Source organism: Hyperolius riggenbachi, chromosome 12, assembly GCF_040937935.1.
Source record: "Hyperolius riggenbachi isolate aHypRig1 chromosome 12, aHypRig1.pri, whole genome shotgun sequence".
In the NCBI taxonomy this organism is placed as follows: Eukaryota; Metazoa; Chordata; class Amphibia; order Anura; family Hyperoliidae; genus Hyperolius; species Hyperolius riggenbachi.
Genome location: NC_090657.1, coordinates 37,869,086 through 37,990,211, shown reverse-complemented (window position 1 = coordinate 37,990,211; position 121,126 = coordinate 37,869,086). Strand labels below are relative to the sequence as shown.

General features: G+C 45.5%; 1 protein-coding gene across 4 annotated transcripts; it reads left to right on the top strand.

Annotated features, from left to right (window-relative positions):
* Positions 1-10,011: 10,011 nt before the first annotated feature.
* On the top strand, positions 10,012-115,134 carry CDC27 (cell division cycle 27). Of its 4 annotated transcripts, none has more exons than XM_068263744.1 (20): positions 10,012-10,269; positions 36,381-36,456; positions 38,133-38,280; positions 39,242-39,367; positions 44,755-44,852; positions 48,829-48,986; positions 52,629-52,840; positions 53,276-53,387; positions 53,472-53,584; positions 60,342-60,398; positions 67,516-67,615; positions 69,951-70,158; positions 72,968-73,140; positions 83,992-84,144; positions 96,321-96,529; positions 97,907-98,024; positions 104,767-104,895; positions 104,986-105,060; positions 110,053-110,233; positions 113,272-115,134. In XM_068263744.1, exons 1-20 carry the CDS (start codon positions 10,243-10,245, stop codon positions 113,352-113,354), a joined length of 2,556 nt encoding a protein of 851 aa, XP_068119845.1. In that variant the 5' UTR covers positions 10,012-10,242; the 3' UTR covers positions 113,355-115,134. The 4 variants fall into 4 exon arrangements, with proteins under 4 accessions (XP_068119845.1, XP_068119846.1, XP_068119847.1 ...); XM_068263745.1 differs by having other exon boundaries at positions 10,014-10,269; positions 110,053-110,209; XM_068263746.1 differs by lacking the exon at positions 60,342-60,398 and having other exon boundaries at positions 10,014-10,269.
* The last annotated feature ends 5,992 nt before the right edge of the window (positions 115,135-121,126 follow it).

The following is a 121,126-nucleotide window of genomic DNA, read 5'->3' as shown; positions in this document are numbered from 1 at the left end:
TTAGTGTTCATGACTCCACCATAAGAAAGAGACTGGGCAAAAACGGCCTGCATGGAAGATATCCAAGGCGCAAACCACTTTTAAGCAAAAAGAACATTAAGGCTCATCTCAATTTTGCTAAAAAATATCTCAATGATTGCCAAGACTTTTGGGAAAATACCTTGTGGACCGACAAGACAAAAGTTGAACTTTTTGGAAGGTGCGTGTCCCGTTACATCTGGCGTAGAAGTAACACAGCATTTCAGCAAAAGAACATCATACCAACAGTAAAATATGGTGGTGGTAGTGTGATGGTCTGAGGTTGTTTTGCTGCTTCAGGACCTGGAAGGTTTGCTGTGATAGATGGAACCATGAATTCTACTGTCTACCAAAAAATCCTGAAGGAGAATGTCCGGCCATCTGTTTGTCAACTCAAGCTGAAGCGATCTTGGGTGCTGCAGCAGGACAATGACCCAAAACACATCAGCAAATCCACCTCTGAATGGCTGAAGAAAAACAAAATGAAGACTTTTTGGAGTGGCATAGTAAAAGTCCTGACCTGAATCCTATTGAGATGTTGTGGCATGACCTTAAAAAGGCGGTTCATGCTAGAAAAGCCTCAAATAAAGCTGAATTACAACAATTCTGCAAAGATGAGTGGACCAAAATTCCTCCAGAGTGCTGTAAAAGACTTGTTGCAAGTTATCGCAAACGCTTGATTGCAGTTATTGCTGCTAAGGGTGGCCCAACCAGTTATTAGGTGCAGGGGACAATTTCTTTTTCACACAGGGCCATGTAGGTTTTGAGTTATTTTTCTCACTAAATAATAAAAACCATCATTTAAAACTGCATTTTGTGTTTAATTATATTATCTTTGACTAATAGTTAACGGTTTTTGATGAGCAGAAACATTTAAGTGTGGCAAACATGCAAAAGAATAAGAAATCAGGAAGGGGGCAAATAGTTTTTCACACCACTGTATATAGTAAAGGGGATCTTGCACATAGGCGTCTGTGTGCGTGCACACGCAAAGGGGATGAATGCGGGGGGGGGGGACCCGACCCAAAATCTGGTTACGCTCAGGACGCTGTGAAACCTAAGGCTGGCCCTGTATGTATATATCTGGCCAGACGTCCCGGCTTCGGGGTCCTCTTTCCAAGGCTGCGCTGGGTCCCGGGAAACATCCCGCTTTTAGCTGCGGGACGTCCCGGCCTCGGGACTCTGGCCACCGTTCGATTGAACTGGCCGTGGCGTCTAATAGATGCCGTGCCAGTTCATTCCCCGCAGCCCAGCTCCAGCCTGCATAGTCCTCCGGCAGGCAGAGCAGGGCTACAGGAAGATGGTGTCCGAAGCCCAGTGCTGGAAACTATTTCTGCCATGTTCCCGTAGCCCTGCTATTCCATTCAGTGCGGGAGGTTTGAGCAGGAGGATCGTCAGGGGAGCTGCACACCAGAGGCCGGCCGGGTGAGGAGACTTCTGTCAGGTGAGTAAAAATTTTTTTGTAGGTGAAATGTTGCCCACATTGCGTTTATTTTTGTGCTGACATGTTGCTCACATTGCATTTATTTTGTGCTGACATGTTGCCCACATTGCATTTATTTTGTGCTGACATGTTGCCCATTGTGTTTATTTTGTGCTGAAATGTTGCCCACAATGTTTTTATTTTGTGCTGAAATGTTGCCCACATTGCATTTATTTCGTGCTGAAATGTTGCCCACATTGCGTTTATTTCATGCTGAAATGTTGCCCACATTGCGTTAATTGTCGTGCTGAAATGTTGCCCACATTGCGTTTATTTCGTGCTGAAATGTTGCCCACATTGCGTTTATTTTCTGCTGAAATGTTGCCCACATTGCGTTTATTTTCTGCTGAAATGCTGTCCACATTGCATTTATTTTCTGCTGAAATGTTGCCCACACTGCGTTTATTTCCTGCTGAAATGTTGCCCACACTGCGTTTAGTTTCTGCTGAAATGTTGCCCACATTGCGTTTATTTCCTGCTCAAATGTTGCCCACATTGCGTTTATTTTCTGCTGAAATGCTGTCCACATTGCATTTATTTTCTGCTGAAATGTTGCCCACACTGCGTTTATTTCCTGCTGAAATGTTGCCCACACTGCGTTTAGTTTCTGCTGAAATGTTGCACACATTGTGTTTATTTCCTGCTGAAATGTTGCCCACATTGCGTTTATTTCCTGCTGAAATGTTGCCCACTTTGTGTTTATTTCCTGCTGAAATGTTGCTCACATTGCGTTTATTTCCTGCTGAAATGTTGCCCACATTGCGTTTATTTTCTGGTGTCTGGGTTAACTGTTGCTGCATTTATTATTTAATGGTCATAGTCAGTGGCGGCTCCAGGATTTTTTTTAGAGGGTGCTATGCAGGTGCTGGACCAATTTCCGGGGTAGCTGATGACCTGCGCGCTGTAGCAAAAAAATGGGTGTGGCTAAATAAATGGGCGTGGTCATGACCGGATGAGGGCGGGGCTAACTGTAATTTAAAGTGAACCCAGGGTGAGAGTGATATGGAGGCTGCCATATTTATTCCCTTTTAAACAATTCTAGTTGCCTGGCAGCCCTGCTGATCTATTTGGCTGCAGTAGTGAACTGAATTACACCAGAAACAAGCATGCAGCTAATCTTGTCAGTTCTGACAATATTGTCAGAAACCCCTGACCTGCTGCAAGCTTGTTCAGGGTCTATGGTTGAAAGAATTAGAGGCAGAGGACCAGCACGGCAGCCAGGCAGCTGGTATTGCTTAAAAGGAGATAAATATGGCAGCCTCAATATTATTCTCACCTCGGGTTCCCTTTAAAAATGCAACGCAAAGACAGAGGGCCCAAGTTTTGGTGACCCTTTCCCGAGAAAATTCACATAATTGTGCAGGTTGTCTCAAGAAAATACACGCAATATGAGCTGATTTGAACAAAAAACACGTTCAATAATTTGGCAGATCTGACCCCAATATGGACAATCGTTGGCAGATCTGACCCCAATATGCACAATCGTTGGCAGATATGACCCCAATATGCACAATCATTGGCAGATATGACCCCAATATGCACAATCGTTGGCAGATATGACCCCAATATGCACAATTTTTGGCAGATATGACCCCAATAAGCACAATCCTCAGCAGATCTGACCCCAATATGCACAATCCTCAGCAGATCTGACCCCAATATGCCCAATCCTCAGCAGATCTGATCACAATATGCACAATCCTCAGCAGTTCTGACCACAATATGCACAATCCTCAGCAGTTCTGACCACAATACGCACAATCCTCAGCAGTTCTGACCACAATATGCACAATCCTCAGCAGTTCTGACCACAATTTGCACAATCCTCAGCAGTTCCGACCACAATTTGCACAATCCTCTGCAGTTCCGACCACAATATGCACAATCCTCAGCAGTTCTGACCACAATATGCACAATCCTCAGCAGTTCTGACCACAATATGCACAATCCTGAGCAGTACCAGGGGAGAACTGGCCAGGAGGGAAGGGGGGAAATTCCCCCCCAGGCTGCCTCTCATTTAATGATTTAGGGCTGGTACAGTGCCTGGTTCATGTTTTTGTATAAGGCAATGTGAACCACTTGGCTGGCCGAGGGAAATCAATGCCTAATTACAGAGTAATTAGAGGGTGGGCAAGTTGGTAAATATAAACAGCATGATGCAGAGCAGAGGCTTGCCTGCAAGGTCCGTGGGAAAATATCTCTCTGATTTTGGGTGGAAATTGGTTGAAAGTATCGATCTGAGACGCTGGGGAATCTCGGGCTGATGTGGTCGATCCAGTGCGATAATCACAAACAATGAACGCGACGGAAACCCTGGCCGTTGTAACTCAAAATGTTTTATGTGCCACCCCCCCCCCCCTCCACATTGCCAGAGCATTATACTTTACCTGTCACGCTGTCCCTCATGTGTCCTTGCTGTATTTCCCATGTGACTTTTGGCATATAGCACGTGGGGCACGTGTGTGATGTAATTTTGGCCTGGGCTGCCGTGAAAATGGGCCTCTAGTTTGTGTTTTCCCTCCAGGCCAAAAGGTTGCGTTTATTTCCTGCTGAAATGTTGCCCACTTTGTGTTTATTTCCTGCTGAAATGTTGCTCACATTGCGTTTATTTCCTGCTGAAATGTTGCCCACATTGCGTTTATTTTCTGGTGTCTGGGTTAACTGTTGCTGCATTTATTATTTAATGGTCATAGTCAGTGGCGGCTCCAGGATTTTTTTTAGAGGGTGCTATGCAGGTGCTGGACCAATTTCCGGGGTAGCTGATGACCTGCGCGCTGTAGCAAAAAAATGGGTGTGGCTAAATAAATGGGCGTGGTCATGACCGGATGAGGGCGGGGCTAACTGTAATTTAAAGTGAACCCAGGGTGAGAGTGATATGGAGGCTGCCATATTTATTCCCTTTTAAACAATTCTAGTTGCCTGGCAGCCCTGCTGATCTATTTGGCTGCAGTAGTGAACTGAATTACACCAGAAACAAGCATGCAGCTAATCTTGTCAGTTCTGACAATATTGTCAGAAACCCCTGACCTGCTGCAAGCTTGTTCAGGGTCTATGGTTGAAAGAATTAGAGGCAGAGGACCAGCACGGCAGCCAGGCAGCTGGTATTGCTTAAAAGGAGATAAATATGGCAGCCTCAATATTATTCTCACCTCGGGTTCCCTTTAAAAATGCAACGCAAAGACAGAGGGCCCAAGTTTTGGTGACCCTTTCCCGAGAAAATTCACATAATTGTGCAGGTTGTCTCAAGAAAATACACGCAATATGAGCTGATTTGAACAAAAAACACGTTCAATAATTTGGCAGATCTGACCCCAATATGGACAATCGTTGGCAGATCTGACCCCAATATGCACAATCGTTGGCAGATATGACCCCAATATGCACAATCATTGGCAGATATGACCCCAATATGCACAATCGTTGGCAGATATGACCCCAATATGCACAATTTTTGGCAGATATGACCCCAATAAGCACAATCCTCAGCAGATCTGACCCCAATATGCACAATCCTCAGCAGATCTGACCCCAATATGCCCAATCCTCAGCAGATCTGATCACAATATGCACAATCCTCAGCAGTTCTGACCACAATATGCACAATCCTCAGCAGTTCTGACCACAATACGCACAATCCTCAGCAGTTCTGACCACAATATGCACAATCCTCAGCAGTTCTGACCACAATTTGCACAATCCTCAGCAGTTCCGACCACAATTTGCACAATCCTCTGCAGTTCCGACCACAATATGCACAATCCTCAGCAGTTCTGACCACAATATGCACAATCCTCAGCAGTTCTGACCACAATATGCACAATCCTGAGCAGTACCAGGGGAGAACTGGCCAGGAGGGAAGGGGGGAAATTCCCCCCCAGGCTGCCTCTCATTTAATGATTTAGGGCTGGTACAGTGCCTGGTTCATGTTTTTGTATAAGGCAATGTGAACCACTTGGCTGGCCGAGGGAAATCAATGCCTAATTACAGAGTAATTAGAGGGTGGGCAAGTTGGTAAATATAAACAGCATGATGCAGAGCAGAGGCTTGCCTGCAAGGTCCGTGGGAAAATATCTCTCTGATTTTGGGTGGAAATTGGTTGAAAGTATCGATCTGAGACGCTGGGGAATCTCGGGCTGATGTGGTCGATCCAGTGCGATAATCACAAACAATGAACGCGACGGAAACCCTGGCCGTTGTAACTCAAAATGTTTTATGTGCCACCCCCCCCCCCCCTCCACATTGCCAGAGCATTATACTTTACCTGTCACGCTGTCCCTCATGTGTCCTTGCTGTATTTCCCATGTGACTTTTGGCATATAGCACGTGGGGCACGTGTGTGATGTAATTTTGGCCTGGGCTGCCGTGAAAATGGGCCTCTAGTTTGTGTTTTCCCTCCAGGCCAAAAGGTTGCGTTTATTTCCTGCTGAAATGTTGCCCACTTTGTGTTTATTTCCTGCTGAAATGTTGCTCACATTGCGTTTATTTCCTGCTGAAATGTTGCCCACATTGCGTTTATTTTCTGGTGTCTGGGTTAACTGTTGCTGCATTTATTATTTAATGGTCATAGTCAGTGGCGGCTCCAGGATTTTTTTTAGAGGGTGCTATGCAGGTGCTGGACCAATTTCCGGGGTAGCTGATGACCTGCGCGCTGTAGCAAAAAAATGGGTGTGGCTAAATAAATGGGCGTGGTCATGACCGGATGAGGGCGGGGCTAACTGTAATTTAAAGTGAACCCAGGGTGAGAGTGATATGGAGGCTGCCATATTTATTCCCTTTTAAACAATTCTAGTTGCCTGGCAGCCCTGCTGATCTATTTGGCTGCAGTAGTGAACTGAATTACACCAGAAACAAGCATGCAGCTAATCTTGTCAGTTCTGACAATATTGTCAGAAACCCCTGACCTGCTGCAAGCTTGTTCAGGGTCTATGGTTGAAAGAATTAGAGGCAGAGGACCAGCACGGCAGCCAGGCAGCTGGTATTGCTTAAAAGGAGATAAATATGGCAGCCTCAATATTATTCTCACCTCGGGTTCCCTTTAAAAATGCAACGCAAAGACAGAGGGCCCAAGTTTTGGTGACCCTTTCCCGAGAAAATTCACATAATTGTGCAGGTTGTCTCAAGAAAATACACGCAATATGAGCTGATTTGAACAAAAAACACGTTCAATAATTTGGCAGATCTGACCCCAATATGGACAATCGTTGGCAGATCTGACCCCAATATGCACAATCGTTGGCAGATATGACCCCAATATGCACAATCATTGGCAGATATGACCCCAATATGCACAATCGTTGGCAGATATGACCCCAATATGCACAATTTTTGGCAGATATGACCCCAATAAGCACAATCCTCAGCAGATCTGACCCCAATATGCACAATCCTCAGCAGATCTGACCCCAATATGCCCAATCCTCAGCAGATCTGATCACAATATGCACAATCCTCAGCAGTTCTGACCACAATATGCACAATCCTCAGCAGTTCTGACCACAATATGCACAATCCTCAGCAGTTCTGACCACAATTTGCACAATCCTCAGCAGTTCCGACCACAATTTGCACAATCCTCTGCAGTTCCGACCACAATATGCACAATCCTCAGCAGTTCTGACCACAATATGCACAATCCTCAGCAGTTCTGACCACAATATGCACAATCCTGAGCAGTACCAGGGGAGAACTGGCCAGGAGGGAAGGGGGGAAATTCCCCCCCAGGCTGCCTCTCATTTAATGATTTAGGGCTGGTACAGTGCCTGGTTCATGTTTTTGTATAAGGCAATGTGAACCACTTGGCTGGCCGAGGGAAATCAATGCCTAATTACAGAGTAATTAGAGGGTGGGCAAGTTGGTAAATATAAACAGCATGATGCAGAGCAGAGGCTTGCCTGCAGGGTCCGTGGGAAAATATCTCTCTCTGATTTCGGGTGGAAATTGGTTGAAAGTATCGAAGTCTGCAGAGCAGGGTTTTCGGAAGCCATCTTACTGTAGCCCTGCTCTGCTGCTTCGGGCTGCCGCTGTGAACTGACTCGGCGTCTCTTAGACGCCTGAAGTCAGTTCACGCAGGGGGTGCTTTGGGGGTGCTTGGACAATTCTAGGGGGTGCATGCTTGTTTCTGGTGTAATTCTAGGGGGTGCTTTGGGGTTACGGTATACTGTTAAATAGCATCACACAGTTTCTGCACACCCATGATGTGAATCCTCGTTTCACCACATCATGGCGTAAACACTGCTTTCTTATGCCTCGCTGTTACATCATTATGTTAGCTCCGCCCATACAACATCATGGTCTAGCCCATTTTTCGGCGCAATTCAACCCCCCCCCCCCATCCCAGGTTGAACCCAGATAAATCTGGTCACTGTAATATATATCACTTTCTAGTTAGTGGCCATGTTTTTTGTTTGTAAACACTGCCTAAAACTGGCGATTAAAAGCAAGGATCATGGCGGGGAGCGGCGGAAACGGCAAAGAGGGATCCAGGAGATCACAGTGACTCGATTGCTATGTTTATTATTGTACAAATCGGACAGTACAGATTCTCTTTAAGTTGCAAAGTTTCCATAGACTTTCTGTGACTTAGCGGCTTCTTCCCGTAAATTTGCTTACCGCAACGCCAAAGTGTGTAAGGGCCCTCAAGCTCCTTAGGTGGCCCCAAGTCCAGGGCCGGATTACCGACCAGGCAACAAAAGCAGTCGCTTGGGGCCCCATTCAGAGTCAAAGGGGCCCCATCAGCACATAAACCAGCCCTCGCCATCCTGTCAGCGGTGGCTGGATGGTATAATGGTCAAAGGGACTCTGAGCAGTGCAGTAACTATGAAAAGATGCATACCATTTTAAAGCTCTCTTTCTCCTCTTTCCAATGATATATAAACCGCCGCCCTATGCCTTTTAGTTTTCGCTATAGTTTATCTATCATTGGAAAGAGGAGAAAGAGAGCTTCAAAATGATATGCATCTTTCCATAGTGACATTGTATTACACAGGACGACTTTTCTCCAAAGTCGGCAGTTCGATTCAGCACAATGCAATGAAATATAAGGAACCCAGGGGGATATAATTACAAACATCATGCTGGTAGGTGTGAGGATGTAATAAATAAGTTGTGGGTATGCTTAAAGGCATACCCACAGGCACTGCTCGGAGTCCCTTTAAGGGCTCTGCCTCTGACATGGGAGACCAGGGTTCGAATCTCGGCTCTTCCTGCTCAGTAAGCCAGCACCTATTAAGTAGGAGACAACTTAGGCTAGTCTCTCTAACACTGCTACTGCCTATAGGGCGCGTCCTAGTGGCTGCAGCTCTGGCGCTTTGAGTCCGCCAGGAGAAAAGCGCGATATAAATGTTATTTGTCTTGTCTTGTCAAATTATGCCGTGCGCTGCTGATTGTCTTCCCGGCCAGCCTCTCCTCCTAGGTCCCCCTCCTGCTACTGTGTGCTCTGCCACTGCCCACTCCTCCCTCCCTTCCCACAGAGAACCACAGCTGCAGCAAGAATGATAGCAGCAGATGGCAAACGCTCACTCACCTATCCATGATCCAAGCGATAGAGATCCCAACATCTGAAACCCATCTGTCTCTTCTACAGTGCAGCCGCTGGCTCTGAACTTTCTGATTCTCAGATCAGACAGGAAGTAGGAAGTAGTAATAGTAGTAGTAACAGAGCGGCAGCACTCTAGAGGAGACATATGGGCTCCGGATGACGGGACCTCTATTGCTTGGATTGCAATAGGTGAATGCAAGTCTTCTGGTGCTGTCATTCTCCCCCGCTGCGGCTGCTTTCTCTGCTGGACTATCGTATTCACTGGGATGGAGGCTGCACGGTGGTTGTCTAGTTTGGGAGGAAATCGGTTGTTCAGTGGTGGGGGTGGTTATGTAATTCTGTCTGGGGAACGGCTTCCGGTTTGGCGGTGTCCAGAGCTTTCTGCTATTGTCAGGCTGGAGATGCAGGTGGAAAGTGCTGCAGCTGTGATATCTGGTGCCCTCTTCCTAGGGGTGCCCCAGCCCGAGTGTAAATGTCCCAGCCATTCATCTCCCACTCTGCATTTTGCCTCTGCTATTCCCTGCATTGTGCACCCACAAAGGGAAAGTGGGCTGTTGCCCATAGCAACCAGTAGCTCGGCTGCCCCGGTGTGTGCGGCATGTTGCTGTGCAGCTGCATCTTCTGATTCTATTACGACATGATGGGGGACCCAAGTCAGTTACTTTGCTTAGGGCCCCCTAGCCTTAATCCGGCTCTGCCCAAGTCAGCCATAGTCTTTTGAGCTCACATCTTTACTTTTACCTCGTTATTAAAATAAAGGGCCAGGCAGCCATGTTTACTGCTGCTTATGAAATGATTTGCTTAGATTTTTCACCAGAGACCACCAAAGGTTATGAAATACAGAAGCTTTGGCGATATAACAGAACGACACCAGAGGGCGCTGTGCTTTCCCTGCCGAGCTGAGCGGGAAGCCCTCGGCTATTTCCGGAAGCGCAGGGACCGACTTCGGCCCTTTCCGTAAGCGCTCGCCTGCTTCCGTACGCTGCACACCACTTTGACGGCTCCCCTTTAGTGCTCGGGTCTTTCCGTAGAGGTTCGGCTCCTCCCGGCCTATTCCGGCTACGTCCGACAGGACTCGGCTATCTCCGGCGGCCTCCCCGGTAACGGTCGCTGTGAGTTTAAATGAGCCGGAGCCGCCCGTGTGACGTCCTGAGAGCAGCCGACAGGCAGAGAGGCCCGGATAGCGGGAGAGGGATTCCGCAGAATGACGGTGCTGCAGGAACCCGTCCAGGTATCCGCATCATGCAGAGCCAGGCTTGCGGCCTAGTGATGGGGGAGACAGGCAGGTGTACAGGGGGGCAGCTGGGGATAGAGAGGCATGGAGGGGATGGGGAGAGAGAGCCCTGGGCATGGCTACAGAATGGGGTCCATACAGGAGACAGGCAGGTATATAGGGGGCAGCTGGGGGATAGAGAGGCATGGAGGGGATGGGGAGAGGGAGAGAGAGCCCTGGGTATGGCTACAGAATGGGGCTTATACAGGAGACAGGCAGGTGAAGGTGGGTGTATGGGGGCAGCTGGGGATAGGGAGGCATGGAGGGGATGTAGAGCGAGAGCCCTGGGCATGGCTACAGAATGGGGCCCATACAGGACACAGACAGTTGAAGGTGGGTGTATAGGGAGCAGCTGGGGATAGGGAGGCATGGAGGGGATGGAGAGAGAGAGAGCCCTGGGCATGGCTACAGAATGGAGCCCATACAGGAGACAGGCAGGTGGAGGTGGGTGTATAAGGAGCACCTGGAGATAGAGAGGCATGGAGATGATGGAGAGAGAGAGAGCCCTGGGCATGGCTACAGAATGGGGCCCATACAGGAGACAGGCAGGTGGAGGTGGGTGTATAGGGGGCAGCTGGGGGTAGAGAGGCATGGAGGGGATGGAGAGAGAGAGCCCTGGGCATGGCTACAGAATGGGGCCCATACAGGAGACAGGCAGGTGAAGGTGGGTGTATAGGGGGGCAGCTGGGGGATAGAGAGGCATGGAGGGGATGGGGGAGAGCCCTGGGCATGGCTACAGAATGGGGCTTATACAGGAGACAGGCAGGTGGAGGTGGGTGTATAGGGAGCAGCTGGGGATAGAGAGGCATGGAGGGGATGGAGAGAGAGAGCCCTGGGCATGGCGACAGAATGGGGCCCATACAGGAGACAGGCGGGTGGAGGTGGGTGTATAGGGGGCCAGCTGGGGATAGAGAGGCATGGAGATGATGGAGAGAGAGAGCCCTGGGCATGGCTACAGAATGGGGCCCATACAGGAGACAGGCAGGTGGAGGTGGGTGTATAGGGGCCAGCTGGGGGTAGAGAGGCATGGAGGGGATGGAGAGAGAGAGCCCTGGGCATGGCTACAGAATGGGGCCCATACAGGAGACAGGCAGGTGAAGGTGGGTGTATAGGGGGCAGCTGGGGGTAGAGAGGCATGGAGGGGATGGGGGAGAGCCCTGGGCATAGCTACAGAATGGGGCTTATACAGGAGACAGGCAGGTGGAGGTGGGTGTATAGGGGGGCAGCCGGGGGATAGAGAGGCATGGAGGGGATGGGGGGAGAGCCCTGGGCATGGCTACAGAATGGGGTCCATACAGGAGACAGGCAGGTATATAGGGGGCAGCTGGGGGATAGAGAGGCATGGAGGGGATGGGGAGAGGGAGAGAGAGAGCCCTGGGTATGGCTACAGAATGGGGCTTATACAGGAGACAGGCAGGTGAAGGTGGGTGTATAGGGAGCAGCTGGGGATAGAGAGGCATGGAGGGGATGGGAGAGACAGGCAGGTGTACAGGGGGGCAGCTGGGGATAGGGAGGCATTGAGGGGATGGAGAGAGAGAGAGCCCTGGGCATGGCTACAGAATGGAGCCCATACAGGAGACAGGCAGGTGGAGGTGGGTGTATAAGGAGCACCTGGAGATAGAGAGGCATGGAGGGGATGGAGAGAGAGAGCCCTGGGCATGGCTACAGAATGGGGCCCATACAGGAGACAGGCAGGTGAAGGTGAGGGTATAGGGGGCAGCTGGGGATAGAGAGGCATGGAGATGATGGAGAGAGAGAGAGCCCTGGGCATGGCTACAGAATGGGGCCCATACAGGAGACAGGCAGGTGGAGGTGGGTGTATATGGGGCAGCTGGGGGTAGAGAGGCATGGAGGGGATGGAGAGAGAGAGCCCTGGGCATGGCTACAGAATGGGGCCCATACAGGAGACAGGCAGGTGAATGTGGGTGTATAGGGGGGCAGCTGGGGGATAGAGAGGCATGGAGGGGATGGGGGAGAGCACTGGGCATGGCTACAGAATGGGGATTATACAGAAGACAGGCAGGTGGAGGTGGGTGTATAGGGGGGGGGGGGGGCAGCTGGGGGATAGAGAGGCACGGAGGGGATGGGGGAGAGCCCTGGGCATGGCTACAGAATGGGGCTTATACAGGAGACAGGCAGGTGGAGGTGGGTGTATAGGGAGCAGCTGGGGATAGAGAGGCATGGAGGGGATGGAGAGAGAGAGCCCTGGGCATGGCGACAGAATGGGGCCCATACAGGAGACAGGCAGGTGGAGGTGGGTGTATAGGGGGCCAGCTGGGGATAGAGAGGCATGGAGATGATGGAGAGAGAGAGCCCTGGGCATGGCTACAGAATGGGGCCCATACAGGAACCAGGCAGGTGGAGGTGGGTGTATAGGGGCCAGCTGGGGGTAGAGAGGCATGGAGGGGATGGAGAGAGAGAGAGCCCTGGGCATGGCTACAGAATGGGGCCCATACAGGAGACAGGCAGGTGAAGGTGGGTGTATAGGGGGCAGCTGGGGTAGAGAGGCATGGAGGGGATGGGGGAGAGCCCTGGGCATAGCTACAGAATGGGGCTTATACAGGAGACAGGCAGGTGGAGGTGGGTGTATAGGGGGGCAGCCGGGGGATAGAGAGGCATGGAGGGGATGGGGGGAGAGCCCTGGGCATGGCTACAGAATGGGGCTTATACAGGAGACAGGCAGGTGGAGGTGGGTGTATAGGGGGCAGCTGGGGGATAGAGAGGCATGGAGGGGGATCCCTGGGCATGGCTACAGAATGGGGCTTATACAGGAGACAGGCAGGTGGAGGTGGGTGTATAGGGAGCAGCTGGGGATAGAGAGGCATGGAGGGGATGGAGAGAGAGAGCCCTGGGCATGGCGACAGAATGGGGCCCATACAGGAGACAGGCAGGTGGAGGTGGGTGTATAGGGGGCCAGCTGGGGATAGAGAGGCATGGAGATGATGGAGAGAGAGAGAGAGCCCTGGGCATGGCTACAGAATGGGGCCCATACAGGAGACAGGCAGGTGGAGGTGGGTGTATAGGGGGCAGCTGGGGGTAGAGAGGCATGGAGGGGATGGAGAGAGAAAGCCCTGGGTATGGCTACAGAATGGGGCCCATACAGGAGACAGGCAGGTGAAGGTGGGTGTATAGGGGGCAGCTGGGGGTAGAGAGGCATGGAGGGGACGGGGGAGAGCCTTGGGCATGGCTACAGAATGGGGCTTATACAGGAAACAGGCAGGTGGAGGTGGGTGTATAGGGGGGCAGCCGGGGGAAAGAGAGGCATAGAGGGGATGGGGGGAGAGCCATGGGCATGGCTACAGAATGTGGCTTATACAGGAGACAGGCAGGTGGAGGTGGGTGTATAGGGGGCTGCTGGGGATAGAGAGGCGTGGATGGGATGGAGAGAGAGAGCCCTGGGCATGGCTACAGAATGGGGCTTATACAGGAGACAGGCAGGTGGAGGTGGGTGTATAGGGGGGCAGCTGGGGGATAGAGAGGCATGGAGGGGATGGAGGGAGAGCCCTGGGCATGGCTACAGAATGGGGCTTATACAGGAGACAGGCAGGTGGAGGTGGGTGTATAGGGGGCTGCTGGGGGTAGAGAGGCATGGATGGGATGGAGAGAGAGCCCTGGGCATGGCTACAGAATGGGGCCTATACAAGACACAGGCAGGTGAAGGTGGGTGTATAGGGGTGCAGCTGGGGATAGAGAGGCATGGAGGGGATGGGGGAGACAGGCAGGTGTACAGGGGGGCAGCTGGGGATAGGGAGGCATGGAGGGGATGGAGAGAGAGAGAGCCCTGGGCATGGCTACAGAATGGGGGCCATACAGGAGACAGGCAGGTGAAGGTGAATGTATAGGGGGCAGCTGGGGATAGAGAGGCATGGAGATGATGGAGAGAGAGAGCCATGGGCATGGCTACAGAATAGGGCCCATACAGGAGACAAGCAGGTGGAGGTGGGTGTATAGGGGGCAGCTGGGGGTAGAGAGGCATGGAGGGGATGGAGAGAGAGAGAGAGAGAGAGCCCTGGGCATGGCTACAGAATGGGGCTTATACAGGAGACAGGCAGGTGGAGGTGGGTGTATAGGTGGGGCAGCTGGGGGATAGAGATGCAAGGAGGGAGAGCCCTGGGCATGGCTACAGAATGGGGATTATACAGGAGACAGGCAGGTGGAGGTGGGTGTATAGGGGGGCAGCTGGGGGTAGAGAGGCATGGAGGGGATGGAGAGAGAGCCCTGGGCATGGCTACAGAATGGGTATTATACAGGAGACGTGGAGGTGGGTGTATAGGGGGGGCAGCTGGGGTATAGAGATGCATGGAGGGGATGGAGGGAGAGCCCTGGGCATGGCTACAGAATGGGAACAGGAGAAACAGTGTGTGTAAACTGAATGTATCAATATTTGGGCTCTATTCATAAAAGGTTACCGCAAGTTTTCCGCTCAAAACAGCGGATTTTCCCGTCCATTTAGCAAAGTGGGCATTCATAAAAGCTGTTCCCGCATGAAAATCTACAATCCCCCAGCAGAGCGAGAAATTTCCGCCTTCTCCAGTGTTTTTCTAGATTTATCTAGAAAAAAGTAACAAAATGGCCATTCATAAAGATTAGAGGAAGCGGTATGTGGACGGGAAATACCGCTTCCTCTGATTTTGCGGATTACATACAAGTGAATGGGACAGACCTCCCAGAGAGAGCAGTGCACGGAGGGACTCTGCCGGCTGAAGTGTTTCCGCATGCCTTCCGACAGCTTACCGCCAGCCTTCAGCGGGAGATCTCCGCTCTTGCATCGCAGCTGGCAAGATTTCTATGAATTACCACCCAGAAGTCTAAAATACCGCTGCGGTATTTTCCCTCCAGGAGTTTTTTCGCCACAAATGTTTTATGAATAGAGCCCTTTATGTCCAATATTGATACACTGCTGATGTCATGGAGGGCTTTATAGAGAGTAGAGAGCCATTCACTACTGTACCCAAGAGCTTACACTCTATCACTTCCATACACAGACAACAGATCTAGTTTGGTCATATTTGATTGTAGAAGCAGTATGTGTTAGCCATTAGTAAAAGCAAGGAGTTTTGAATCAGGATGATACCATTTATTTGCTAACATCCAAGCTGTTAAAAAATAAACAAGTCCACTTACCTGGGGCTTTCTCCAGCCCCTGCCAGCCGTTCCATGCCCTTGCCGCATCTCCGATCACCGCTGGTGGTCCTGGGTCCCCTCCGGCGCAGGATTCCTACTGTGCCTGCGCAAGCAGCTCTCAGTCGCGCTGACGTCATCTGGACTGCACTGTGCAGACGCAGAACAGCTCAGATGACATCCGTGCGACTCAGTGAGCCGCACCGTGGAACGCAGGAAGATGTCGATTTGATAAGGTCGGCCTCTTCACCGGAGGGGACCGGGAACCAACGGAGCTGCGGCGAGGGCACAGTTCGGGTTGCCGGGGGCTGGAGAAAGCCCAAGGTAAGTGTATATCTTTTTTTTCTTTTTTCCTCCTTGGACCACTCATTTTAGAGATGAATAAACAGTGAACTTTCAGCTTATAAAAACCTTCATCAGACTTTATTCCTGACAAAAACCGCTTATATACTGACATACAGAGGAGAAACATTCTTTAGCAAACATAAATGTAATTAGATGCCTTAACTGTTACTTCAGGAGGCTTTCCCTGGCGTCCTAGTTAAATTGATATCAACAGTTTCCTCAACATAACATAATATAAAGCAGACTCTGGTGATGGGGGGGGGGGGGGGGGACATGTTACTATTTTGCAGTTGTAGTGGGAGAGGTAGCCTGCCATTATAGAAATAAGATGTGGATGTTAATAAGATGTCCCCCCATCACCAGAGTCTGCTTTATGTTATGTTGAGGAAAATGTTGATCTTATTAATTAAGCCAGGATGCCTGGGAAAGCTTTCTGAAGTAACAGTTAAAGGGGAACTGAGGAGAGAGGTATAGGGAGGCTGCCATGTTTATTTCCTTTTAAAGAGAGTCTGAAGCGAGAATAGATCTCGCTTCAGACCTCATATATAGCAGGGGCACGTGTGCCCCTGCTAAAACGCCGCTATCCCGCGGCTTAACGGGGGTCCCTGTCCCCCCAAATCCCCTCAGTAATGCGGGGGAGCGCTTCCGCATTGGGGCAGCGCTAACCGCCGCAGCCCTGCCCCACGCGCGTCTGTCAGCGCGTATCTCCGCCTCTCCCCCGCCCCTCTGTCTTCCTTCACTGAGAGGGGCTGCGGAGAGGCGGCGATGCGCGTCTGATAGCCCTGCCTCCAGGAAGACAAATTCTACGACCAACTTTCCGACCAACTTTTGCGGGGGGAGGGTTGTGGGTGAAGGGACCCTCGTGCAGCCGCGGGATAGCGGCGTTTTAGCAGGGGCACACGTGCCCCTGCTATATATGAGAGCTGAAGCGAGATTTAGTCTCGCTTCAGTGTCTCTTTAAGCAATACCAGTTGCCTGGCAGCCCTGCTGATCCTCTGCCTCTAATACTATTAGCCATGAACAAGCATGCAGCAGATCAGGTGTTTCAGACTTTAAAGTCAGACCTGACAAGACTAGCTGCATGCTTATTTCTGGTGTTATTCAGATACTACTGCAGAGAAATAGACCAGCAGGGCTACCAGGCAACTGGTATTGATTAAAAGGAAATAAATATGGCAGCCTCCGTATACCTCTTACTTCAGTTCCACTTTAAAGGACACATCCAAGGTTTTTGGAAAAGAAAAAAAGATCCACCTACCTGGGGATTCCTCCAGCCCATGGCAGCCGTCCTGTGCCCTCTCCGCAGCTCCAGCGGCTCCCGATCTTACTCACCGGCGCAGCCGACCTTGTTATGTGGAGTTCCGGGTCGGCCTCTTCTGCCCTACACCACGCGGGTCATGTGGTCTGGCCGACGTCATCAGGATTGTACTGTGCAGGCACAGAACTACTGTGCCTGCGCAGTACCGTCCAGATGACATCGGAGAGACCACGTGACCCGCGCGGTGGAGTGCAGAAGAGGCCGACCCGGAACTCAACATAACAAGGTCGGCTGCGCCGGTGAGTAAGATCGGGAGCCACTGGAGCTGCGGCGAGGGCACAGGACGGCTGCCATGGGCTGGAGGAAGCCGCAGGTAGGTGGATTAACCTCCCTGGCGTTCTATTAAAATCGCCAGGGAGGCTGCGGGAGGGTTTTTTTTAAATTAAAAAAAAACTATTTCATGCAGCCAACTGAAAGTTGGCTGCATGAAAGCCCACTAGAGGGCGCTCCGGAAGCGTACTTTCGATCGCCTCCGGCAATCGAAAGTAACAAGATAGGCCGCAATGAGCGGCCTATCTTGTTTCGCTTTCCTCGTCGCCATGGCGACGAGCGGAGTGACGTCATGGACGTCAGTCGACGTCCTGACGTCAGAGCCGCCCGATCCAGCCCCTAGCGCTGGCCGGAACTGTTTGTTCCGGCTGCACTGGGCTCGGGCGGCTGGGGGGACCCTCTTTCGCCGCTGCACGCGGCGGATCGCCGCGGAGCGGCGGCGATCGGGCAGCACACGCGGCTGGCAAAGTGCCGGCTGCGTGTGCTGCTTTTTTCAGATTGAAAATCGGCCCAGCAGGGCCTGAGCGGCGACCTCCGGCGGCATACCCCGAGCTCAGCTCGGGATTACCGCCAAGGGGGTTAAAAAAAAAAAATAAGAAAACTTTGGATCACTCCATTAAGGCATCTAATTACATTTGTTTGCTAAAGAATGTTTCTCCTCTGTATGTCAGTGTATATATAAGCTGTGCTTTTCAGTATTTGTCAGTACGCAAGTCCGGCGAAGGCTGTTTATAAGCCAAAAGCTTACTGTTTGTTCATCTCGAAGTTAGTCAATAAATGGTATCATCCTGATTCAAAACTCCTTGTCATATTTGATTGAAACCACTCTGCAGGCAAAAGTATTGTACAAATGTTGTTCTGTTTCTTTTATCTTCCCCCTCCGTTCTAGCGCCATAGACCTATAGAATGTAGAAACCTGCTCAGATACGTGCAGGTGATCCCATCCATAGTCAGATATTGTATGGCCCATGATTGAGTCTGCTTTCCAAACCCCAATTCCTCCCCACTCACCTTTACCACTAGGTGACGGTAGGGGGTGATTGGCATGCTGGAGGGCATCCTGGTTACCCAAAAGGATGCACATTTTGTAACAGAGGATCACTCAGATCAGTGATAGTCTCGTGGCTGTCACAGTTTTTACCAAAATAAAGCTATTTTCAAATCTTTGGATTTTTTTTGTAACTATATTGCAGTTCTAGTGGGAGAGGTAGCATGCCACTATAGAAATAAGATATGGATGTTAATCTACATTAGCGGACCCAGCAGGAAACCTCATAGGAAAATTCTGCTAGTGTGATTGGGGGGATGGAACCCTCTCGAAATGCTAGGTTTCCAATAGGTTGTAATAAACTATGCTCACACTATTTGGCCAATAACAATGCTTTGTGCTGTAGAGGATGCTGTGATTGGAGAACTGTTCCCTATGAGGTTCCCTGCTGGGTCCCCTAAAGTAGAGTAGCGCCGAGATACCTGGGCAAGAGCCTTGAATAGTTGCTTTGATGAGGTTGTTGTATGTTTAGTGGAATTTTTGTCACAGTCATCTGAAGGTGTGTAGTATACCACAGCTTCATTTACTGCTCAGAATGAGTATTTGTGATAGTTTCTTGTGATCTGCTTCTGACAGTCATTGTACGGACATACTGACGGGCTCTCTGTTAGGCCTCCCATGTTGTCCCATGGAGTTGGAAACCGTTATGTTGAAATGGATGAGCCCCTCTGCAGCAAAAAAATAAGTAGAACATCTTGCTGATGATTGTGCGAGTCATTAGATCGCTATGCAAGAGGCTGGTGAAATCCATTGGCATATGTAGTCTCACTAATGTCACCCAGAATACAATAGACAACTGCAAGTGGCCAAAACAATAAAACAAAACAGCACTTCCTTTTAAAGGACATCTGAGGTGACAAGTGACATTATTATTATAGCTGAGAGTTACAAATCAGGTATGTAAGTGGCAGTTTTTGTCGGGCCGGGTCGGACTATAGCGTAACCCTCACCAATAAGGAATTAACCATAAAACACTTTCCTGGCAGAAAATGGCTTCTGAGAGCAAGGAAGAGATAGAAAAGGTCAATAATTCATAGATTTTAGCTCTGGCTTACTTCCATGCATGTGTAATTGAGCAGAGACAGTGAAACAGTAAACCTTTAAAAAGTAGATTTAAATATAAAATAAAACTGTGGGATAGCTAAAAAAAAAGTCATTTTTAGGAGGAGGAGGATAGATAGAATTGTTTAGCTCATTAGTTTATTTTTACCTCAGATGTCCTTTAACTTTAAGTAGCACAAATGACATAAGAATGCCTCTTGCCTCAATAATAAAGTGCCATGCAGCCAATGTTAATCTGCCACAAGCGCCTCTAATAGGTTTAAAGAGGAACTGTAGTGAAAATAACATAATTAATAAAATTGTTTACAATATTAATTTTTAGATTTAGTCAGTGTTTGCCCATTGTAAAATCTTACCTCTCTCCGATTTACCTACTGAAATTTACCATTGGTGGTGACAGCCGTCAGGTGATCTATACGGAACGTTCATTACTGAGCGTTCTATGCACAGAGCGATCTTTTGGGAACAGCCGTTATTTCCCACAATGCAATGAGGTTCATAGACAGTAAACTGTCAGGACCTTGGTCATGACATCATACTGTGGGAGGGGTTTCACCACAGTATCAGCCACACAGACCTCCCTGATCTATTTAAGAGAAGGGTAAACATTTCTCATTGGAAAGGAAGTATCAGCTACTGATTGAGATGAAGCTCAATCCTTGGTTAAAGTTCCTCTTTAACCACTTGCCGACCGCCCATATCCGATGGGCGGTGGCAAGGGCTGGGCCCAAACGACCGTAATACGCCCATCGGTGGCGTGGTTATGCAGCAATCGCATCCCGCGTGACACGATCAGCCGCCGGCAACTGGCTCCACCCACCTGGCGCACTAACCCGCCGGCCGTTCGGAAGCGCCGGCGGGTTATTAAGTCCTCGATCACCGCATGGAAACAGTATAATACGCTTTGTAATGTATACAAAGCGTATTATACAGGCTTCCTCCTGCCCTAGTGGTCCCAGTGATCGAGGGACCACCAGGGCAGGCTGCACCCCTCCTTGTCTGCACCCAAACACACTGATACTGCCCCTCCTTCCCTCAGACCCGCCCCTGCCCACCCCTCAGACCCGCCCCTGCCCACCCCTCAGACCCATGTTTGCACCCAATCACCCCCCTAATCACCCATAAATCACTCCCTGTCACTATCTGTCAATGTTATTTTTTAGATTAGGTCCTAAACTGCCCCCTGGGGGCTCCTGATCACACCCCACACTCCCAGATCCTCCCCAGACACCCCCCCCCCCCTGTGTACTGTATACATCTATCCTCCCCTGTCAATCACCCCCTGTCACTGCCACCCATCAGATCAGACCCTAACCTGCCTCTTACGGGTATCTGATCACCCACACCATCAGATCGCAAGTGCATTGTTTACATCTGTTCTGCCATCTGATCACCCATCAATCACCCCCTGTCACCACCTGTCACTGCTACCCATCAGATCAGACCCCTATCTGCCCCTAGGGCACCCAATCACCCGCCCACACCCTCAGAACGTCCTCAGACCTCCCCCCCCCCGTGTACTGTATACATCTATTCTCCCCTGTAATCACCTGTCAATCACCCATCCATCACCCCCTGTCACTGCTACCCATCAGATCAGATCCTAATCTGCCCCTTGGAAACACCCAATCACCCGCCCACACCCTCAGAATGCCCTCAGACCCCAGCCTTGATCACCTCGCCAGTGCATTGCTTGCATCTATTCCCCCCTCTAATCACACCTTGAGGTAGGCCTGAACGATTTTGGAAAAAATTGTATTGAGCGATTTCTGTCTGAAATCGATTCAAGATTTCCTTCAAATAAAGCTTTATTACCACTCTGTGCCTGTTTGTTCCCCCTCTGTCCCTCTGTCTCTCTTTATGCCCCCTTTTCCTCTTTATGCCCCCTTTTCCTCTTTATGCGTCCTCTGGGTCTTTCTCTTGCCCCCTTTGTGTCTCTGTGCACGCTCTGTCTCTGTGCCCACTAGGCCTGAAAGATACATCGAATTTAAACCGAAATTGCGATCACAATTTCAGAATCGTCAAAGCAGCAATTATCACGATCACATAATTTCCACATAGGGGAAGGTTTGAAGTGGCTTCAACCTTCCCCAAAGTCCCGGCACGTGCGGCCCACAGCGTTGGGCACACCCTCCGCACGAGTCCAAAATTTTGCCAACTTTGCTAGCTCTTGTGCGTGGCAAAACTCCAGGTTCCTGCCGCGGTTCAGCGCGCGATCGCGCCTCAGTGCTGTCCCCCGGTAGCCCTGTGATCAGTTAACGGGAACATGGTTCCCGATCACCGATCTGTGTCCCCAGCAGAAAAACCGAAGTGCTCTTACTAGAGGCTTCAGTCTTTCTGCAAATAAAATTTCCCGTGTCCTCCTTGTGCTTCTGTGATCGAGAAGCACAAGGAGAAAAAAATAAATTCAAGGTGGCCATCTTGTGGCCAAATAGTAAAACTACATCTACCTATTTTTTACATTACAATTTACACGTAGAATAACATTAAAAATCAACTGTTTATTTCCCACACCAAAATATTACCCAAATAAAATTAATGGAAAACAAAATTACAAAAAAAAAATATAGTTACCTAAGGGTCTGAACTTTTTAAATATGCATTTGAAGGGGGTATAATAGGAACATTTTCTTAATTATAAGCTTGTAAATAGTGATGGACGCAAAACGGAAAAAATGCACCTTTATTTCCAAATAAAATATTGGCGCCATTCTTTGTGATAGGGACAAAATTGAAATGGTATAATAACCGAGACAAACTGGCAAATAAAATACATAGGTTTTAATTATGGTAGCGTGGATTATTTTAAAGCTATAATGGACGAAAACTGAGAAATAAAGATTTTTTTCCATTTTTTTTCCTTATTAATACTGTTAAAATGCATTTATATAAAAAAAAAATTCTTAGCAAAATGTACCACCCAAAGAAAGCCTAATTAATGGGCGGAAAAAACAAGATATAGATCAATAAATTGTGATAATTAGTGATAAAGTTATTAGCGAATAGGAGGTGAAAATTGCTCTGATGCATAAGGTGAAAAAATCCCTGCGGGCTGAAATGGTTAAGGAAGGCCATTTGTGTTGGTGGACAAACACCTTCTAGAAGTGTTAAAAGAAGTATCCTAAAATTATCCGGTCACTTACATACCACCCATAACCACTTCAAACACCTAAGCCTAAAAAAACCCAACCTGTATGCCTTCATTTGCCTGGTTACCAATGTGATATGCTTTTGGTTTACCACGCTGCTTTCTACAAGACCATCTATCTGGGGTACAAAATCAAAGCTAGTAGGTTTGAAAATGGAAATCTTTGACTCGTAGAAAGGGTTATCGGCATTCAGCAGTAATAATCCGCTGTACTTCTAACTTTACTGGAGCTTACTGCGCTCACATTCTTTCAGTTGAAGGAAGCTGCTTAGACCAGCGAAACGCATTGTAGACCCTAATAAAGAGTGTTACCTTTTATACCATACCTTGGTTTCAGACGGTTTGTTCTGGAGATAATTCTCCATGAATTTTCATCTCTTTGGCCATTTTATACTACCAGGGCACCTCTTTTTAAAGTTTACCCAAGGCAGAGCAAAATTATTAAAAAAAGGATACTTGCCTAGGAAGAGGGAAGCTTCTGGATCCTGCAGAGGCTTTCCGCATCCTCTTGGTTCCCATCGTTGCCACACGTAAACCCCCAGAACATATCCAATAATCTCTTGTCGTAGCTCCACTCCTTTTCATGCACGAGTGTAGCTGTACTGCACCTGCGCAAGTGCGACCACTAACTGGTGGCTGGATAGTGTAATGGTTAAGGGCTCAGGCTCTGACACAGGAGACCTGGGTTTGAATCTCAGCTTTGCCTGTTCAGTAAGCCAGCACCGATTCAGTAGGAGACCTTTGGCAAGACTCCCTAACACTGCTACTGCCTATAGAGCGTGTCCTAGTGGCTGCTGCTCCGGTGCTTTGAGTCCACCAGGAGAAAAGTGCAATATAAATGTTCTGTGTTTGTTAAAGCCACTCAACCATGAGCGGCTCCATACTATTGCGCAGTTGGGATTGTGCTCGGGAGGGTGTGTCACTGCCGAACCGCCATGCTGATGCGCGAAAGAGGAGCTTTCAGAGGGACCCCAGGTAGTGGTGGTGGTCTAGACTAGAGGAGGATGTGAAAAGCCTCTGGGGAAGTGTTCCCCAAACCTGTCCTCAAGGCCCAACAACAGTGCATGTTTTGTGGTAATAGACACAGGTAGTTAACCAGCCCTGCTGAGACACTAATAACCCCACCTGTGCATGTTTGTGGTTTTCTGCAAAACATGTAGTGTTGGTGGGCCTTGAGGACAGGGTTGGGGGAACTGTGCTCTATAAGCAGAGGTCCCCAACCCTGTCTCCAAGGCCCACCATCAGTGCATGTTTTGCAGAAAACCACACACAACCACAGGTGAGGTAATTAGTGTCTCAGCAGGGCTGGTTAACTGCCTCTGTGGATTTATACAAAACATGCACTGTTGTTGGGCCTTGAGGACAGGGTTGGGGAACACTGCGGATAGGATCCAGAGGTTTCCCTGTTAAGGTGGCCACACACGATACAATAAAATGATCCGATTTTAAGTGAATTCAATAAATATGATCGGATCTCCTGAAAAAAATCGAGTTTTTTTTTTTTTCTTCTTTTTTTTCTTTCATTAGACTGAAAAATCTGATCGGATTTCCTGTTTTTTTTTCCCGATTGATCCAGAATGCTGGAAAAATGTAACATACAGTATGTGTGTGGAATATTGGTCATATTTTTGAAATGTTACTATCAGTCAGAAAAATTGATTGCAATTCTTGAATTGAATAGATATTTAACGTTTAGGTACGTTTGTTGTGTCCACCCTTAGAATTAGAAAGGCTAAAGCAGTGGTCCTCAAACTAAGGCCCGCGGGCCGAATGTGGCCCCTGAGGCTTTTTTACCAGCCCTCCACACACAAAATGTATTACCTTTAGATGTGGTCAGCTACCTCTTTAAATATTGGTGGTCCGCATATAGAATAGCAGTGCTGGCACCGCCCATCCACATGGAAGCCAGAAAGCAGTAATTCGCTGGTTTCCAATCAAATTCCTCATCAGGGGACACTGCTGTCCAATTGGACTGCAGGTTGTCACCTGGGTATGCTTCAGTGTCTGGCCCGCAAAGACTTCTACATCATTGTATGTATACTCCGGCCTCCCAGCAGTCTGTAGTATTTTGACCCGGCCCTCGACCCAAAACGTTTGGGGACCTCTGGGCTAAAGTCTCGAATTGCATACATGGTGCATTTCTCTATGCTTTCCTTCTGTCCAGTGTTGTTTGAATTTGGATGTGGGAGTTGCAATGGAAGAGGAATCTAGTCAGGGATGGGAGACAGTATGAGAGGATTGGAGAATTGGACCTATTAAACCTATGTGACTAACTGGAAATGGGGCAACTGATAATTGGGGTGGGGGTTTAACATGGAAGGAGCATCAAGCATTATGGAAGAGTTAGGAATAGAAGTATTATGGACATATGATAAAGTCTAGAGGTTTAGAGAAGGTTGCAGAAGTGTTGGGATATTGTTTGAACAAGTGAGAGATCAAGCTAATTAAAGTAGTGATGTTGACCTGACCAGGGCTGAGGACTCCAGAGCTGTGGAGTCGGTACAAAAATCTTCCGACTCCAACTCCGACTCCTCAGTTTCTGAAACCACGACTCCAGCTCCGACTCCAGGTACCCAAAATGGCTCCGACTCAGACTCTTCGACTCCGACTCCTAGTCTAATACTTAACAGGGCTGTGGATTTTGTACAAAAATCATCCGACTCCTCAGTTTATGAAATCTCCGACTCCGGGTGCCCAAAATTGCCCCTACTCCGACTCCTCGACTCCTACTCCACAGTCCTGGAGGAGTCAGTACAAAAATCATCCGCCTCTGACTGCAGTTTATGAAACCTCTGACTCCAGGTACCCAGAATTGCTCCAACTTCGACTCCGACTGTTAAGTCTACTTTTTTTTACAAAGGCTTTTTTGAACCAAAGATTTGCGCAAAGATTTCAACTGTCGTATCTGATTCATGAACGAGCGATTGTACAGATCACTGTAAATTTGTGTAGTCATTACCACAATCGCTTAATGTCTCAGCCACGCCCGTCGTTTGTTCTTGCAATAGGCGATTGCGAGAGATGGAACAAGAAATGCTAATTTGTCTCATTGCTATCGATCCCTGATCCATCTTCCTGTGAGTACATAAAGAGAAACTCTGACCAAGAATTGAACTTCATCCCAATCAGTAGCGGATACCCCCTTTCCCATGAGAAATCTATTCCTTTTCTCGACTAGAAAGAGGGTATCAGTGTGGCTGATTTTGTGGTGAAACCCCTCCCACAGTGTGTTGTCAGCGCCTCACACCTCTGAGGTCCTGACATCACACTGTGGGAGCCTTGCTGCATTGTGGTAAATGACATCTGTTTTTAACTGCCAAAAAAGGAAGCAGTATCACCTTCCAGTGACATCACCTGCCAGCAGTAAAAATGTCACCATGTGATAAATGTCAGAATGTAAATCGGGGAGCTGAAAGATTTTACAATGAGCAAACACTGACTAAACCATTTATACATAATTTATGTAAAAATGAAGCACTTTTTTTTTTTTTTATAACATTATTTTTACTGGAGTTCCTTCTTTAAAACGGATCCGAGATGAAAAACGAACTATATCAAGTAACTTGTCTATATATGTTATCTAAAGCTTAGATAGTTTACACAGCATATCTAGCTGCAAACAGCTTCAACATTTTATGATTTATTCCTGTGATACAATGAGGGCAGCCATGTTCTGTTTGTCACATTGTCACAGGCTGAGGGCTGGAGATGCTATCAGCTTGCCTGTGTGTAAATTCAGTCCCCTCCCCTCCTCCCTCCTCCCCTCTGCCTCTGAAATCAATGGCTAGTAAGCTCCTCCTGCCCAGACTGAGCTCCCATAAGCCCTTGCTACAGTGCCAAGGTACTCTAGAGAAGCTGTGGGTGAGGCTTGTTTAGTTTATAGGGAATTAGAGTATTAAAACAAAACAAAAGTATTTGGCTTGAGGAATGCCCTATAAACTATATGAAAGGAACACAATTATGCAATGAGTAAAAGTTTATCTCGGATCCACTTAGTGTGGTGAGCAGTTAGCTTCAAGGCATCTGATATCTGGAAGTAGCTTTGCGTCACGTAATAGGGACCCAGTACCCATTCATCTCTGCAGGGCTGTGAGAAGCAGGGGCATGTGCATGCACTTCTATTCATGTTTGGGAAATGAAAGCATGTGACCGAGCAGCCACAAAACCAGAAGTGCGGGACAAACTGCCAAAGAAAATGGAAGCGACACTGGTCCTGATCTGCTGATAGTTTTTGGTGATTTAGTAGCTCATTAGCAGTGGATTAAAATTATGCTGTTTCAGGGCACTTAAATTCCATAATCCTCTGCCATTTGTTTTAGTCGCACAATTCATATCGGTTTGGATAAAGCAAGATGTATCCCAACACTCTCTGCAGAGCGTTATGACATAGCTGACAATGGTTCGTTGAACTATCTGAACATATGGTATTGGTTCCTGGAAACCAGATGTGTTCACAAATGTAGGCCCCTTTTTTAAAATGTGGCCACTCTCTCTTTTAGAGAAAATGCTTTATTTCAAGACCACTAGATTTTAGAGCTAAGCACAGAATCAATGATATGTACATTTCTGCTTCACAGGAAACTAAAGTAACTAAACACACTCCAGATAATCAAAGTCAGGAGTTGCGAGTTACAGCAATTGGCCAGCAACCAGGGCTGTGGAGTCTGTAAAAATAAAAAAATAAAAAAAATCTGACTCCTCAGTTTTTGAAACAACCGACTCCAGGTACTCAAAAATTGCTCAGATTCCTCGACTCCAACTCCACTGGCCTGCCATCAACTCTTGGCTGTATTTCTGCTTGTTGAGCAGAAAATTCCATGAATGTGTAATGGCCCGTACACATGATGGAAGTTGTTCAAAAAGATCAACGTTGAACGACCGAGTCGAGATAGAACAGTTGTTAGTGATGGCACGCGTACACACGACACTGTAAGCTGCTGGTAAATTGTCGGATAACTTGCGTGTGTAGCCGGAAATGCGGGGTGCCGGAAGTGATGTTGACAATGGTGCTAAACAATCTTGCCAGTTTATTGTGGGTCTTCTGAAAACACTCAGAAAACAGAGAAAACTCAAATGTACAAATGTGGTTGCTATGCAGTCAGGGGGGTTTTGTATGAAAGGAAAATGACTCTCTTTCCAGACACCGCAGTAGGGTTTGTCAAACGTTTCACAAACTCCTTTGAGCCGCTTTGCATAGTTGAGAATTCATACAAGTCTGTCTACAGATCTATCCGCATTCTTAAAAGTGAACCTCCGGACTAAAAATCTACTCAGTAGAAGTGAAATGGCTTGGTGTTTAACAGTTTTACAGCATCAGAACTTTGTTTTTCTTACCAAAGCATCATTTTTAGCTGCATTTTTAGCTAAGCTCCACCCATCAAAGAAAAAAAACCCGGGCATTTTTTCCCCTGATGCTGTGCAGAGCATGATGGGATTCCTATGTTGTTGTTCATGTTGCCTAGCAACTGGGAGAGGCACTCAGGACACAGGACAGTTGGAACTGTGTCTCATGCTCCCTGTCACCTCCTTTCAACCAAAAAGATGGCTGCCATCATGAAATCAAACATTTGCCTGTTCTTTTAAAACAGTGTGGGTAAGAGATTTTATTACCCATCTATTTTAATTAACATAACTAATGTAACTTAATGACAGTATGTTTGATTAGGCTGGAGTTCCTCTTTAACCACTCCCCCCCCCCCTCTCAATCCTTCCTATGAACTAATCCTTACTTGTGTAGATTGGCAGGGCTTTTGGCTAAGTAGGAACTTTATAGGGGTTCTCCAGCTATAAGGCAATGGATCAGATGACACTGCTTTACTCCTGCCATGTCATTTGATACCCGCATTCTCAAAATAGTTTGTGTTGTAGGTAATTTATGTTTGCCCCCTTAGCAGGGATAGAATTCTGCATGGAATAGTTCTTCTGAGCATGCGCGGCCCCGACGGACAACTGAATATAGAGGCTGCAATATGTATTTCCTTTTAAACAATACCAGTTGCCTGGCTGTCCTGCTGATCCTCTGCCTCTAATATTTTTCGGCATAGACCCTGAACAAGCATGCAGCAGATGAAGTGCTTCTGACATTGTCAGATCTGACCGGAGCAGCTGCATGCTTGTTTCTGGTGTTGATTAAACTCTACTGCAGCCAAATAGATCAGCAGGGCTGTCAGGCAACTGGTATAGTTTAAAAGGAAATAAATATGGCAGCCTCCATATTCTTCTCACTTAAAGCTAATGGGAATCGATATCTAAATAAAAACAAGTCAGATACTCACCTAATTTGAGGGAAGGCTCTAGGTCCTAATGTGCCATCCCTCTCCTCTCCCGGTGCCCTCCGTGCTGTGCTGGCTCCCCCGTTCCAATCCCCCGCCGTGGGGACTTCGGAAGTCTTCGGAATGCTTTATGGGACCCAGAGCCTCCGTTTCCTTAGGTGAGTATCTGACTGTAACGATCGGTGTCAACACCCAGAGAGAATCTGATTATTGGTGATCTGCAGTATCACCAAGAATACAGATCTATACCTGATTATGGATGATCTGCAGAATCACCAATAATACAGATATAGCGCTAACCTCTGGACACCACTAGAAATATATATATATATATATATATATATATATATATATATATATATATATATATATATATATATATATATATATATATATATATATATATATATATATATATATATATATATATATATATATATATATATATATAGTGTGTTTGGTGTAACAGTATGACTTTCAGCAACCCACCTGATGAACAGGTGACCCTAAGCAGTACAGAAGATACTGCTATGGAGGGTACAGAAACCTTCCAGCAGCCTGAGACTCTCCAAGTGGTGGAGTCAGGCTGCAGGTAGGAAGGACCAGAGAGTGAGTGACACCTGAAGGTGGATGTCACTGACTGATCTTGGAGACTATCTCTTAAGTGGAGAGAGATAGCTCTCGAGGTCGGGCAAGCCAGGTCGGCAACACACAGACAGATAAAGTACAAAGACAGAAGGCTGATTCGGTATCCAAGTCAGGCAGGGTTTGGCAACGTGATATCAGATATGCGTGGTACCGAATCAGAAAGCAGAGCGATAGTCAGGAAAGCAATAGGTCATAACAAATAACAAACAATGCCTAGTCTTGGGTGTGAGGTTCCGTGGTCTCTACACCCTGGAACTAGTCTGAAGCATAACAGAATGATAATGCAAGTTCCCTAGTCTTGGGTGTGAGGTCCATGGTCTCTACACCCTGGAACTAGTCTGAAGTATAACAGAATGATAATGCAAGTTCCCTAGTCTTGGATGTGAGGTCCGTGGTCTCTACACCCTGGAACTAGTCTGAAGTATAACAGAATGATAATACAAGTTCCCTAGTCTTGGGTGTGAGGTCCGTGGTCTCTACACCCCGGAACTAGTCTGAAGTATAACAGAATGATAACACAAGTAATCTGGCTCAGTGTGAATTCCCAGGTCAAACACACTGTTGGATCTGACTAACGTCTGAGTGCTTCCACGTAGTGATCGCAACGGCAAACAACTTGAGAGTGGCCAGCAGTATCCATATATAGCGCATAGCTCTCTGGCACCACCCTGAAGTGATCAACCAATGGTTACCAGCTCTGAGGTCAGCTGACCGGCCTGGTCAGCTGATCCCTCCTTGGCCATCATAAATGTTCTGCCTTTCAGCGCGCGCGTATTCCTAAACCTGTGTGAACTAACAGGCTCAGCCACACTAGCTGCACGCTGCTGCGTGCAAACCGCCGCGCTGGACGCGGCAAGTCAGTACACGCGGCGGCTTTTCCGCATTTTCTCACACTGACTTTTTTAGTTAAATTTCGGTTCCCATTCACTTTAAAGTGGTCTGAAACTCCGACATAACATTCAATAAAAATGTTTTTCTACTTTTTATTACTCATACAGTTATCATATTTGCTTTTGTGCACAAGTAATATTGTCTGTCTACAAATTACACGTTTCCAAAGTGTGGTTTATTGTGCCCTGAAAGCTGCCATTGCATTTTATTTTTTTTCTATTATAACTTCCTTTTATGATATATTTTAAAATCTTCTAATGAGCTATTCTGAACTGTGTGTCTGCCTGAAGCAGATACATTTCTCAGAGAGTGTTTGTTTACATTACAGTGTTGATACACTTGTGTTTAACAAGTAAAAAAAGATACTGGTATCTCCAGTTTGGATGCGGATTTGAAGCTGAATAGCAGGACAAAGTGCTTTGTTTAACCATTTCAAGCTGTAAGGAATCTTTTAGAGCAAAGTAGAAATGCTGACTTTCAGACCACTTACGTCCTTTAACCCTCCTGGCGGTTTGCTAAAAAATCGCCAGGGGGCAGCAAATCTTTTTTTTTTTTAATTTTTTTTTTTCCTCGCTACATGATAGCCGCTGCTCAGCGGCATCCCCCCAGCCCCTCCGATCGCCGCCGGCGATCGGCGATCAGGAGATCCCGTTCAAAGACATGGCGACGGGGCGGGATGACGTCAACGACGTCGTGACGTCATAGGGGATTCCGATCCACCCCATAGAGCTGCCTGGCACTGATTGGCCAGGCAGCGCACGGGGTCTGGGGGGGCGGCTGCGGCGCGGCGGATCGGCGGGTAGCGGCGGCGATCGGGCACTGCACGCAGCTAGCAAAGTGCTAGCTGCGTGCAGCAAAAAAAAAATTATGCAAATCGGCCCAGCGGGGCCTGAGCGGTGCCTTCCGGCGGCATAGCCCGAACTCAGTTCGGGCTTACCGCCAGGAAGGTTAAAGCCAATGGGTACCGCTATTAAAAAAAAAAAAAAGTCAGATACTCGTAGTATCTGCGTAGTATGGAGCGGCCCCGTCCATGGGAGCCCGAGTGCTCCCGAAGGCTTCCGAAAGCTCCCTTCGGCATGCGGAAGTGGCAGTATTTGACCGAACTGGTCGAGAACTGCCACGGGGGATCCTGCGCGGGACCGGGCACTGGGAGAGGAGAGGGAAGGCTAATTAGGACCGAGCCTTCCCTCTCCTTAGGGGAGTATCTGACTTTTTCTTTTTTGAAACGGTAAACATTCACTTTAAGGATTGGCAACGTCTTCTCCCCATTTGACGTCCTGTGATTGGGTCACAGTGATCACAGGATCAGCAGCCAATGAAATTAACTCCTCACCTTTGTACAGAGCTCAGTAGTCATAATCACTAGGCTGCAGCACCGCCTTAGTGACGGAAACCGCATGACTGTGGAGGCAAGTAATTGAAATCTACACCCTGGCAGAGATAAGTGGCTGCAAATAGGATATAGATTCTGACTGAGGTCCGGAAGCAGTTTTGAGGGGCTGTAGTGGGGATATTACTGTTTCTTTAACCCTTGGTTTATATTTGATTCATGCAGTCTTCCTGGTTTCTCAGGTGATATAAACCTGTCCAAATATAAATTGAGGTAGTTGTGTTGGCGTATATATGTTACCAGTCAGGAGGTGGCACATTGATATTTCTCAGATGTGGGTTACCCTGGTGCACAGCAATGCTAAAATGAATTTTGCGGCTTGAGAATACCTAAATATTCCTAATTTCCGTAGCCTCGTCCAGCTCCTGATGATGGGGTGGGTTATATCAGGGGTTCTCAACATTTTATTGGGATCTGTATCTACTTCTTTTAAAACCCTGTACCCCCTAGCTTAGTAAACATTATCACAAGTACCCCTTGACAGTAATATTTAATCGTAGCACATAATTGGTTCTAAACAATGCCGAAGCATTCACTATTGCTCTTGATTAGCTAAAACACTAATTTGGTGTTTTAAAGAGGAACTGCCGTGAAAATCTTAAAATTCAAAACACATACAAATAAGACGTACATTGCTCCCAGAGTAAAATGAGCCATAAATTACTTTTCTCCTATGTTGCTGTCACTTACAGTAGGTAGTAGAAATCTGACATTACCGACAGGTTTTGGGCTAGTCCATCCATCTTCTCATAGGGGGGTTCTCAGGGTTTCTTTATTTTTAAAAGCACTTGGTGAATGGCAGTTGCTCCGTCCAACTGCCAAAATAGTGTGCAGGGAGGCTGGCCAGCATATTTATGTAAATCTTTTTCAAGGAGTCTCTCTATAAAGAATTAAGGCCATGCTGAGAATCCCCCATGAAGAGATGGACTAATCCAAAACCCTTGTCGGTAATGTCGGATTTCTACTACCTACTGTAAGTGACAGCAACATAGGAGAAAAGTCATTTATGGCTCATTTTACTCTGCGAGAAATGTACTTTATTTGTATGTGTTTTTACATTTTTTAAGATTTTCGCGACACTTAACCTCTTTAAGATTTATCATTTTCTAAAACTCTAAATGTTATTCTTTGTTAAGTATATCAAGCCTGGAACCATCAGAAGTACCCTCTGGGGTACAAGTACCACATGTTGAGAACCTAAGGGTTATATAACTGGGCTTCGGTGTGACATATGGTGATTTCAGTGGAGAGATTTTTACACTGCAGTCTTCATCAGCAGTGCAGGGAGCGTAGACTGGCAAATAACTGCAGCTGCAGACTGATTTTCCTGGAGGGCTAGTAATGACCGCAGCCAAGTGAATTCAGGAAATTGTACACCTTTACCTAAAATTTGCTTTGCTGAGGCAACGCCTGACCTTTAGAAATGAGTAACCACCTCTGTGCGCTCTTTGTCAGTGGTGTTTAGGAAGCCTAATTCTGCATGTAAATCTGTATCTTGCTGAACTGTAATCAGGAGGATTTATATGCAAATGTGCAGCGATCATGTGACTGCAGCAGACATTTTTTCAGGCCAGGTGATGTGATAGCATAAAGAATAATTATGGCATCAGGTTCTATGTTGGCAGCAGTAATGAGGTATAATATTGATCCCTGTGAGGTGCTGCACAAGCCGATGATCCATGCAAGTGAAGGGACATCCGGGGGGGGGGGGGGTGGGGGGACAGAGTCTGATCAACAGACTAAATGTAGGAAAGCTTGTGAATCTCTATACAGATCTCTGTGGAGGTTCTCGATTATCAAGGTCATGGTGTATCGAAAGGAAGAACATTAAAAACTGGACACCTTGTTTGATGTTCATCTGGACATCATCTTCTGTCCTAGATGTTCTGTCTCCTACTGTGTTGCTACTTAAAGTGGATCCGAGATAAACTGTTACTCATTGCATAATTGTGTTCCTTTCATATAGTTTATAGGGCATTCCTCAAGCCAAATAGTTTTTTGTTTTGATTTAATACTCTAATTCCCTATAAACTAAACAAGCCTCACCCACATCTTTTTAGAGTGCCTTGGCACTGTAGCAAGGGCTTCTGGGAGCTCAGTCTGGACAGGAGGAGCTTACTAGCCACTGATTTCAGAGGCAGAGGGGAGGAGGAGAGGGGACTGAATTTACACACAGGCAAGCTGATAGCATCTCCAGCCCTCAGCCTGTAACAATGTGACAAACAGAACATGGCTGCCCTCATTGTATCACAGGAATAAATAATCATACACTGTTGAAGCTGTTTCCAGCTAGATATGCTGTGTAAACTTTTATCTAAACTTTAGAGAAGATATATAGACAAGTGACTTGTTCTAGTTAGTTTTTCATCTCGGATCCGCTTTAATGTCTAATGAATGAAGAAGATTCTTAGGCATGTAATAAACATAGTCGGCCAGCTGTCTAGCCTACTGGCACTTATGCAGATGTTGAAGGAATCTGGGGGGGGGGGGGGGGGGAGGGGCATTCATTGTTTTTGGGAGTCTTCCCATCTTATCCTCGACTTCACCTCTGCTGCGTAGGGATCCTCTTAAAGGACCTCTGTCGCGAAAATCTTAAAATGTTAAATATCTGTGAACATACACAAATAAGAAGCAAGTTTCTTCCAGAGTAAAATGAGCCATAAATTGCTTCTCTCCTATGTTGCTGTCACTCACGCTAGGTAGTAGAAATCTGTCATTACCCAGATTTTGGACTAGCCCATCTTCTCATTTGGGGGTTCTCAGGGTTTTCTTTATTTTTAAAAGTACTTAGCGATTGGTGGTTGCTCTGTCCAACTGCCAAAGAAGTGTATGGCAAGCAGGGAGGCTGGCTAGCATCTTTGTATCGATCTTTTTCAGGGAATGTCTTTATAAAGAATAAAGGCCATGCTGAGAATCCCCCATGAAGAGATGGACTAACCCAAATCTACTGTAAGTGGCAGCAACATAGGAGAAAAGTACTTTATGGCTCATTTTACTCTGAAAGATATGTATTTCTTATTCGTATGTGTTTTAAATTTTAAGATTTTTGCAACAGTTCCTCTTTAACCTATCTGAAAAGAGTTTGGGTATGTTCCCATGGCGGTCTTCCTCTTTGTATAAAAGCATGCGCAAATACAGGAGCACAGTAAACCTAAGCGAGATTTGCACAGGTGCTGATTAGAGGGTCCCAGCCAGGTCGTCAAGGAGGATGTGGGTAGCCACTGTACCATCCAGACACATCTGTCTTTAGGTTCTTAAGGTGGCCATACACTTATAGATTTGCCGCAGATTTGACCATCAGATAGATTTCTGTCAGATGCCTGTCAAGTGGAATCTATCTGATGTGTGCCACACACTAGGAACAGATTTCCAATAGATTTCAGAATGGAATGATGCATTATTGGACCATTAGATCTAATGCAACTCTATGGGCCATTGATCACATTGACCTGTCAGAGCAAATCAATCGAAATCGGCCGCAAATCGATCGATAGATTTGATAGAATTGATTTCTGATCGATGGCTGAAATCGACCCGTGTATGGGCCCCTTTAGGTTAGGGATTTTGTTATATTTTTGTTAGCTCAGGTTTGCTTTAGATTGAACCTGAATCAAAAATAAACCGAGAAATAGTGAGGGACAGTTTGACATAAGGTCTTACTGCAGGAAAGTTCAAAGGGTGATTACTTCAGCTTTGTTTTGTGTAATAAAAAGTAGGAAAACACATTTTTATTCAATGTTTTATGTCAGAGTTTCAGACAACTTTAAAGAGACTCTGTAACATTAAAAACCTCCCCTGGGGGGTACTCACCTCGGGTGGGGGAAGCCTCCGGATCCTAATGAGGCTTCCCACGCCGTCCTCTGTCCCACGGGGGTCTCGCCGCAGCCCTCCGAACAGCCGGCGACTGTGCCGACTGTCAGTTCAATATTTACCTTTGCTGGCTCCAGCGGGGGCGCTGTGGCGACTTTCTGCACGGAAATAGACGGAAATACCCGTTCTCCGTCGGGTCCGCTCTACTGCGCAGGCGCCGGAAACTTGCGCCTGCGCAGTAGAGCAGACCCGACGGTGATCGGGTATTTCCGCCTACTTCGGCGCCGAGAGGCATCAGAGCGCCTGCGCAGGAGCCAGGAAGGTAAAGATTGCGTCACGGCTGTACGGAGGGCTGCAGCGAGACCCCCGAGGGACGCAGGACGGCGTGAAAAGCCTCATTAGGATCCTGAGGCTTCCCCCACCCGAGGTGAGTACCCCCCAGGGGCCGTTTTGTCGTTACAGTTCCTCTTTAATGGGCACCGTTGCATAAATGTTGGTAAGATTGTACAATCGGGTTGTACTGTCTGTAGTCCGCTATATGTGATTGGAATAAATGCAGTTGGCGTTCAAAGTGTTGCGTCCTGAGCTCATGCCAAGAGGCAGCTGGAAGGAAGCCGTATTCATTTATTAACCTCTGCTAACATCCAGTGGGTGGGTATTTTTGCAGTACAATATGTTGAAGGTTATGTACATTCATGTCTCCCTTGCAATAACGGAACCTTTATTACACTGTTTTGTCCCCCCAGGCTGCTATATGGCAAGCACTGAATCACTACGCGTACAGAGATGCCGTATTCTTGGCAGAAAGGCTTTATGCGGAAGGTACGTCAGTTAATGCTTGTAAGCTGTCAGGTACATGGAATCCAGTGGTAGACTTAATGAGTGTATCCATTCCTGATGCAACAAGCTCAGTGTTTGCCATGCTTTATCTGCCTGTCTCATTACTGCTATCCCGAGAAGCAATTATCCCATTTCATATTATTGCTAAACCTAGGCTACCTACGCCCACAGAACTGCAAAACTGCAGATGTGAAACCAGTTTACTGACACCCATTATGGTAAGTGTAGATAATAGGGCATTATTTACATTGTAGCTATGCTTTGTTGCTCAGTCAGACTGTTCTTGCAGCTGGACTGCAAGGAAACTGTGAAATGCAGCGACTGCATACAGTACAAGGGAAATATCTCTGCTGTCAGATTTGTCATCCTCCTGACCAGTGAATGTTGAAATTTAGGTAGCTCTAGACCAGGGGTGTCAAACTCAAATTCAAAGTGGGCCGAAATTGTACACTGGGGCCTAGTCACGGGCCGAAATTGTAAACTGGGACCTATTGGCGGGCCAAAATTGTACAGTGGGACCTAGTCGCAGGCCAACCTCAATGTCTACTGGCCACCTTCCTCGCTTATAAAGTTCTCTGGTGTCTAGTGGTCCTCCCTCCCCTATACAGTTCCCTAGTGTTTAGTGCTTTCCACCTACCTCCCCATATGGCTTCCCTGGTGCTATAGGGCTTCACCTCAAATATAGCTTCCCTGGTGATCTAGAGAGGGACAAACATAATGCAAAGTGGGCCTTTTGGGCCAAATTTAATAGCTCTGAGGGCCAAATTTGGCCCGCGGGCCGGAGTTCGACGTGTGCTCTAGTCTACAGTCCAGCCAGAGAGCACAGCCAGCAGCCTGACCTCCCTTTTACCTTGGCAGTCACAGACTGGCCAGGACATGATTTGATAGTGGATAGAATCGGCCTACTGATTTATTGCTTACTTATTGGAAATTCATGAGACGTGAAACTGTATCCTCACATGTCAGAGAAGGTGCCGCCATGGCAGAGATGTATGATTTACCTGGATGTCCCCCTCTAGCTGTGACGCTCCACACTGCTCTCCATGATACCGACACTTCCTGTTTCACAGTGGAAGATCTGCCTGTGAAGCAGGAAGTATCAGGAGGCTGAGCGTCACAGCAGGAGGCAGACATCCAGGTAGATTATCCCTCTCTGCCCCACAGGCCCAACAAATAGCAGATGTGGTCTGGACCTGAACCCGAGAGGGGAATTCTAATAATGGATCCATAGGTCCATAGCCCACCTAACTAAACCTCCCCCCCCCTCTGCCCCGCCCAAGAGACCAGACAGGCAGCCGGTAAACAAACATCCCCGCCACCCCCTCCCATCAAGCAGAGTAGCATCGCATCAGCACTCTTTGCGGTGAGGGACTGGAGCTGCTCAGGGGAATGGCAAGGGACTGAACGGTCTGAAGGGGGCTGGAGGAAGCCCCAGGTAAGTATGAATCCTGGGACAGTATCAGTCTCTGGTACACTTTTTAAATGAACAGGATGGAGACAAGTGAAGTAAGGTTATAAATCCACTTCTACTCTCCCTTCTCCTGGAAGCGAATTCCTGAGCACAAGATAGGTTTTCTGGCTAGTTCTGCTGTAGCAGTAAACATGGATTGGCGGTCTAGCATAACTGATATGGTGTCTTTTTTTGTTTGTTTTCCCAGTGCATTCAGAAGAGGCATTATTTCTACTAGCTACATGTTATTACCGCTCAGGAAAAGCATACAAAGCGTACCGTCTCCTGAAAACCCACAGCTGTGCCACCCCACAATGTAAATATCTTCTCGCTAAGTGCTGCGTGGATCTTAGCAAGTAAGTATGGTCCTCTGCCTCTCTGGTTGCCTAGGTTGTGACTTTCTGTTTGGGATGCAGGATTGAGTGTCTGAATTAACTGTTTTGCCTCAGCTTCTATTCCTTCTCTAAACTGCACTGAATGTTTTAAAAAAGAGAATCTGTTTAATGACCATGGACCTCGCACACCTTTATTTCAGATTTTTAAAGGGACTCCGAGCACCTCTCATGGGCATGCCTTTAAGCCAGACGACTTCCAACAAAGTCTTGCTATGACCACTCTGGAGGAGCCTCTTGCAATGGCCATGCGTGTCACTTCCTCTTCCTGCTTCATTCAGTGATGCACTTCTCTAACAGAGAAGACGGGTGACCAGGAAGTTATAACATAGCCAAGATGGCAGCCGCGGTTTTTAAATTTGAAATTGAATGAAAACTATTTAGTGTAGAACGGCGGTTCAGGCATCATATGAAAGGGAGCACAAGCTACAGAAAGGCATGCATCTTTAAGTACTTTGCAGTACTGGTCAGAGTCTTAAAGGCATACCCATGAGAGGTGCTCGGAGTCCCTTTAAGATTGGAGGCTTCACGGAAAGCATTCCCTTATCTTTGGGGGGATCCCTAGCCCCAAACCTCCATCTTGTATGTCACTGTGCTGTAGTACTGCAGCTCAAAGTAGCCCGGGGGGAGAGGGGGGTGTAGCAGTTCATGAACCTCCCTTGAAGAAAAGTTATGGTCCCATGTCTGTAAATTTTGGTCCTCTGATCCCTTTAAAAATAAACTTGCAGTTCAACATAAAGATGTCCTTCGTTTAATCATGGTGCATTCTTTTTTTGTCATCTGTACTCAAAGATATCTCAGCAGAGTGATTTGTCCATGCCCTCTGTTCTGCACATCTTTGTTTTTTCACTAGTTTAGTCCTGCATTAGAGAGGGCCTTCACATCTTGTCCTCTTCTCCTCATCTTGGTCTCCTCTCATTTGCAGGCTGGCAGAGGGTGAACAGATCTTGTCAGGCGGAGTGCTGAATAAACAAAAGAGCCAGGAGGAGATTGTGACAGAGTTCGGAGACTCTGCCTGCTTTACACTGTCGCTGCTCGGCCATGTATATTGGTAAGCTGGTGTTGTATCTTTCTGCCTCTTAACCACTTCCGGATTCTCGGTGCGTATAAGTACGCCCCTGAATCCTGAAGTGTATTCCATACGAGCGGCCGTTCCATGTCAGTTCACGGAGGGTGTCTCCGTGAACACCCTGCGAGCCGATCGGCGGCTCGCAGGGTAAATGTAAACACACGGGGAAGATCTTCCCCGGTGTTTACATGTATACGGTGCTGCTGCGCAGCAGCGCCGTAGAGGAGATCGGCGATCCCCGGCCTCTGATTGGCCGGGGATCACCGGCATCTGATAGGCTAAAGCCTATCCCATCAGGCGCAGGACGGAAATCCGTCCTATGCCGCTCACAGGAGGAGGGAGAGGGAGGGAAGGGGAAGGAGGCCAGGAAGCGCTGCGGAGGGGGGCTTTGAAGAGCCCCCCCCGCAAGCGCAAGCAGCCGGCGGCGATCAGACCCCCCCAGCAGGACATCCCCCTAGTGGGGAAAAAAGGGGTTGAAGTCTGATCGGCCTGGCTGCAACCTGATCGGTGCTGCGGGCTGGAGAGCCCACGCAGCACAGATCAGCAAAACCCATAGCGTGGTACAGAAGTGGTTAAAGGGAACCAGAGAGGACGAAGAAAAGCTTGTATACATACCTGGGGCTTCCTCCAGCCATATACGCCTGGATCGCTCCCACGCCGCCGTCCTCCACTTGCTGGAACCGCCCGTACCGGGTCCCGTCATTGCCGCGAGTCGGCAAGTCGGCCGGCGGACGCGGCCAATTCTCCGCATCACAGGGGGCTCCCTCCATACAGGTACGCGTGCGGCTGCCTACTGCGCAGCCGCATGCGTACAGGTATGGAGGGAGCCCCTGTGATGCGGACAATTGGCCGCGTCCGCCGGAAATGACGGGCCCGGTACCGGCGGATCCAGGAAGTGGAGGATGGCGGCGTGGGAGCGATTCAGGCTTATGGGGCTGGAGGAAGCCCCAGGTATGTATACAAGCTTTTTTCTATTTCAACGTAGCATTCCTCTCTGGTTCCCTTTAACCAGTTTAACCTACGGGTGTTTTCACCTTAAGGACTGAAGCAATTTTCACCAGTCAGCGCTCCTCCCATTTATTTGCCAATAACTTTATCACTACTCATCACACGTAAATGATCTATCAATTTTTTTTTCTTTGCGCTACAAATTAAATTTTTTGTGGGCGATACTTGTCTTCAGTAATTTATTTTCTATGCATTTTATAGGCAAATACAAAAAACAAAACACTTTCTCCAATTCCATCCCCCTACAGTTTTAACCACTTGCCGACCAGGGGTGATTTGCCTGATCTGTGCTGCGTGGGCTCTCCAGCCCGCAGAACAGATCAGTATTATGCCAGGGCGATCAGACTTCCCCCCCCCCCCCCCCTTTTTTCCCCACTAGGGGGATGTCCTGCCGGGGGAGTCTGATCGCCGCCGGCCATCTGCGTTTTGCGGGGGGGGGCTCCTCAAAGCCCCCCTCCGCAGCCATTTCCGCCCTCTGCCTCCTTACCTCCCTCCCTCTCTCCGTAATGCGCAGGACGGCGTTCCGTCCTGCGCATTGAAGGATAGGCTTCCGCCTATCAGATGCTGGCGATCCCCGGCCAATCAGAGGCCGGGGATCGCCGATCTGCCCTACGGCGCTTCCTTCCCCGCGTGTTTACATTTTGCCGGCGAGCCGCGATCGGCGGCTCTCCAGCTGTTCACGGAGACACCCTCCGTGAACTGACATGGAAAGGCCGCTCGATCGATCGGCCGTTTCCATGGTAACCCGCAGACGACCAGTTTACGCCAATCGGCGTTAGCTGGTCGTCAAGAGGTTAAAATAAGCAATGCTACTATAAATAAAACACATCCATTTTATTTGCCCATTAGTCCCGGCTATCACAACATTTGTTATGTTCCTAGTGCAATGTATGGCAACAGTATATTATTTGGAAATAAAAGGTGTATTTTTTTTTTTTTTTTGTCTTATCAGTTGCAAGCCCTTATGTACTAAAATAACAGTAATCTACCCTCATGATATACTGATACATATAAAAAAAAAGAGCAAAAAATTAGCGTGAACGCTAGCAATTGCTAGTGGAAAAGGGCCCTTAAAGAGACACTGAAGCGAAAAAAAAATATGATATGATTTGTATGTGTAGCACAGCTAAGAAATAAAACATTAAGATCAGATACATCAGTCTAATTGTTTCCAGTACAGGAAGAGTTAAGAAACTCCAGTTGTTATCTTTATGGAAAAAAGCCATTCATCTCTGTGACTTTCAAAGTCGTGGAGAGGGCTGTTATCTGACTTTTATTATCTCAACTGTTACTAAACAAATGTCTTTTTCTCTGCTAGAGGAGAGGTCATTAGTTCACAGACTGCTCTGAAAGAATCATTTTGAATGCTGAGTGTTGTGTAATCTGCACATATTAAAGAATGATGCAATGTTAGAAAAAACACTATATACCTGAAAATAAAAATATGAGAATATTTTTTTTGCTGCTATTCTTCTAGTAATTATTCATAGTACACAACCAATTCATTATATCATATATTTTTTTTCGCTTCCGTGTCTCTTTAAAGGGACACTTAAGTCAAACAAAAAAAAAATGAGTTTTACTCACCTAGGGCTTCCAATAGCCCCCTGCAGCTGTCTGGTGCCCTCCCCATCTCCCTCCGATCCTCCTGGCCCCGCCGGCAGCCACTTCCTGTTTCGGTGACAGGAGCTGACAGGCTGGGGACGCGAGTGATTCTTCGAGTTCCCAGACACATTAGCACCCTCTATGCTGCTATATGGTATATGATATATGCTATAGCAGCATAGATGGCGCTATTGTGGCCAGGAACGTGAAGAATTACTCGCGTCCCCAGCCTGTCAACTCCTGTCACCGAAACAGGAAGTGGCTGCCGGCAGGGCCAGAAGGATCGGAGGGAGACGGCGAGGGCACCGGATAGCTGCAGGGGGCTATTGGAAGCCCCAGGTGAGTAAAACTCATTTTTTTTTTTACTTAAGTGTCCCTTTAACCACTTCACCACTGAGGGGTTTTACCCCCTGACCACCAGAGCAATTTTCACCTTTCAGCACTCCTTCCATTCATTCGTCTATAACTTTATCATTACTTATCGCAATGAAATGAACTATATCTTGTTTTTTCCGCCACCAATTAGGCTTTATTTAGGTGGGACATTATGCCAAGAATTATTTTTTTCTAAATGTGTTTTAATGGGAAAATAGGAAAAATGTGGGGAAAAAAAAAATTATTTTTCAGTTTTCGGCCATTATAGTTTTTAAATAATGCATGCTACTGTAATTAAAACCCATGAAATTTATGTGCCCTTTTGTCCCGGTTATAAAACCGTTTAAATTATGTCCCTATCACAATGTTTGGCGCCAATATTTCATTTGGAAATAAAGGTGCATTTTTTTCAGTTTTGCGTCCATCCCTAATTACAAGCCCATAGTTTATAAAGTAACAGTGTTATACCCTCTTGACTTAAATATTTAAAAAGTTCAGTCCCTAAGGTAACTAATTATGTATTTTTTTTAATTGTAAATTTTTGAATTTTTTTTTAATTACAAAAAAAAAAAAAAATGGGGAGTGTGGGAGGTAATGAGTTAATTTTTTGTGTAAAAGTCATTTATTTGTATGTGAAAAATGTGTAGGGTGTAGTTTACTATTTGGCCACAAGATGGCCACAGTAACTTTTTGCTTTATTGCGACCTCCAAGCCTCCTTCCGGAAGCTTGGAGGAAGAATAAGGAGGCTGGACACGTGAGTTTCTTCTCACAATGATCGCGCTGCCCATAGGAGAGCAGCGGGTCATTGTGGGGCTTAGATCAACGAACGGGAATGGATTTTCCCGTTCATTGATCTCCGGGCGAGCGGGCGGCGGCGGTTTTACTAGCGGCGGGCGGCGTGTTTACGAGCGGGAGCGCGGACAGCGTCGGGAACGCGGAAAGTACGTGTTTCTCCGTCCCTGGTTTTTAAAGGATGGAAAAAGGGGCGGAGAAATACGTACGCGCGGGGGTAAAGTGGTTAAGCAACTAACTATTTGTTTTTTTTTTTTTTTGTTTTTTTCTTTTCATCTGTTTGCTTAGTAACTGGGGCAGGGCTGGATTTGTACTCTTTACCGCCCTAGGCCACTGTCACCAGCCGCCCCCGTTCAGTATAGGTAGAGAGATGACCCCTCCCCCTTCCCTCTAGTATAGGTAGCCAGATGACTCCTCCCCCCCTTTCCCTCCAGTATAGGTAGCCAGATGACTCCTCCCCCTTTCCCTCCAGTATAGGTAGCCAGATGACCCCTTCCCTCTAGTATATGTAACCAGGTGACTCCTCTGCCCTTTTCCTCCAGTATAGATAGCCTGATGACACCCCCCCCCCCAGTATAGGTAGCCAGATGACCCCTTCCCCTTCCTTCTAGTATATGTAGCCAGATGACTCCTCCCCCCTTTCCCTCCAGTGTAGGTAGCCAGATGACTCCCTTAATCCCTCCTTTTCAAACTCCCGCCCTTTCAGTATAGGTAGCCAGTTCACCTTCACATTGCAGCAGCCATCAGTGTCACTCATTTCTCCACTCCTCTCCAGTGCAGAAGTTCCTCTTCCTTTTCATTTCCAATGCTGCCCAAGTCCATAGTTGCCGGCCACAATGCAAACGTGTACAGAGAGCAAGGTGGCTGCTGCACAGGCGGCTGGCACCAGAGTACCCAGTCAGGTGCTCGGTTAAACTCCCTGCGTTGCAGCATTTGCAAGCTTGCCAATGCTGCACCAGTTTAGCCTGCTGCTTTGGTGCCCCTGCTCATTTGGCGCCCTAGGCCATGGCCTAGGTGGCCTTGGCCTAAATCCGGCCCTGAACTGGGGTGGGAGCTTTAAAAGGAAGGAAATATATATTTTTAAATTAAAAATCTGTGGTGTGGGAAATTAAACTATTCGCCACTAGATGGTGCTAGGAACACTCCCTGGTTTACCAGGATGTGTTTCGTTCTTGTTTTTTTACTTTCATTCACATTCTTTATTATGAATGGACATGGCCCCTGATCGGATCATGTCCATTCATTACAGACACTGCAATGGCTAAGGGAAAGCCATGATTCCCTTTCCCAATTGCCGAAATGGGGAAATGCTGCCGGGTCCGAGTGCTGCGTACCTGCCGCTAAAACACTGTAGACTTGAGTGGCGCCTATCTGGACGAGTATACTCGTCCAGATAGGCTGAAGTGGTTAAAAGAGCTTCCCATATGTGAAACATTCCACTGCACTTCTGTTACTTGTTTACCATATTTCTGTAGTGTTTGTCACATAAGTGGGGCTACCTTAAGTTGTCTTGAGAGACGCTTATTTTATAATAGACTGATGTGGGAACATATTTTAATAACCTCTTACTATTTTCTTCCCTTTGCAGTAAAACGGATCGTTTGGCCAAAGGATCAGAATGTTACCAAAAGAGCCTTAGTTTAAATCCCTTCCTGTGGTCTCCCTTTGAAGCGTTATGTGAAATAGGTAGGCCATACTTCTGCATATAGACCTGTTACTGGATATTTCATGTTTATGTAGTCATGCAATTTTTTTTTCTTGATTTTTGTGTTTTAGAATATATAGCTGGTATATTCCTTTTCTGAATACAGGATGCAGGCCGCCGTGTCCTTAGAGCTGGTTGTGTCGGTTTCCTGACTCCTGCCTTATGTTTCCATTATGTTTTCACCCATAGTTCCATACAAGTTACCGTACCTTTTTTTTGCGAGGCATCTGCTTTGTGTTTTCATTAAAGCTAATCTCTATAAAATGTTTATCAAAGACATTTTTACATAAAGTCCTCCAGGAAAAAAAAATGATGCTTTTGAATTGTGGCTGTCGAGAAGGCTACTGAGAGTACCCTGGACTGCCAGAAGATCAATCCAGTCAATACTTAAAGTGTACCTGTGGTGTAAAGTAAATAAAAAATACATACATACATACATACCTGGGTCTTCCTTCAGCCCCGTTCAGGCTCCTCATTCTGAATTCTCTGCAATTTGGCCCAGTAATCTGGCCAGTCGGCGCAGGCGCAGACTAACTGAGTGCGTTTGGGGCGTGCAGCCAAAGGGCGCATATGCAATTCCTCCCAACTGGACCAATTACTAAGTCAAATTGCAGAGAATCCAGGAGGCGGAGGATGACGGCGAGGGACCAATGAGCCTGAAGGGGGCTGGAGGAAGCCCCAGGTATGTATGTGTATGTGTATAGAGAGAGAGAGAGATATTTTATTTACTTTACATCTCAGGTTTACGCTAAAGAAATAAGACTAGAGTGTTTGCTAGAAGGATTGATAACTACTATTAAAACTTAAATACTTTGGACACAACCTATATGCAATTAACTTTTTCTCTGAGTTATCTCCTAGGAGATCATTTTCATATTCTCATAAATAACTTTTCAGCATTTTACCATTGAAAAAGTACCTGAAGGTTGGTGAAAAAGTACTATCAAAATTATTTTGAGTATTTTCTTGCTTGCTGGTGATTTAAACGGCATTTTATGACGAGGTGTGAAAATCTCACCTGGGAGAAAACTCAGAACAAGTGAATTACATATGGGCCATAATGAGAGAGACAGATTCTTTGGAGAAATTCTTTGTGCTTGGAAAAACAGAGGGTAAAAGAAGAAAATGGTAGAGGCTATGCTGAGTAGACCGCATATGTGAAGCTATGAACATGCCTATGCAACAGCTGAAAGAAGCCAAGATTGATGGGCCCATCTGGCGTGCAGAAGTACATATGGTCACGAAGAGTTGGAGTCGACTAAATGAATGAAGAGAAAGTCCTGCCTGTTCTGAGGATTGCTTGTGGCAGATGGGGGGGGGAGGGGAAGTAATTAAAATTCATAGTGGTTGTTGTCATAAGCTGGTGTAATTCATGCTGAATTTAGCCATCATAGTGGGAAGAAAAAGCGTGGGTGGGCTGCCAATCATAAGCAGTGTTTTGTGAGATGCTACACGAACTAGGAAAGACTTGTAGGCACTTACGCTTCACATACGCTAGAGAATATCAGCTGCAGTGATTGTTCTGAAATCTACTTATGTAAAGCTAGGATAGCTAAATAACAAGCAACGAATGATGCATTGTGTTGTGATCACATGACCTTTTGCTCCTTCCTTAAAGAGAACCAGAGATCCTTTAAAGAAAAGAAGTTATACATACCTGGGGCTTCCTCCAGCCCCATAAGCGCTGATCGATCCCACGCCGCCGTCCTCCGCTGCCCGCAGCTATGAGAACCGGGACCCCGCTCTGCCGCCAGTCGGAGCCAGTCTAGCGTAGCAGAGGTGCGCTCTTTGCGTATCTCTGCAGCACTGTATGGAGAGATACGTATAGAGGGCGCACTTCTCCTGCGTAGTCCGGCTCTGATGACATCAGCGACGAGAGCCCGTTCTCGTAGCTGCGGGCATCGGTGGATGGCGGTGTGGGATCGGTCAGCGCGTATGGGGCTGGAGGAAGCCCCAGGTGTGTATAACTTTTCTTTAAAGTATCTGTGGTTCCCTTTAAGGCGCGTACACATGCCGTACTGTAGCTAACGACGGGTCCGTCAGACCCTCCCGCTGGGCGGGCGTTCTTCCGACAGTTGGAGTTGTGTACACACGTCCTACTGTCGGCAGAACGGCTGCCCAACAGGAGGGTCTGACCTAGCTACAGTATGGTGTGTGTGCGCGCCTTTATACCGGTCTTAGGCTATTTACAGAGTTTCAGTTCCGTGAAATGCTTTAGGTTGATTTGTGTTGCCTGCCAGGAGTAGTGACTGCCTTTGGTTTTTTCAGGGGGAGTGGTTTCAGTCAAAATATGAGTTAATGATCTGTGTCATTTGTCATTGTTTCTATATAACTGCAAGTAAGGGATTCTTAGGAGCAGAGCTGTATTCCTCTGTTCCTACGTATAATGCTATCACTAATATCATTATATGCACCATGGGACTGTTATAAAAAAAGTAATTTTGTTACACAATGTTCTTAACCCCCTTGGCGGTATGAAAAATACCGCCAGGGGGCAGCGCAGCAGTTTTTAAAAAAATTTTTTTTTTTGTTTAAATCATGTAGCGAGCCCAGGGCTCGCTACATGATATCCGCTGCTCAGCGGCATCCCCCCAGCCCCGCCGATCGCCTCCGGCGATAGGCGATCAGGAAATCCCGTTCAAAGAACGGGATTTCCTGGAGGGCTTCCCCCGTCGCCATGGCGACGGGGCGGGATGACGTCAGCGACGTCGGGACGTCATTGGGAGACCCGATCCACCCCTTGGCGCTGCCTGGCACTGATTGGCCAGGCAGCGCAGGGGTCTGGGGGGGGGGGCCGCGCGCCGCACCGGATAGCGGTGATCGGGCGCGCGGCGGCGGCGATCGGGGTGCTGGCGCAGCTAGCAAAGTGCTAGCTGCGTCCAGCAAAAAAAAATTATTTAAATCGGCCCAGCAGGGCCTGAGCGGCACTCTCCGGCGGCTTACCCCGTGTCACACACGGGGTTACCGCTAAGGAGGTTAAAGGGACTCCGAGCACCTCTCCTGGGCATGCCTTTAAGACTCCAACCAGTACTGCAAATTACTTAAAGATGCGTACCTTTCTGTAGCTCGTGCCCTCTTCTTTCATTTGATGCCTGAATCGCTGTTCTGCACCAAATAGTTTTCGTTCGATTTTAATTTAAAAATCATGGCAGCCATCTTGGCTATGTTATAACTTCCGGGTCACCCCGTCTTCTCTGTTCGAGAAGTGCATCACCGAATGAAGCAGGAGGAGGAAGTGACATGCATGGCCAGAGAGGCTCCTTCAGAGGGGTCATAGCACGACTTTGTTGGAAGTCGTCTGGCTTAAAGGCATGCCCATGAGAGGTGCTCGGAGTCTATTTAAATCTTGAAGAATCTTGAATAGATCGGTCAAGACAGCGATAATGATGGAGGATGATGATGATTATTATTATCTAATGATCTAATACATTTACCCTTTGTACAATAGCACTTTAAAGAGACACTGAAGCGAAAAAAAAATTATGATATTATGATTTGTATGTGTAGCACAGCTAAGAAATAAAACATTAAGATCAGATACATCAGTCTAATTGTTTCCAGTACAGGAAGAGTTAAGAAACTCCAGTTGTTATCTCTATGCAAACAAGCCATTAATCTCTACGACTTTAAAAAGTCGTGGAGAGGGCTGTCTTCTGACTTTTATTATCTCAACTGTAAGTAAACCGTTTTCTTTTTCTCTGCCAGAGGAGAGTTCATTAGTTCACAGACTGCTCTGAAAGACTCATTTTGAATGCTGAGTGTTGTGTAATCTGCACATATTAGAGAATGATGCAATGTTAGAAAAAACACTAGATACCTGAAAATAAAAATATGAGAATATTTTCTTTGCTGCTAATCTTCTAGTAATTATTCATAGTACACAACCTATTCATTATATCATATATTTTTTTCGCTTCAGTGTCTCTTTAACTCCTTGGTGTATAATGTGTGTTGTAGGTGAAAAGCCAGACCCTGAGCAGACCTTCAAACTGACCTCCCTCCAGAACTTCAGTAGCTGCCTAAACAACACTTGCACAGTAATGGTGAACAGCCACAATGTTGTATCCCACAGGCAACCAGACACAGTATTAATGGAGACTCCTCAAGACACTATAGTAAGTATACATCTTAAAGAGGAACTTCAGCCTAAACAAACATACTATCATTAAGTTACATTAGTTATGTTAATTAAAATAGGGAATATAATCTCTTACCCACCCTGTTTTAAAAGAACAGGCAGATGTTTGTGATTTCATGGGGGCAGCCATCTTTTTGGTTGAAAGGAGGTGACAGGAGCATGAGACACAGTTCCAACTGTCCTGTGTCCTGAGCACCCCTCCCAGCTGCACACGCTAGGCTTCAAATCTCAAATTCAAAATTAAAAAATAAAAGTGCACCAAAACAGCAGAACATCAGAAATCCCATAATGCTTTGCACAGCATCAGGGGAAAAATGCCCAGGCAGTTTTCTTCTGTGCAGCTAAAAATGAGGCTTGGGTAGGAAAAACAAAGTGCTGATGCTGTGAAACTGTTAAAGAAACACCAGGCCTTTATAGTGCCGCGGAGTAGATTTTAAGTCTGGAGGGTCACTTTAATATAGTTCCCTGTAATTATAGTTTTGACTATTAGGCGGCAGGGAGCGATGCCAGAAGCCTCTTTATGTTAAAATGGTCCTGTTGACCTCCTTAGCAGTATGATTACTTGCGCCATTTAGGGTCTAAAAGCTGTGCATATTTTTCAAAAGTTTTTAGACCCTAAAAGCAGGACAAAAATCATGCCACTAGCTTGATCTGCAGCAGCCCTGCACATTACTCGCCTCCCCTGGATCCAGCGCTGCAATTCTCTCTCCTGTCCTCTGGTTGACGCTCTACCCCTAGGGTGAGATTGTGGTCTGTCGTCATGGCGGCAGACGCCGATCTCACCAGAAGGATCGAGAGTCTCCAAAGACAGGAAGAAGAATGGCTGCCAGCGTCTGGATCCCGAGGGAGGTGAGTTACAGACTCCCGCTTTGCACAACCTCTGCATATACCTCCCGGTGGCAACCGTGACTCAGGCTTGGGGTTACCGTTCTGAGCTGCGGGTTTCCGACCCAAGCCTGACTTAGGGTTACCGCTAAGGAGGTTAAAGTGTATGCACCGTTGTAAAAGTTTCATGCTTCTCTGCTTCCAGACAGCCAAATATTAAATATTGTGTGTGCTGTTATGCAAACACCAAAACACTGCGCTTATAGCCAGTGTGCAAAACTCCTCCTGATCCACACATTGGTAGTAACATTCACTGCCTCCTTTATACCTGTAGGTGGCTTTTTTTTTTTACCACATTTTTGGGCACTTTATGGTTGGTAAAGAGGTGATGCCAGTTCAGCCTCATCTATCCTCCTATATAGAGGGAAGGAATAAGAGTTTCCTTGATGTACTTTTTCACTTACTATGAAATCGAACCTGCTAGTGTCAGAGCATAGCGGTAAACTCTTAAAGAGAACCCGAAGTGGGGACGTAAAATGTAAACTATGCTACCTGATCTGGTGGGCTGGGCGGATCAGGTAGCCACCATCCACGCCGATCCTATGGCCTGCATCTCTTCACTTTCATGACCTCTGGGGTCACAAGACTGGAAGGAGAGCGAGCTGCTCTGTGTGCAGGGAGGCGGGGGGGAGCAGCAGGGGGCGTGGCCAGGAAAAGAGTGCTGCCCAATGGCGGCTGGGGAAAGCCCCCAGTGGGCGTTTTGAGCAGGGAATCCCTCTCCTCCTTTCCCCTCGATATTAGCGACCATCATTGTCGCCAATTTTGGGGGGTTATAGCGTTGGAGGGGGACACAGAGGCATGTCATGAGGCAGGGGACATGCCCCTGTGTCCCATCTGCCCCCCTGCCGCACCGCCTCGGGTACACTTTAAAGAAAACCTGCAATGAGAAAAAGTTCCCCTGGGGTGTACTCACCTCAGGTGGGGGAAGCCTCCGGATCCGATCGAGGCTTCCCCCGTCCTCCTGTGTCCCACGGCGGTGGTGGAAAAGCTCCCAGAACTGCGAGGATGTAAATATTTACCTTCCCTGGCTCCAGCGCAGGCGCAGTATCTGCTCTCCGTTCGGACATAGGAGGAAATAGCCGATCGCTGTCGGGCCGCTCTACTGCGCAGGCGCAAGTCTCCTGTGCCTGCGCAGTAGAGCGGACCCGACAGAGATCGTCTATTTCCGCCTATCTCCGTGCTGAGAGCCGCAACAGCGCCACCCTCTGGGCCAGGGAAGGTAAATATAGCAAGCCTTGTCAGGCTTGTCAAGCTTGATTTGTAGGAGACTTCGGGGGAGCCAGCGCTGGATTGCCTGCAGCTACAGGAGAGGGGGAAGCCTCATTGGGACCCTGAGGCTTCCCCCTACCGAGGTGAGTACCCCCCAGGGGACATTTGTTTTGTTACAGGTTCTCTTGAACACATTTTAGACTGAATCTACTTTAAACCATTACATAGGCCATTGGATGTAATCATACCTTTACAGTCTCATTTCTATGAGTAAAGCAAGCAAAATTATCATTAATTGCTAAGGAAGCTCGGCATTTAATAGCCCTAGTCACCCTTTGCTTATTTTTAATGTTAATCTGTCTATTGGTAACTTTGGGGCATTTTGCGGGCCAGATTTCAGCGAGCCACAATGTATCCCACCGCTGCTGCTGAGGCCAAATTAACTTCATGTCAAGCTGCTGCAATCCTTGATTTGTTCAGTGTGGCAGATTTCCTTTACGGGAGCTGTCCTGGTGGATAGATGCAAATTTATCTGAACTCTGGATGACTTGTTGGCCTGCAAAATTCTTCCTAGCCAGACTGGCCTCAATAAGTCGGAGATGGATCAGCTCAGAGATGAGACTGAACTGGTTTCTCTATGACGATCTGAATAACAGTAAAATTGCACTTGTTCAGTAAAGCAATACTTGTGATATCTGTCACAATTATTTTCAATGATTCTGGTTGTAATTTACAGTCAGAATGGTGTACAATCTGATGTTCATAACCTCTCATAGCTGCTATTTACTGTTTATAGCCACTATTTACCGTTTTATAGCCACTAATTAGGCTTTTACCGGTTCAAAAATATCAGGGGGTTAGGAAGTGCGGGTCTTTAGTGTTAGGGGGCTATTAGGGGTAAAAGGTTGGGAACCACCTGGGGGGGGGGGGGGGTCTTGGATTTAGGCATCAGTAGAAGGAGGGATCTTTGTGAGAGTAGCGTTAGGTTGTGGTAAAATATTGGTGAAGCTTACCGATAACTTATTATTGTGATTAAGTAGTAGAATTTTGGTAATTTTTACTGATATTCTACTAGTGGCTATAGTGGAGAATTTGTAAATCTGTTGCCTCTGCAGAACACTCCACATCATCTTGCTAGACAAACGCCACCATGGAGTTGGCCTATGTGACGTCTAGGTCTTCTTTCTTGCCGGTCTTGCTGCTCTGCTTGAATTTATTATACTAGTAATTCCCATAAGCGCAGCCAGGTCTCCGATACCTACTGAACTTAATGACTCTACGCGGGCCTCCCAGGCCTGCTCACACTGTCGATATTGTCTATATATTTTTGTACACTTGTAATGACTTGTCACATCTACCTGTGTTTATGTTTGCCTGTTTTTGAACTTGCCTATGCCATGTGAACCACAAATAATTCCGCGTACGACTCCCATCGCACTTGGCGAATAACTGATTCTGATTCCCATATAGTAACGTTCACCTACAGAAAAGATGCTATAAACCCATCTCAATTGTATTTTTGTAGGAATTAAATAGGTTGAACCTGGAATCTTCCAATTTAAAATACTCCTTGAGCACGGACTCTTCCATGTCCTACATTGACTCCGCAGTGATCTCTCCTGACGCTTTGCCCCTGGGGACAGGTTCCGCTATATTGGTCAAACAGGCTCAGAACAAGCCAAAGACTGGGCGCAGCTTATTGGGAGGACCGGCAGCACTGAGCCCGCTCACGCCTAGGTAAGACAAGCCTCCTATCTTAGCATTTAGATTTTTTTTGTTTTTTTGCTGTGGGAATGTTGTCAACTTTTAGGGCTGGATCACACAGACGTCTGCCCCGCGGTTACCGCCGGCGTCCGGCACTTGCTGTTAAACGCTCCCATTCAAGTAAATGGGAGCGTTTGTACCGGGCTCTTACCGGCGTTTCCATGAACGCAGCGTTCCGATCCCGATTTTCCCCAGTGTTTGAGGCGACCCTGGACCCTACATGTAGCTTCCAGGGTCGGTTAACTGCCACAGCTAGTGTCCCCCTGTGGGGACAAAAACGTCGACCTCAACAGAAAGCTGCCAAAAGCACGAACGAGATGGCAACGGAAGCCGGGCAGACGTCCATCTGAACCAGCCCTTAGTCTCTGTTGGCAAGTTCTGATCTGTATGCTTTTTGTGTTCTACCAGTTTTGGGATTTTGCCACTAGAAACGCCCAGCCCGGGTGATGGGACATACTTACAAACGTACAACTCCTCCTGTGTCCTTGACGTGCCATCTTCTGGTACACCTCCTAAGAAGGTTAGTCTGTCCATTATTAAGTTCACTGCATCTGTGGTGTGATGTCACAGAAGCCATGATCGCTAAAGTGTTTGTCTCTTCTAGACTGTGGCCAGAATCAGCCAAGCTGGAACAAAGTCTGTGTTCTCACAAAGTGGCAACAGTCGAGATGTGACCCCAGTGCTGCTACAGAACCAGGGTTCAGGACCGCAGACCAGGTTTGTAGTAATAAAAAGATGGCTGGTGCTATGCTGTGAGATAGACCTTTTCCCAGTAGATAATTATGCAACTTGTGACAGTTTCCATGACTTTATCTCGGAGAAAGCAAATTGTTATACATATCGACACATTCGGCAAACGTGTTGTATTTCACTGCAAGCTGTCTAGTTAGTAAGAGGAGAGGTATTTAAAGTGTAATTTTAGGGAATGTAGAAAAAAGTTTTGTACATTGACAAGTCCATAATCTTCCCTTAAAGGACAACAGAGGTGACATGAGATAGACCTGTGTATGTATAGTGCCAAGCACACAGATAACTATGCTGTGTTCTTTTTTTCTTTCTCTGCCTGAAAAAGGTAAAAATCAGGTATCAGTTTTTGCCCAGGTCAGACCATAACATAACCCTCACTGATAAGTAATTACAGCCAAAAACCATTTCCTGTCAGTAAATTGCTTCTGAGAGCAGGAAAGAGATAAAGAGGGTCAATAGTTCATAGATTTTTAGCTCTGGCATACGTCAATGAATGTGTCAATGAGCAGCGACAATGAAACAGTAAAAACTTAAATATTAAATAAAACTGTGGGATACCTTTTTAAAAAAAAAAAAAAAGTAATTTTTAGGAGAATGAGGATAGATACAATTTTTTTTCCTCATCGGTTTATTTTCACCTCGCATGTCCTTTAAACAGTTAGGCTGTAAATAAAGAATCTACAGGTTGATATTGATGATCATATATTTGTTTTCCATGCAATCAATGCCCTCTAGGAATCAGTGTTGTGTGTGCAGCCAACAGATGGCGCCTGTATCAATTTCGGGCTAAGGATACCCTGACAAAACTGGTCTCTTGAGTTTGAACTGCTAAGCTCAGGCTCACAGAGAGCCCCTAGCGCTCTCTAGATACTTAGTTTTGCATGTAACAGAATCTCATACCACATGTATAATGTGCATCTGTACATGTTTCTAAGAATCTTATACCAATGTAGAACATTTAGCAACCATAAATATCTGGCGTGAGTTTTTAGCTGGTACACGGGAAGGGTAGACCTATCCAGAGTCATGGTTTTATTATTAAAAAAAAGTTGCAATTCAGAACTGGTTTAAGCTGACTAGCTGCATCAAAGAGATCTCTTTGGTCCGTATCTGCTCTATTCTGCAACTTCCTGTATGATAACTTAGAACTAATAGTTTCTTTACTTAGTTCTGTTTACACATTTCCCCCGCCTCTCCACATCTCAATGCTCCTCTAGTTTGGGATTGATGTTTACACACATCTGCTATCTTGAAATGGTAGGGGTGTGTCGACACCTTAGAGAAAAACACAGGAAACGCAAACGTGAGCCCAGTAGTGCAATATGTAGAGATGCGGGATTATTAAAATGAAACGTAAAAAGATTTTCTACTCACAAAAGCAGATTGCGCAACCAACCACAAGAAGCAGGTGGAGACAATGAACCCGACTCCACTCGGGATGGCCCAACTGGACCTGGATGCAGTCGCTCTCCTTGAAAACAGTGAAAGACGACTAGTGGGGTCAAGACCACAAGAAGTCTGCCTCGACCCCTCCAACAAGATTTGTTGAGGGGTATACTAAGCACATTTGGGGGAAGAGGCAGCCTGGTATGTATAAAACTTTTAAAAACAGTTAAAATAGAAAGAATTGAGGTGGCTTACCTCAACAACGAGAACTTTGTAAATACAGAGGATATTTATGGAGCACAGGCAATGTCTTTCGCGGGTCCGAGCCCGCTTCCTCAGGCCAATAAAAGTGCCAATTAGATGAAAGCCTCTCACATAGGGAGCATGATGTCCCTATTAGGGTTGTCGCGATATACCGGTATCGCGATATACCGCGGTTTCACATTGCATGGTAATCATGGTATGCAGATTATTGAAATACCGGTTTTTTGATGCTGTCCCCGCCTTCCGCATTATGCCCGCCACCGCGCCGCTATTGCCCAGCTCTCTGTCTCCCTCCATTAGAAAAGCAAGCTCCCAAAGCTTGCTGACTGGTGCCGGATGGTGACGCACAGGACAGGACGTCATGCTGCGGCTGGAGCGCATATGCAGAGTGCTCCTGGCCGCGGCTGGAACGCACAAGCAGAAAGCTCCCGGCCAGATACACGGAACTCACATTACAGCCCTGCAGAGCTTCCTGCTCTAAGGATGAGCGCCGCCCCCTCTCATTCCCGCCCGGCATGTTTAAAAATGCGTGCCAGGCAGACACCAGCATGAAAGCCAGCAGCGGAGAGTTTATCAGCTGCAGAGACTAAGATGACAGAGCTGCACAGGAGGTGGGGAGAGATGAGCTGTTTCTTCTGCGTGTTCCAGCGACAGAATCAGAGACGCTGAAGCACAGTGGAAGGTCTGCACTATATTTACTGTAGATAAGCAAGCTAAGTTTCTGTGTCTGGCTGCCCTTTTGTTGTCCTGCTTTGCTTTTTTACAACCCATATGCTCCTCTCACCCTCCCTCCTTCTTGTATCCCCCTTCCCAGTGCTTTAACCCCTGCCCTGCTGAACTGGACCACCTGTGGAATCTGACTCTCACACATTTTTCAGCATCTGTCCCTCCTACATTCCTCTATCTGCCTTACTCCCCAGTTCTCTCCTTTTCCTCTACCTCCTCTATTTCCAGACACTCTTCCACTTTCTTGCATCTCTCTATGCTATCTCTTATGCTGGGTACACATGTTGCGATTTCCCGCTCGATCGGCGGGACCGATCCTGGTCGATCGATTGTTTCCGGCATGTTCGATCGGGTTTCGATTGATACAGCTATCAGTTTTGCATACTTAACATGAGCAAATCGACAGCTGTATCAATCGAGACCCGATCAAACATGTCGGAAATAATCGATCAACCAGGATCGAGCTCGGGATCGAGCAGGAAATCGCAACGTGTGTACACAGCATTACTGTCCCTGCCTGCCTTCTCTCACAGACTGCTGTGTATTTCCCTTCCTTCTCTCTCACTTTCCTCTCTCTGACCTATTAAGTTTATGATGTATTTATTTTATAGTGCTTCAGTAAAGATTTTATAACGTTTATAGTTATGTCACTGATTGCCCTCAGAGGAGCTCACAATCTAATCCTACCATAATCAAAGTCTAATGTGTCTGATCTCTCCCCATGTCACCTGTGACCTGACTACCACCACGGCAGATAAGTTCATTTTAAATAGAATCTGCATTGCCAGCCACAGATCATGCAGGCTCAGGTTAATTGAAATGAGAATTGTGTAATACCGTATACCGTGATACCGTCATACCGTGGTATTTTTTTTTTACGGTTATCATACCGTGGATTTTCATACCGTTGCAACCCTAGTCCCTATGGCTCCCTGTGTCAGAGGCTTTGATCTAATTGGCACTTTTATTGGCCTGAGGAAGCGGGCTCGGACCCGCAAAAGACCCGCCTGTGCTCCATAAATATCCTCTGTATTTACAAGGTTCTTGTTGTTGAGGTAAGCCACCTCAATTCTTTCTATTTTAACTTTTTTTTTTTTATATATACATACCAGGCTGCCTCTTCCTCCAAATGTACTATCTATCTATCTGTTCATCAGGCCTGGTTTTACACCTCTCTGTAGTCCTGGTCTGTGATTTTGTCATACTGTTTTAAAGCCTTGTACATGGGCCAGTTGGTTTTTGGGTGAGACAGCCGGTCAAGGCCACCTCTGCCATGGATCTATCATGTGTACAGCTGCCCCCTGATCACCTCAATGCTATACCCTGGCGTATTGTCTCAGCCAAGGGCATTATTGTACTACTTGCCCTGCCTACTCTGGACCCTCTATAACAGCACACGTTTCTAGCCTGTACAGAACTATGCCCCGAAGCGTTCCAATCCCTGCAGGAGACGGTCCTCATACGTGTGTACAAAGCTTAAAGAAAATGTGTAACAACAAAAAGTGCCCGGGTCCTATCGAGGCTTCCCCCGTCCTCCTGTGTCCCACGGCGGTCTCGCTCTGGCCCTCCGAACAGCGGGGATGTAAATATTTACCTTCCTGGCTGTAGCTCAGTATCTGCTCTCCACACAGATAAAGTTATTACCTTATGAATAGGACTGAGTTTTTACTAATTTACATATATAAAATAGAACGAGGACTATTTTTTTTCTTTCTCTGCCTGAAAGATTTAAATATCAGGTATGTAAGTGGCTGACTCTGTCCTGACTCAGACAGGAAGTGACTACAGTGTGACCCTGATAAGAAATTCCAACTATAAAACACTTTCCTAGCAGAAAATGGCTTCTGAGAGCAAGAAAGAGATATTTAACATTCAGGCAGAGAAAAAAGGAACACAGCATAGTTATTTGTGTGCTAGGCACTGTCCATACACATGTCTATCTCATCATGTCACATGTCACTTCGGGTATTCTTTAAGCACCCTGGAGCCGCTCATGTATGGTTTTCCCCTTCATGCATAAGTGGCTCTGTGCTACTACAGAGGTGGGTGCCATCGGTGCACCCTCTAAAGCTGTATGCATACAGCGGTAAGGTGCAATTCAGGGAAGTTGAAGAACCTTGGCTTTTAGAGCTCTGTGTCTATGGCTACATTCATAGTAACCACTACGTTGCGTTGCCTGTGACAACATAAATAACGTGTTTTAACCACTTTACCATATCTACGCTCCTTTGAACACCCTTTCCCCACCAAGAGCGTAGATATAAGCACCTCCCGCCGCTGTCCGCGCTCCCGCTCGCTCGTGCGAAACAAAAACATAAATAGTTACCTTAGGGACTGAACTCTTTATAAAGTAAGTGTTGTACCCTCTTGACATAAATATTTAAACTATGGGCTTGTAATTAGGGATGGACGCAAAACTGAAAAAAATGCACCTTTATTTCCAAATAAAATATTGGCACAAAACATTGTGATAGGGACATAATGTAAACGGTGTAATAACCGGGACAAATGGGCAAATACATTTCATGGATTTTAATTACAGTAGCATGCATTATTTAAAAACTATAATGGCCGAAAACTGAAAAATTTTTTTTTTTTCCACATTTTTTCCTATTTTTCCCATTAAAACACATTTAGAATAAAATAATTCTTGGCATAATGTCCCACCTAAAGAAAGCCTAATTGGTGGCGGAAAAAACCAAGATATAGTTCATTTAATTGCGATAAGTTATAATAAAGTTATAGACTAATGAATGGAAGGAGCGCTGAAAGGTGACAATTGCTCTGGTGCTCAAGGGGTAAAACCCCTCAGTTGTTACGTGGTTAATTCCCTTATTCCCTCCCAATCACTGTAGACAACTCCTCGGTGAGACTTGAGGTCAGGCTTGGGAGATTCTGTGCCACGTGCTCCTACTTGCCACTCTGGGTTGGGAGTGAGTCAGTTTCTTGGCACAGACTCTGCTTATTGAGTTTCAGAACTTGGAACATTTTCTGCTCATTATTCCACATACAATCCTGCTTATTGTTTTCCACATCATTGTGCAATTTTATTATCAATCATTAACTACGATTTCTCAGTTGCACATTTTTAATCAAATAAGTTTATTAGCCGAAGAAACCAATACACTGTAGAGCGCAATAGACATCAGGTTCCATACCATCGTTACTCTGAGGCATTGCAAGTAATAAGTCCTATGTAAGGGAAGGAGCAAAGTGCTGACAAGGTCAAGTTATCAGACAAAAAATGCACTGTACTGAATGGATATTGTAATAAATGGGGGGCTGATGTAGAATAGATGAAACCTTTTTTGCAAATGGGTTCTGTCACTTGAGAAAGCAGAGAAACTGAGATTGGCTGCTCAATAACTAATGCAAAGGAAAACATTTTAATTGATTGCTATAGGTTTCTAAAATGAGGGTGAGCTTTTGTCAAGCAAGGCAGTGACCGATTCAGCCAATTACAAAAAAATATGCTGTTAAGTCTTACATTTGCAGAGACTTTTAAAGATAATTGTATTTATCCTCCTACTCCTCAAATGACCCTTTTTTTAGACATCCCATGGTTTTATTTCAAATTTAAACATTTACATAGTAGTAGATTGAATGTTTTGTTGTCTCTGCTCAGTGGCAGCCTATTAGGTGTCCCTAAATGAAAATATGTGAACTATTGACCTTTTTTCTATCCCCCTTCCCCCATCTCAGAAGTAGTATTATGCCTGGAAAACTTTTATGTCTGTAATTTGCTTATCAGTGATGTACACTCACCTAAAGGATTATTAGGAACACCATACTAATACGGTGTTTAACTCCCTTTCGTCTTCAGAACTGCCTTAATTCTACGTGGCATTGATTCAACAAGGTGCTGAAAGCATTCTTTAGAAATGTTGGCCCATATTGATAGGAAAGCATCTTGCAGTTTATGGAGATTTGTGGGATGCACATCCAGGGCACGAAGCTCCCGTTCCATCACATCCCAAAGATGCTCTATTGGGTTGAGATCTGGTGACTGTGGGGACCATTTTAGTACAGTGAACTCATTGTCATGCTCAAGAAACCAATTTGAAATGATTCGAGCTTTGTGACATGGTGCATTATCCTGCTGGAAGTAGCCATCAGAGGATGGGTACAGGGTGGTCATGAAGGGATGGACATGGTCAGAAACAATGCTCAGGTAGCTCGTGGCATTTAAACGATGTCCAATTGGCACTAAGGGGTCTAAAGTGTGCCAAGAAAACATCCCCCACACCATTACACCACCACCAGCCTGCACAGTGGTAACAAGGCATGATGGATCCATGTTCTCATTCTGTTTACGCCAAATTCTGACTCTACCATTTGAATGTCTCAACAGAAATCGAGACTCATCAGACCAGGCAACATTTTTCCAGTCTTCAACTGTCCAATTTTGGTGAGCTTGTGCAAATTGTAGCCTCTTTTTCCTATTTGTAGTGGAGATGAGTGGTACCCGGTGGGATCTTCTGCTGTTGTAGCCTGTCCGCCTCAAGGTTGTTCGTGTTGTGGCTTCACAAATGCTTTGCTGCATACGTCGGTTGTAAAGAGTGGTTATTTCAGTCAACGTTGCTCTTCTATCCACTTGAATCAGTCGGCCCATTCTCCTGACCTCTAGCATCAACAAGGTATTTTCGGCCACAGGACTGCCGCATACTGAATATTTTTACCTTTTCACACCATTCTTTGTAAACCCTAGAAATGGTTGAGCGTGAAATCCCAGTAACTGAGCATATTGTGAAATACTCAGACCAGCCCATCTGGCACCAACAACCATGTCACGCTCAAAATTGCTTAAATCACCTTTCTTTCCCATTCTGATATTCAGTTTGGAGTTCAGGAGATTGTCTTGACCAGGACCACACCCCTAAATGCATTGAAGCAACTGCCATGTGATTGGTTGATTAGATAATTGCATTAATGAGAAATTGAACAGGTGTTCCTAATAATCCTTTAGGTGAGTATACTATATATTCCCCACAAGACAGAGGCTGTCACTTACAGCAAAGTAAAACAGCCTGGTTATTAATGGTTTGCGCTGTTCATACATGTTTATCTCAGTTACACTTCAACATGCAGAATATATAATGCAGTCCCAGCTCCATGCCCACCATCAAGGGGACTTGTTGTATTGATCTATAGCGTTAAATAAAAAAAAAGTTCCCAGTCGCTTAGAATTGCAAATAAATGTGAAAAACCACCAAGGATGCAGTTCCACTCACATTTGTAAACTCACCCACAGTGAGTTATTTACAATACAACAGACTTAAAGGACCACTGTCTGGTAAATCTTAAAATTTGGAGGAAATGTATGCCTTATTTGTATAAGTTTACATATCATTTAGAGTAAAATTAGCCTTACATTATTTTTCCCCTGTGTTGCTGTCACCTACAGTAGGTAGTAGAAATCTGATAGAACCGATAGGTGTTGGACTAGCCCATCTCCTCATGGGGGATTCTCAGGGTTTTCATTATTTTTAAAAGCACTTAATGAATGGCAGTTGCTTCGTCCAACTGCCAAACCAAAACCTGTCGGCAATTTAAGTAATTTATGTCTCTTTTACTCTGGAAGTGTGTGTGTGTGTGTGTGTGTGTGTGTGTGTGTGTGTGTGTGTGTGTGTGTGTGTGTGTGTGTGTGTGTGTGTGTGTGTGTGTGTGTGTGTGTGTGTGTGTGTGTGTGTGTGTGTGTGTGTGTGTGTACGTGTGTGTGTGTGTACGTGTGTGTGTGTGTGTGTACGTGTGTGTGTGTGTACGTGTGTGTGTGTGTGTACGTGTGTGTGTGTGTGTGTACGTGTGTGTGTGTGTATACGTGTGTGTGTGTGTGTGTACGTGTGTGTGTGTGTGCAAAATAAACACACACATGCCAAGGCAGTAGAAAAGTGGTGTGCAGCATGAAAAGCACTAGGTCAGTGATCTGCAAACTTGGCTTTCCAGTTGTTAAGGAACTACGAGTCCCACAATGCATTTGCCCTTATGAATCATGACTGTGGCTGTAACACTCTTGCAATGCATTGTGGGACTTGTAGTTCTTTAACAGCTGGAGAGCCAAGTATGCAGATCAGTGTACTAGGAAAGAACAGTGTGGAAAAGCGTGACAGTGGTAGGATAGAGTACCCGAGTACTTGATCTGGCTTTATTCACAGAGCTTCATTTTATTGTATTTGGACCTCTTTCACCAGCTGTCATTTTATGTGTTTTTAATGTTGTATATGGTATACTAATAAAGGCTATTTTTGTACTTTAATTACGGTTGTGGTGCCAGCTTTTCGTATGTTGGCAATTTAATTGGCTCTTCTGCACACAATAGGGATCATATGTAGTGCATGTATATGTTAATTTATACAGACCTTGAATAGCCTTTGTACATTATTTTTGATAGTGCTTGTTCTACTTGGTTTGGTAATATATGTTCACTTGTAGGGATCAATTTTCAGCCTCCTAAAATTAATAGCAAAACATTTACTATTCTAAAACTTGTGTCCTCTTTTAGAACAGTGTTTCTCAACATTTCATGGGTATGTACCCCTTTTCAAAGCCTGTGCTGACTGAGTACCCCCTGATATGACATGTGTCAAAGACCACTTCCAGGGGCTTCCCCTCCAACTTGCACAAAAAAGCCTCTCCAAAGCCAACCTCTGGCTTGCCTACAGGGGTCCCTTGATTTTGGAAACATGTCCCACACCCACCTTGCACCAGTATGGACTGCTGTCAGTGGTGTGGGCCTCTGACTGCTGCCCACAACCCTGAGGCAGCCAGAGTGGCTGGAGGGCTACACATCCTTCTCACAACAATTGTCACTCGGCTCTGTAGCCCATCTTAATACCATCACTGGAGCTTCTGAAGAATTTTTCAAGTGTGAGGATGAAAGCGGGTGGGAGGAGGACTCTAAGAAATCCAAATCCAAAAAAGCTTTATTGGCAGGACCAAATACAGGTAGTCCCCAACTTACGAACGACTGACTTACGAACACCCCTTCGAACGGCATGGATTCTATGTTGCCATGGGGACAAGTCAAAAAAAATTTCCAATGGGACTAGTTTTTGAGAAAATTGATTTTAAAAAATTCAAAAATAAAATGGCTTTTAAACTTGTATAAGCAGGTACAGAGGGCAGAGGTGACAGAGGGGGACACTGGTGCCACAGGGGCGCACAGAGGAGGTACAGGGGACAGAGATGGCACAATGTTCTGGCTTAAGAACAGATTCAGGTTAAGAACGAACCTACAGTCCCTATCTTGTTCGTTAACCGGGGACTACCTGTACATGTAGCATTGCCAAAGCAAAATTAGCATTAGTATGGGAGTGGGTAGATGTGAAATAATAGGGTTTGAGGTAATGGATGTGAAGTGGGGCTTGAGGTACACTGTACATAACGGTGTGGAAGATATAAGGGACAGTATAGGGGTCACTGACCTTACCAAGCCAATTTGAGCTCCAATAATTACTAAAGGTTTTGGAATCAATAAAAAGACAACAGTGCCCAAATTTATGCCCCTCCCTAATTTTATTTAAACAGTTCTTGCACACTTTCTGTAAATCCAATAAACTTCATTTCACTTCTCAAATATCACTGTGTGTCTCTCCTATATGATATATTTAACTGACATTTTTTATCGAAACAACCAACGATTTATACAGAAAAATCATAACTATTAAAGCAGTAGGATTAGCCATACTATGCCAGGGAAAAAAAACACGTATATAAGTAGATAAATACTTGATCTACTTACATAACACATGTACTGCACTGTCCACATTTTGATTTCAGTGAATTGTACATAGTAAATGAAGAGAATTCTGTTCTTGGTGGGAACCATGTCTTTTGCCCACAGTTTAGGCTAAATCCTGATGTCATTTCTGCCCTTTACTTTTTTCTTTTCTCCTCCAATCGCTGAATCACCTCAACCTTGCTTGTAAACAAGTGAGCAGGGAATAGTGTTTCAGATAAAAAACTAAGCAGGGAAATAAAGGGAAGAGGAGCAATATATTACAGATAAAAAGAACCCCCAGCATGCAACTGTTTGGCACTGACTACTAAAGGAACAGTGCTCCTTAAAGGGACACTTAAGTCAAACAAAAAAAAAAAAATGAGTTTTACTCACCTAGGGCTTCCAATAGCCCCCTGCAGCTGTCCGGTGCCCTCGCTGTCTCCCTCCGATCCTCCTGGCCCCGCCGGCAGCCACTTCCTGTTTCGGTGACAGGAGCTGACAGGCTGGGGACGCTAGTGATTCTTCGCGTTCCCAGACACATTAGCACCCTCTATGCTGCTATATGGTATATGATATATTCTATAGCAGCATAGATGGCGCTATTGTGGCCAGTAATGCGAAGAATCACTCGCGTCCCCAGCCTGTCAGCTCCTGTCACCGAAACAGGAAGTGGCTGCCGGCGGGGCCAGGAGGATCGGAGGGTGACGGCGAGGGCACCGGACAGCTGCAGGGGGCTATTGGAAGCCCCAGGTGAGTAAAATTCATTTTTTTTGTTTGACTTAAGTGTCCCTTTAAGTATGGGATAACTCCAAATCATAACAGCAGAAAACGTTTTGAATACAGGATTAGCATCTTTATCACTTAATACAGTCAGACCAGTTGCTGTTAAAATTTGATTTTTTTAAGGTGACAATGTTGCTTTAACGAGGTTGCCCAAACGTGTGTGTGTGTGTGTGTGTGTGTGTGTGTGTGTGTGTGTGTGTGTGTGTGTGTGTGTGTGTGTGTGTGTGTGTGTGTGTGTGTGTACGTGTGTACGTGTGTGTGTGTGTGTGTGTGTGTACGTGTGTGTGTGTGTGTGTGTACGTGTGTGTGTATGTGTGTATGTGTGTACGTGTGTGTGTGTGTGTACGTGTACGTGTGTGTGTGTACGTGTGTGTGTACGTGTGTGTGTGTGTGTGTGTGTGTGGGAGCTTTCAATATCCTTTCCTCTTATTACAGTGAGTGAAGCGGCATGACTGGTGAGGTGTATGGCCTACTAAGGAGAGCTCATACGTGGGGCATGGAAAACAAGTGTTGACACTTTTGTATTGTTTGAAAAGAACATGAGAAGACTGAATTCCCTTTTAAATCCTTTCCCATGGCCATTGATACTGTAGAGTGAAATATCACCCAGCCCGTGGCTAGTGTTGCCAGCCTACATAGAATCCATATTTAATCATTAGTCAGAGCTTTTAATTTTTCAAGAAACTAAAAGGGACATTAAGACTGCTGAATTCTCATTGGCAGTTTATTAAGTCAGAGTGATCTATTCACTGCATCCAGCTAAGGCTAATGAAATCCAGCTTCCTCATTGTGAGGACACAATGTCATTACAGTACTGCAGAATATGATAGCGCTGTATAAATAGAAATACTGTACTAATAATAAAATCCCTTTTTATCCTCCTCTATAGTTTTCCACTTTTTAGCATATACTTTTTTTTTTTTACTTTTTTAAATGGTTTCTTTTTTTTATCCAGTGCTCTTAATTATAACAGTTCACACATTCGTTGAGAAGCACAGGATTGATCAATCGGGTGATCAATTTTTAAGAAATGGTGATCCATGGTGAAGGGGCATCTTGTGGCTTATGCCCCTTTGTTCCTCTTGTGTCTCCCTGTGTCCTCCTCTGTCCCCCTTGTGTCCTCCTGTGTCCCACATGTGTCCACCTCTGTCCTTGTGTCCCCCTGTGTCCTCCCCTGCATGGGCACAGTACAGGGAGTCCCCAACGTTGCTGCAGGTTGGAGGTTCCTATTAGCAGGCATTTACAAGTCAGGAACTCCCTGCATTTGGACTATTAAATGCAGTGAGTCTTATAGTCCAAAAATACAGTATATAATACAAAAAAAATTTTATTGTTTTTTTTGTTAGGTTTTTTTTTTTTTTAGAAATAGGGAAAATGCTAAAATTATGGAACGTTACATTTTTCCTATATTTTTGGCTGGAAATGAAAGTCTAGAATTCTACACTATCACCAAGAAGAAACTTGTCTACATACATATTGAGGAGAAAAGTGGTTAAAATGTGGAAGGAAGGAACTTTGAAATGACTAAAGTGTAGCTGGCACGCTGCCTTCTTCTGCAGGGGTACACAGATGTAGTTTCAACTGTTAAGAGAGATTGCATTGTGATCACTACAATTAGATTTCGATGATCATGTTGTTGGGTACAGTGACATCACCAGGCACAGCCTATTAGGGCACCAGCTTTAACCTCCTTGGCGGTTTTCCCGACCTGAGCTCGGGGTAGGAAAAAGCAGCTGCTAGCGGTGATCCCGAGCTCAGATCGGGGTAAGGAGTGCAGCGCTTTACCTGCAAATGTGGAGTCCCGCGCGCGATCGCGCTGCGCAACAGGACTCCAGCCTCTCTCCCCGGCAGTGTGGGGTCTTTCCCTGGCCGCCGGGATCCCCATGTCCCCGCTATTCTTCCGGGGACCCGGCGGCCAATCGGAGAGGCATGACGTCATCGGGGGCGGGGCTAATGTGTAAAACAAACTCCTCTATATTAGAGAAATATAGAGACGTTAGTTTATATGTATATTAGCGCCATCCAGTGAACAAAGTGAAAACTGCAGCGCAGGAGCCCAAGAAGGTGAATTTTTTTTTTTCTTCTGCTGCAGATCTCTCTGCCAGAAGGATTTTTTTTTTCAGGTTATAGGGTCTGAAAGAGTGGAAAAAATTGCACCTTTTTTAGGGCTCGTTTCCACTATTGCGGTGCAGAATCGCCTGGATTCCACCGCTGATGAAATAGCATGCGGATGCAAATATTTTCGCGTTTTTTGCCGCGAATTCGCATGCGAATTTGCATAGGTGTGGGTATATGCGAATTTAACCATGTCACTGCCTGTTTGAAGTTACATTGGTACCTATGCGATTTCGCATGAAAATTCGCATACCATAGCCGCAGGCGAATTCCCTATTAAATACATTAGCGGCGATTCGCATGCATTCCACTCGCAGGCAAATTCTATGGCTCTTTTGTGCGATTTTTCACCGCTGAAAAAAACGCACCTCAACAACGCTACAGTGGAAACAGGCCCATCCACTTGCATTACATGTGCGAATCTGCATGCGTTGGACGCATGCAGATTCGCGATAGTGGAAACGAGCCCTCAGACCCTAAAATCTGGAAAGAATCAGAACGGCAAGGGGGTTAATGGAGATTTTCAGGAGGTCTGTACCTAGAACGTCAGCTCTGAGCAGACACTCGAGGTCTGTTCCTGTATGGACCTAATGCTGGGGATACACTGGTCGACCTGGCGGATCGACTCCCGCCGCCGTCCGGATCGATTCCCGCTCCTTCTCTTCCGCTCGATTCCCCGCTATTGTCCGCCCGCTGGGATCGAGCGGGGAATCTATCCGGCAGGTCATCGGACCTGTCGGATATTATCAATCGAGCCATCAGCGGCTCGATTTGATAAGAAAAAAACTGACCATGTATGCCCAGCATTAGGTATAAAATTATCAAAGAACTCAACCTGTAATCTTAAAATGTGTTAATGTGTATAGATCTCCATTGTTGTTAATTAGATGGTTCTTCCTTTTTGTCTCAGCACTACACCTCAGGTGCTGAGCCCAACAATAGCTGCCCCGCCTAACGCTTTACCGCGACGTAGTTCCCGCCTCTTCACCAGCGACAGCTCCACCACAAAGGTAAGACACCAGCTACGCAGAACTGCATTCTTACACTGGTTAGATAAAGTACTTGTGGAACAAAGTTGTTGTGAAAATCTAATCCCAAACTACATTGTAATAATCCTCAAATTTAATTTTTGGGCAGAGAGATAAAGCTCCGCAGTTGGTGACTGACCTAATTCTTATCATGGCAAGGCTTTTCAGCCTAAGTATGGGGAACAAGATGCCACATGTTGGTGAAAATAGGTAGTTCTGATAAATCTTCTGCTACCTCAAGTATATACTCCTGTAGCCATTGAGTGCCTTGCACCACCAAACTTGCAGGTAACTTTTTGGTTCTTGTAGTCCCCAGCTAAATTCTGACCAACAGGAAGCCTAAAGGCAGAAGAACAGTGGCAGCATGCCCAAAGGCATCAGAAAATTAGAATGGTGTCAGAGCGGAGATTCAGTTATAGTGGCCTCCTCTTCTATATGCATGAAGTCCACACAAAAAAAGCTTAGTAACATATGCTTTTAATATTGGGTGCATGCTACCAGGGTTATCCTAGTAACCTAAATTTTGCTATAGTGCCCCTTTAATGATTTGGTCATAGTCTTCCCAGTCTATAGTCGGAACATTGGCACCCATTCTAAAAAGACCTACCTAGTTTTTGTGAATTAGACTCTATCAGCTCTGAGTAAATAGTCGATAACTGCGTCAGGAGATTCTCAAGCAAAAGGTTTTTTTGTTTTGTTTTTTTCAAATTTTAAAGAAAACCTGTAACGAGAAAAAGTTTCCCTGGGGGGTACTCACCTCAGGTGGGGGAAGCCTCCAGATCCTATTGAGGCTTCCCCCGTCCTCCTGTGTCCCACGGAGGTCTCGCTGTGCCCCTCTGGACAGCGGGGATGTAAATATTTTCCATCCCAGCTTCAGCGCAGGCGCAGTATCGGCTCTCCACTCAGAGATGGGCGGAAATAGCCAATCGCTGTCGGTCCACTCTACTGAGCAGGCGCAAGTCTCCTGAGCCTGCATAGTAGAGCGGACCCGACGGAGATCGGCTATTTCTATCTATTTTTGTGCGGAGAGCCACAACAGCGCCCCCGCTGGAGCCAGGGAAGGTAAATATAGCAAGCCTTGTCAGGCTGGTCGAGCCAGGATAACGGGAGACTTCAGGGGAGCCAGCGCTGGATTGCCTGCAGCTACGGGGGGGGGGGGGGGGGGGCTAGCCTCATTGGCACCCTGAGGCTTCCCCCTCCGGAGGTAAATACCCCCCAGGGGAACTTTTTTTTTTTTTGTTACAGAGTCACTTTAAGCGTCAAAGGAGTATAGCCAAACTGTGAGTGGAATGCGTGCGCACTTGTAATGAGCTTGTAAAAAGCTCTTTCGGAAGCTTATACTGCCAGTTTCCCATTCCTTGTAATATCACAAATATTTTGAATGCTTTTGACCGCCCAGATGACCAGGTCTGGTATGGTTTCAAAATGAGGACGAGCTAGGTTGCCCCATAAGGGAGAAAAGGGTAGAAAAGGTCGACAATCGATTTTGAGGAAGATTGGGAGATTAAACCAGTTTCCATGCTTCCAAAGAAGTACCGTAGTTTTTTTGTATTTGTTTTCTGTTTTTTTTTCAAACAATTTTTATTAAGTTTAGTTTTTTTTCTTTTAACAGCAGAGGAAAATAGCTGTCTCGTCAAACAGCAAATAAACAATGAATAATTGAAAAAGTTGCAGAGTAAATCATAGTACAAATGTCCAAACAAATCTGCAGTCAAAACCCTTATCTTCCCACCCCCATAAGAGAACTATTGACTATGTATAATAAAAGAAAACTGGAAAAATTAAGTGCAAGAAGATCCCCTATGATACACTTTGGCCTACACCCGCCTTAACAGGTAGAGACCACTTTAAGCTTCCCAAGAGTACCTCCAATATCTTCTACACAATCCAATGAAGTAAGCGTAAAAATCGTCCATTAGTACTTGAATCTGTTGCCATGAAAATTGACACACAATGCTCTGCCTCCAATCCTTGAAAAAAAGATTGTTTGTTGTTACTTAGCCTGTAAAGTAAGGCCATTCTTTTTTGACCATTTCCACGTCTGGGCCTACCCCAAAGTAGTTTTCATGCTGTAAGTAATTGCTGCATTCGATTCTGGACCCCTAAATTCTTCCCACCTATGGCTCATACAGGTGCAGAGCTTTTGCCCGGTATTGTTTGAAACTGGATTGGTTTTGGTCCCTGCAAATGTCTACCTGGGTTCAGTGTGACATTGCTGTGGACACAAAACTTTATATAGAATATAAAAACAAACAAAAAACCAGTACTCCTTCACGTTTGGTCAGTGTAATTGTTTGGTTTTCTACTATGATTGCAGGAGAACAGTAAAAAGCTGAAGATGAAATTTCCACCCAAAATTCCAAATCGGAAAACGAAAAGCAAAACCAACAAAAGCGGGGTCACGCAAGCTAATTTAAACGAGAGTCTGGAAATTAGCAAGCTAGATTCCTCCATTATCTCTGAGGGAAAGATCTCAAGTGTGGGTCCTCAAATCCAGGCCTTGTCAATACAGAAAGCAGCAGCAGGTAAGAGTTCGGTCAGAGCAGAAAGCTAAAGCTCCACTCCTTTAGGCCTGGAGCTTTTCTGAGCGCTTGTGATTTTAAAAAATCACATCCCTTAAGAGGGATCACACACATAGCATTACATTAGCAAGAACTTTTCAAATCACAAGTGCTCAGGAAAGGCTTAGAAAAGCACTGCTAGTGGGTTCCAGGCCTTACAGTAGAAAAGGCATATCCAAGGTCAAAATAACATGGCTTAAAGAGAGTCTGAAGCTCGGAAAATCGCCCTTTTTTTCAGCCAGTCCTGTTAAGCACTTATGGCTTAGCTGAAACGCCGATATCCTGCGGCAAAACAAGACTTTATTTACCCCGCATGGCCCAGGGCAAATTGCGGGGCTTCTTCCTGTTGGAGGCAGAGCTTTGAGCTGTAGCTCTGCCTCCATTCGCGTCTCTCGCAGATCTCCGCCTCCTCCCACCCCTCTCTAACTTCTTTCACTGAGAGGGGCGGGGAGGAGGCGGAGATCCATGGGAGATAGACGCGATTGGAGGAAGAGCTACAGTTCAAAGCCCTGCCTCCCTGGGCAGCAAAATCCACGACCAGGAAAGTCATGGATTTTTGCCCCGGTATTTGGGGGTGAAGGAAGCCTCGTTTTGCTGTGGAATAGCAGTGTTTCACCTAAACCATTCGTTTCTTAACAAGACTGGCTAATTTTCGGCTTCAGAGTCTCTTTAAAGTGAGCTCGGGAAAAAAAAAAAAAAAAAAAAAAAAAAAAGGCTGCCTGGTCTGTGAGCGCTGAGCGGATCAGGTAGCCATAAAAAACACGGCTCCTGTGGGCTTCAATGGCCCATTTTCACTTTGGTGACCTCTGGGCCACGACACTGGACTGTCTCTCATTTACAGCGTTCAGAGAGGCGGGGGAGTGGCAGGGGGCGTGACCAGGGGGAGAGAGCTGCCCAATGGCAGCTCTGAAACCCTGCAGGGACACCCCTGACGGGCGTTTTGAACAAGGAATCCCTCTCCCCTGTGTTTTACCTACCAGATAGACAAATATTGTTGCTAATCACGGGGGGCTATCGTGCACGCAGGGGGTGGGGCAGAGAGCGGCGGTGTGGGGACACGGAGGAATGTTATGAGGGCAGAGAACATGCCTCTGTGTCCCATCCGCCCACCTTGGGTTCTCTTTAAGCTGGGATTTTTGTGTGCTAGGTTTTCCATCATGGCTAGAGTACCTTTTTCAGTTGTAATAGTACAGGCATCCTCTCCACCTCCTTGTAAGTACAGATCATTATCTTACTCCATCTGAGTTAGCCAGTGGATACTCATTGTGTAAGTGGTAATTGCCTGACTCATGGTTGTTCCTCAGATTCTTAGACTTGGTTCCCACTTGCAACAGTTCAAAACGGCCCAAACTACAAAAAAAATAAAAATTAATATCCATGTTGGACTCCAAAATAACTCAACAAAACTCGTAGGTCCAAAAAAGTATGTCACAGTTTGAGGGGATGTATCCCAAAAATAAAAACAATTAAAATGGCATTAAAAATCATGGGGATTGATTGGGGACAAGGCACAAAGGAGTCACAAGTAAAATGAATGATCACATATTAATTGCATTGGTCATTTACAGTTACGTTTATAAATATTTAGACAGACTTTTTTTTTTCAAATTTTGGTTCTGTACATTGCCACAATGACTTTTAAATAAAACCACTCAGATGCAGTGTAAGTGTGGACTTTCAGCTTTATCTCAGTTGGGTAAACAAAAGCATTGCATAAAAATGTGAGGCAACTAAAGCATTTTTTTAACACCATCCCCTATGGGAAACACATCCTCTCTCAGTTAAAAATGCAGCAGGAAACTGTATCGAACAGGTACGGGTTTTTTTTTTTTTTTATGTGCAAGTGTTAAAAGTCAAAATAAACAGGCACACGTCATAATTATTGTATTTTTTGGACTGTAAGACTAACTTTTTCTCCCCCAAAATTGGGGTAAAAAAGTCACTGCGTCTTATAGTCCAAATGCAGGGAGTTCCTGACTTGTGAACACCTGCCAATACCAACCTCCAACCCACTGCAATGTCGGGGACTCCCTGTACTGTGCAGAGAAGGACACGGGGACACAACGGGGCATAGAGAAGGACACGGAGACACAAGAGGTACAAGGTGCCATGAGGTACTAAAAGGGCATAAATCACAAGATGCCCCTTCACCATGCATGCACCAGGTTTAGTAAATATTATATCCTCTAAATCTAGGTGCGTCTTATAGTCCGAAAAATACAATACCTCCTGCAGTGTCTACTCCTCAATCTTTCTCCTCTCCCGCATCCTGTTTGCCCACTGTGATCAATGGAATTCTCTGTCCTCTATTTTAAAAATGGCTCTAACCCTGTAACCGCTTCCGGGTCAGCACACTGCGCCCACTTGAGTCATAGGGAAGAATGGACATAACCTCGCACATCAGTTGTCCTTTCAGTTGTAACTGACATCAACGGATATATTTCAGTCATAATGAAATCTTGTCAGAATTGGAATGAATCGTTGTAAGAAGAAAATGGTGAGCTTCTGAGAGGAGCAGAGGAACTGACGGCGAGGTATGTAATATTAATTTGCAGCTACATCATGTGTTTATTTTAAATAATTTTACTTGGTTCAAGTTCACTTTAAGGAATTAACACCTGCAAAATGAGTATCCTTTAGCTAGACCACTGGCTGAAGTAAGCACCTGTACATTGATGGAGTGATGAGATGTCTACTATCTGGGTTATGGTTAAAGACTCAAATGCTGACCGTTTTTCTTTCTTTCTTTTTTTTTTCCCTCCTCCATCTACAGAAGGATTAATGAGCTTGCTGAGGGACATGGGAAAAGGTTACTTGGCCTTATGCTCGTATAACTGTAAAGAAGCTATCAATATTTTGAGCCACCTCCCCTCTCATCACTACAATACTGGCTGGGTGCTATGTCAGATCGGCAGGGCCTATTTTGAGCTGGCAGAGTATCTGCAGGTAAGGAGGGAAGCTTCTCTCACATACATCCCACATCAGGTGATTTCTGACACATGATTTACAATGGTGATCATTGGAGAACACAAAGGGAACCTGCATACTAGGCCACATTTATTAGAGATGATCTGTAATTTAAAAAAAAACTCTCTGGGGGATACTTGCCTCAGGAGTGGGAAGCCTCCGGATCCTAACGAAGATTCTTTAGCCCCCGAACCGCGGCGAGGTTAAAAATAAGTAGTTGTTTTTTTTCCCCCTGATTGTTTTCTACCCCCCCCCCCCCCCTATTTTCCTCACTATATTTTATCTTCTTGTCCATGGTGGCCATTTGAATCTGGCCGTTTTGCTCTTAGGCCGCTAGATAGAGCCAAGAAATAATGCTTGACGCGAGCACCAATTTGGCTCGCGTACTTTCTAGGCGGCATGCAGAAGTACGTACGCGTATGTCACGGCATGGCACATATGCGTTCCAGGCGTGCGCAGGTGTAACACGGACTATAGGGAGGTGCTGTTGCGGGACGTGACGTCACCGCTATTTAGCCAGAAGCCATTGCCCACACACTTGCAGCCTCCGTAGAAGCGCTGTATTGTGCGAAACTGCCATCAGGCATCCTGTACCCTACACCCCACCACGACCTCGTGCCTCCTCTCACTCTGGTATGTGCACAATTTTGTACTTTTGTATTTTTTCACTTTTTTATCCTTGCAACAATAAATTCATACCTGCAGCAGTGCTAGCCTTCCTCTCCACTCTTTTTAAATATTTACCTACCGCAATTTCCTGATAATCTCAAGTCATGGGAGAAACATCAGGCATTTTGGCAGTGCAAAATATAAAAATGCCTGTGTGCCTCTGCCTCTACAACTCTATGTGCCAGTATTTCCTTAACATCAAGCGTATTCTAGATAAATTACAGTTATGGCAAGTGCCTGAAAAATTGTAGTATTGAATAAAGCATTGCTTTTTAGGAGGTCTTTTCAGTGTCTTTTAGCCCCTTATACTTTCCTAGTGGTTCTAAGTCAATATCGGCAATCAGAAAAAGGTTTATTCGCCAAGCATGACTGGGACATTCCCGGAATTCGTTTTGGCACTTGCATAGCTCTGAATAGAAACATAAATATAGATACACACAAGACACAAAATACATCAGTGACTTCAAGAAACATTCCATAGGCAGTGTTCCCACTAGACAGTTTACTTTGGTCAGTGGCCACACCCTCGGGGAGAAAGAAAGTGAGGGGAGCAAATGCTTCAGGTGGGGCGGGCATGGAGAGAGTTCAAGAGGTTTACCGCAGAGGGGAAGGAAGAGTTCCTATGCATTGAAGTTCTGGTGGAAATGGCCTGAAACCTGCGGCCTGATTGAAGACGGCTGAGGAAGCAGTGGCCAGGATGTGAGGGGTCGTTGGCAATCCTCAGTACTCTGGTGCGCAACTTGGAGTTGTGGAGGTCGTCTAGTGAGGGGAGGTCTCTCCCTCTGATCCTCAGTGCTGATCTGATGATATGAGCAATCTAGGTACTAAATCCAGGAGATTTTTAGAGAAGAAAACCTCTTTATGTAGTAAATAATAGACTGTAAAGATTAGGCCTGGACTGCTTGGTCATTAGAAAATACAGAGTTACATAGTTATTTTGGTTGAAAAAAGACATACGTCCATCGAGTTCAACCAGAAAAAGTACAACACCAGCCTGCTACCTCAGGTATCCCTGTTGATCCAGAGGAAGGCGAAAAACCCTTACAAGGCATGCTCCAATTAGCCCCAAAAAGGAAAAAATCCTTCCCGACTCCAGATGGCAATCTGATAAAATCCCTGGATCAACCTTACTGGGCATTACTTAGTAATTATAACCATGGATGTCTTTAAATGTAAGGAAAGCCCCCTTTAAATTCAGGTATATAATTTGCCATAACTACTCCCTGTGGCAATGCATTCCACATCTTAGTCACTCCTACTGTAAAGAACCCTTTCCTTAAAGGGAATCAGAGACGAGGATACTGAAAAATGAACAAAGCTTTTATACATACCTGGGGCGTCCTCCAGCCCCATAAGCCTGGATCACTTCCATGCCGCCATCCTCCGCTTCCTCTATCGCCGCTACCGGGTCCCGTCACTTCCGGCGGACGTGGCCAATTATCCGCATGAACAGGGGCTCCCTCCATACCCGTACGCATGCGGCTGCGCAGTATGGAGCCACACGCGTACGGGTATGGAGGGAGCCCCTGTTCATGCGGATAATTGGCCGCGTGCTGCCGCCGACTGGCGGACATGACGGGACTGGTACCGGCTGATTCAGGCAGCAGAAGACGGCGGTGTGGGAGCGATCCAGGCGTATGGGGCTGGAGGAAGCCCCAGGTATGTATAAAAGCTTTTAAGTATTTTATCTCTGGTTCTCTTTAATAAATGGCTGAAACGGTTTTCCTCCATGCGCAGTTCATGTCCTCTAGTCCTTTGTGAAAGCCTAGGAACAAAAAGCTCATCCATCAAGCTTTTATATTGCCCTCTGATGTATTTATACATGTTAATTAGATCCTCTCTAAGGCGTCTTTTCTCTAGACTAAATAAACCCAGATTATCTAACCTTTCTTGGTAAGTGAGCTCTTCCATCCCACGTATCAATTGTGTTGCTCGTCTCTGCACCTGCTCTAAAACTGCAATATCTTTCCTGTAACGTGGTGCCCAAAACTGAATTCCATATTCCAGATGTGGCCTTACTTAGAGAGTTAACCGGGGGCAATATTATGCTAGCATCTAGAGTTTTTATTTCCCTTGTAATGCATCCCAAAAGTTTATTAGCTTTAGCTGCAGCGGCTTGGCATTGAGTACGATTGTTGTCGATGAGTACAGGAAGACTTTTATTCAGAGCATTTCTTCAATGTGAACCATTTGCTAGGGAACATTTTATACGTACGTGCTCTTGTTCTATAAGGCTGCTTACACACAGGGACGTTACAGGCGCACGTTAGTGCAGCCTGTAACGCTACCCCAACGTACAGCAATGTAACACAAGTGGGCTGTTCACACTGCCCACGTTGGGTTACATGTAACGCTACATGTTCTTCCGAAAGTGCAGCATGCTACGGCGTTACAGCGGCTTAAGCCGCGTTAGACTGTTCGCTCCTCCCTAACATGACTGAGCATGTGCAGAGAGCGGCCAGGCACATGGCAAATTAATATTCACTGCACGTTGTGACGTGCAGTGTTTACTTCCTAGTGCGGCCGCACTGTGCGGCGATTGGCCGGCCGGACCACATGATGCCCCATGCGTCCAAGAGTACACATCACGCCAGAGTGAGCTGCACAACGCGGCTCACTCTAACGTCCACATCGAAGAGCACCAGGCCTTGCGTTAGGTGCACGTTATGCGACCGCAACGTCTTGGTGTGCAAGTAGCCTAAGAGCAGACATACTGGTCAGTAATGGTGATTTCTGTTAGGACTGCCTTCTGGAAAAGCCTGGAGGAAGTAACCATTCATTATTGGTTCTGGTCACAGGAAGTCTATTAGAAAAAGTAAAGTATTGGCTGTGTACATGACTTAAATCTTCATCACCTGGTCTTGTTTGTGATGGTCTCCAACACTGGCCTCCCTTTCAGTGATTGGGCTCGTTGGATCACTTTTACCGACCACAATGGTCTTCTGTAGACCTTGCAGCTGGGCGACTACTGCTCACTCTCCCCCTTCTTTCTTCATAGCATAGGACAGGCTGCTTGGCAGATGGCCATTTGGAGTGTATGCAACGATTTGTTCCTAAACTTTCACCTGAAACTATTACAGTCAATTGTTTCTGACTTCAGTTATTTAAAGCAGTAGGATTAGCCATACTATGCAAGGGAAAAAAACGCATAAGTAGATAAATACTTTCTCTACTTACATAACACATGATTGTACTGTCCGCGTTTTGATTTCAGTGAATGTTAACCACTTTACCCCCGCCTGTACGAATTTCTCCGTCCCTTTTTCCATCCTTTCACCCCCAGGGACGGAGAAACCTGTACTTTCCGCGCTCCCGCCGCTGCCCGAGCTCCCGCTCGCTCTAGCGCGCACTCCCGCTCGTAAACACACTGCCGGCCGCTCGCCCGGAGATCGGTGAACGGGAAAATCCATTCCCGTTCGTTGATCTAAGCCCCGCAATGATCAGCTGCTTCTCCGCTAAACAGCGCAATCATTGTGAAAAAAAAAAAGTTCCCAGCCTCCTAGTACTTCCTCCAAGCGTCCAGAAGGACGCTTGGAGGTCGCATTAAACAAAGTTACTGTTGCCATCTTGTGGCCAAATAGTAAAAAGACACCCTAAAGCATTTTTCACATACAAATACATTACTTATACACAAAAAATGAACTCATTACCTCCCACACTCCCTATTTTTTATTTTTTTTGTAATTACATTTTTTTTTTAAATTTACAATTAAAAAAAATACATAAATAGTTACCTTAGGGACTGAACTTTTTAAATATTTATGTCAGGAGGGTACAACAACACTGTTACTTTATAAACTATGGGCTTGTAATTAGGGATGGACGCAAAACTGAAAAAAATGCACCTTTATTTCCAAATAAAATATTGGCGCCAAACATTGTGATAGGGACATAATTTAAACGGTTTTATAACCAGAACAAATGGGCAAATACATTTCATGGGTTTTAATTAAAGTAGCATGCATTATTTAAAAACTATAATGGCCGAAAACTGAACAATGAATTTTTTCCCACATTTTTCCTATTTTCCCATTAAAACATATTTAGAATAAAATAATTCTTGGCATAATGTCCCACCTAAAGAAAGCCTAATTGGTGGCGGAAAAAACAAGATCTAGTTCATTTAATTGTGATAAGCAATGATAAAGTTATAGACGAATGAATGGAAGGAGCGCTGAAAGGTGAAAATTGCTCTGGTGCTCAAGGGGTAAAACCCCTCAGTGATGAAGTGGTTATATAGTAAATGAAGAGAATTCTGTTCCTGGTGGAAACCATGTCTTTTGCCCACAGTTTAGGCTAAATCCTGATGTCATTTCTGCCCTTTACTTTTTTCTTTTTCTTTTCTCCTCCAATCGCTGTCACCTCAGTCTTGCTTGTAAACACAAGTGAGCAGGGGATCGTGTTTCAGATAAGCAGCTAGGCAGGGAAATAAATGGAAGAGGAGGAATATATTCTAGATAAAAAGAACCCCCAGCATGCAACTGTTTGGCACTGACTACTAAAGGGCCAGTGCTCCTTAAAGGAGTCATCAGGCCAAATATAATAAAATAAGTGCTACTTACAGGGGCTTCCTCCAGCCCCAAGCTCCCAGCATGTCCCTCGCCGCACCTCTACCGTCAGTCATTCGCCGCAGCTCCGTCCCGGTCCCCGGCGATGACGTCAGAGCGACCTTCAGGTCGCTCTGTACTGCGCCTGCGCGAGCGGCGCTGTCATTGCCACGTGGGCCGGAGCGGAATGCACAGGCGCAGAACTACTGCGCCTGCGCAGTCCGCTCTGGCCCACGTGGCAGTGATTGACAGCGCCGCTCGCGCAGTACAGAGCAACCTGAAGGTCGCTCTGACGTCATTGCCGGGGACCAGGGTGGGGCTGCGGTGAACGGCTGATGGCAGAGGTGCAGCGAGGGACATGCTGGGAGCTTGGGGCTGGAGGAAGCCCCCTGTAAGTAGCACTTATTTTATTATATTTGGCCTGATGACTCTAAGTATGTGATAACTCCAAACCATAACAGTAGAAAAAGTTTTGAATGCAGGATTTGCATTTTTATCACTTAACCTCCCTGGCGGTAAGCCCGAGCTGAGCTCGGGCTATGCCGCGCAGGAGGATTTCTCAGGCTCTGTTGGGACGATTCGCCCCATTCAAAGTGCTGTGCGCGCAGCCAGCACTTTGCTAGCCGCGCGCACAGCTTGATCGCACGCAGCGGCGGAAGAGGGCCCCCCGCCAGAGCCCTGCGCTGCCCGGACGAATGAGTTCCGGGCAGCGCTATGGGCTGGATCGAGTGCGGCTGACGTCCATGACGTCATGCCGATCATTGCCATGGCGACAGGAGAAGCCAAACAGGGGAACGCGTTATATACGCGCTCCCCTGTTTGCTATTGATGTCGGCGACGATTGCACTAGAGGGCCACATGCGCCCTCTAGTGGTGTTTCATGTAGCTACCACTCTGGTAGCTTTACATGAAACAAAATAAAAAAAAAAAGGATTTTTGCCCATTTGGCAAAATAAATTAACCGCCAGGGAGGTTAATACACTCAGACCAGTTGCTGTTGAAATATGATTTTTTTTTTTATAGTGACAATCCCGCTTTAAAATGTGTACCTAGCTTTACAAGTGACTTTCAGGGAAGACTAACCCTGAGGTAAATAATAATAATAAATAGGAGTAATAGTTGTTTCTTGGAACGGGTCCTTCTAGGCAAATAGAAAAAGTCTCTGTGAAAACATAAGACCATATATGCTTCCTCTGTGGTAAGGGTACTGCAGGAGATCTTCTGATGCTACGCTATAAAGTGAGACGCCTGCGATTTGCTGCAAGATACTAATGGATGAAGCATTGTAATCATGGCTGCTTCTTCTAGTCTGTGGTCTTTGCTTTGTATAAGGCGAGATGAGTGGGAAGCAGCTTTGACTGACTGAACAGCTACCCTCCAACATTTCTTGAAGCTGCTCATTCAGCATTCTGGTAGCAAGAAGTAGACGTTGCCATCACCTGGTCAGAAATGAATACTTTACCAGCAACCTGTGACCATAAGGTTTTCAGGCAGGAACAGTGTTTAATTTAGTCACCAGAGGATCTGCATACATGGGGGGAAAAAAGGTTCCTGAAAAAGAGAGCGCAGGGGATTGCCGCTAGTAGGATATTGCTACAATTAGCGATATTCTAATGCTGGATTCCACCAGTAAAATATCGGTAATGTTTACAAATTATTTTACAGTGGCTAAACCTAACCTTTCTTTCACACAGAACCCTCTCTCGAACAATGCCTACACTTAAAAGGAACCAGAGACAAAGCAGCCTCATGTATTTTACCGTATAGATCAGTGGGAACATTAGAGAAAACACCTACCCTGCTTTCTGTTTCATCATTTACTGCTCAGTCTGCTTGTTATCAGCCCTGATAAAATCCCCCACTGAGCATTCAGTATGGCTTTGCTCAGGAATCATTATAGCCATGTCATTATAACAGAGCCAGAAGAGTGCGGGCTTGGGCTTGAGAAGACATCGGAGAAGACAGACTCTGCTATAATGGTTCCTGAGCAAAGCCAGACTGAATACTCAGTCGGGGATTTTATCAGGGCTGATAACAAGCAGACTGAGCAGTAAAGGATGAAACAGAGCAGGGTAGGTGTTTTCTCTAATGTTCCCACTGATATACAGGATCTTCTCAAAAAATTAGCATATTGTGATAGTTCATTATTTTCTGTAATGTACTGATAAACATTAGATTTTCATATATTTTAGATGAATTACACACAACTGAAGTAGTTCAAGCCTTTTATTGTTTTTCTTATTGATGATTTTGGCATACAGCTCATGAAAACCCCAAATTCCTATCTCAAAAAAATAGCATATTTCATCCGACCAATAAAAGAAAAGTGTTTGTAAAACCAAAAAAGTCAACCTTCAAATAATTATGTTCAGTTATGCACTCAATACTTGGTCGGGAATCCTTTTGCAGAAATGACTGCTTCAATGCGGCGTGGCATGGAGGCAATCAGCCTGTGGCACTGCTCAGGTGTTATGGAGGCCAGGATGCTTCGATAGCGGCCTTAAGCTCATCCAGAGTGTTGGGTCTTGCGTCTCTCAACTTACTCTTCACAATATCCCACAGATTCTCTATGGGGTTCAGGTCAGGAGAGTTGGCAGGCCAATTGAGCAAAGTAATACCATGGTCAGTAAACAATTTACCAGCGGTTTTGGCACTGTGAGCAGGTGCCACGTCGTGCTGAAAAATGAAATCTTCATCTCCTTAAAGCTTTTCAGCAGATGGAAGCATGAAGTGCTCCAAAATCTCCTGATGGCTAGCTGCATTGACCCTGCCCTTGATAAAACACAGTGGACCAACACCAGCAGCTGACTTGGCAACCCAGACCATCACTGACTGTGGGTACTTGACACTGGACTTCAGGCATTTTGGCATTTCCCTCTCCCCAGTCTTCCTCCAGACTCTAGCACCTTGATTTCCGAAAGTACTTTGGACCACTGAGCAACAGTACAGTGCTGCTTCTCTGTAGCCCAGGAAAGGTGCTTCTGCCGCTGTTTCTGGTTCAAAAGTGGGTTCATGCTTCCATCTGCTGAATAGCTTTATGGAGATGAAGATTCAATTTTTCAGCACGACCTGGCACCTGCTCACTGTGCCAAAACCACTTGTAAATGGTTTACTGACCATGGTATTACTATGCTCAATTGGCCTGCCAACTCTCCTGACCTGAACCCCATAGAGAATCTGAGGGATATTGTGAAGAGAAAGTTGAGAGACGCAAGACCCAACACTCTGAGAGTCTGAAGCGAGAATAAATCTCGCTTCAGACCTCATAGATAGCAGGGGAATGTGTGCCCCTGCTAAACCGCCGCTATCGCGCCGCTAAACGGGGGTCCCTTCACCCCCAAATCCCCCTCCTTGCGCATCCCCTCTTCCTGGTTGGGGCAGGGCTAACCGCCGCAGCCCTGCCCCACGCGCGTCTGTCAGCGCGTATCTCCGCCTCTCCCCCGCCCCTCTCAGTCTTCCTTCACTGAGAGGGGCGGGGGAGAGGCGGCGATGCGCCGCTGATAGACGCGACTGGAGGCAGGGCTGCAGCCGTTAGCCCTGCCTCCAGGAACAACCAATTCCACGACCAAGTGTTGCGGGGGTGGGTTTGGGGGTGAAGGGACCCCTGTTTAGCGGCGCGATAGCGGCGGGTTAGCAGGGGCACACATGCCCCTGCTAACTATGAGCTCTGAAGCGAGATTTACTCTCGCTTCAGAGTCTCTTTAAGGCCGCTATTGAAGCATCCTGGGCCTCCATAACACCTGAGCAGTGCCACAGGCTGATTGCCTCCATGCCACGCCGCATTGAAGCAGTCATTTCTGCAAAAGGATTCCCGACCAAGTATTGAGTGCATAACTGAACATAATTTGAAGGTTGACTTTTTTGTTTTAAAAATACTTTTCTTTTATTGGTCAGATTAAATATGCTAATTTTTTGAGATAGGAATTTGGGGTTTTCATGAGCTGTATGCCAAAATCATCAATAAGAAAAACAATAAAAGGCTTGTACTACTTCAGTTGTGTGTAATGAGTCTAAAATATATGAAAGTCTAATGTTTATCAGTACATTACAGAAAATAAAGAACTTTATCACAATATGCTAATTTTTTGAGAAGATCCTGTATATGGTAAAATACATAAGGGTGCTTCGTCTCTGGTTCACTTTAAAGAAGAGCTGTCAGCCATACTATCTCAGGAAAAAACAAAACAAATATATAAGTAGATAAATACTTGCTCTACTTACATAACACATGTATTACACTGTCCACATTATGATTCCTGTGAATTTTATAAAGGAAAAGTAGAGAATACTATTCTAGGCAGTTTCCATGTTTGATGTGGCTATTTTGAAGCCAGTCGTGATGAAATATCCGCCATTAGTCTCCTCTGCCTGATTTGCCCGCACTTCACTATAGAAAGTGCATTGTTTCAGCATGAGAAATTTTGGCCAATCAGAGAGGAACAGAGGTGTGGGAGGGGAAAACAGGAGGGAAAGAGGCTTCAGCCAATCAGGCTGCATTAGTTAAGTTTGAGTGGAAGTAGAGAAGCAAAAAAGACAACCCAGCATGCCCTGCAACTTCTCTTTTGTGTACCAAATTTACTGTGTACCAAATAAGTAGTGTAAACTGGGGAATGATCATTTATTATTGCCTGATTAGCATCCTTATTACCTGTTTACCAGGTAAAAATAAAGAATTGACTTTTTATTTTATGTCCAACAGTTACACATTAACCGTTTCACAACTGAGGGGTTTTACCCCTGAAACACCAGCGCAATTTTTCCCTTTCAGCGCTGCTTCCACTCCAGTATTTATGTACTATGATTGGTTAGTGGGGACTGGAGTCCCCATAACCAATCATTGTACTGCAGAGCCGGGGTGTGTGTGCGCGCGGGTTGCGGGGGCGCGCGATCGGGCGCTGCACTTTTGTTTATCTTTCATTGTTTTGAATGCAGACGGCTTCTGTTTGAAGCCGTCTTCATTCTACTCTCAATTGGTGAGGCTAATTGGATTTAGGAACGCTTGTTCCTAACGTCTAATTAGTCACCTGCTGTGCGGGCTGGCTGGAGTGTGCGCGAGAGTTCCCCGCCCACTCCCAGCCAGTAAACAAACAAGTGTGCCTTTCTCCGTCCATGGGGGTGAAGCGGTGCGCAGAGGGATGGAGAAATTTAGCACTGGGGGGGGGGGGGTGAAGTGGTTAAGACCCCTCTGGTGGTGCCTAACCCTAAAAACCTAGCCCCCCCCCCCGCCGCAATGCCATAATATGCGGCAAGCAAGGCATATTTTGATGCCTGATTAGTGGCAGTGAAAGTTAATTTGGGCCTCTGACTGATAGTGTCAAGGGCTTGCGGAAATGCTAATTGCGGCATTGCATAGCAATTGCTAGGATCTACCTTAACCCTGTCTATTTATATGCCATGTTTTTCTTTGTGGTTTCACTATAATCCAATGCAGAGTGGCGGCTATATTACAAATGTCCAATCATGACTACAGTAATTCTCTATATAAAATCTGTTCAGTTTTCCATTCACTACTTAGAAACGATTAATAGAGATGGTTGTGACAGTGAAGTTAGTTCAGTATACTTCCCCCTGTTGCCTAGTTTTCAGTTATGTCTTTATTTCCCTGTACCTTTAGGCAGAACGCGTGTTTTCAGAAGTGCGACGCATTGAAAACTATCGAGTTGAGGGTATGGAGATCTACTCCACCACACTCTGGCACTTGCAGAAGGATGTCGCTCTGTCTGTGCTCTCCAAGGATCTCACTGACATGGACAAAAATTCACCAGAGGTACCACTCTTCAGACTTGTAATTGTTTGTGGGATGCATAAAATACATAAAAATATTTTAGGCCACATAGAAGCTGGTTGGTGTAGGAACTGTGGGGCAGATTTATCAAAGCATTACCGACAGTTTTTTCTTCTTAAACTGTTCTAACCAGCTGGGAGAACAGTTCTGCATGATAAGAACCTTCTTAAATGCTAGGTAATAGTGGCAGTTTAACATGAATTTCTAGAGCTGCACCAATTAAGAAAAGTGCAAATCCATCCCTAAACTGCTTTAGATTAAGAAGTGCTTGATAGCAGTTCTACAGATAGTGCAGCAGTGCAGGCTAGATGTGATTTGTGAAGTGCTCATTCCCCTCCTGAATTCCTCCTCAGAGCCACTGATATCAATACAGCAGCTGCATTGGTTACCTCGGCAACAGCAATCCCCCTCACACACTGCACTGTCTGAGAGACCTTCCTCACTCCTCCTATTTTACAAGTTTTAGAAGGAATCTGCACTATTTAGTGATTTCTTTATATCTCTGAGACAGTTCTGTATGGATTTATAAAATCTACCAATATTATGTCTGAAACTCTTGATAAATGTCCCCCTATGAGTTTGAAGATGCAAAGTAGAATATGATGGACTTAAAAAAAACATTGCTGTCTAAAAAAAACAATAAAAAAACCCCATTGCTGCACGTTACAACATTGCAAAAGCGCATCTGGATGTTTCACAGCAGTGCTGGCAAAATATTCTGTGGACAGATGAAACCAAAGTTGAGTTGTTTTGAAACAAACACACAACGCTGTTCATTGCCAACAGGAAAGGTTTCATAGATAAAAGAGAGTTAAAGAGAACCTGAACTAAATAAAAAATTCAAAATAACCATGCAGGTCATACTTACCTACTGTGTAGTCTACTCCTCAGTCTCTTTCTCCTCTCCTTCGTCCCATTTGTCCACTGTGATCAATGGAATTATCCGTCCTCCATTTAAAAAAAAAAAATGGCCATTACCCCATAACAGCTGCCTGGTCAGCACACTGTTAACCACCCTGGCATTCTATTTAAATTGTCAGGGTGGCGGCGGCAGGGTTTTTTCAATGTCATTTTTTTTTTTTCATGCTGCCAACTGAAAGTTGGCAGCATAAAAGCTGCGCCCTTCTGATCGCTTTCGGCGATCACAAGTAACAAGAAATCCCGCGGAGAGCGGGATTTCTTGTTAGGCTTACCCCGTCGCCATGGCGACAGCAGACGCCTCCGATCCAGCCCTTTGCGCTGCCCAAAAGTGTTGGGTCCAGGCAGCGCAGGGCTCTGGCGGGGGGCCTCTTCTGCTGCTGCGTGCGGGCGATCGCCGCTGAGCGGCAGCGATTGAAGACCACACGCAGCTGGCAAAGTGCTAGCTGCGTGTGGCGCACTTTATTTGAAGTAAATCGGCCCAGCAGGGCCAGAGATATCGCCCTCGGCGGCAATGGACGAGCTGAGCTCGTCCATAACGCCAGGAAGGTTAAACTGTACCACTTGAGCCATAGGGAAACATGGACATTACCTTGCATGTTCAGTTATAACTGACAGCTGGTGATCTATAACTGACAGCAACTTGTATATTTCAGTTTTGACAAAATCTTGTCACAACTGGAAGGGATCACTGTAAGAAGAAAATGGTGAGCTTCTGAGAGGAACTGATGGTGAGGTTAGTATGTAATATTCATTTGCAGGTACGTCATGTTTATTTGAAATAATTGTACTCGCTTCAGGTTCCCTTTTAAAAGCTGTATGGGTATGGCCTTGAATCAATGTACTTCAGTTTAATCATTCCTCTTGTCTAAATCTTTCTCTTCTTAAAGGATCACTCTAGCTTAAAGTAACTAGTGAAAGAGACTGAAGGGGTCTTAAATCATGTTATTACTGTAAAGCACTATAGATGGTGCTAAACCGCCACATCCCTGCGGCAAAACGAGTGGTTTATACCCCCCAAATCCCCTCTGCAAAATCAACTACTTTCATGGTCTTGGATTTTGCTGCTCATGGAGGCAGAGCTTTGAGCTGCAGCTCTGCCTCCATGCGCGTCAATCTCCGCCTCTCCCCACCCCTCTCTGTGAAGGCAGATTGAGGGGCAGGAAGAGGCGGAGATCAGCGGGGATTGACTCGCCAAGAGGCAGAGCTACTGCGCTAAGCTCTGCCACCTCAGGAAACGCTCCCCCGAGTTTGCAGGGGGGATTTTGGGTATAAACCCCTCGTTTTGCCTCGGGGGTGCGGCAGTTTAGCACTATCTATAGTGCTTTACAGTGATGACCTGCTTTAAGACTCGCTTCAGAGTCTCTTTAAAATCTGACAGAACAGACAGGTCGTGGACTAGTGTATCTCCTCTTGGGGCTTTCCCAGGGTTTTGTCTGTTTCTTTTTTAAGCATTATCTGAATGGCAGTTAGACTTTGCAACTACCACTCAGGAAATGCTTTTGAAAACCATGAGCATACCCCATGAGGTGATGGACTAGTCGGTTCTGCCAGATTTTAAAGGCTTACCTTTTTCGCTGTAGTGGTCCTTTAAAGGAAACCGTTGCTTGACCGTCAGGCTGGTCGAATAAGTATATAGTCAGGAGTGTTAGAGTGGAGCCAAATCCCCCTATCCCACATACCCATTACAGGAGAGTAACGCAGCATATTAACTGCACAGCATCCTCATGACAGAAAGGCAAGTCGTTTTAGGGAAAAAATGGCAGTTTCTAGTTCTCTTATGACAAGTGTCCATTAGCACTCTAACTGTTCATTCGGATGAGCTGATGAAGATGAAACCAAGATGAAAGGTCCAACAATACCAGTCCTGAGTTCTGTGTTTATCCAACCTGAAAGAATTTTGATAGCTGAAAGCTTTTTGGTATGAGTCTTGTTACATAATCTGACTAGATGGGGGGCGTGGCCTGGCTATGAAGCTGTGAGGACGTGCAGCGCCTGAGCTCCGCAGAACCTTTAAATCCTGACTGATCCTGTACACTCCAGACGGCGACTTTTGGCTTAAAAGCAGCGGACAAGTGCTGGCTGTAACCCAGAATCAGTGAGACGAGATGGCAGCAAGATCCGTAAAGGCTTCCTCCTCAGCCTCAGCGCGCCTGGCACAGTACGCGCATGGTGGCTCCCAAAATGGCGGCGGTGCGGTCTCCCCTGATCCAGGCGACTCAACTACAGACCCGATGGATGACACCCTCCCACTGGACGGGGTTGAGACGGACACCCGCACACCACCTGCAACGCCCGGCGGAGTCCACAGTGAGTACGCCATGTCTGCCAAAGCTGCGGGGAGTGACCGGGAGGAAAGGGCGGTGGCTGCAAATGAACTAGGCCCAAACCCTGAAGGTGAGCCGTCCAGATTACAGCTTTTAGAAGCGATTATGGAACTTAAATCCTCTATCACAGTCAAGCTAGATGCTATACAATCTGAAGTATCCTTCGTAAAAGCAGATTTACACAAATTACGTGATCGCACTGGCGATGTTGAGCGGCGCATAAGTGGCCTTGAGGACGAGGTTAGGCCTCTCCAATCCGAAATTAACCAGCAAGGCAAAATCTCTGACGCACACTCTTTTAAACTCTCGGATCTTGAGAACAGATCCAGGAGAAATAATCTCCGCTTCGTAGGATTTCCAGAAAAAGTTGAAGGCACAGACCCTGAGATATTCTTAGAAAACTGGATCACTACAACTATTACAGATTTTAAACCCTCTAGGCTGTTTTCCATTGAAAGGGCGCATAGAATACCAGGGGGCACACCTAAACCGGGAGTTTCACCGAGACCCCTAATTGCCAGGTTTCTTAACTACAGGGACAAAACAGATATTCTGAAAGCTACAAGATTTGCTAAAACACCAACTCAGTATAACGGAGCTGATATCCATATTTATCAAGACTTCTCTGTAGATGTGCAAAAGCAGCGTTTCGCTTTTATGGATGTTAAGAAGATGCTTAGGGAAAAAAGCCTGGAATATAGCATGCTGTACCCTGCAAAACTACGCGTGATACATGACGGCACAGTGATGTTTTTTACACAGCCGCGTGACGCAGTTAATTGGCTGGAATCTATGGGAAAAGACAGACCCAGGGCCAATATGCCTGTTCGCAGGCGTGTGTAGCTACTGAAGCGGATATCTCATGCAGTACTGCATATATCTCAACCTATAACCATGTTCTCTGTCTGGGCCTTTAATAACGTCTTTTCTCAATTTCTATAATGCTGGCAACCGGACCGGACTGTTGGATTTATGTGTCTGGCTGAGTATCTCTCTACTCTATATAGAAGCCATAGTACAGGGGCTCTGCCTGACTCTGTACTTACCTGCCTTTATTTGCAGCCCTGGGTAGCTAGCGCTGCAATAAGTGTCCTTATACTCTGCTTTCATTAACAGACTGTATGTCAAGGAACTTTATAATATGGAAGGTATCTCTATGTATGTTTTCACTCTTCCCCCCTCTAGGTATACAGACATAGTGCAATGCTCCTCGTTATCACCTGTCAATCTCTCGGAATCACTTCACTAGTGAATGAATAAGTGGGTTATAAAACTTTGCTATATGCGCGCTGCACTGTTACATATAACTGGTTTATTGTTAGCCATAACTTGGAGTCAGTATTACAAATGGGTAGGTTCTGGAGTTGTTTCTCTAGTCAACGCTCCCAAATGCTGCAAGGGTTAAGGGGAAAAGCGGGTTGTAGTTCTGGGCAACTTGCGGGGCGGGGGGGTGTTGGGGGTGGGGTTCTTTTCTGTTGTTACTCCATTGACAGTGTTATTGATTATTATAGTGCGCAGTGTAGGCGCTATTTCTGCATATATAATTGACAATGGTTGAGTTCAAAATAATCTCATGGAATGTCAGAGGTATGAACCATCCCATTAAGAGGCGTTTAGTCTTTGACTACTTAAAGAAGCGTGGTCCCTGCATCATGTGCCTGCAGGAAACACACCTTGTTGGTGCTAAACTTGCGAGCCTTAAAAAACCTTGGATAGCTAATGTATATGCTGCACAGCATTCTAATTACTCCAGAGGTACAGTTATTTTAATTGCGAAAACTGCACCTATTAAAGTTCTCTCTGCATACTCAGACCCCCTCGGTAGATTTGTTATATTGCAGATCCTGTATGAAGGGACTACGCTAACAATTGCGTCAGTTTATGTACCTCCCCCTTTCCATATATCAGTCCTAGAAAACCTACTTTCACATATATATAACATGCCCCCTGCTCCTGTACTTTTATGTGGAGATTTTAATAACATTCTAGATCCCTGTCTGGATAGATCTAACCCGGGAGACCACAGAGGTTATGTAACTTTCAAAGAATGGGTTCAAAAGCACAATATGTATGATATCTGGCGTTGGAACTACCCAAACAAATCTGTATTCTCTTGTTTCTCTGACCCCTCGAGATCTATGTCCCGCATAGACATGTGTCTTGGTTCATATGACCTGCTATCCAAAGTAGGTCGCCCAGAGTATCTCCCACATGGAATTTCAGACCACTCTCCCTTAATTTGTTCCTTAACTGGTGCTGTGACTGGAACTAGAGGCCTAAGGATGAACCCCTTATGGCTTCAAGACGAAACAGTATTTACGCATTGTATGTCACAAATGTCTGAGTACTGGGATCTTAACCCAGGCACTACATCAACAAATCTAGTATGGGACGCCTCAAAAGCCGCTCTTCGCGGCCACTTTAATCATATTAAAGGTATCACAATTAAAAATGATGAAGCCTATATGGCTACAACAGAATCTAGCATGATGCTAGCTAAAGGGAAATTTGAAGCATCTCCAACTACTGACAACTACCGGGAATGGTCCAGAGCCAGACGCAACCATGAACTTCGCTTGCTCAATAGAGCTAAACGCAAAGAATTTATAGGTCACCAAAAATTATTTGAGTGGGGCAATAAATCCAGCAAAATTCTGGCAAACCTTGTTAAAAATCAGGCCCCCATTGTAGCTATCCCTAGAATCCAGACGACAACAGGGCAGATCGTTTCTACCTCAACAGAAATTTTAAATGAGTTTCAAAACTTCTACAGCACACTGTACAGCCTGCCTGTTTCGGGTGGTCCGGCCTTGGCCCCTAAATTTCTCGATGGTTGTCAGCTTCCCTATCTTGATGATACAAACTATTACTTGACGCTCCAATCTCACTGGAGGAAGTGTTACATGCCATCAAAACCCTTAGACCCAATAAGGCACCAGGCCCGGATGGAATACCCTCCGAATGGTATGTGAAGAGTAGAAAATTAACTGCAAGCATGCTCCTTAAAACTTTTGAAGGTGCCTTTGGCTCTGGACTTCTGCCTGCCTCCATGAGAGAAGCTCACATTACGCTCCTCCTGAAACCAGACAAAAACCCAGAGCTCTGTGATTCATATAGGCCCATCTCTCTATTAAATTCAGACGTTAAGGTTTTAGCCAAGGTCATTGCAAACCGGCTTAAACAAGTAATTGAAAAGCTTATATTTCAAGATCAGACGGGATTTATCCCTAACAGATCGACTAAACTGAATCTCAGGAGACTGTTCGTGAACCTCCAGCACTCGCACTGCAATGCCGGCACCCGAGTCCTTCTAGCGCTGGATACAAACAAAGCCTTTGACACTGTATCTTGGCAATATCTTTGGGCAGTGCTAGATAAATTTCAGTTTGGCCCTGTTTTTAAAAAATGGGTCCAACTTCTCTACACTGATCCTATAGCGTGTCAGGGTAAATGGCCAGCTATCAAAACCTTTTAAAATTAGTAGAGGCACACGCCAAGGGTGCCCCCTATCGCCCCTTTTGTTTGCTCTTGCAATGGAGCCCCTAGCCACTTTTATTCGCGAAGACCACGGTATAGGTGGCTGGATCATTAATAGAGTACATGAAAAAATCTCGTTGTATGCTGACGATGTATTATTATACCTAGATAACCCGACATCGTCTCTACGGAGGGTGCTGGAGGTTTACGAGGAATTTGGAGGGATATCTGGACTGAAGGTCAACTGGTCTAAATCAGTTATGCTACAAGTAGACCCTTTTCCCCAAGAAAGGATGGCATGTGACCTTCCCTTAAAAACAGTCACAAGCTTTAAATATCTCGGAATAGTGATCACTAGATGTAATGATGCCTACGTTTCCAATAACCTTACAATGGTATTATCCAACATAGAAGGTAAATTAAAACGCTGGACCACGCTACCTCTGGATCTGCTTGGCAGAGTGAATATTATTAAAATGATTGTTGCCCCTAAAATATTATACATTTTATTAATGTCCCCATGCTGGGTCACTGCTGCACAGTTCCGTAGGATAAATGCCCTTGTAATAGGTTTTCTCTGGGCAGGTAGGGCTCCTAGACTTTCCTTAGACGTACTGAGTATGCCTGTTAAAAATGGTGGCCTGGCTCTGCCGCACTTTCAACTTTACTACTTAGCGGCCCAGCTTACATACGTTAGACGATGGGTACATTGCATCAGAGATGATGCGTCATTGGATACTGAAGCTGACATTGCCTCGTCATACGAAGCACTATGTAATGTTATATATAGAGGTGGTATACCGCCTCCACAACAATCTGAGATTATAGCATACTCTCTTAAAGTATTCCATAAAACTAGGAAAATGGTGGGAGATAAGCCTAATATGTGCTCGCCCAGCTCGCCTATATGGGGTAACCCGAATCTTCCTGAATTTGAATCAATTGACAACACTTTCTGGGTCCAAAAAGGAGTAAAGTATATTCACCAGTTATATCAAAATGGTATATTTAAAACCTGGTTCCATCTAGCGTCAGAGTTCCATCTCCCTAGATATGCTAAATTTAAATATTTTCAAATAAGACATGCTGCCATGGCCCAGTTTAAGACTCCCATGGTTAATTTGTCTTCTGGAACTGTGGAAAACTGGCTACTAGCTAAAGATAGTGACAAGCTTATCTCCAAATTCTACTCTTACCTTGTCACATTTAAATGTTCTGCTCGGCTGAACAGATCCAGAGAGCTATGGCATGACTGGGGGGAGGAGGTATCTCAGGGAGAGTGGTCTGATTTCGAGGAGACTTATATGAAGACAGTGATATGCTCGCGTGACAAACTAATACAGCTTCGATGGTTCCACCAAATTTATATCACTCCAGTCAAATTATCCAAATTCTCAAGCGGAACAAGCGATGTTTGCTGGAGATGTGGGTGTAGTCCAGGCACGTTCCGTCATATGACATGGGACTGCACGATAATTCAAACTTTCTGGAGTAAAATAACTCTATTTCTGCTAAATTCCTTAAATATTCAGCTTGTACCTTCATATAAGTCCTACCTGTTGGGACTGATTGAAGATCACCCTTTAAATAAATACCAGCGCATTTTAGTTAGACTACTGCTTTTCTATGCTAAAAAAACCATTGCCTTAGAGTGGAAGCTTTCTTCTGAGCCCTCATTTAAAATATGGAAAAGTCTCATTAACAATGCTCTCCCCTTTTACAAACTTACTTGGATTGCTAGGGGATCCCCAAATAAATTCGATAAAGTCTGGAAGGGATGGTTAGACTCTTCTGACTCAACTAGTGAACATTTGGATATCAACCCTCATATTTTAGATATAATTCAATGATATGCTTTCAATGAAAAATGATTAGCTGCGTCCTGCCTCGTACGGCCTCTCACTACAGTATATACATGCCTCTGTTTATGTGTTACTCACCTGTAATTTGTCAATATTCCTCATATATTGTATGTGCCACATGCGTGTACATGGTACACATCTCTTCACTGTCAATGGTTTGTCTGTTGTGTTAACTTGTTTGTTTGAAAAACAATAAAAAGAGTTTAAAAAAAAAAAAAATAATCTGACTAGATCCCAGGATACCCAGTTCATTTTTACCCCAAATACAATCATGTAATGCTATCTAACAAGCTTTTACTAATAACACTGTAGCAAAAAGGAGGGCAAGAGGGACCCAAAAATGTAATGGAAAGTTCTAAAATGAAGAGAGCACATAAAACTCTCCTCCTAGGGATGATAGCCAATACCGGGTATGAGTGAATGGGAAGCTGAAGTGATACTTGCCTAAGAAAAGGGAAGTCTCTGGATAGTATAGAGCAGGAGTAGGGATCCTATGGCTCAGGAGACAGAGGGTTGATTCACTAAGCTACACTGCTCAAGCAGCGCAGCTTAGTGTGACAGCGCAAGTAAAATTTTCAAAGTAGGCACGCTACTGCTGTAGCATGCAATACTCACTCACTTGCGCTCCCCCCAAAACGAACAGCTGTTTCAATTGTCCCACTCTGGACCCTGTCAGGTCCAGTGACTTTGTAGGACGAGATCCCCACACTTCGATTGGCCCAATAATCTGCCTGTCACTTGACAAGAAGCCTATTGGGCCAAAGTGCGGGGATCTCCTCCTACAAAGTGAATCAACCCCCAAGTGAGCTAGCTAATTGTACAAACTGTTAGTCTGTATTTCTCCTGTCTGGCTCTCTGGGAAATTGCTGATGTTGCTGAGACCGAAGAGAAGCTGAAGACGTGTCTGACACTTCCGCTGCCCAGAGGATCAACTGTATACACATCACCATGGCAACAGGGACGTGAGCCCTCGGCTGCGCATGCGCACTGTCCCAGTTTGAAACATTTTATATCGCTCTGAGGGAACTACATTTTTAAAATGTGGCGTTTATGGGTCTCTAAGCCAAAAAGGTTTCTGACCCTTCCCGTTCCCCTGCCCGGCCAGTTTTTCTTCCACTCTCTATTGGTACCTACTGGGTCGAACAGCTATTTATAAATACTCTTGTCAACCTGTTCTGAGGACAGTTGAATCACTACTGCACATCCGTGAGTCTGGACTTGCGCAGGTGCAGCAATGATGCACCCATCCTTGGAACTACTCGGTCACACGAGAAGTTCCGAAGAGCTTTTTGGGCAAATGCATTTACCGATTGATAGCGGAGGAATGACGGGCCAGTTGGAGGAACGGAAATGCTCTATACTTGTTTGCTTTAACCACTTTGGTGCCTGCGGTCTCTGTTCCCTTAAGGACCAGAGGCTACTGATCCAAAAAAAGGGGCCGAACGACGTCACACCGCATGGATTCGCCGTTACTGCTGATCGCACCGATTTCCTATTGCTGAAGCTCACTCACTCTGCCATTAATATGACAGCAGAGCTCGGTGAGCCGGTCAGGAGCTGATTTCATTGGCTCCTGACCCTGTGATCAATGTGAGCCAATGATATGTCCCTCGCCGCAGCTCCACTCCCCTTCGTTGGTGATGCCGACCTGCTGCACGACCGCACGGCTGTGCCGCTCGTGATCACGCTCACTTGGTGCGATCGCGAGCAGCGCAGCCACACGCTTATGCAGGCGCAGAGGATGCCGACTTGGCGAGGTAGGCATCCCAAATAAAGGGGATCCCAGGCTGCTGGCTGGGGGTGGAGCTGTGGCGAGGGACATATTGGCTGCCAGGGGCTGGAGGAAGCACTGGGTAAGTAGAACTTTTTTTTGTACCTCTGATCTTCCCTTAAGGTACAGATAAAATATTTTGGGATTATCAACTAAATCAAAAAGTGACCATTTGTCTCCAGTGGAGCATGTGGATGCACTGGCGTAACAATAGACCCTGCATGGAATGCCTCCGCAGGGAGGCCCAGAAGCCACATGGGGGGGGGGGGGGAAGTCTGAGAGACTGACAACTAAGGGCATGGAGAGAAAAAAAGTATTCTGCTCTCGTACCATTGTTATATTGACTGCATGTGTCCACCACACAGATAAGGAATCATACGCACTTGGGAATTAGTACACTGTCCCTGCTCCCTAGGGTTCGTAAAAAAAAAACCTCTGTCTCACACTGCAGCAAAGTTCTGATGACTTCATGTACAACGTTACAAACAAAGGTGTCACAGGTTAAAAAAAAGTTGTAGACTGTCCCTTATTCAGCAATCACTCAAGAGATTCCTAGATTCTTATTACACACAGGCTAGTGACCTTATGGTGTCTGATTATGGCAACAGTGGAATGGGTAAGGTTGAGATCTGACTGTCGCTGCCTCATTGAGAGCTTGTCTTGTCTCATACTGAGTGACATTCTGAATGTTTGCCAAAGTTACAGTGAATACTATATCTTATGTTCAGCTCGTCATTGTTGTTCCTCCATATAGCATGTGCTCTCATGTAGTAAAATAAAAAGGCTGTGTGTGTATGTATGTACTGGGAGCAGAGCTGCAACCAGGGACTTGTCAGCTGCAAGGGGCTGGAGGAAGCCCCGGGTAAGTAGATCTGGGGGTAGCATAGATTGCCTGACATTTTCTTTAAAGGACTGCCTGTCAGAAAAAACAGTGATGGGATGTGTAATGAGCCGCTCTGGCTTCAGTCGCCTCGGCTCTGCCTCTCATGACGTACTTGCCTAATTAGCCACTCCCCCCTCCATTTATTCACTGAAACAATAGGGGCAGAGAGGCAGAGCTGAGGCGGCTGAAGCCAGAGCGGCTCATTACACAGCCCATCACCGTTTTTTCTGACAGGCAGACATGCGGTGAATGGCTGGAGAGGGAGAGCAGCTCATTGCGCAGCAGAGTCTGCACTGACAGCTGTCTCCCTCAGTGCCTGCGGCGTGCCTGTGTACTGTGCGGGGGTCCTTCGGGTGATGATGGGGAAGACTTGCAGCGCGTGAGTGTTTATACAGTTTGGGCAGTTAGGTAGAGCTGGACTAAACCATTTGTTTGTTTTTTTTCTCAACACCTGACAAGGCTCCCTCTGCTATGGCTTTACAGTCCATCAGCGTTGCTTCAGGGGCTGATGGACACAAGCTACAATGATATATGGCAAATTAAAGGGCCATGTCGGCAAAAAAAAAAAGACACAGTAAGGCTTTTGTATACTTGATGTATCTACTGTGAGGTTATTAAAAATGATTTGTGGTAGTGGACTTTTAAGTCTAAGCGTTTTTTTCTGCGTGGGGTAAACACATTGGTTCTCAGTTTTCCTGGTGAGAAAACGAGGGAGGTGGGAGGGCCCAATGATGTCTAGTTACGCCCCTGTGTGGGTGCCTCCGTATCTGTTATATATGGTATTATACATGTGATGTTCCACTTGTTAAAGCATCTTCAGCTCCCCCACCACCACCTTTCCATTGCTGGAAGCTTGTGTTGTACATTGCCTCTGTACAGTATAGAGAAAGGATACAATTTCATAGTATGTGTCATTTTAGGCTTGGTGTGCGGCTGGGAACTGCTTCAGTCTGCAGCGAGAACACGACATTGCCATAAAGTTCTTCCAGCGGGCGATACAGGTGGATCCAGGTTACGCATATGCCTTTACTCTGCTCGGCCATGAATTTGTGTTAACAGAGGAGCTGGACAAAGCCCTTGCTTGCTTCCGAAATGCCATCCGGGTCAACCCCAGACACTACAATGCATGGTGAGTGATAACGTTTCCTATCCAGTCGAGTGACTCAGAGGGAACTTGAGATCCTTACTTTTCTCTTACCACCCCCATTTCCAATATGATTGCAGTTTGGTTCCTGCATTAGCTATATGTCCTGGACTCCGTTTCATGGTTCAGGCTTATTTTGTGGTTCTGAAAAGCTGCAGTGCACACCAAAAACCTCTAGCAGATCTGCAAAACGCTGGAGGTTTTTGAAGCAGATTTCAGAGCGATTCTAGGCATGTTTAGAGATGTTTTTGTAAACATGCCTAGCGTTTTTTGGGAGCGTTTTTGTGTAGCAGATGTTATATTGTTACAGTAAAAGCTGTTACTGAACAGCTTCTGTAACAAAAACGCCTGGAAAACCGCTCTGATCTAGTGTTTTCTGGAGCGTTTGTGTGTAGTGGATTTCATATATTGTTACAGTAAAGCAAACTGGATTTAAGCCCGACGAAGGCTGCAAAGCCGAAAGCTTGTTTATTCTTATTCTTTTTAGTTAGCCAATAAATGGTATCATCCTGATTTAAAACTTAAATCAACTTAAAGAGAACCCGAGGTGTGTTTAAAGAATGTCATCTGCATACAGAGGCTGGATCTGCCTATACAGCCCAGCCTCTGTTGCTATCCCAAACCCCACTAAGGTCCCTCTGCACTCTGCAATCCCTCATAAATCACAGCCATGCTGTGAGGCTGTGTTTACATCTGTAGTGTCAGTCTCAGCTGCTCCCCCGCCTCCTGCACAGCTCCGGTCCCTGCCCCCGTCCTTTCCCTCCAATCAGCAGGGAGGGAAGGGATGCAGGCGGGGACTGGAGTTCTGCAGGAGGCGGGGAGAGCAGCAGACTGACACTATAGAGATAAACACAGCCAGCTCTGACAAGCTGTTTGTCAGCAGCGTGGCTGTGATTTATGAGGGATTGCAGAGTGCAGGGGGACCTTAGGGGGGTTTGGGATAGCAACAGAGGCTGGGCTGTATAGGCAGATCCAGCCTCTGTATGCAGATAATATTCTTCAAACCCACCTCAGGTTCTCTTTAAACAGCTTCTGTAACAAAAACACTTGGAAAACCGCTCTGATCTAGCATTTTTCAGAGCGGTTTTCCACTTTCCTATACTTAACATTGAGGCAGAAACGCCTCAGAAATCTAAAAAATGCTGCAGCCCCCGAGTTTGCGTTTGTGGAAAAAACTAACCGCTCTGGTGTGCACCAGCCCTTACTCAGCTGTTTTGGGATACCCTCTATTCATTCAATAACTCTAACCTCCACCACACTAGTGGAAACAGCTGGATCCGGTTATGGAGAAGTTCATGAAAGGTGCCGATACATGTGTACTGTGTGGCTGCAAGTATAACGTGTCCCCCTTTGCTGTTTTAGGTACGGTCTTGGAATGATTTATTACAAGCAGGAGAAGTTCAGCCTGGCAGAGATGCATTTCCAGAAAGCATTAGATATCAACCCTCAAAGTTCAGTATTGCTGTGCCACATAGGAGTGGTGAGTTCTCTCCCTCTGTACCACATTGTAGTGCCAGTACTGGGCTCTTCTTTGTGTCGTCATTTCTCCTATAAACCCACTGCGTGTTGGGCGTATTATGTAAACGCTGCAAGGATGATGGCAACCAGTCAGTACAGAGACATATGGAAGTTTTCATGTTCATCCCCTGATGAAAGCGGATCCGAGATGAAAAACTAACTATAACAAGTAACTTGTCTATATATCTTATCTAAAGTTTAGATAGTTTACGCAGCAAATCTAGCTGCAAACCGCTTCAACAGTTTATGCTTATTTATTCCCGTGATCCAATGAGGGCAGCCATGTTCTGTTTTTCACATTGTCACAGGCTGAGGGCTGGAGATGCTATCAGCTTGCCTGTGTGTAAATTCAGTCCCCTCTCCTCCTCCCTCCTCCCCTCTGCCTCTGAAATCAATGGCTAGTAACCTCCTCCAACTCCTCCTGCCCAGACTGAGCTCCAATAAGCCCTTGCTACAGTGCCAAGGCACAAAAGGAGCTGTGGGCGAGGCTTGTTTAGTTTATAGGGAATTAGGGTATTAAAATAAAAAAACAAAAGTGAACCTTTAATCCCAAAGCACAAGACTTCACTCATTTCTCCTCAGTCCACAAGTCCTACAGCAGACTGGATTACATATTAGTATCCCACTCAATTTTAGATGATATGATAGACTCACACATAGGCACAAGAGTGTGGTCCGACCACGCCCCAGTCTCATGCACAATTAAAATCTCCGAGAGGTCTCGTTCAGGATTCCATTGGCATCTTAATAATAACTTACTAAAATATATAGAGTGTATGAATGCCCTTAAAAAGACCATCTCAGATTTCACACAAAATCACGCGAACCATGAAACGGCTGCACCTATAAAATGGGAAGCCCTTAAATGCACCCTGAGAGGAATATTAATCTCTCACGGTGCAAGACTTAAAAAGGAAAGAACAATCCAAATAGACACCCTGTTTACAGAAGTCTCTAACCTAGATCAACAACTGAAAAACAGTAAAGGAAATGATGACTATCTCCCTCCAACTATCAAACACCAGACAGAAACTGCTGACTTTATTAGATCAAAAATCGCTTAGAGAAAGAGAGAGATTTCAGGGATTGTTATTTGAAAAAGCCGATAAGTGCGGGAAGTTGCTAGCAAACTATCTTCACCCTAAACAACCTTCCACTTACATCCCCACCATCAGAGCAAAAGACAGTTCCCTGAAGACTAAACCTACTGAGATAGCAGACACCTTTAAATCATACTATCAAGATTTATACTCTATACGCGGAAAATACCACCAACTCTCCCAAATCAAGCTAGACAATAAAATAGATGACTACATAAGATCCTCCAATATCCCTTCAATTGACCAGGAAGAGATTAAAACACTAGAAGAAGACTTTACAAATGACGAACTCCTAGCTGTAATAAGATCCTTGAAGGTAGGGAAAAGCCCAGGCCCAGATGGCTTCACTGCGGCATTCTACAAAGCCCTCGCCCCAGACCTAATCCCCTTTCTACTAGCCTCATTCAACTCCATTTCAGCAGATACTTTCTTCCCCACCCAGTCATTACAGGCATATATTACAGTCATACCAAAACCAGACAAGGACCACACAACTTGCGGCAACTATAGGCCTATTTCATTAATCAACATAGACATCAAATTATTTGCTAAACTCATAGCTGAATGACTAAAGCTATCCCTTCCCCGGATATTACACACAGACCAGGTGGGGTTCACACAATTTCGCGAAGCAAGAGATAATACCCTCAAAACTACATCTCTGCTGGCTAGGGCACAAAAACAGGGGGTGCCACTGTGTCTTCTATCAGTTGATGCAGAGAAGGCATTCGACAGGATCCATTGGGGCTACTTAAGCCGTGTATTAGAAAATCTGGGAATAGGCCAGAAGGCCTTACACAGAATCCTGGGATTATACCGGGATCCTACTGCTCGGGTCAAAACAAACGGGGTCCTGTCGAGTGCCTTCAATATCCATAACGGAACGAGACAGGGGTGCCCCCTGTCACCATTATTATTTGTACTATGTATGGAACATTTTACGGCTGCCATAAGGAAAAACACTAACATTTCAGGTTTCAAATCTGGCAGCAAAGAATTCAAATTAGCCCAATACGCAGACGACCTACTACTATATATAACGAACCCACTCATCTCCATTCCAAACTTCTTACAGGAAGCCGAAAAGTTCTCTGCCATTAGCAATTTTAAAATGAACCTTTCAAAAACTGAGGCCCTAAACATATCTCTCCCAAATAAAACACTACAGACTCTGAAGCAATCTTTCCCTATTAAATGGAAATCTGACCATATCAAATACCTTGGGATCAACATCCCCACAGACCTAACAAAATTACTCAATTTAAACCACATCCCACTTATACTCAGAATACAACAAGATTTGGCTAAATGGAACAACCTTCGTTTGTCGTGGTTAGGTAGAATAAATGTTCTGAAAATGAACGTCCTCCCCAGACTCCTATATGTATTACAAGCCCTCCCAATACATATTCCACGCTCCATATTAAAATCTATTAAAACGACTTTCCTCAAATTTATATGGGCGGGGAAGAAATCAAGGACCAATTTCAGTCTACTTACAAGACCTAAAGAAGCAGGAGGGGTAGGACTCCCTGACCTAACAAAATACTACCAAGCCACAAGGCTACTCTTAATAATAGACTGGTTTCAAGGCAGAAACCAAAAACAATGGATAGAGCTTGAGGAGGGAGAACTGGGCCTGGACCCCCGCTCACTACTTTGGACAGCCAAAACAAAGAGACCCTCAAGTGCGAAATTATCTTTCTGGGCGGGGAAAACTCTCACCATATGGGACAAACTACACAAAACCTACAATCTTACCACCATGCCCAGCCCTCTCACCCCACTGCTAGACAACCCCAATTTCAAAACAGGTTTAGGATCCTCATCAATCCTAGGAAACAACAGAGCAGAATGGCCACAAATTAGACACTACCTAACTCAACATGGTGTTAAAAACATGACTGAATGGCCCATTACAATCCCCAACTACAAACCCACATGGCTCACCAAATTCCAACTAGACAAATTTTATAACTCCCTACACCCTAAATCAAACATCCACAGGTCCCTGACACCCTTTAAAGAACCTTTGCTCACAATCAGAGCGGGTAGAACACACCCTATCTAAATAATACAACTTATTCATCGCCAGAGGGTCGGAGCAACATCTCCAAAAAATCACAGATACATGGGACAGTGACCTGGGTTCCCCCCTTCCTGCTGAGACCTGGGGAAAAAATTTCATACTCTCCCACAAATTCTCCATCTCCACCAAGCACCAGGATAGAAACTACAGGATATTCTCAAGATGGTACAGGGACCCAGAACGACTGAGCAAATTCCAACCCACCACCCCTGATCTCTGCTGGAGATGCAACAATCATAAGGGAACGTACCTACATATATGGTGGGAATGTAGTAAATTACAACACTTCTGGACTAAGGTATTGGAGTTACATAAAAAAAATGTACCTTACCCCCATCTCTCCATCGCCAGCAGTGGCCTTGCTTTCCGCTTTACCTGGCTCATTTCCTACTATCAAAAGTTCTGTGTTCAGATTCATTCTTACTGCAGCCAGAACCCTGATAACCAGAAAATGGCGCTCCACTGACACCCCCACAGTCACTGACCTTTGTTCACACTTGAACGAACTAATGAGAATGGATGAGCTTTGCCTAACAGCTCAAGACAGACAAGAAAAGTTTGTACATAGATGGGCCATATGGGTAGATTATAGGGAGTCAGATAAGGCCAAATCATTCCTCAAAGCATCTGGAGAGCATATAAGGGATCCTACTAATTAACCTTGTCAATGGGTAGTGTAACCACTACTGGTCACCTACATACTTACCTACAATTTTAGCACCATACTCAAAGAAAGTGATAGACCCCATATGAATCAACCTTTATCTGTGTGGAAATGTGAGAATCAACCGCATCAGTTATAATGTATCATGGACTATTGCCATATTCCCTTTGTTTAATGTTTATGTACCCCCCTTCTTCCTCACCTTCTATACCCCATTACCACCCCTCCCCACGTATCCCATACCCTCATACCTTTGCCTCATTGGGTAGAGAAATCAACATCAATGTGATCTATGCACGCAATGTAAGAAGTATATTTTTCATGACATCTTTATTGTCTGTAAACCAAACCGCCTTCTACCAAAATGAGCAATGTTTTGTCTGTATGCATTAAAATTTCAATAAAAACTTATTTTCCAAAAAAACAAAACAAAAGTATTTGGCTTGAGGAATGCCATTTAAACTATATGAAAGGACAGTGTTCTCCCCAAAAAATATTTCCAGCCGGGTGGCATGAAATAGTAGCCGGGTGGGGTGAGATGAGAATGTAGGGACAGTGCTTCTGTGAGAAACTCTGCTTACAGCATAGGAGGAGGTGAGCCGATGACAGCCGGGTGGTCACTAAAACTAGCCGGGTGGAGCACCCAGCTAAAAGATCCTGGGGAGAACACTGAAAGGAGCACAATTATGCAACGAGTAAAAGTTTATCTCAGGTCCACTTTAAACAATGCTACTTGCCTTCCATTTTAAAAGGAAATCTAGTTAGATGGCAGCCTCCATATTCCTCTCGCTTCCTTTTTAATTGAACCTCACATTCTCTTTCTGAACATTATTCCATAGAATTGAAATTCATAACATACATCCTGATGAGTTCTTTCTGTAAATGCAACATACACGTGGCTTTGCTACGTTGGGTACAGCCATACTGTTCTGCTGCAAACTAACCTCTTCCATTTTGTGAATATGGCCCATGGCTGTGCCTAGGCTACTGTTTAAACTTTTGTTTTAGATTTACAGAAGACCTCACTCTCCCACAGTTGGGCACATTTATCAAGACCGGTAGAAAGGAAACTGGAGAAATAGTGGAGCAGTTGCCTAGGACAACCAGTTAGCATCCTTTTATCATTTGATTTAGGCAGTCCCTCCACTTGGACCAGTTTTCTGTGCGGCTATCTAAATACATCAGTCCATTGTTTTGGTTAGCCGTTTAGTGGAAGCAACAAAACTGCTTTGTATGATCTAAATATACTGTGGAATCATTTGCATAAAGTCAATGGGCACCCCTCGGCAAATATAATTGTCGAAATGCTGTTAAGACCCTTATTCAATGGATGGTGACGAAAACCGAGGCACACCCAGTTTGAGAACATCTGCATTAACTCTAAGGCAGTAAGGAAAAAAAAATCCTACAGCCATGCAGTGTCTGAGTTCTCAAAGGTGTGGAGGGGTGATGTGGTGACATCATGACGCTTTGCTGAGCTCCACAAGCATAAAAGGTGCCGTCTGAGACTTGAATTAGTACACATAGCAGCTCTGAAGAAAAATTGCAGTCTCCTCTTCGAGTACTAAAACCCAATGATGTGAGAGTTGCCTGGCACCATTAATGCTAGAGGCTTTATGGCTATGGCAAACACAGGAGAGGAGACAGAAGGCACCCCTTTCTTGTTCCCCTGTTGCGTTCAAATGCGGACGACACCGAACTAATGATTCTAATAATAGCGGTGGGATTTCTATAACAAATCTTGGTTCATTGAATAAAATTAGGGCGAAAGCCCATCTGTTCCATTGATCTCCAAAGGTATCCCCATTTGGCATTGTCAAAAGGTTTTGGCAGTGAACAATCCGTCTCTTGATAAAGAAATATGGCTAACTGCAAAACACACAATTGCTCACTACCAGTTCAAGCAATTTCCTACCTTTATCTGGTCAGCAGGTGCCAGTCAGCCAATCAGGTGTATGGTCATACACCCTTTGCCTGCCATACCAAATCTAGCAGGAATTGCATAAATTAGCATTCAGGTGGGAGGCTTCGGTTGGACGTAATCGTTGATTACATCTTTTACAGGGACCGCCGTCTGGCGCCTGCTGACCAGATAAAGGTAGGAAATTGCTTGAACTGGTAGTGAGCAGTTGTGTGTGTGTTGCAGTTAGCATTCATTTTAGAGGCGATGGGGGTGAAGTCCCTGGAAGTGAGAGGTCCAGGGCTCGCCCGCATTTCCCTCTAGGTATCGCATGGTGGTTTAGGGGCCCCGGCCAGTGAGAGAGACTGGGGCTCCTGGCTCTCGTGCAAACCATTGTTTGTGAAAGAAATATGGCTGTCAGACATTTCTAGACCCTGGTTTACAAAACTACAGCGATCTCAAATGTTAGATTTTTATTATTTTTTATTTTTTATTATGTGATGGCTTGTTCTAGCTAAAAATAATCTTTGACATATTTGATAATGGCATTATAAGCAGCAGCTAGTACCACACTCAGTGGGTGGGGCTGCTGCTGTTTTGATAGCATCTTTGTGCTGGTCACACTGCAAGAGGGTGGGACAAAGACTGAACTCTGGGAAGTTTGCAACCTATATCAATGACAGTCTGTGGAGTTAGAAGTTAAATGACTTAGTATCTGACCAATTACATTCAAAATGAATTGACTTCAGCTTAGGACTTTCTGCAAAGATCAAGGCGATCTCTGCTGATTAGTGCCTGAGCAGCACTAGAGACAAATTGGTGCCAAAAATGCGCCTTTCTTGATTGCAACTGCTTATTTAAAATCTCTGTTTTTCAGTACACAGATATTCAAATTTGTGTATTTTTTTTTCACCCAAGAAAATCGCTGATCTCAATGTCTGCTTTTTGTAGGTTCAGCACGCTTTGAAAAAATCAGACAAGGCTTTGGATACTCTCAACAAAGCCATTTCCATAGACCCCAAAAACCCACTATGCAAGTTCCACCGGGCCTCCATCTTGTTTGCCAATGAGAAGTATAAGGTAAGGCAGTATACTCCTTTCTATTGGAGAATCTGACTGGTACTTATATTTATTATCCATTTTACATGTGTTTTTATATGTTTATCCTAGTCTGCACTGCAAGAGCTTGAGGAGTTGAAACAGATTGTCCCCAAGGAATCCCTAGTGTATTTTTTGATAGGAAAAGTAAGTAATTGAATACAGTCTACAAAAACATACCTGTTCCCATTGTTGGCAGTTTGAAGTAAAACAAAGTGAAGACGGTCACTCAAGTGATCCTGAAAGGAGTAAAATAATTTAAAATAAACATGATATAAATGCAAATATGACATACTTGCCTCGCTGTCAGTTCCTCTCAGAAGCTCACCATTTCCATCTTACTATTGAAGCTCTCTATTTCCTTTTTACAATGATTCCTTCTAGTTCTGACCAGATATTTTGTAAGAACTGAAATCTAGAAGTTATATGTCAGTTGTTGTCAGTTACAACTGTAAAGACAACTGATGAGCAAGGTAATGCCCACGTTTCCCTATGACTCAAGTGGGCGATATTACAGTTTAACTGTGTGCCACCCAGGAAGCTGTTATGGGATAATGGCCATTGTCTAAATGGAGGACAGAGAATTCCATTGATCACAGTGGACAAGTGGGGCCCAGGAGTGGGGAGAGAGATTGAGGAATAGACGACACCGGAGGTAAGTATGATGTAGGTATGTTTATTTTGACTTTTTTAATTTTCAGTTCAGGTTTGCTTTAAAGAGAAACCGTGACCAAGAATTGACTTTATCCTAATCAGTAGCTGATACCCCCTTTCCCATGAGAAATCCATTCCTTTTCTCAAACGGATCATCAGGGGGCGCTGTATGGCTGAAAACCCCAAAGCTCGGTGGACCATGGCCCTGGCAGTTTCCTGTCTGTGAACCTTGTTGCATTGTGGGAAATAGCTGTTTACAGCTGTTTCCAACTGCCAAAACAGCAAGCAGCACAATGGACAAACACTGACTAAATCATTTATACATAATTATTGTAAAAAATTAAGCACTTTTTTTATTACATTATTTTCACTGGAGTTCCTCTTTAAAAGTGGAGATTCAGGCACTGTCTGTATAAGGTTCTTCTTACCTGGGGTGCACTATTAATAGCAATTTTCCGTGCAGCTTCAAGCTCATGGGCTCCAGCGTTGCCTGTAAACACTGGGGGGCGCTCTTCTGTGCATCCACCTGTTCCTTTCTAGCCCCAATACCCCTCTATGGTGCATTCCTGAACTCCTTGTGAGAACACATTTGTGCATGCATAATGTAGCACCAATAGAGCTAGTAATGAGTGGGTACATGAATAACAGATCACTCCTTTATTTACAGGCAATAGTTGAGCCATAGTTGCAAGTATCGATCGAACATGCTGCAAGATATCGGCCGCCATTGTCGATCAGGTGTACGTCTGTAACGGCTAGTGAAATTGGAACGCGAAGAAACGCCCTTGCGTTCTTTCCCAAGTGTATAAATGTACTCCCCATGTGTGCATTCATACATTACCTGTCCCAGGGGGCCCATCCGTCTTTGGGACCCCATACATTACCTGTCCCAGGGGGCCCATCCGTCTTTGGGACCCCATACATTACCTGTCCCAGGGGGCCCATCCGTCTTTGGGACCCCATACATTACCTGTCCCAGGGGGCCCATCCGTCTTTGGGACCCCATACATTACCTGTCCCAGGGGGCCCATCCGTCTTTGGGACCCCATACATTACCTGTCCCAGGGGGCCCATCCGTCTTTGGGACCCCATACATTACCTGTCCCAGGGGGCCCATCCGTCTTTGGGACCCCTGCTCTTCCATTAGCGGTATACCAGTGCAAAGCATGCGGCGCGTGTGACAGTTTATAGGTTCACCTAGCAGCGGCGGACTTGGCCAAGTCCCGAGAGAATTCATGCTGAGATCAGGAATCACCCTGCGGTGTATGGGCAGCTGACAGATCTCTCTCTAATCACATTAGATCAGAGAGAGATTTGTATGTTGATTGAATCTGTTTATCATTGCTAGATGTATGGCTACCTTTAATCTCCTTTTTAAAACATTTGAATTGCTAAATGGATTTGTGTGGCTTTATTAGTTTTGAATCTCACACCTGCAAGCTACCTTGCAGCTAGTTTAACCACTTGCCGACTGCATCACGCCGAGGGGCGTGTACACGGCAGTCCCAGGACCGCCTAATGCCGATCGGCGTAAGGTCCTCGGGGCGTGGTTTGCTGGATATCGCGCATGCCAATGTGCGCACATCCCTGCTCTAATCCCGGAGCTCCGCTCTGCCTTCAGTCTCCCAGCGGCAACCGCTGGGAGACAGGAGAGCGATCGGCTCTCATAGGCTGAAGCCTATGACAGCCGATCGCACTGATTGGCTAACGGAGGGAGGGAGGAATAGAAAAAACAGAAAAAAATTTGGGAAATTTATTGAAAAAAACAAATATTTAAAACAAAAAACACACTGAGGGAGTGATCAGACCCCACCAACAGAAAGCTCTGTTGGTGGGGAGAAAAGGAAAGGGGGACACTTGTGTGCTGATTTGAGCGACCCTGCAGCGAGGCCTTAAAGCTGCAGTTGTCCATTAAGAGAAAAATGGACTGGTCTTTAGGTGGGTTTAACACTGCGGTCCTTAAGTGGTTAAGCATGGTGGGACATATCACGCAGTGTTCTCCCCAGATTTTTTTTTTTCCAGCCGGGTGGCATGAAAAAGTAGCCGGGTGGGGCGAGATGAGAGAATGCTGGGCAAGCGCTTCTGTGAGCAACTCTGCTTACAGAATAGGAGGAGGTGAGCCGATGACAGCCGGGTGCTCACCAAACCTAGCCTAAAAGAGCCTGGGGAGAACACTGTCACATTAACAGCAAGCTTGATCTGATTCAGTGACTCAGTAACATTACAGAGGATCATCACAATGGACCATAAATAGAACATGGGCACCAAAGGTAGGTCCTTGTGATCTTACTAAAGGTCTGCCTTTTGCCTTTCCATAGGTCATTCTGTATGATAGAGCAAGGCCAGATATGTTTTTGCCTCTAAGTCAATTTCCTTGTGAAAGACGCCTTCCAAGGGCCCAACAACCTAGCCTGGTTTCGTTAGGGTACTTTTTGATGGGAGGAGCTATATGGTTATCAAGCTTTTGTATTTTCAAGCAAACCTTTTATGCCATCTGTTTTGACAGTTTCAAGTGAACACAGCATCTTTTAAAATGGAGAACTCGATGCTTTAAGATTGGACCAAGCTGAGATGAGTTCTTCGGTTTACTGCAGCTCTGCCTATTGTCTCTTTATAAGCCAGGCTGTCACTGTGAGGAGGGGAAGGTTTTACTATTTGAAGGTTCACCTTCTATGTGCAGCAGCCGCCACTCCCATCTGTTAGCCACACTGCACACACATCAGTTATCTGAGCTGTCAGACTTGGCACACAAATACGATGAAGCAGCAGATGCTTAAGGCTACTTACACACCAGGACGTTGCGTTTAGGGGACGTTATAGGGCACATAACGTGCCCCTAACGCAACGCCTGGTGGTGTTGGAGCAGGACGCTACCAAGAGCCGCGTTACAAGCAGCTCTTGGTGCGCCTGCTCTGTCGGAGGCGATGCGGAGACCACGTGAGCAGAGCTCTCCGCATCACGTGGTCCCGCCAGCCAATCCGCGGCCGCTCCAAAGAGTAAACACTGCAAGTGCAGTGAATGCCAAGTAGCCATGTGCCTGGCTATGTAGCGACCTCTCCCCGCCTCCTTTCCACCCCTAAAATAAAAAAAACACCCGTACTGAGCATGTGCAAACAGTCTAAAGTACTGCATGCAGTACGTTGTCTTGACATGAAGCGTTACTGTGTAACGCAACATGGGCACTGTGAACAGCCCATTGATTTTTCATTGCTGTGCGGTGGGGTGCGTTACTGGCTGCTCTAACGTGCGCCTGTAACGTCCCACTGTGAAAGCACCCTTAATCCTAAACTTCATACTTGCATGGTACATGTGAGCCACTTTAACTCTGCTTTTGAGTTTGAGATTACAGAATTCCACTTTGAGGGCTCGTTTCCACTATAGCGAATCCGCATGCGGGCACTGCACGCGGATTCGCATAGGCAATGTAAGTGGATGGGGCCGTTTCCACTTGTGCGGCTGCGGGAGCGTTTTTTGGTGCAGCAGAAAACTGCACAGCAGAGCCGTCAGATTTCTCGTGCAGAAGGAATGTGCGCGAATCGCCGCTAATGTATCTAATAGGGAAATCGCATGCGGGGTGACCATGCGGTTTTTGCCGCGAAATCGCATGCGATTTCGCATAGGTATTAATGTTAATTTACACAGGCAGTGACATGGTTACATTCGCATATACCTTACCTATGCGGAATCGCATGCGAAATCGCGGCAAAAACACATGCGGAATCGCACCCGCATGCGATTTCGTCCGCGGTGGAATGCAGGCGATTCCGCACCGCACTAGTGGAAACGAGCCCTAAAGGACACTTGAGGCAAAAATAAATCGATGAAATAAATTTTATCTATCCTCCTCCTAAAAATGACTTTTTAAAATATTCCACAGTTTTATTTTATGTTTAAATCTACTTTTTATGGTTTAACTGTTTTATTGTTTTTGCTCAATGACACATTCATTGAAGTATGCCAGAGCTAAAATCTATGAACTATTTTTATCTCTTTCCTGCTCTCAGAAGCCATTTTCTGCTAGGAAAGCGTTTTATAGTTGGAATTTCTTATCAGTGAGGGTCACACTGTAGTCACTTCCTGTCTGAGTCAGCCACTTACATACCTGATATTTAACTCTTTCAGGCAGAGAAATAAAAAAGGAACACAGCATAATTATTTGTGTGCTTTGCTCTGTACTTACACATGTCTATCTCATCATGTCACACGTCAGCTTGGGTATCCGTTAAAGCAAAGCTATATTTTTCCCCTGGTTTCTGTTCTTTCTTCTGGGGACACTGACGGTTCAGTAAGGAAGATGAGTGAACAGCAGTATATTCTCATTATGATCACACAGAACATTGTCGGGCACACAGGAATTTAGAAAAGTCCATAAACTCTGCTCCTGATTGGCTGTACAGTCACTGGTCTTCAGTGCACCGCTCCTTCAGTAAATCTCTCCCCATGGTTTGCCTATTTGTTTTATTGAATTCCAGTCTTCTTCCCCAGGTGTACAAGAAGCTAGGTCAGACGCACCTGGCCCTGATGAACTTTTCCTGGGCTATGGACCTGGATCCCAAAGGAGCCAATAACCAGATCAAAGAGGCCATAGACAAGCGCTACCTGCCAGACGATGAGGAAGCTGTGACTCAAGAAGAACAAATCAGTGAGTGGTACCCTTTTGGATCTGGTGAGAAACTAGTGGAAGATTGCAGCCCCTAGACATGCCCTACAGTTTCATATCTTAAGGCACCCATAGACCTCATATTTTTTTTAGCATCTTTGGCAGTGTCTCCTGGCAATCAATAGATAACTCTATCCTCTGTGTTGCCACAGTTGAAGTTTATTAGCTGAAATGAGCACAGCAGATGCTCGCCGGCCTGACATCTTCTGACTAAAATACTGTGTCTGTGGCCATGTTTACATTGTCCTTGTTGACTCTGATAGATAGGAAGAGTTCGGAGTTGGTGTATTCATCTAATCACACTGCCATACATCGATGTCCTAATATTTTAGCAGCCTCGGAGCCTCCATGCTCTTTGGCCCATGAAAACAAATTCTAGCCTTCACAGTATTATTTGTGGGAACATGAATCTTTACAGTACAGTATTACTGTATATGTATTTTCTTGCCTGTTAAGTAAGGTACAGCTGCAGTGTAACAGTCATAAGTAATGTCTTATTAAGCTGTGAACATTTTGACTTATCCAAGTATTCAAGTTATGTAACATAAATACAAACCGTGAAAAATATTAGAGGTCCCAGAAGACTACAGCTGGCTTCTCTGGGCCCCTGTAGTGCTGGCGGAGCAGGATAAAGCAATAACTGCCTTTCCACCGTGAGTATTGTAGTGATTTGGGACTCCGTGCAGACACTGATGGGACACGTGCAGACAAAGAATCAGCCAGCTTTGCTGATAATCTGCAGACATGAACTTGCTGGCTGATCCAGCTGTAAATGGCTTGATTGGGCAGCATTTGTCTGTTATTTATGACCAGAGCACATCTTTTTGTTAAAGGGGCACTATGGCGAAAAACTTAAAATATGTGCAAACATAGACAAAAAGTGTGTTTTTTCCAGAGTAAAATGAGCCATAAATTACTTTTCTCCTATGTTGCTGTCACTTACAGTAGGTAGTAGAAATCTGACAGAAGTGACAGCTTTTGGACTAGCCCATCTCTTCATAGGGGATTCTCAGGGATTTATTTATTTTCAAAAGTACTTTGTGAATGGAACTTGCGCTGTCCAACTGCCAAAAACTGTGTAGCGAGCAGGGAGGCTGGCCAGCATCATTGTTTAACTCCTTTTTAGGGAATATCTTGATAAAGAATAAAAGCCTTTCTGAGAATCCCCTATGAAGAGATGGACTAGTCCAAAACCTGTCGCTTCTGTCAGATTTCTACTACCTACTGTAAGTGACAGCAACATAGGAGAAAAGTTATTTATGACTCCTTTTACTCTGGAAGAAATGTACTTCTTATTTGTCTGTTTGCACATATTTTAAATTTTACAATTTTTCGCCATAGTGCAGATTTGAACACCAACACTAGTCAGCAGGAGTAGCAGCACAGTCAGTCAGTGGGTTAGATGTAATGGAGAAGGTATAGCCACTGTAAGGCTAGGTAGGTGGGTTATTATGAAAAACAAAAAAAATGGGTCTTAGGGGAGCCTTAAAGGGATACTGTAGGGGCCTCGGGGGAAAATGAGATGAACTTACTGGGGGCTTCTAATGGTCCCCAGCAGATCCTGTGCCCGCGCAGCCACTCACCGTTGCTCCAGCCCCGCCTCCGGTTCACTTCTGGAATTTCAGACTTTAAAGTCTGAAAACCACTGCGCCTGCGTTGCCATGTCCTCGCGCCTGCTGATGTCACCAGGAGCGTACTGCGCAGACCCAGTATGCTCTGTGCCTGTGCAGTATGCTGATGGTGACATCAGCGGGAGCGAGGACACAGCAACGCAGGCGCAGTGGTTTTCAGACTTTAAAGTCTGAAATTCCAGAAGTGAACCGGAGGCGGGGCCAGAGCATCGGTGAGTGGCTGCTGCGGCGCAGGATGTCTGCTGGGGACCATTAGAAGCCCCGGGTAAGTTCATCTCATTTTCCCCCGACCCCTACAGTATCCCTTTAAACATGGATATCATTTGAAATCCCCCAAGCTATTAAAGGACTTACATACGTGCAGTTAATGTGGATCCGAGATAAACTTTTAATCATTGCATAATTGTGTTCCTTTCATATAGTTTATAGGGCATGCCTCAAGCCAAATACTTTTTTTGTTTTGTTTTAATACTCTTAATTCCCGACAACTAAACGAGCCTTGCCCACAGCTTCTTTTGTGCCTTGGCACTGTAGCAAGGGCTTATGGGAGCTCAGTCAGTGCAGGAGGAGGAGGTTACTAGCCAGAGATTTCAGATGCAGAGGGGAGAAGGGTGATGGATACGGGACTGAATTTACACACAGGCAAGCTGATAGCATCTCCAGCCCTCAGCCGGTGACGATGTGACAAACAAAACATGGCTGCCCTCAGTGTATCACAGGAATAAATAATCATAAACTGTTGAAGCTATTTGCAGCTAGATATGCTGTGTAAACTATCTACACTTTAGATAAGATAAATAGACAAGTTACTTGTTATAGTTTTTCATTTCAGATCCGCTTTAAACCACGTTGGCACCCATTTTTAGGAGTCATCCATTCAGTATAGCTGAAGCCCAAATGGACTGCAGTATAATTTGACGAAAAAAACAGCACAGTGGGAACTGTAGTATGCACTTTCTGTAAGAAAGCACCTGCATTGCCCATCTGATAGAAACAAGCCCTTAGGTTGTGTGTGAGGATTTTTAAAGGCATGGCCAGAACAGGAAGCAACCTTATCAGATGCTGACTTTACATTCATAGCTTTTAACCCGCAAAGCCAGTATGAGTGAGGATAAAACGTGAAATCTGTATTTGCGTAGGAAAGGTGGTAAAAACACAGAATTGTGCATTATACGGTTTCCTGCAGCAGTTGCCATCATCCACCTGCAGAGGGAGCCAAGTTTCAATGTATTGTGAAGATAATTAGTTGTGAGGTTTTATCTAGATAGCCAGGTTATTTGAAGAAAGGCATGTACAGCTGCGATACCCTTTACAGAAGAGCACACAGGCCTTTCGTTTATTGAACACGGTCCGCTTTGGCTGCATCCATTCTAATGATAATTAACGGACCTTTCTGTTTTTGTTTCTCTCAAGTGGGGACGGATGAATCGCAGGAGAGCAGCATGACAGACGCAGATGACACACAGTTGCACGCAGCTGAAAGTGACGAGTTTTAGCCTGGTTCTCGCTCCCCTCTGGACATGTGAAGCTGGGGTGTCTGACTGTTATTTTACTCCACACTCCCAGACTCTCACCCTTGCCTTCTCGAAAGCCTGTGGCAGGCCGCCATTTTGTATCATCATCATCATCATCATCGCCTCTCGACATCATTATCAGCCATTCCTCTCCCCTTCTTCCTTCTGATTTTAAAGTCCTGCAGAAAATTAAAGACTGTGCAATATGTGGGTAGAATGCGGTCGGCCTCCTTTTTTTTTTTTTTTTTTCAGCCTTTTTGAGGTGCCTGGGGTTGCCATGGGGTGTACAGTGCAAGGATTAAGCCCTAGGCCAGGTCCCGCCATGCTGGAGAAGATGCTGGACATCCAAGCGTACCAGACTTGCCGTGAAAGCCTTCTAAACTCCTAGCTTGGTCGGATGCACACACTCTGGCCACGCCTTCACACTCAGTGGCACCACCTACCCTTCTCTAGGTCGGGATGAAGAGGTTCTGCCTGGATGATATTTATTAAGGAAATGTTTCTTACAGGAGAGAGTCCTAGACAAACAAAACGATAACCAAGAGTCTCTTGTTAGGGTCTTATCACTGAGTTAATCAAAGGAAAACTGTGCAAAACGAAGCGCCTATGTGAGATGCCACAAAGGGACTTGCGCTCTACAGGCTAAGTGTGTGACATCACCGCTTACTGATCTAATGAGCTGCCCAGGAGATAACGCATTCAGTTTTCCTAATGCGCAAACTTCCTCTGGCCCAGGAAGAGAAGAATTCTGAGCAGGTCAAAACCAACGCCTGCTAATTAATTAGCTGCTAGGGATGGGCAATGACCTGCTAATAATTCCAAGCAGATTGTATGTGAATGTAGCTTTGCATTGGGGCAATTAGATGCAACAGCTGCTGTTTCAAAGAGAACCTGAACTCCTAGAGAAATGCATCCTGTATGTAAATAGTTTAGCCTGTCGAAATAGCCCTCATCTGTGACTAACCACAAGTTATAATTTGATCTCTCGGTTGTGTCAGCTGGCTGCCAGGGCAGATCAGCTAATTTTGTAAACACGGGATGTTAACCCTATGTCTGCTTCCATGAAAGCAGCAAGTGGTCACACTGCAGATTAATTGCAGGATGTGTATAAGCTGTAACAAAGAAATGTTTTTCTTTAAAGGTTATTATGCTGTCACCATATCTTTTAGAGCAGAGAGGAAGTTCTGAGTTCAGGTCTGTTTTTAAATGGTCAGTTTCCCGCCTACATAAATTTACATGAGCTTAGAATTCGTAGCATCTCATTGACCCGCTCTGATGTGATGGCAGCTGGTGGATTAACAGCTAGAGGCTACGACTGCCTGAATTGAATGATTAGCCTTGGGCGGTGGAGATTTGCATATTAGGAGAATTTTAGGCTCTTCACTACACAGCAGTCAGAATGGCAGCTTCCACCTGATACTTGTGTTTAGATGCGTCCCCAAGGAAAATCTGTGCTGAGAGAAATCTGGAAGTTGTCCATTTTAAATTGGCCGCATTCATGACTCTGGCTTAAGTATTCAGAACCTGAAACATGTATGTAGCCAACAGACATACTGGAGTCAGAGCTGCTCCTATACCAGCATACTTGTTCTGGGTCATGATCAAGTAGAAGCAGCCAGATCAGTGTTTCACAGCTTGTCCTAATGCTCTACTCCTTTACAGAAGCCAGTGTTTACCAAGGGGATAGACTGTCTCAAGCCGCCTCAACTATACATGAATGTCTGTTTGTTTTTCAAACATAAAGGACTAAAATGCTTAGTAATTTCTGTTTATGTATGTATTATTCTTTACAGAAACTCTTAAAGCGGATCCGAGATGAAAAACTAACTATAACAAGTAACTTGTCTATATATATCTTATCTAAAGTTTAGATAGTTTACACAGCAAATCTAGCTGCTAACAGCTTTACTAGAATATGAACATTTCTTCCTTTGATACAATGACAGCAGCCATGTTGTTTGTAAACATTACACAGAGGCAGGCTTATCTGCATCTTGAGCAAAAAAACCTAATCCTCACTCCTTCTCCCTCCTCCCCTCTGCCTCTGAAATCTCTATCTAATGATACCCCCCCTCCTCCTGCCCAGACTGAGCTCCCATGAGCACTTGCTACTGTCTGAGAGAGCCTTTGCTCTCTGAAAACCTGTGGGCGTGGCTTGGTTAGTTTATAGGTAATTAGAGTATTAAAACAAAAACAAAAAAGTATTTGGCTTGAGGAATGCCCTATAAACAATAGGAAAGGAACACAATTATGCAATGTGTAAAAGTTCATCTCGGATCCACTTTAAGGCGTTAGATGACTTTTCTTTTAGGATGTAGGAATCCACAGCTGAATGTGAAGATTGAACCCCCTTCTGTCATATATTTCACCCTTAGGAACCTGCTGTGGTAGAAGCTAGTTAGTATCTTCAGAATAACCCGTCCACAATGGCTGCCTACGTAACTCTTCACTACATTTGGCTCTCGTTCTTGAATTGTGGAGGGTAAATGATATGCAGAAAGCTCAGTGTTGGAGCAAATGTTATGTAGCAGTTGCGATATTTAATAATAATCCGAACATTTATATAGCGCTTTTCTCCTGTCGGACTCAAAGCGCTCAAGAGCTGCAGCCACCGGGACACGCTCAGGAGGCCACCCTGCAGTGTTAGGGAGTCTTTCCTTGAACTCCTTACTGAATAGGTACTGACCCTAGCCAGGATTCGGACCCTGGTCTCCCATGTCAAAGGCAAAGCCCTTAACCAGTACTCTATTCAGCCCCTTCATTTATGGTAATCGCTCTATTTTCAAGTTCCATAAAATTTGCTTTCGCTCAGTTATTTGCGTCTTACTTACCATCCCTCACTTCAGTCAATTGGCTGTAGATCACTGGAGAACTGCATGATCCTGCAAACCTGACCTCAATTTATAGGTATTCGTGTATTTTAATTACCGTATGTTTCAAAAAAATGTAAAAAAAAAAATAATTTTTACAGGAAATTCAAATGCCCCCACCATCTCATCTCCTCAGTGACCCCTAGCTGTTAGCTCACTCCATATTGGTCTGAGCCACTCCCATTTTTTTGTCACAAGGCCATGCAGAGGGAGAGCGATTGCTGTTAGTGGAAACCTGTTCTCCCTGCTGTCTCATATCCGCTGTCGGTCTGTAATATTGAAGTGGGGCTCTTCAGGGTAACCTGTAGGGAAGTGGTTAGGTAGCTGGATAAACTGTTACTTTTTACATTATCGATTTTTAATTCAGAATAAATTTATAGTCCTGCTCAGTGAAATAATCCTAAAAATGTGCCTGAAGTTGACCTTTAACCTCCTTGGCAGTAACCCCGTGTGTGACACGGGGTAAGCCGCCGGAGGGTGCCGCTCAGGCCAGTGGCGTAGCTAAGGGGCTGTGGGCCCCGATGCAATTTTTATAATGGGGCCCCCTTAGCACTCTATACATAACAATTGATATGGTGCACCAAAACCTGCCAATGGCAACTAGTGTCTGAGGTGCAAGAAGGGGATGGGGAACAGTTTATTAATGATTACCACTATTCAAAGTATCTATAGAAGTGATTATTATGAGCACAGGACCAATAGAGAGCTAATACTGCAGTTGAGGGAGGTCCCTTCGGGGCCCCTCTGGCCCAAGGGCCCTGATGCGGCTGCTACCTCTGCAACCCCTATTGCTACGCCCCTGGCTCAGGCCCTGCTGGGCCGATTTACATAATTTTTTTTTCAAACACGCAGCTAGCACTTTGCTAGCTGCGTGTTTGGTCTGATCGCCGCCGCCGATGCGCCGCTACCTGCCGCGGATTCAGGCCCCCCCCCCGCATACCCCTTGCGCAGCCTGGCCAATCGGCGCCAGGCTGCACTATGGGGTGGATCGGGACTCCCTGTGACGTCACGACGTCACAGGGATGTCTGATTTATTGGTGATACTGCAGATCACACAATAACCAGACTTCTGTTTGCTACACCAATCGTTACATCCCTTTGTTGCTTCTGTACACTATTGTAATCCACCTGGTGGATGGGTGTGCACACCCTTGTTTTCTTCTACGGAGAGCGACTTCTTAACCTGAGTGGGGACAGGTCTAATATCCCCTCATGTGCACATAGTGGTTGCCTGAACTTTGGCAACCCACACTTATGAGTATATCTCTATTTGCTGCTACAATTTATCCACCATCATCAATAATACACTATTGGAATCTCTCGATTTTGTTTTTATGGTTTTCCATTTCTAGTCATGATAAAGCTAGCTAGCCACACCGCTATGGGATTACTCAAAGGCTCCAGACATCAAGTATTTGCCCATGCAAACCCTTTCCGAGAGTGCCTCCTTCACACTTGAACACTTTTTGCTCATGATTTAAGCTTTGCTGATCACCGGTGGGATCCTATGGGATTACTCTCACTGCAGCGATTGTTGCATGTTTGTACTTTCCGATGAACGCAAACGTTCTACATGTAGCATTTTGCCGGTGGTTGCATCACTATTCTCATTCACTGGAATGAGAATCACAAAATGCAATCGCCGAAAAATCACCGAACACCCCAATGCAAAATCTTGATCGCCTAGTGATTGCAATCTCGATTCCCAGGGTGGAGGCTTTTTTTTTTCTATTTAGAAAGTCTTTGCGTATAAATGTTGGTGGAAACATTTGTGCAGATCGCAGCCAGTGGAAAAGGGCCCTTAGTCCCAACCCAGTATGAGCATACAGGTATGTTGTGACTATATTGTGCTTGTTGTAATGTAGCAATGTTAGTGTTATTGTGTGTGTATTTTTTTATTCATCTTCACTCTACAGTGCACAGGTTTACGACGTCACTTTAAAGAATACCCGAGGTGAAGTGACATGATGATAGACATGTGTATGTACAGTGCCAAGCACACACATAACTATGCAGTGTTCCTTTTTTTTTTTCTTTCTCTGCCTGCAAGAGTTAAATATGAGGTATGTAGGTGGCTGACTCAGTCCTGACTCAGACAGGAAGTGACTACAGTGTGACCCTCACTGATAAGAAATTCCTCTTTTTTTATCTTTCTTGCTCTCAGAAGCCATTTTCTGCTAGGAAAGGGTTTTATAGTTGGTATTTCTTATCAGTGAGGGTCACACTGTAGTCACTTCCTGTCTGAGTCAGGACTGGGTCAGCCACTTACATACCTGATAATTAACTCTTTCAGGCAGAGAAAGAAAAAAAGGAACACAGCATAGTTATTTGTGTGCATACACATGTCTATCTCATCATGCTGCATGTCATTTCGGGTATATTTTAAATTGAGAATATGCTGATAAGTCATCATCGGAGTATCGTTAGTGTGGAAAAAAAGATCTTTGGTTCTAGAAACAGGAACTTTATTATTTAGAAAACTGCTAATGCTATTATAAATACCAGCCTATCGTCAGGGATTTCAAACTGTCCATGCTATATAAACTAAAACCAGTACAGGCGGTGAATCAAGCTCCAATACAGGCTTGTTCAGCTAAGGGACAAAAATGTCTGCTACTGTGTGCAAATGACAGGTAAATCTGTAACAGAACAAGACTAACGTAACAAAAGCCAGTGCGTTTTCTAAACTCTACACAAGCCTTCTGATGAGTTCTCTGCACATAGAAAGTACCAGTACAGTGCAGGCGCAGAACTCTCCTGGCGATGGGCGTGGCCCGGTGATGCATGCAGTACTCAGACTGGCGGAATGAATGCCCGGCCTAGCAGAGGATCCAGGTGGTGTGGGAAGACTGTGAGGGAGTAATCTCCGTGGAGGAAGCCCCGGATATGTATAATTTCTTTTACCGCATTACAGGTTTTCTTTAAAAAAAAGTGCAATTAAATGTTTGCAGTGGCTTTTACTGGTGAGAGTAGCTTTGTCTTGCAAAATTGAAAGTGATAGGTGCATTTCCTGTTATGTAAAAAAAAAACGGTCATTTTTACTGCTGGAATGCATAGCACTGCTAAGTCTGCATATACTGTATCATGTTTACAACACATAGTTCTTCAGGCAAGTCTGCATATACTGTATCATGTTTACAACACATAATCCTTCAGCATTCCTAGGGGCTATTTTTTATGTAGCTGAGTGTTTTAGAATTTTTCTTTCCAGAAGAGACTACGTCATGTGAGGTAAGTTAATTGATGATCTAAGAGCCTCCTAAAGACATATACGGTGTTTGCTGGTGGGCATGCTTGGTCATGAATGTTTCTGCCAAAAGTCTGAAACCATATTGTATCATTCATGCATGTTTGACTCAGGTAAGTGGTATGTACTGTACTATGGAGAGGGGAAGGAACCTGGAAACTGGAGGTATGCAAGAAGAATGTGGCGTACAGACAGGCACCTTTTTACATTTCCTCTATAGCTGACGATCTTGGATGGAGGATACAAAGAGCTGTAGCTTGTCTGTATTCTGTCCAGTAACAATCCAATATTTGTGGTAGCTTCGAAGTCTGCAAAGATCTCTCTGACAGACTGTTGCATACAGAGAGCTCTGAAGTCATGAACTGTGCACTGAAGTGACGCAAAAATATATCGAATGACGTAGTACACACATACAGATGAATTTTTACAAATATAACGATTTCTGAGTTTTCATTATTTTAGATTAGTGGGAAGTACGTTATTTAATGTTCGTGTATACGTTCGTTCATGGGGTTATTTTTTGAGTACGTAGTTAAGAAACTTCCAGAACTACAACCATGCGCAGAACATCACAGATGAAAGTTATTGGACCAGGGGCGTAACTGGATCCTCCCGGGCTCCCCTGCAGAAATTCTGAGCTGGTCCCCCTCCCTCACCTCGGGCTCTCCCCTCCAGCATCAACACCTTGATCTGTGCAGCATCAGATACATACCTTCCGTGCGCTCCAGCGTAGATGTTCCTCTTGCTAGCCTCTGATGTGACTTCCTGTATAAACAGGAAGTCATGTCAGACACTCGAGGGAAAAACATCCACGCTGGAGCGCACGGAAGGTATGTATCTGCCGCTGCACAGATCAAGGTGTTCATGCTGGAGGGGAGAGCCTGAAGTGAAGGTAGGAGGGGGGGAGAACCGTGCCCGCCGAAGTGCAGCATGGCTTTCCCCTCATGCTGCAACCTCTCCAGCCCCCCAAAACGGCCCCGAGCGGGCTCTGGGGGGCTGGGCCCCCCTACAGCTGCAGGCCCTATTGTTACACCAGTGTATTGGACAATCTCTGTACACATAATGACGATTGAACGATTATCTATCTGTTGAAAAATCCGCAGGGTTGGATCGGCTGAATTGCAATCGTTAATTATTTTTTTAATGCGCAATTATCGTTATCGGGCATTTTTCGAACGATCTTTAGCAGACGTGTGTACTCGGCTTTAAACTCGAAGGCTAGGTTTCCACTTGTGCGTTTTTTTTATTAGATTTTTCACATAGAAAATTCACATTCGTTTAGCCGACAAATGGTAGTGAATGGGGCTGCTTTAATTAAATGCAAATTTTCGTATGCGGAAAAAATCTGAGGTTGTTTCATTCTTTTCGGATATTGGTCGCAATCTGTGGATGATGCATTGCAATGGCAGCAGATAGCAACGCAAATCTTCGCATTACTTATACGAAAATTCACATTAAATGCATTGTTACAGGAAGTTGTCGGCACTCAACTAAGCTGTTACTAGGCAGATTGTTAAATTTGAATAACGTGAATTTTTGCCCTTGAAAATTTGCATAAAAGCGTACAAATTTACATGCGCATTTTCACCAATCAGATTTTTTTTTTTCCACACAAAAATTTCACACTACAGTGGAAA

What these genes read in the sequence shown, in the direction of transcription:
- CDC27 (XM_068263744.1), top strand. Translation starts at nt 10,243, where the DNA reads ATGACGGTGCTGCAGGAACCCGTCCAG. An exon ending in AGAAAGGCTTTATGCGGAAG is followed by an intron (nt 36,457 to 38,132) that starts GTACGTCAGTTA and finishes TTGTTTTCCCAG; the next exon opens with TGCATTCAGAAGAGGCATTA. An exon ending in AGCTGGCAGAGTATCTGCAG is followed by an intron (nt 73,141 to 83,991) that starts GTAAGGAGGGAA and finishes CTGTACCTTTAG; the next exon opens with GCAGAACGCGTGTTTTCAGA.